At 40.3% G+C, this 144,179-nt stretch overlaps 1 protein-coding gene and 1 non-coding gene across 2 annotated transcripts; one reads left to right on the top strand and one right to left on the bottom strand.

Annotated features, from left to right (window-relative positions):
• Positions 1-10,320: 10,320 nt before the first annotated feature.
• Positions 10,321-10,459, bottom strand: LOC115932536 (small nucleolar RNA SNORA8). Its single transcript, XR_004068804.1, has one exon. It is a non-coding gene; the product is annotated as a small nucleolar RNA SNORA8 (small nucleolar RNA).
• A 55,648-nt stretch (positions 10,460-66,107) lies between these two features.
• Positions 66,108-141,434, top strand: USP26 (ubiquitin specific peptidase 26). The gene is made up of 6 exons (XM_019019111.4): positions 66,108-66,186; positions 74,006-74,096; positions 74,684-74,729; positions 75,224-75,337; positions 81,676-81,740; positions 136,303-141,434. Exon 6 carries the CDS (start codon positions 136,379-136,381, stop codon positions 139,121-139,123), a length of 2,745 nt encoding a protein of 914 aa, XP_018874656.2. The 5' UTR covers positions 66,108-66,186; positions 74,006-74,096; positions 74,684-74,729; positions 75,224-75,337; positions 81,676-81,740; positions 136,303-136,378; the 3' UTR covers positions 139,124-141,434.
• The last annotated feature ends 2,745 nt before the right edge of the window (positions 141,435-144,179 follow it).

The raw sequence follows: 144,179 nt of genomic DNA, 5'->3' as shown, positions 1-144,179 counted from the left end.
TTGATTTGCATATGTTGAACAAGCCTTGCATCCCAGGGATGAAGCCAACTTGATCGTGTTGGATGAGCTTTTTGATGTGCTACTGAATTTGGTTTGCCAGTATTTTATTGAGGATATTCACATCGATGTTCTTCAAGGATATTAGCCTGAAATTTTCTTTTTTTGTTGTGTCTCTGCCAGGTTTTGGAATCAGGATGATGTTGGCCTCATAAAATGAGTTAGGGAGGATTCCCTCTTTTTCTATTGATTGGAATAGTTTCAGAAGGAATGATATCAGCTCTTCTTTGTACCCCTGGTAGAATTCAGCTGTGAATCCATCTGGTCCTGAACTTTTTTTGGTTGGTAGGCTATTAATTACTGCCTCAATTTCAGAACTTGTTATTGGTTTATTCAGGGATTCGATTTCTTCCTGGTTTACACTTGGAAGGGTGTATGTTTCCAGGAATTTATCCATTTCTTATAGATTTTCTAGCTTATTTGTGTAGAAGTGTTTATAGTATTCTCTGATGGTAGTTTGTATTTCTGTGTGATCAGTGGTGATATCCCCTATATCATTTTTTATTGCATCTATTTGATTCTTCTCTCTTTTCTTCTTTATTAGTCTGGCTAGTGGTCTATCTGTTTTGTTGATCTTTTCAAAAAACCAGCTCCTGGATTCATTGATTTTTTTTGAAGGGTTTTTCGTGTCTCTATCTCTTTCAGTTCTGCTCTGATCTTAGTTATTCCTTGTCTTCTGCTAGATTTTGAATTTGTTTGCTCTTGCTTCTCTAGTTCTTTTAATTGTGATGTTAGGGTGTCCATTTTAGATCTTTCCTGCTTTCTCTTCTGGGCATTTAGTGCCATAAATTTCCCTCTACACACTGCTTTAAATGTGTCCGACAGATTCTGGTACGTTGTGTCTTTGTTCTCATTGGTTTCAAAGAACATCTTTATTTCTGCCTTAATTTTGTTATTTACCCAGTAGTCATTCAGGAGCAGGTTGTTCAGTTTCCAGGTAGTTGTGCTGTTTTGAGTGAGTTTCTTAATCCTGAGTTCTAATTTGATTGCACTGTGATCTGAGAGACTGTTTGTTATGATTTCTGTTCTTTTGCATTTGCTGAGGAGTATTTTACTTCCAATTATGTGGTCAGTTTTAGAATAAGTGCGATGAGGTGCTGAGAAGAATGTATATTCTGTTGATTTGAGGTGGAGAGTTCTGTGGATGTCTATTAGGTCCGTTTGGCCCAGAGCTGAGTTCAAGTCCAGAATATCCTTGTTAATTTTCTGTCTTGTTGATCTGTCTAATATTGACAGTGGGGTGTTAAAGTCTCCCACTGTAATTGTGTGGGAGCATAAGTCTCTTTGTAGGTCTCTAAGAACTTGCTTTTTGAATCTGGGTGCTCCTGTATTGGGTGCATATACATTTATGATAGTTAGCTCTTCTTGCTGCATTGATCCCTTTAGCATTATGTAATTCTGTTCTTTGTCTTTTTGATCTTTTTTGGTTTAAAGTCTCTTTTATCAGAAATTAGGATTGCAACTAATGTTTTTGTTTTTTGTTTTGTTTTGTTTTGTTTTGCTTTGCTTTCCATTTGCTTGGTAAATATTCCTCCATCCCTTTATTTTGAGTCTATGTGTGTCTTTGCATGTGAGATGGGTCTCCTGAATACAGCACACCGATGGGTCTTGACTCTTTATCCAGTTTGCCAGTCAGTGTCTTTTAATTGGGGCATTTAGCCCATTTACATTTAAGGTTAATATTATTATGTGTGAATTTGATACTGTCATTATGATGCTAGCTGGTTGTTTTGCCAGTTAGTTGATGCAGTTTCTTCATAGTGTCAATGTTCTTTACAATTTGGTATGTTTTTGCAGTGGCTGGTACTGGTTTTTCCTTTCCATGTTTAGTGCTTCCTTTAGGAGCTCTTGTAAGGCAGGCCTGGTGGTGACAAAATCTCTCATGTGCTTGTCTATAAAGGATTTTATTTCTCCTTCGCTTATGAAGCTTAGTTTGGCTGGATATGAAATTCTGGGTTGAAAATTCTTTTCTTTAAGAATGTTGAATATTAGCCCTCACTCTCTTCTGGCTTGTAGGGTTTCTGCAGAGAGATCCACTGTTAGTCTGATGGGCTTCCCTTTATGGGTACTCCGACCTTTCTCTCTGGCTGCCCTTAACATTTTTTCCTTCATTTCAACCTTCGTGAATCTGACGATTATGTCTTGGGTTTGCTCTTCTCGAGGAGTATCTTTGTGGTGTTCTATTTCCTGAATTTGAATATTGGCCTGTCTTGCTAAGTTGGGGAAGTTCTCCTAGATAATATCCTGAAGAGTGTTTTCCAATTTGGTTCCATTCTCCTCGTCTCTTTCATGTACACCAATCAAGCTTAGGTTTGGTCTTTTTACATAGTCCCATATTTCTTGGAGGCTTTGTTCATTCCTTTTTATTCTTTTTTCTCTGATCTTGTCTTCTCTCTTTATTTCATCAAGTTGATCTTCAATCACTGATATCCTTTCTTCTGCTTGATTGATTTGGCTATTGAAACTTGTGTATGCTTCACGAAGTTTTTGTCCTGTGCTTTTCAGCTCCATCAGGTCATTCATGTTCTTCTCTGAACTGCTTATTCTAGTTAGCAATTCCTCTAGCCTTTTTTCTAGGTTTTTAGCTTCCTTGCTTTGGGTTAGAACATGCTCCTTTAGCTTAGAGGAGTTTGTTATTACCTACCTTCTGAAGCCTACTTCTGTCAATTTGTCAAACTCATTCTCCGTCCAGTTTTGTTCCCTTGCTGGTGAAGAGTTGTGATCCTTTGGAGGAGAAGAGGCATTCTGGTTTTTGGAATTTTCAGCCTTTTTTCTGCTGGTTTCTCCCAATCTTTGTGGATTTATCTACCTTTGGTCTTTGAGGTTGGTGACCTTTGGATAGGGTCTTTGAGTGGATGTGCTATTCCTTTCTGTTTGTTAGTTTTCCTTCTGACAGTCAGTCCCTTCTACTGCCAGTTTGCTGGAGTTTTCTGGAGGTCCACTCCTGACCCTGTTTGCCTGGGTATCGCCAGTGGAGGCTGCAGAACAGCAATGATTGCTGCCTGATCTTTCATCTGGAAGCTTCATCGCAGAGGGGCACCTGCCAGATGCCAACCAGAGCTCTCCTGTATGAGGTATCTGTTGGCCCCTACTGGGAGGTGTCTCCCAGTCAGGATACATGGGGGTCAGCGACCCACTTGAGGAGGCAGTCTGACCCTTAGCAGAGCTCGAATGCTGTGCTGGGAGGTCTGTTGCTCTCTTCAGAGCTGTCAGGCAGGTACATTTAAGTCTGCTGAAGCTTTGCCCACAGCCACCCCTTTCCCCAGGTGCTTTGTCCCAGGGAGATGGGAGGTTTTTTTTTGTTTGTTTGTTTGTTTGCTTTTTTTTTTTTTTGATGGAGTCTCACTCTGTCGCCCAGGCTGGAGTGCCGTGGCACCATCTTGGCTCACTGCAAGCTCTGCCTCCCAGGTTCATGCCATTCTCCTGCCTCAGCTTCCCAAGTAACTGGGACTACAGGTGCCCACCACCACACCCGACTAATTTTTTGTATTTTTTAGTAGAGATGGGGTTTCACTGTGTTAGCCAGGATGGTCTCGATCTCCTGACCTCATGATCCGCCCACCTCGGCCCCCCAAAGTGCTGGGATTACAGGTGTGAGCCACCGCACCCAGCCTGGGAGTTTTATCTATAAGTCCCTGAATGGGGCTGCTGCCTTTTTTTCACAGAGGCGCTGCCCAGAGAAGAGAGATCTGGCAGTCTGGCCACAGCAGCCTTGCCGAGCTGCAGTGGATTTCACCCAGTTTGAACTTCCCAGCGGCTTTGTTTACACTGTGAACATAAAGCCACCTACTCAAGCCTCAGCAATGGCGGACACGCGTTCCCCCACCAAGTTTGAATTCCCTGGGTTGATCTCAGACTGCTGCTGTGCTGGCAGTGAGAATTTCAAGCCAGTGGATCTTAGTTTGCTGGGCTCTGTGGGGGTGGGCCCTGCCAAGCCAGACCACTTGGCTCCCTAGCTTCAGAACCCCTTTCCAGGGGAATGAACAGTTATGTCTCGCTGGGGTGCCACTGGGGTATGGAAAAAACTACTGCAGCTAGTTGGATGTCTGCCCAAATGGCCGCCCAGTTTTGTGCTTGAAACCCAGGGCCCTGGTGGGGTGGGCACTGGAGGGATTAGCCTCATTTGTGGGTTGCGAAGACCGTGGGACAAGCATAGTATCTGTGCTGGAGTTCCTCAGGCTTAGTCCCTCACGGCTTCCCTTGGGTAGGGGAGAAACTTTCCCGACCCCTTGTGCTTCCCACATGAGGTGGCACCCCAGCCTGCTTTGGCTTGCCCTCTGTGGGCTGCACCCACTGTCCAACCAGTCCCAATGCGATGAACCGGGTACCTCAGTTGGAAATGCAGAAATCACCTGCCTTGTGCGTCGATCTCGCTGAGAGCTGCAGACCGGAGCTGTTCCTATTCGGCCATCTTGCCACCAATCCCCATCAGGAATTTTTATTTAGAATTTTATCTAGATATAAAAATATATCTATAAAAATATATCTATTTGATATAGAATTTTATCTATGTAATCCCCTTGTTGAAGAGTTATTTAAGAATAATGAACTTAGTGGATATTCTCAGATAAACAAAAGCTTAAAAAGTTCATTACCACTAGAACTTTGCTATAAGAAATGCTTAAGGGAGTCCTTCAGATTGAAATAAAAGGATGTTAGACAGTTACTCATAGCCACATGAAGATATAAAGATCTCCAATAAAGGCAAATACATGGGCAAATATGAAAAGTCATTTTTTATTGTAATTTTGGTTAGTAACTCCACTTTACATTTTCTATGGAATGTAAAAGACACTTGCAAAAAATTATAAATTTATGCTAGTGGGTACACAAGCTATAAAGATATAATTTGTGATATCAATAACATGAACAGTATGGGGGGATAGAGCTGTATAGGAATAGAGTTTTTGTATGCAAGTTAGGTTAAGTGCGCATCAACTCAAAGTAAATTTTTATAACATTACAGTATTATATGTAGTCTCGTGGTAACCACAGATAAAATATTTATAGAATACACACAAAAGGAAATGGGACGGGAATCAAGGTATGTCATTACAAAAAATTACATAGACACACGAAAAAGGCAGTAATGAAGGGAATGAGGGACAAAGAAAGCTCTGAGACGTATGGAAAACAGAACAGATTTTTTAAAAACATCATCTAACTATATATTGTCAACAAGAGACTCACTTTAGACATAAGGACCCAAATAGACTGAAAATGAAAGGCTGAAAGAAGATACTCCATGCAAATAGTAACCAGAAGAGAGCAGAAGTGGCTCTATTAACATCAGACAAAATAGAATTTAAGTCAAAAACTATTATAAGAGATAAAAAAAGGACATTATATGTCGTTTAGAAAGTTAATTCATGAAGAAGAAATAACAATTATAAATGTGTATGTACCAAACATCAGAGCTCAAAAATATATGAAGCAAACATTGACAGAACTGAAGGGAGAAATAGACAACTCTACAATGAAAGCTGGATATTTCAATACCCCAAATATCCCACTTTAAATAATGGATAGAACAACCAAACAGAAGATCAACAAGTAATGAGAGAACTTGAAAAACATTACAAACCAACTGGATATAACAGACATATGTAGAACACTCCACACAACAACAGCAGAATACACATTTTTTCTCAAATATACTTGGAGTATTTTCCAGGATAGACCATATGTTAGGCCACAAAACAAGCCTTAATAAAGTTTAAAAGACTGAAATCAGACAGAGTGTCTTTTCTGATCACAATGGAATGAAAATAGAAATCAGCAGAAGGAAAACTGGAAAATTCATGAATACGTGGATATTAAAAAACACACTCTTAAATAACCAATGTGTCAAATAAGAAATCACAAGAGAGCATATCTTGAGACAAATGAAAATGAAATACAACATGCCAAAAATTTTGGAATGCAGCAAAAGCAATGCTAAAAGAGAAATTTATAACTAAATGCTTACATTAAAAAGGAATAATGGTCTCAAATCAACAACCCAACTTTATACCTTAAGGAAACAGAAAAAGAAGAACCCTAACGCTAGCATAAGAAAATAATCAATAAAGTTTAAAGCAGCAATAAATAAAGTAGAGAATAGAAAAACAGTAGAGAAGAATGACAAACCATAATTTGATTCTTCAAAAAGATCAGCAAAATTGACAAACCTTTAGCTAGATTAACTAAGAAAAAAATTTGGTAAAAATTATATGTTGGGGCTGGGTGCAGTATCTCATGCCTGTAATGCCAGCACTTTGGGAGGCTGAGGCAGGAGGATCACTTGAGCCCAGGAGTTTGAGAGCAGTCTGGGCGACATAGTGAGACTCTGTCTCTACAAAAAAATTTTTTTAAATAGCAGGGCATGGTGTTGTGCACCTGTAGTCCCAATTACTTGGGACAGTAAGGTGGAAGGATCATTTGAGCCTGGGAAGTTGAGGTTGCAGTGAGCTATGATCACGCCACTACACTCCAGCCTGGGCAACAGAGCACACTCTGTCTCAAAAAGAAATTATGTGTTTGCAACATCACACACTGGGTCCCGTTGTGGGGTGGGGGGATGGGGGAGGGATAGCATTAGGAGAAATACCTAATGTAAATGATGAGTTAATGGGTGCAGCAAACCAACACGGCACATGTATACATATGTAACCTGCACGTTGTGCATATGCACCCTAGAACTTAAAGTATAATATAAAAAAAAATTTGTTTGCAGAAGGCAGAAAAATATTTTAAAATTACTAAAACCAGAAATGAAACCGGGACATTAGTAATGATTTTAGAAAGATAAAAAGGATTATAAGAGAGTACTGTGAACATCTGTATGCCAACAAATTGGATAACCTGGATGAAATGAACAAATTTGTAGAAAGACACGATCTGCCAAGACTGAATGATGTAGAAACGGAAAATCTAAATAAACCCACAACTAGTTCGGAGATTGACTCAGTAGTCAAAAGCCTCCCACTAAAAACATCCCTGGATGAGATGGTTTCACTGGTGAATTCTATGAATTACAAGAAGAACTAACTCCAGTCCTTCTTAAACTCTTCCAAGAAATTCAAGAGGAGTAACACTTTCTAACTCATTCTATGAGGCCAGCATTACTCTGACATCAAAGCCAGACAAAGACACTACAAGAAAAAAAAAAAAACCTAATGTCTCTTATAAATATTGATACAAAAATGCTCAAGAAAATACTAGCAAACTAAATTCAGCAGCATATTAAAATGATTATATACCATGACCAAGTGGGATTTATTTCTGGAGTACAAGGATGGTTCAACATATGAAAATCAATCAATATATTATACTATGTTAACACAATGAAAAAAAACCCATATTATCATTTCAATGGATATAGAAAAAGCATTTGACAAAATTCAACTCTGTTTCATAATAAAAGCAATCAACAGATTAGAAATAGAAGAATACGTCAGCTGGTGGTGGTGGCTTATATCTGTAAACCTAGCACTTTGGGAGGTCAAGATGGGAGGATTGCTTGAGTCCAGGATTTCAAGACCAGCCTGGGCAACATAGTGAGACCCGGTCTCTACAACAAATTTTTAAAATTAGCCAGGTTTGGCATGGTGGCACACGCCTGTAGTCCCACCTACTTGGGAGGCTGAGGTGGAACGATCACTCAAGCCTGGGAGGTTGATGCTGCAGTGAGCTGTGATTGTACCACTGCACTCCAGCCTGGAAGACAAAGTGAGACCCTATCTCAAAAAAAGAGAAAACTTCCTCAACATAATAAAGGCTATATATGAAAAGCCCACAACTAATGTCATACTCAATGGTAAAAGACTGAAAGCTTTCCCTCTAAGATCAGGAAAAATACAGGGATGTCTGCATTTGCCACTTCTATTCAACATAATATTGCAAGTTCTAGTTGAAACAATTAGACAAGAAAAAGAAATGAAAGACCTTCAAATTGGGGGAAAAAAAGAAGTAAAATTATCCCTGTTCACAGATGGTATGATCTTATGTGTAGAAAACCTTAAAGATTACAGAACATTTCTTACAATAAATGAACTTAGCACAATTTCAGGATACAAAATAAAAACAGAAAAAAATCAGTTGTGTTTCTATGTGCTAACAAGGAATCTGAAAATAAAATTAAGAAAATTCCTTTTACAATAACATCAAAATAATAAAATACTTCGAAATAAACTTAACCAAGGAGGTGAAAGATATACAGTGAAAACTATAAACCACTGATGAAATAAAGACAAAAATAAGAAGGCATCATGTGTTCATGAATTGGAAGACCCAATGTTGTTAAAATGTCCATACTACCCAAAACAATCTACAGATTTCATGCAATCCCTGTCAAAATCCCAATTTTTTGCAGAAATACAAAAATACATCTTAAAATTCATATAGAATGTCAAGGGACCTCAAATAGCCAAAATAGTCTTAAGAAAATAAAATTGACCAAGCACAGTAGCTCATGCCTGTAATCCCAGCACTTTGGGAGGCCAAGGCTGGCAGACTGCTTGACCCCAGGAGTTTGAGACCAGCCTGGGCAACATGGGAAAACACTGTTTCTACAAAAAATACAAAAATTAGCTGGGCTTGGTGGCATGCATCTATAATCCCAGCTACTGAAGAGGCTGAGGTAGGAGGATCACCTGAGCCCAGGAGGTCGAGGCTGCGGTGAGCTGTGATCATGCCACTGTACTCCAGTCTGGGTGACAGAGTGAAACCCTGTCTCATCTCAAAAAAAAAAAAAAAAAAAAGAAAGAAAAAAAAAAGAAAAAAATTGGGAACTGACCTTTTCCAATTTGAAATCTTACTACAAAGCTATGGTAATCAAAACAGTATGATACTGGAATAAAAACAGACATATAGACCAATGAAATAGAATAGAGGTCCAGAAATAAACCTTCACATATATGGTTAAATTATTTTCAGCAGTATGGTGCTGTATTAGTCTGTTCTCATGCTGCTAATAAAGACATACCCAAGATTGAGTAATTTATAAAAGAAAGAAGTTTAATGGACTCACAGTTCCCCATGGCTGGGGAAGCCTTATAATCATGGCAGAAGGCAAATGAGGAGCAAAGTCACATCTTACATGGCAGCAGGCAAGAGAGCTTGTGCAGGGGAACTCCCCTGTATAAAACCATCAGATCTCGTGAGACTTATTCACTACCACGAGAACAGTATAGGGGAAACACCGCCATGATTCAATTATCTCCACTTGGCCCTGCCCTGGACACATGGGGAATGTTACAATTCAGGGTGAGATTTGGGTGGGGACACAGCCAAACCATATCAGGTGCCAAGACCACTCAATGGAGAAAGACAGTTCTTTCAACAAATGGCACTGGGAAAATGGAATATCCACATGCAAAAGAAAGAAATTGGACCCATACCTTATACCATATACAAAAATTAACTCAAAATGGGTCAAAGACCTAAATATAAGAACTATGATTAGTGCTTCTCTGTAAATGCATTCAGCACCCCCAAGGGAGTTGACTGTTTCCCTGGAAAGGCTTAAGCAGAAGCTGCAAGACCAGGTAACTTGGTAGGAATGCAGTGTAGGCCAGTGGCTAACAAATGCCAAATCAGACAGCTGAAAATCTGGTTGTATCAACATCACCTGGGGAGCTTTTTAAAAAATCTAGATATGCAGCCTACAAGAGAATCTGACTCAAGAAATTTGGAGTGGAACTCAAGGGTCTGCATTTCAAAGCTCCTTGGGTGATTCTGAGGCAAAGCCAGGTTGGGGAAGTTCCAGGTAGGGGATTCAAGCATCAGATTTGGACTAGAGGCCTACAACTCAATGTGTGGTCCATAGACAAACAGCATTGGTATCACCTGGAAGCCTTTTTTTGTTTTGTTTTTAAATCAATACATTTTTATTCAAGGACTTTTATGTTGTGATCCCTTCTACTGTCCATCAAGGTCACTTTGGATCCTCTAAAGAGCTGGAGTCAAAATTTGTCTTCAAGAAATTTATTAATATCTTCAAGTTAGCCCTTTTTAATAGAACTGATGCTTAATCCAGTTGTCCTGTCAGCCCGTAATTCTTTTATTTTGGTTTCTTTCATCTCTTTTTAATATGAATATACTGATGAAGACATCAGAATTCACCAAGAATCTTTGGGATCTAATTTCTTCAACCAATTTACTTTAGGGTCATTTTCAGAGTAGGGGGATCTGGTTCATTCTGAATTTGACACCTTAGAAAAAGAAAAGCATTGCTTACTCTTAGAATATATCAAACTGAAGAGTATGAGAAACCTATACAAATGCTGTATCAATAGAAATACCAGGTTTAACGAGCACAAAGCCAAGAAAACCAATGAAACCAGATACTGGATTTCTATGGCACTGACCTTTGAACACCCTAGCAGGAGTAAACTGCTGAGTGCAGATACCACGCAGTGCATCCTGGAAGCTTTTAAGGAACAAAGACCCTAAGGCCTCACCCTAGACCTCCTGAATCAGAACTTGCATTTTATATATATATATAAATATATATATATATATATATTTATTTTTTTATTTTTTTGGAGGCAGGGTCTCACTCTTTCACCCAGACTGGAGTGTAGAGGTGCAATCATGGCTCACTGCAGCCTCGACCTCCTGGGCTTAAGGGATCCTCCTGCCTCAGCCTCCTGAGTAGCAGGAACTACAGGTGCATGCATTACCATGCCCAGCTAAATTTTAAGTTTTTGTAGAGACAGGGTTCCACCATGCTGCCTAAGTTGGGTCTCAAACTCCTGGGCTCAAGCAATTCTCCCAGTGTGGCCTCTCAAAGTGCTGGGACTGCAGGCGTGAGCCACTATGCCCGGCCAGAACCTGTATTTAAAAAAAAAATTCCCAAATATTTCTATGCACATTAAAGTTTGAGAAGCAGTACGTGACATGATCTTTGCAGTCTTCTAATCCTGAGAAACTAGGGTGCCATGACCTTTTGTTTCTGTATTTTGTTACTGAATGATTATTAAATACAAACTGTGTTACTGGAGAAATACTTCCTATGGCTATGGCTCAACTTTCAAATATAGTTATCCAGTTAAGGTTGTTCAGGGAAGGAGGAGAACCCTGCTCACTGTAAGGAGTGCTAAGCTTGCTCTGACTGACCATTTAAAGACCCAGAATTCTTCAGCCAGGTGTGGTGGCTCACGCCTGTAATCCCAGCAATTTGGGAGACTGAGGTGGGAGGATGCTTGAGCCCAGGAGTTTGAGACCAGCCTGGGCAACATGGCAAGACCCCCATCTCTAAAATGAAATAAACAAATACATTTTAAAGACCCAGAATTCTACTCTAAGAACGGGGCCAACCACAACCGCCTACAACAGTGGTTCTCAAACTTAAGCCTGCATCTGAATCGCCTGGAGGGCTTACTAAAATAGATTGCTGGGCCCCAACCACAGTTTCCAACTCAATAGATCTTGGATGGAGCCCCACAATTTGTATTTCTAACAACTTTCTAAGTAATGCTGGTGTGCTAGTCTGGGAATGACATTTTTGGAACCATTTGCCCAGGTTAAAAGGCTTCAGTCCATAGGAGAACATCTTTAGATTAGCAACCTCCTTTAGGCCGGAAGTGTCCTGGTTGCAATTTAACTTGCTTGCTTGGAAATGTGCTGAGGTTTACAACATGGTATGCAGTCTGGCTACATATTCACTTGGAGCCAGGTCAACCAGCCTGCCAGTGGCTGTGACCCATGGATGTAAAGTGCTTGATGTGTCAGCTTGGGATTTGCTGAATCTTGCTCAATGAACAGGATCTGTGTTGGCTTTATGGTTTTCCCAGATCAATTGTGGTTATCAAGATGATGAGGCCACCCCTGCACAGGCTTTTATAGCTTTTATGTATAGAGTGTTTCCAAAGGGAGTTATTAAATTGAATTCACTTATAATCACAGGTGAACTTACCCTTTATTTCATATCACCCTGCTGAAAGCCAATCACAAGTGTCCCTGATCTTTTTTACTATGTGGTTTCAGAGTCCCTAGCCTTCCCTTTCTATAGTAGTCTGAATTCTAAGATCAAATTTGTCTTTTGATGGAAAGCTGCCTTTCTGCAACTCTCCTTTAAGAAACAAGCCAATCTTTGGGAGCATTTCTCTGCCATGTGATTTTAAAGTTTTACAATTTCCTTGAGCATGTCTCCTTCCCCAATGTCTTCCTGAGGCGAACCTTTCATCTGAGCTCTTTTCTGCCTTTCTGTACTAGAAGCCTGTGGTGAGGCCACTCTGCTTCTGTTGATTCTAAGCAAGCCCTTCAAGGTGAAACTAGGCAAATAACATGGCCAGTTGCTCTTTGAAAGGGCCAGGTTTATAAATGATTGCTGCATGCTGGCTTTAAACAAATTTGACCATGGAATAATTCTAAAAGCAGAGATTTTTTACGTTTGGAGCAGGGCAAGTACCTTGTTCTCATTAAAGGGTAGACCAGTTAACTTTTGCTGTGTAAGAAACTACCCCAAAATAAGTGACTTAAAACAATGTAGTTCAGAATTTCCTGGGTTGGCAATTTGGGCAGGGATCATTTAGTGGTTTACTTGGTCTTGGCTGGGTTTTCTCTGACAACTGTGGCCAGCTGTTGGATCAGCTGTGGGCTAGCTGGTCTAAGATGACTTGCCTCAGCTGAAATGGCACATCTCCATTCTGGGGTCTCTCATCCTCCAGTGGGCCAAACCTGGCTTCTTCACATGATAACTGTGCAGGGTTTCAAGGGAAAAAAAAGTGTGTAGGGCGTGTTGAGGCCTATGCTCCAAATTGGCACACTGTCACTTCTGCCATGTTCTATTGGCCAGAGCAAGGTACAAATCCAGCCCAGATTCAAGGGGAGTAAAAATAATTTCCACTTCTTGGTGGGAGAAGCTGAAAAGTCACATTGCAAAGGGACTGGATAGAGTAAGAAAAGACAGATTGTTGCCATTTTGCAATAGACTGCAAAGAGCTAACTCAGGGCCCTTGAACATGCCAGTCTCTCTTCCTAGAACCTGTTTTTCTCCACTTTTCCTATGGCTGGTACTTTGCATCTTTCAGATCTCAGCTTACATATCATGTTTTCTGAGAGGACTTCCTACCAGCATGTCCTGCTATTCTCGATCTAAATCCCTGTTTTTCTTCTTTCATGTGCTTCTCTTATTTTGTAATTGTTTCATTTATGAGATTATTGGTTTCTCTTGATTACATTCCTAGAACAAAAATTCCATAAAGTCATGGAATAGTTTTGTTTTGTTTTGTTTTTAAGAGACAGTGTCAGAACTTCTGGACTCAGGTAGTCCTCCTGTCTCAGCCTCCCAAAGTGCTGGGATTACATGCATGAGCCTCTGTGCCCAACCAAGTTTGTCATTTTTATTTAATTATTATATCAATAGTACTTAGCATAATGCCTGACACATAGTAGGCCCTCAATAAATATATATCCAAAGAGTGAATTGAATGAAAGATGGAGGTAATATAACCTATTTGATTAAGGAAAAGATTGAACATTTCAGAAGAGGATAGAAGAGTTGGCCTGGCCATGTGATATAGAAAATAATCCAAGGAGATCAATAAAAAGGTTTGGGGAGCTCTCACTACCTGCACGATATCTTTAAAAGGCCACTGGTAAAATATTCCCTCGCCCAGATGGCCTGAATACATGGGATTAAAGCATGTTGAGGCTTAGCAAGGACCTTGAAGCCCAAGATAACTTATTTCCCACCAAAAATTAAGGTACATAGTTTTCCAAGGGATCATTTCTTCTGGTTCATGATTATGTTAAAATAAGAGTACCAGATATATAATAGAAATAGCAAGTTTTAAAACATTTTTTTGAGACAAGGTCTTGCTCTGTCAGCCAGGCTAGAGTGCAGTGGCACAATCATGGCTTACTGTAGCCTCAGCCTCCCAGGCTCAAGCGATCCTCTCACCTCAGCTAACCAAGTAGCCGGGACTATAGGTGCATGCCATTACACCCAGTAATTTTTGTATTTTTTGTAGAGGTGGTGTTTCACCATGTTGCCCAGGCTGTTCTTGAACTCCTGGGCTCAAGCAATCCACCCATCTCGGTTTCCTAAAGTATTGAGATTACAGGTGTGAGCCACCATGCCCAGCCAGCAATTTTCTATGTTTCACAAATCAATATCACCAGAGGAATAAACTGATGAGAAATCAAGACTTTTGGAGGGTAGGAGGGAAGGAGGATATATAGTTACCATGGTTCAAGGCCACCTAGAGCTGGAAATTTCAGCGTCAGAGTGTCAATCCTTTAAGTCTTGAGGCTTTTAGCATTTAACCCACTGCTAATCTACAATTTTCCTGAGAATCAGCACTGTTTCCAGCCCTACTTTGCTGGACTGTAACTCCAGGGAAATGGTTCTTACCTAGGCTGACTGACTTTGCTCCCCAGGTGATTTTGACAATGTCTGCACATAGTTTTGGTGATCATAATTGGGAGAGTGTTACCAGTATATAGTGAGTAGAGGCCAGAGTTTGCACCATTACACTCTAGCCTGGGGAACAGAGCAAGACCCTGTCTATGACACCCCTCCCTAGTAGCTGGGACCACAGACATATGCAACCATGCCTGGCTAATTTCTTTCTTTTTCTTTTATTTTACATATATTACTTGAAACAGGGTCTTACTCTGTCACCCAGGCTAGAGTGCAGTGGCATGATCATGGCTCACTGCAGCCTCAATCTTCCAGGTTCAAGCGATCTTTCCACCTTAGCCTACTGAGCTGCTGGCACTACAGGCATGCGCCACCACACATGGCTGATTAGTGTTTATTTTTAGTAAAGACAAGGTCTCACTATGTTGCCCAGGCTGGTCTCAAGCAATCCTCCTGCCTTGGCCTCCCAATCTTTTCATTTTTTGCAGAGACAGGGTCTTCCTATTTTGCCCAGGCTGGTCTTAAAGTCCTGGTCTCAAGTAATCCTCCAGCCTTGGTCTCCCAAAGTGCTGGGACTACAGGCATGAGCCACTGCACCCAGCCTATCACTATTTGACCCATCTGCCAGTTCCCAGGAAAGCTCCATTCTCGGAATTTGTCTTCATTTAATCTGGCTTAGAGGTTACTCTGTGTGAACAGTCTTATCCCTAGGTCATTTGTGGGGGGAAAAAAAGTGATGATGGCTTAGTATCATAGTCATTGGAGGTGGTGTTACCAGTTGGGGTTAACAAGAGGCTGACCAAGAAAGTTAAAAGGAAAAACTGGGGAATGAGATGCCCAAAAGGGTCTTTGAAAAGCTCCAGTATATTCTTGGGACATAGAAATCCACTGACATATGCAAGACTTGTGCACATGCCGAAGAAAGTTCTATAAAGGCCCTAATCTCTCATCTCTGGCTGATCTTGAGGCTATGCACATGCAGGAGATGAAGGCTAAAGCAGAACTGCTAACTGCCTGGCAGAGTGTTGAAGCTATGCCGCAATCCACACGAAGAAACCTTCAACAAAGGGACAGGTAGGGTGGCTCATGCCTGTAATCCCAGTACTTTCAGAGGCTGAGGCAGGAAGATTGTTTGAGGCCATGAGTTCAAGACCAGTCTAGGCAACATAATGAGACTTGTCTCCCTCAAAAAAGTAAAAAAAAAAAAAAAAAAAAAAAGCTGGGCATAGTGGTGCTTGTGCCTCTAGTCCCAGCTACTTGGGAAGCTGAGGCAGGAGGATTGCTTGAGCCCAAGAGTTTGAGGCTGCTGTGAGCTATGATCCTGCCACTACACTCCAGCTTGGGTGACAGAGTAAGACCCTGTCTCAAAAAAAAAAAAAAAAAAAAAAAAAGACAAACCATAAAATGAAACCTTCAGCAAAGACTGAGAGACTTAGTGGTTGAAGGTATTAAAGGAGATCTCTGTCCAATTATTAGCTGACCACTAGGTTAAGCAAGCAGAGACTTCGGTGGCCACACACAATAAAAATTACAGACAGGATGGGCATGGTGGCTCATGCCTGTAATCCCAGCACTTTGGGAGGCCAAGGTGGGAGGATTGCTTGAGCCCAGGAGTTAAGACCAGCCTGGGCAACATGGGGAAACCCCATCTCTTCAAAAAAATATAAAAATTAGCTGGGTGTGGTGGCATGTGCCTCTGGTCCCAGCTACTTGGGAAGCTGAGGTAAAAGGTTTGCTTGAGCCTGGGAGGTCAAGGGGATAATGGACCATGATTGCACCACTACACTCCAGTTTGGACAACAGAGTGAGACCCTGTTTCAAAAATTAAAAAAAAGTATAGATATAATTAATTCTGAAAGGTTATTAAATAAACAAACAGCAGCAGCAACAAGAACAACAAAGAGAAACAACAAACCCTGGGGGAGAATCTGATTTCCAGAGTTGCCATATTATTTTAAACATTGAGTTTTCAACAAAATTATAGGGCACACAGAGAAAGAGGAAAGTACAACCTTTATACATGAAGGAAGAAGTAATAGGTGAATTCAGCAAATTTCCAGGAAACAAGGTTAGTTGCTATTAAAAGAATGAGCAAAGTATCTGAATAGACTTGTATCCAAGGACGATATATAAATGGCCAATAAACACATAAGACTCTCAACTTCATTAGTCATTAGGGAAAAGCAAATCAAAAGCACGAGATACTACTTCAAACCCAGTAGGATAGCTAAAATCAGAAGCAGACTAGAAAAGTGCTAATAAGGATATGGAGAAAGTAGAACCTTCATAGCTTCTGCTGGAATTGTAAAATGGTGCAACCACTTTGGAAAACAGCGTGGTAACTCCTCACAAAGTTAAACATATAGCTACAAAATGATCTAGCAGTTCCACTCCTTGGTATATACACCAGCAAATTGAAAAACCTGTCTACACAACTTGTGCACAAACGTTTTACAGCAGCATTATTCCTAATAGCTAAAAAATAGAAGGAACCTAAATGCCCCTCAACCGATGAATGGATAATGAATATGTGGTGCAGTTGACCCTTGAACCTTGAACGACATGGGTTTGAACTGCATGGGTCCACTTACATGTGATTTTTGTTTTCAATAAAATTTACACTGAATGTGCCTGCCTCTCTTGTTACCTCTTCCACCTCCTCCATTTCTGCCTCTGCCACCCCTGAGACAGCAAAACCAACTCTTCCTCTTCCTCCTCCTCCTCAGCCTACTCAATGTGAAGACAATGAGGATGAAGGCCTTTATGATGGACCATTTCCATTTAATGAATAGTAAATGTCTTTTACTTATGATTTTCTTAATAACATTTTCTTTTCTCTAGCTTACACATCACATACAAAATCTGACAATCAACTGTTTATGTTATTGGTAAGGCTGCTGGTCAACAGTAGGCTATTAACAGTTAAGTTTTAGGGGAGTCAAAAATTATATTTTATTTCTTTCTTTTCTTTCTTTCTTTCTTTCTTTCTTTCTTTCTTTCTTTCTTTCTTTCTTTCTTTCTTTCTTTCTTTCTTTCTTTCTTTCTTTCTTTTTCTTTCTTTCTTTTGGCAGATTCTCACTCTGTTGTCCAGGCTAGAGTGCAGTGATGCAATCAAGGCTCACTGCAGCCTTGAACTCCCTGGCTCAAGCAATCCTCCCACCTCACAGCCTCCCAAATAGCTGGGGAGTACAGGCATGCACCTCCATGCCTGGCTGATTTTTGTGTCTTTAGTAAAGATGGAGTTTCACCATGTTGGCCTAGGCTGGTCTCAAATTCCAGGGCTCAAGCAATCCTCCTGCCTGAGCCTCTCAAAGTGCTGGGATTACAGGCATGAGCCATCATGCCCAGCCTATACTTGAACTTTTTACTGCACAGGAGGTCAGTTCCCCTAGCCCCCACATTGTTAAAGGGTCAACTGTATATGTACACAATGGATTATTATTTGACCATAAAAAGAAATGAAGTACAAATACATGTTACAACATGGATGAACACTGAAAATATCAATGCTAAGTGAAAGAAGCAAGTCAGTAAAGACCACATATTATATGACTCCATTTATATAAAATTTCCAGTGTAGGTGAATGTTACAGTCACCACATAGATTAGTGGTTACTAGAACCTGGGTGGAAAGGGAACTAGGGAGTGACTGCTAATGAGTACAGGATTTGTTTTGAGAGTGATGGAAATGTTTTAAAATTAAATATTGGTGATCATTTCACAATTTAGTAATGTGCTAAAAACCACTAAAATGTAGACTTTAAATGAATGAATTTTTTAGATGGTCCATGATGTCTCAATAAAGCTGTTTTTTTGTTTTTTTGTTTTTTGTTTTTTTTTGAGATGGAGTTTAACTCTTGTCACCCAGGCTGGAGTGCAATGGCATGATCTCTGCTCACTGCAACCTCCGCCTCCCAGATTCAAGCAATTCTCCTGCCTCAGCCTCCTGAGTAGCTGGGATTACAGGCACACACCACCATGCCTGGCTAACTTTTGTGTTTTTAGTAGAGATGGAGTTTCACCATGTTGGCCAGGCTGGTCTCGAACTCCTGACTTCAGGTGATCCACTCACCTCGGCCTCCCAAAGTGCAGGGATTACAGGCATGAACCATCACACCTGGCCAATAAAGCTGTTTTAAACAATGTTAGACAATATTGTTATTAAAAACTAGAATAAAACTACAATTCAGAATCCAGTGTTGGTACTGTTGCATTCCCACTTTCTGTTGTAAAAAATTTAACAAAGACTACAACATTGTTATAGAAAATCAGCCATGGATAGTATGGGTCCAAATTCTAGCACAGGTTATATAGTGGGAAAAACAAAAGTGGGCAGATTTACCTCAGATTAGTAGAAATGTTTATGTATAGTCAGCAGTAAGTCCAATGTCATAAGTGCAAGCAGACAACTGGAGATAGGAAAAGTGTAATGTAATGTGTGAAGACTTGGAAGATGGTGAAAAAGGTCTCATCCCATCTCACTTGCAAATTTTATGATGTCTAAGTTTTATCCTGAAGTTATTTATTTTTTATTTCTTTCTTTATTTTTTGAGGTGGAGTGTTGCTCTTGTTGCCCAGGCCGGAGTGCAGTGGCCGTGGTCTTGGCTCACTGCAACCTCCGCCTCCCTGGTTCAAGTGATTCTCCTGCCTCAGCCTCCCAAGTAGCTGGGATTACAGGCACCCGCCATGTCCAGCTAATTTTTGTAATTTTAGTAGAGACGGGGTTTCACCGTGTTGGCCAGGCTGATCTTGAACTCCTGACCTCAGGTGATCTGCCCACCTTGGCCTCCCAAAGTGCTGGGATTACAGGCATGAGCCACCATGCCCAGCCCTGAGGTTATGAAAAACACAAAAAGGCATGTTTCTAATGCCAACTCCAACTCTGTCACAGATATAACCAATAGTTCTTCAGTCAATACATGTTATGATTACCAAACTGGAAGAGAGAAGACACTGTCTTGTACAATGCCTAGACTCATTTTCCTTAAATGAGAAAAGGAATGGACTTGGCATTGTAGTTCTTACACCTACTAGAGTATTAGCACTTCAAAAAGAGGCTGAATGTTCTAAATCAAGCTTGTTCCACCTGTGGCCCATGGGCCTCATGCGACCCAGGATAGTGTTGAATGCAGCCCAACACAAATTTGTAAGCTTCCTTAAAACATTACGAGATTTTTTTGCAATTGTTATTTATAGCTCATCAGCTATCATTAGTGTTAATGTATTTTATGTGTGGCCCAAGACAATTCTTCTTCTTCCACTGTGGCCCAGGGAAGCCAAAAGATTGGACACCACTGCTCTAACTATTCATCTTGTCCTATTCCATTTGTGTTGCTGTAAAGGAATACCTGAAGCTGGGTGATTTATAATGAAGAGAGGTTTATTTGACCCACAGTTCTGTAGGCTGTACAAGAAGCATGGCACCAACGTCTGCTTCTGGTGAGGGCTCCAGGCTACTTCCACTTATGGTGGAAGGCAAGGGGGAGTCAGTGTGTACAGAGATCACATGGTAAGAGAGGAAGCAAGAGAGAGGGAGAAGAGAGGTGCCAGGCTGTTTATCACAACCAGCTTTTGTGGGAATCAATAGAGTGAGAACTCACTCACCCCAGCCACCTGCCAGAGAGGACATGAATCTACTCATGAGGGATCAGCCTCCATGACCCAAACACCTCCCATTAGGCCCCACCTCTAACATTGGAGATCACATTTCAGCATGAGGTTTGGTGGGGACAAATATCCGAGCTAGAGGACACATGATAGCCTTAAAAGTGTTTGCATAGGAGGGCACAGTAGCTCATGCCTGCAATCCCAGCACTATGGGAGGCTGAGGTGGGAGAATCACTTGGGTGCCAGGAGTTAGAGACCAGCCTGGGCAACATGGTGAAACCCCATCTCTACAAAAAACATTTATTTTAATTAGGCGGGCATGGTCAAACCTGCGTGTAGTCCTGGCTATTCAGAAGGCTGAGGCAGGAGGATGGCTTGAGCCCAGGAGTTCGAGGTTGCAGTGAGCTATGATCACACCACTGTACTCCAGCCTGGGAAACAGAGCAAGACCCTGACTCAAAAAAAAAAAAAAAAAAAAAAAGCATTTGTATATGTGGTGATGGAAACAGAGAGGGAAAAATTCAAGACTTTATCAAAGGTATAGAAATCAGTGTTGAAATTCTTGAAAGACTGGATGATCTGTAAATGAATAACTCTGTCAACCTGAAAACCTGATTTACTTGATCTTATACAAAGCATATAAGATGCTAGGCATGGACTTTAAATGCCAGATAATGCAAATTGTATTAGATGTATGTTCAGACAGACAGACAAACAGACTCTTAGGGGAAGTACAGCTTGGCCAGACCCTATCCATTGACTTGCACAATCTTACTTATAAGAGCCTTATGAATATACATATATTCACACATATATATGTATATATGATCCAAAATGTGTGTGCTATATAACTATATATGCACTATATAAGTACAAACACATATACATATATATGTACTTTGGACCTAGTTGATGCAAACACAGTGAAACAAAATATAATTGTTACCACAGGTGAAGGGAAATAATCTTTTAGCCAAATACTCCTAGAGAACATATCCCCCAAATACAAAGTCATCATGTTTGTCAGCAAAAAAGTTGTTTTTGATTATTTCCCAAGTGATCTGAGTGACCCAGGCATACCAGGACAATATCTTTCTTCTTTTTTTTGAGACACAGTCTCATTCTGTCACCCAGGCTGGAGTGTAGTGGCAGGATCTTGGCTCACTGCAGCTTCTAACTCTTAGGCTCAGGTGATCCTCCCACCTCAGCCTCCTGAGTAGCTTGGACTACAGGTGTGCACCACCATGCCTGGCTAAGTTTTTTGACTTTTTGTAGAGATGGGGGTCTCGCCGTGTTGCCCATGCTAGTCTCAAACTCCTGGGTTCAAGCGATCCACCTGCCTCAGACTTCCAAAGTACTGGGTTTATAGGTATAAGCCACCACACGTGGCCACCAAGACAATTTCTTTATGGCAATAGAGAGCAGAAAAAGGAGGGTAAGCATTAAAGTACTCTAAAAAAGGAAAAGTGACAAGTCTAGCACCCCAAGTTCGTATTGTTCATAATGTCACACTCGTCTATGACTTCCCCCAGAACATTGAACAATAGGTCCACTGAGTGTGGTGTTCCAGAAGAGCAGAAATGACAGGAATATCTGTTACCTTTATCACTAAACATGACTGGAAGATTGCCACAAAACTGTTTAAAATTCTGAAAAGAGAAAATTAGAATATCCTGGATGGTCTTGTGTCAATAGGTGAAAAGTATAAGTTACATAAGCAAATAAGCAAAAAGGAATAGAAATAAGATTAGTAAAACTCAAGGAAAACCCAAGAAGTTTTCTTGATGTTTATATTCAAAAGTGGACCAGGCCATTGGAGAATTCAAGATTTCTTTTAAAATATATAATATTTAAGATATATTTGGAAGTACTGGAAGCATACTGGCAGTCTGAAGAGATTTGAGTAGCCAGAGTGAAACTCTATTTGTCTGCAGCACTTAGGCACATGAGGAGAGCATGAGTGATTAAATAGCATCTGAACATTGTTTTCTGCAGAGAGCATCCAGTGGTCATGGATGGGGGGAGGCTCTGCTGCATAATCAGTTTTGTGAATGGGTCTAAGACTAGTGTTTACACCTGGCTGATATTAATACTTAGTGTTTTGGCTTTCTTTTTTTTTGAGACAGGGTCTTGCTCTGTTGCTCACACTGGAGTGCAGTGGTGTGATCATGGTTCACTGCAGTCTCAATCTCCAGGCTCAAGCGATCCTCCCACCTCAGCTTCCCAAGTAGCTGAAACCAGATGCATGCCATACTACCTGGCTAATTTTTGTACTTTTTGTAGAGACGGGATTTCACTATGTTGCCCAGTCTGGTCTTGAACTCCTGGGCTCAAGCAATTCTCTTGCCTCTGCCTCCCAAAGCATTGGGTTTGCAGGCATGAGCCACCACACTCTGCCTGTTTTGGCATTTTTAAGAGTTGTTTCTGTTCTCCCACCTTTAAAATAATTGCACACTGTTTGCCTCAGAGAGCTGGGGGTCTTTGTCAAGATTGTCTCTAGCTCTTCATTTCACAGACAGGGAAACTAAAGCCAAAATGGAGTCAGTGGTACTTAGTTCCTAATGCAAAGCTGAAACAACAGCCTAGGTCTTCTGATTTCACAGTCAGCACCTGTACTACATTGCCTCTGTTTTGTTGACATCTTTCTAAAAGCCACTTATACACTTTTTAATTTAAAAAACTTTGGGAAACAATCCCTACAGTTACATTTCCTTTTGCTGTTATTGTTTGGGAAGCAATAGAGGAGGAAGTAAGTCAAGACCCACAGGCCTCAGAATGAAACCATTTTGGGTTTTCTTCCTGGCTTTAGCCATTGCTAGGCGTGCACCCTCGGGAAGATTTCTTAAAGTCTTTGAGTCTCTGTTTCAGCACTTTTCAATGGGGTAGTAACAGGACTACTTCATGGGGTAGTGAAAAAGTAAATTAATACACGTGCAGCACTGGGAACATAACTCTTATCAAGATATAGCTGTGATCATAGTGATGCTGACCATCGTGATCATGGGGCTGTTTTGAGCCAGGCTACACCTTTTTGCTAGCCAGGGGCCTATGGGGAGGATCCTGGTGCTGGGATGGCACTTAATATTCTTTGAAAGCAGCTTTTCAGTCCCCTTCAATACTTCCTGGCACCCTGAAACTGGCACCCCTAGCTCTTCCTCTTGACAGCTCCCACATCTAGTTTGCTGCTGGCACAACCATTTTAAAGTCTTACACAGCCTATGATAATAGGGAGAACCAAAATATTTCTCTTTGAAACTTGTCTCTCTCCTACCTTCCACTACCTCAAATACCACTACCTCCCCGAATAGATACTCTTCTCTGTCCTAGGCATTACCAGCATCATGGAATTGGGGCTGCGACAGCCTCAGGCTATTTCCTATGAAAAGAAGTACAGAGGTGATTTCTCACCCTTGAACTCTGCATTTCACCCTTCTCCCTTTATCTCCAGTAGTAGTAAGGCCTTGGAATCAGCCAATCTCTCTCTCTCTCTCTCTCTCTCTCTCTCTCTCTCTCTCTCTCTCTGTGTGTGTGTGTGTGTGTGTCTGTCTGTCTGTCTCTCATTAAAGATGACACATTGAAGGCAAGTATTTGCGAGGCCAAATACCCTCCCTTTATAAATATTCTCATAAAAAGGAAAATAAAACATCATTTAAAAAATTCTTTAAGCGTCCCTGGATGAAGATTCCCAAAGCAAGATTTCTGGAGAGGAAAACACCTACAGTCACAGTAGAGAGTTAATGATTGGAAAAGAAGGAGGAAAACCAAAACGGCCTGAGCCACTGCTTTCTGGGGTCATTGGAGCCCAGCAAAGCTAGTAGAAAGAAGTAGTGATGCCTATATGCATGAGAAAAATTACTTTTTTTTTTTTTGGAGACAGAATCTCACTGTGTCGCCCAGGCTGGAGTGCAGTGGCACTATCTCAGCTGACTACAACCTCCACCTTCCGGGTTCAAGCGATTCTTATGCCTTGGCCTCTCGAGTAGCTGGGATTACAGGCACATGCCACCACAGCTGGCTAATTTTTATATTTTTAGTAGAGAGGGGGTTTCACCATGTTGGTCAGGCTGATCTTGAACTCCTGGCCTCAGGTGATCTGCCTACCTTGACCTCCCAAAGTGCTGGGGTTACAGGTGTGAGCCACTGCGCCTGGCCTGAGACAATAACTTAATAAGATAGAGCATACTTGCCCTTCAAATTTTTTATGGTACTCATTATTTCATTTTGGTAAAGGAAAATATGACAGTATGGTATCAGTGGAGTAGAATGTGGCATCAGTGGGCAGTATCACCTGGTTGCCAGTAGGCCTTAATGAGATCCATTGTATTCAGGCCATACCTGTGCTGGGGAAGAATAGATAGAAGAGAAAGATACGAAGTGTAAGAGAAATGCTAACTTGACTGTAACCATTTACTCATAGAAACCAGGTAAGAGTCACTACAGTGACAAATGTCAAAGAAAAGAGGGACAATGGGGCATTTCACCTCTGATCCAAGCAAGGCAGAACCAGTATCCTCTTACCTGCCTTCCAAGAGTGTTTCAAGGGTTTTTCTTGTTTCAAAAACTCTCCAAGAGTGGAGGCTGTTCTATTTCTCTCTGTTTCTGTCTTTGTCTGCCTCTGCCTCCCTCCTTTCTTTTCTCCCTCCCTCTCTCCCCTCATGCCTATATCTTTGTCTGTGCCTGTATTTTCAGTGTATATTTAACTTGCAGGTAGCCATGCAATATTACCCAAACCCACTTATTCATCTTACCTTTGGGACAGGGGACTGAACTGGGGAAGGGGGAGTACTCAGATAGGTTTTCTTTGTAGTTGATCACAGCCATCCATGTGGCTTCAGTTAACAGCTGGAAATGACATGACACCCTGGAAAACAGTAGAGGGTTAGCTTCAGAGTGCCATTTGCTGTTCTCTGTGGGCTTTGGAAGCATGCAGAGAAAATACCAAGATGCAAAGCCAAATGCATGACTAGGAATACTAAGGGGGTCTAAAGCAGCAGCTACAACATAGATGAAGTACAAATTCTGTCTGGAATCTGTCTCTGACATCCACAGGAGAGAAATATTATACACTGCTTTTCAGGCTAGCATAGAGTCTTAAAATGCATATGAAAATATGCCAGTGATCTTTAAAGCATTTTGATTTCTTCTTGCTCTGCAAAGCATATAGAGCAATGCCAAAATCAGAAAACTTCCATTCAGCAGAAGATCCCTACAATGGACTTTCATTAAAATGTCTTGTTTTATGTGGTTCCTTAAGTTCCCAGTGCCTGTGCCCATGGAAATCTGATAGATCAAAGGCATTAATGATTGTGTAAATACTAGGTGACCTCTTCTGGGTATTTTGTATGTTCTTGATTTGATGAGTGAGTGCTCTACTACTAGCCATCTTTAACAAAGATACCTTATTAGAGAACCCCCGCATGCTGACTCTAGCTATCTTTATCCCTGGCTATCTCTGCAGTTTGGTCCAATAGTTATTTTGGTTTAATATAGCTACACTATCACTGTTGATGGGAATGTAAAATGGCGCAGCCACTGTGGATAACAGAAAGGAGGTTCCTCAAAACTTTTAAAATAGAATTACAATGTGATCCAGCAATCCCACTGCTGGGTATCTATCCAAAAGAATTGAAAGCAGGATCTCAGAGATATTTGCACACATATGTTCATGGAAGCATTATTCACAATGGCCAAGAGGTAGAAACAAATTAAACCTCCATCCATGGATGAATGGATAAACAAAATGTGTCATATACGTACAATAGAATATGATTCAGTCTTTAAAAAGGCTATCACATGCTACAATGTGAATGAACTTTGAGGACATTTTGTTAAATGAAATGTCAGTCACAAAAAGACAAACACTGTATGATTCCATGTATATGAGGTATCTAAAGTAGTCTAATTTATAGAAACAGAATGTAGAATGGTGATTGCCAGGGGCTGGGAGAAGGGAGAAATGGGGAGTTGTTGTTCAAGGGGTATAGAGTTTCAGTTTCATAAGATGAAAAAATTTGCTGCACAACAATGTGAACAGACTTAACACTATTGAACTCTACACTTAAAAATGGTTAAGATGGTAAAGTTTGCTATTTTTTTAACCACAATTAAAAATAAAAATAGGCTGAGTGTGGTGGCTCACACTTGTAATCCCAGCACTTTGGGAGGCTGAAACAGGAGGATTGCTTGAGCCCAGGAGTTTGAGACCAGCCTAGGCAACAAAGCAAGACCCCATCTCTACAGTTTTTTTTTTTTTCAATTAGCCGAGTGTAGTGGCATGCACCTATAGTTCCAGTTACTCAGGAGGCCAGGACGGAAGGATTGTTTGAGCCTGGGCAGTCAAGGCTGCAGTGAGCCAAGATTGCACCACTGCACTCCTGCCTGGATGACAGAGTGAGACCTTGTCTCAATAAATAACCTGTTAAAAATAAATAAAAAATAGAACTGCACTATGAAGTTTCTGTTTTTGTGTAGGTCTTGGAGTTAGTTTTGTTTTAAAGACTCCTACGGTGTGCTATTGTTATGTTAGCAGGAACATTAAAAGTTAGGCTTTTCCTAATATGCTGATTGTGTTGAGAGGTGGAGTTAGCCCCTTAAGATCTTTGCCTTGGCCAGGTGCGGTGGCTCATGCCTGTAATTCCAGCACTTTGGGAGGCCAAGGCAGACAGATCACCTGAGGTCAGGAGTTTGAGACCAGCCTGACCAACATGGTGAAACCCCGTCTCTACTAAAAATACAAAAAAATTAGCCAAGCGTGGTCGCAGGTACCTGTAATCCCACCTACTTGGGAGGCTGAGGCAGGAGAATCACTTGAACCTGGGAGGTGGAGGTTGCAGTAAGCCAAGATTACGCCATTGCACTCCAGCCTGGGCAACAAGAACAGAACTCCATCTCAAAAAAAATAGATAAATAAATAAAAATAAAGATATTTGCCTTCTTTTCCTCTATCCCTGGGCAAGGTATGGCCTTGCAGACAGATCCTCCATGTACGTTCTGAAGACCTGGCTTTCAGACAATTCAGGTGAAAAGATGTGTATAGAAATCACCCCAGATCTGACCAAACTGTTCTGATTTCCAACAGTGGCATCGTACACCATGAACAACGTCAGGGGTTACAACGTTGGGGTTCTATTTTTCCTCTCCTCTACTAATGTACACTAACGTGGTTCTGCAGACGACTCTTTTCTCATCTTTATTCCATTTTGTTCTAGAGGAGGAAGTGGCAGCAGTTTATTATGTTTCTACTCATTAGTTATTTGCTTGAGAGAGGCTTTGGTTCCACATCTCGGGGAAAATGTGGTAAATAACGTTAAACACAAGTACAGACAGTTCCCAACTTAACGATGTTTTGACTTATGATGATTCAACTTTAGGATGTTGTGAAAATGATACACATTAGGTTTTGTTTTGGATGATTTTGCCCAACTATAGGCTAATGTATGTGTTTTGATCATGTTTAAGGTAGGCTAGGCCAAGCTATCATGTTTGGTAAGTTAAGTGTATTAAATATGATCCTGTCTTAAGTCAAGGAGTATCTGTAAGGTCTTCTTTGCATTTATTTTCACCATGATAATAATTATTTTAAAGAGACATCGATCTGTCACCCAGGCGGGAGTGCAGTGGTGTGATCATAGCTCAATACAGCCTTGAATTCCTGCAATCAAGTGATCCTCTCACCTCAGCCTCTGGAGTAGCTGGGACCACAGATGTGCACCACCACACCCAGCTTATTTTTTAGAAAGTTTTTTGTAGAGATGGAGTCTCAAACATAGGAGCTCATACACCAGCCTATGTTGCCCAGGCTGTTCTTGAATCCCTGTGCTCAAGCAATCCTCCTGCCTCAGCCTCCCAATGTGATGGGACTACAGGCATGAGCCTCCGTGCCTAACCGATATTAGTTCTTTAAAATGATTTGACATGTTTTTACTCCTTCACTCCAATTTTTAATTTCAATTTAGGAAACCAGAAATTGCTTATCTCCCTCCTGTTTGTATTCCTTTTCTTCAATATACCCACTGTCTCCTGTTTTTCTTTGCTGTCTTTCATTTTTCTCTTCCATATAATTTTCTTCTCTCTTTTTTATTTTTTGTTGAGTGGGGTCTCACTATATTGCCTAGGCGGGTCTCAAACTCCTGGGTTCAAGCAATCCTCCCACCTTGGCCTCCTGAAGTGCTGAGATTACAGGCATGAGCCACTGTGCCTAGCCTAATTGTTCTTTATCCATGTTTCTCACCTCTTTTAGTTTATCTCCTTTCATTTTCTTTCTCTTTCCTTTTTTCTTTCCATATCTCTCCTTTCTCTCTTTTTCTATTATCCCCATTGCCCTCTCATCCCCTCCCCTCCCCATTCTCTTTTCTCCTTTCCCTTTCCCTTTCTTATCCTCTCCATTTCTCTCACCCTTTAAATTTAGGAAGCATAAAGGAACTTTGGAGAGAAGTGAAACAACCACTGACCTAGCAGCCACTGTACCCATTACAGAGAGACAGGCTGCCTAGGTGTTGTGCTTCCTTCCTGGTGTCAGGAGGTACAAATAATATGTCCTTCACTTTAGAGAGGATATCCTGGCATGCTACAAATCACCGAGTATCTAGAAACTTCACTGATGTGGCATGTTCTCTGAATCTTCATTGTGTTTTTCGTCTACCCTTCAGATATGTATGTGTTTTACCAAGGTCTCCAATGCACTTACTACTTCTTCCTTATCTGGTCCAATTAGCATGATGTCATCACTATAGCCCACTGAGTGATGTTTCAAGGTATGTCCAGATCCCTTTGGACTATGTTGAGATAGAGGCCTGGAAAGTTAATATACCCTTGGAACAAGATCATAAATGTATGCTATTGGCTGGACACCATGGCTCATGCCTGAATCCCAGCACTTTGGGAGACTGAGGCAGGTGGATCACTTGAGGTCAGGAGTTCAAGACCAGCCTGGCCAACATGGTGAAAACACATCTCTACTTAAAAATAATAAAAAATAGAAAAATTAGCTGGGCATGGTGGTGCACACCTTTAATCCCAGCTACTCAGGAGGCTGGAGCAGGAGAATCATTTGAACCTGAGAGGCAGAGGTTGCAGTGAGCTGAGATCACGCCACTGTACTTCAGCCTGGGTGGCAGAGCGAGACTCCATCTCAAAAAAAAAAAAAAAAAGGATGCTATTGTCTTGTCAGTTACATGTGAATATGAACTGCCTCTGGTAATCTTTCCTGACTGGGGTGGAAAAGAAAAGTAGTATTTTTCTGATCTCAATGACCGCATACCATCAACCTGAGGCTGTGTTAATTTACTCTAGAAAAGATACTGTATCTGGCACAGCAGGAACAATTAGGGGTACTACTTGGTTGAGTTTAGAGTATTCTGTTGTCATTCTTCAGAATATGTCAGCTTTTTTTGTAGTGTTCAATCTGGCGAATTAAATGGGAATATGATGGATACAACAACCCCTACATCATTTAGGTGTCTAAAGGTGACACTGATCCCTGCCATTTATCCAGAGTATTTTAATTCACCATTTTTCTAGGGGTTAAAGGGCTGTTTCAGTAATGTATGTTGTCTTATAAGACAAAGGCCTTTTTGTTGTCTGCGAGCAAGGGAGGAGGTACACTAGTTTTTCACAGGGAGGAGTGGGCCACTTCTACAAGCCTAGAGGGTTTAGAGGAATTGGAGAATCGAGATTTTTGAGTGCATCAACCCAGATCTACCAGCCGAAGTCCCAGCATCCTACTCCTTCCTAACCAGGGCCCTGACCTTAGCATACAAGACTTGCTGTGGTTGAGGATTCAACGTCCTCTGGAGATCTGCTACTCTTTCCCCCGCCAGCTTTACTGTGGAATGATTGACAATTAAAAATGGAATATATCTACATTGTACAACATGATGTTTTAATATATGTCTACATTTTGAAATGACCACATACTAGCTAATTTACAATTAAGTCATCGACCTGATATTTAGCTTTTTTTTTCACATGCCAAGGAGCAAACTTAAAGTCCTAGGCACCTTAATGTGAGTTAATCTGTAAATAATATAGGTGCATCATGTATAGATTAACATAATCACGTATAGATGTAGGGAGCGAGATAATATACATCTCTCTGCCTAGTAGCATGATTCAGAATATCATGAGAATTCTGAGTTTCAGACTGATTAAAAAAGACAAAGTAGGGGTGTGGATAAAGAAAGTGGAGGCAATAGAGAGGATGGTAGATAGAAAGTACACAGAAGAAAAACTTCATAAACTTGGCAATTTTTGTTCTGTTGCGGTGCTAGACTTCATCTGTAGCGGTGTGCTAATGAGCCAGGCTATCACAAAGCTCCAGCTTTGATGGGTGAAGAAACACCAATCTGCAGCCCTGTTGGGGCCCTGTGGGGGAGGAAGATTTGTTTGCTGAGCAATCTGGTAGCAGGGGATTCATACCTTCCATACTAGAATTCTTGGCCTGAAGGTGTGACTGAGTTGTAAGTACAGTATTTGTCCCTGACTCCAGTGCCATCATAACAAATCATTTACCTCAGGTTGCTTTTTAAAATTTTCATAAATAAATAATTACTCTGGCTCTCTGGGCAAAGTCATTCTAAGCACTATTGTGGACAAATGAATATCTTGAAATGCTTCCTTGAAATTGCATACCAGAAAGAAAACAGCCAAGGCAGTAAGTTTTTCACTAGTTTACAGTGAGAGCTGGGGACCACCATGTGCTTTAACTCCAGGTGATCAAGTGGCCTTATTATCTGATAAAGGTATGTACAGGTAACCAAAAGGATCTGTTTATCACGTGGTGTTTTGCTTTTGTTTGTTATTGTTCTAAACAAGAAGAACATGATATATCTGCTTAACCATTTATGGCATCCATTTCTATTTCTACTACCCCAGCTCAGCTATCTCTCGGGCTTCTCCTGGACCACTACAATAGTTTCCTAATTGATCTCCCTGTTACCAGTCTCATCCCCTCTGAATTTTTTCTTCCAATTAGCCAAGATAAATGTTTCTATACCACAACCCTGTTCTATACCACCTCCCTTCCTTAAATCCCTTCACCTACTATCTCGAAGTTTCTGTGGGTCAGAAGTCTGGGCACAGTTTAGCAGGCCCTCTGCTAAAGGTCTTACAAGAGACCTTCAAGGCAGTCAAGGTATCAGCTGGGGCTGTTGCCTTTTCTGAGGTTTGACAGAAAGGATCTGCTTCCAAGCTCATGTAGTTGTTGACAGGATTCAGTTCCTTGTAGGCTGCCAGATTGAGAGCCTCAGTCTGTTGTTGGTCATTGTTGGAGGCCAACCTTAGCTTCTTCTACGTGTGACAGCTTGCTTCTTCAAGGCCAGCAAGGAAGAAAGTGTCACTCTTAGCTAGATGGGCATTAGAGTCTTTGTTTTTGCTTGTTTGTTTATTTTGTTTTGTTTTGACACAGTCACATTCTGTCACTCAGGCTGGAGTACAGTGGTGCAATCTCAGCTCACTGCAGCCTCGACCTCCTGGGCTCAAGCAATCCTCCCACCTCAGCCTCCTGAGTAGCTGGGACTGCAGGTGTGCACCACCACGCCTGGCTAATTTTTGTATATTTTTTAGTCGAGATGGGGTTTTGCCATGTTGCCCAGGTCGGTCTCGAACTCCTGACCTCAGGCAATCCTCCTGCCTCAGCCTCCCAAGTAGCAGGGACTGTAGGCATATGCCGGCATGCCCAACTGGGCATTAGCACCTTATGTAATGTAATCACATATATGTATTTTTTGTTACCTTTGCAGTTTCCTATTAGTTAGAAGTAGTCATAGCTCCTACCAACACTCAAGGGGAAGGAATCACACAAGGGTGTGAACACCAGGAGTAGGGATTATGAAGGCCAACCTGGAGTCCATCAGCCACAGTATTTCACCACCTAGACATAGAGCCACTATGTTGCACAACTTCCTGGAGTTGTGCATTATGACAATCCTTTGCTATGTGTTGACTGGAAGAATAGATAAACCAGAGTTGGACCACCTTAGGCATAAAATTAGCTGAGATGTAACATTATAGAAAGAGTTTTAATGTGGGAATCCAGCATTTCCTCTGTCTGGGCCTTGGTTTCCTTATCTGTAAAATGAGTGACATAAACCAGCTGATCTCTAGATCAGCTTTCATCTTCAGAATTCTGAAATTCTACAGCATCTGTTTGTTTTCATCTTCATCCATCCCTATCTTCTTCATGACATAATAATAGCTAGCACTTACATAGCACTTACTTTGTGCTGGATATTTTTCTAAATGTTTTATGTGTTTCAAATTCTCACAAAAACACTAGGGATGTGGGTTTTATTCTTTTCCGCATTATATGCATGAGGCAGTTGAGATTCAGATAGTTAAGTAATATCAGTCTTCCCCAAGGTGTATGCAGTAACCCTGATGCAGTACTATCTCTCTAATAGACACAAACAGAGGAAGGAGTGAAGGAAAGGAAACTAGTTTATGAGGGCTGACTGGTTATATTTAGGATTTTTTTTTCTTCAAGGTTCAAATTGGAGGGTTAGGCCCCATGAGATTCAGAAAAGGAAAACCAGACAGTTATTGCAGCTCTTTCTCAAATCTGGCATCTCCCCAGAGCATGGAAAGGGTATTAGTGGAACCAAAGCTCAGTACTTCCAGCAGTGGGAAGGAGAATACTGAAAAGCTGTAACGGGAAATTGAAAGACTCCCTCCTCCCTCTCCTGCCCCAGGCAATGACAGGCAGGTGCCCTCTCCCTTATGTCCTTTCTTCATCTGTCTTGGCTGAACAATGCCCCCTCCATGTTGGGAATTTCCAAGGAGAAAGACAAGTAGATAGGGGTCAGGCTGCTTTGGATGGTGCAAGGGAACTGGGTAAGAAAGGCAGTGAAGCAGAACATACCCAAGAGTGACAGTTTCTTGTTCATTAAATGATCAACTCCCCGACAGAACAAACTGAGTCAAAGTAAATCCTTATTAGCCCTGAACTGGACTGGCCTAGTCCTAACACCTTGCTCTATAAGTCATTCTTTTATTTCTCCACTAGGCATAATCCTATATCAAGGAGCAAGGTGCATTCTGGCTTTTTATTACTTTCCTATGAAGTGGTAGTTTCTGGTGCATGGAAAGGTATAAGGCTAAATCATGCACTGTGATCTCTCAACCCCTTTCTATCTAAATTAAATAGAAAGTCAGATGCATGGCAAGCCGCCTACTTTGTCCCACACTTGGAGACTACATTTTAGCTTTTATAGAATGGAATCAACAATTTAATGGAGAGAAATAAAAATGTATGTCCTTAATGACAACCTTGTAAAGAATGAAAACTCTGTCAACCTCCTTGACCCAGGCTGCAGAAACAAAATGGGATGTGTGGGCTGAAGATGCATCCAGGCAACATCGTGGAGTGTGGGGTGGGTAGGGGGCAGGCTCTGAGGCTCCAGGGCCCCACCTCTATTTATTTAGCAATGGTACCTAGGAAAATTTGCCCTGGGAGACAAGGTAACTTGCTGCAGTGTTTCTGAACATGCTGCCAGCTAATAGTGCCTCCCGCATCAAAATAGCTTGCAGAAGTTCAAATTTAATGGGGGAAAATAAAATACAAAATCCTTCTGTTTGGATAAATCATTAGAAGGTTTTAATGACGGAGACTTCAGAAATTGCAGCTTAACATAATGTTTAAGTAATATAATGGTTAAGAGTGCAGACAGACTCTCAAGCTAGACTGTCTGGGTTCAAATCTCGGTGCTCTTGTTCACTATCTGTGCAACCGTGGGCAAGTCACTCAGCCTTTCTGTGTCTCAGTTTTCTCATCTCTGCAATGAAAATAATAGCATTTATACCTAGTAAGTAGTATTTACACCTAGTATTTATACCTAGAAAGTTGTTATGAGGATTAAATGAGTTAAATTTTGTGAAGTGCTTAGAATAGTGCTCAGCATGTAGTAAGTATATGTAAACAAAAAATAAATATTTGTTCACTTCCTGCTAGGTCTTATACAGATTTCCAGTTTTTGAGACAGGATCTTGCTCTGTCTCCCAGGCTGGAGTGCGGTAGGTAGCACAGTCATGGCTCACTGCAGCCTCAACCTCCTAGGCTCAAGTGATCCTCCTGCCTCAGCTTCCCAAGTAGCATGGACCACAGGTGTATGCCACCATGCCCAGTTAATTAAAAAATTTGTAGAGACAGAGTCATACTATGTTGCTCAGGCTGGTACTGATCTCCTGGGCTCAAGCAATACTCCTGCCTCAGCCTCCCAAAGTGTTGGGATTACAGGCATGAGCCACTGCCTACAGCCAGATTTTTTTCTTGTTTCACGTAATTACCCTGGAAAGTACATACTATTATTCGCCATTTATTGATATGGAAACTGAGCTTCAACTAGGTTACACGGGTTCCCAAAGGTCATACCGGTGGTATGTTTGAGATCAAGATTCCAAATAGAATGTGCCTGATGTAAAAGTGAAGACTCCTTCCATCACACCTCAATAGCTTTCCATTTGTAGCTCAGTGGAATTTTGCTCCCCACTTTGTTGAAGGATATGGACTTTGAACAAACTTCTCATATCAACCTCTCCAGCTGCCCTGGAGCAGTGGCTGCAAGGGCCTTCAGCTGTCATAGGACTCAGTGTAGGTAGCTTCTTGTTTTGTTACTTCTCACTTTCAGACTATTCCTCTGGACAGTTATAAGTTCTCATAGTAGGTACACAGAAATGTATTGAATCCATATCCTCCGTTATCTCACAAAATAACTTGTTTAATTCTTCTCCAACAAACCATATTGTTGTTCACAAGCAGGTTACATTTAATCTCTGGCTCATCGAAGCCCTTTACAAATTTTTCTAACTAGCCTGATTTTGAGCAGCCTGTATGATTCCAACTGCTGCTCCTCCCTTCCAACTTTTACTGTAGATCTGTAAATCCTTACTTCCCTTAGACATCAGCCATCAGGACCCCTACCCTGGTTCCTGTACCTTAGAGGACTGCCTCTGGCCCCCTCAGGCAAAGGAGTTGGAGTTGGACATAACTGAATTTGAAGGTCCACTTATTTATTTATTTATGAGACAGGGTCTCACTGTGTTGCCCAGGCAAGAGTGCAGTGGTGTGATCATAGCTCACTGCAGCCTTGAGCTCCCAAGCTTAAGCAATCCTCTGGCCACAGCCTCCTGAGTAGCTGGGACCACAGGCACACACCACCACACCCGGCCTCCACCTGTTTATTAGGTGTGATAAGTTGGGCAAGTTAATCTAATTTTCTGGACCCCAATTTCCTCATCCAGAGAATGGAAACAATAAAATACACCTCAAAATGCTGTGAAAATTAAATAAGGTGATTATTAATATAAAATATTTATAATGGTGCCTCGCACATAGACACCAGAAAATTTGGGCTCTTTTTTGCAGAATAAATTTCTAGAATCACAGACTATACATTTTAACAAACAGCACCACAATTTCTCCCTTGAGCTCCTTAAAATCCTCAGATAGATATTGCCTGGTTCCATTCCCCGTGATTGATCTATACTGACATAGTTTGTAAACTAAGAGCACAACATCTTGTGCACTTAATATATTCTAATCTGGTTCATCTACCTGATCTGATTAAAAATCCAATATATGGAGAAAATGAGAAGTAAAGCAGCAAAGGGGAAAGTAAAAAGCAAATTTCAGGATTGTGGTGGAATATGTTACTAAAGCTGGTTGCAGCATGAACTCCCATCCCACATGCTCTTTTGCAATGTGCTTTTGCCATTCCTCCCACTGAGAGGTAAATTTGGACTGGCCCTGTGACCTGTTTTGACCAGCAGAATGTGGTGGAAGTGACAGTGTATCTTCCAAGGTTGAACCTTGAGTGATCTTCAGTTTCTGCCTTTCTGTTTGGAATGCTTCTTCTTGGAGTCCAGCCACCACACCATGGTAAAACCCAAGAAGCCCCTTAGACAGGCCCACATGGAGGAAAACTGAGGCCCCCAACCAACAGCCTCAGCCAAGCTCCCAACCAGGAGCCAGCACCAATTGCCAGCCCTGGGAAGAAAGCCACTTTGGATCTTCCAGCCATCCCAGGGACCTAGGCAACACCACACAAAGTAGAACCACCCAGTCAATCAACACAGCATAAGAAATTAAGAAATTGATATTGTTCTAAGCTGTGGAGTTTTAGGGTTGTTTGTTACACAGCAATAGGCAACTGACACTGAAACATTTAGTAATCATGCTGTATCCACGTGCACTGTTTACCAGAGAACATCTTTAAATAATGAAAATCAGGAAAAAAGAAACACGTCACATTACCTTGTAACAGATTTGAGAGGAGAGGCTATTAGAAATATTAATGGAACTTCCGAATTAGTAGTACATAAATTTATTCATATTTATAGAAGTGACCTCTTTGCTATTTTAATGTTTTAAACAGATATGCATAGTGGTCAACGTAAAGAATATGTATCTATTTCCCATTGTGATTTGAATTGGTAACCATTAAAAACACCCTGCTGCTGATAGGGGTGGAAATTATTGAGTTCTCTGTCTGACTTTCACATAAAGGCACTGAGACCTGCTGAGGGAAAATGTGTGTCTTTCAGTGTCATGACTTTGGATTCTGTAATTGATTTTTCTTGTCTTTGTAACAAAATGTTATTTCCTGCTCTATGTCACAGGTGTAAGCAGGAATAGGAGGCCTAGCAAAGAAATATACATATAAGAATCCTAACATGAATGGCATGTGTGATGGACAATTCTTCATTTATTCTTTTAAAAGTCATGGCCTCCAACCTCCTCAGGGCTCAAGTGCTTTTTTTGGTATGGAGACTCTAAAACTGTAATATACTGTAGTAAGACTAGATATTCTGTTTTTGCTCTACCATTGTCTCATTGTCTTGAATATATGATTGTACAAATGTAATCCAGCATCTTGCTCAATTAAGGTAAGACCTTCCACATATGCCCAACTAGAAATTATCATTTGGCACGGAATCCTGTGAAGACCTAGATGAGAGGCCTTCTCTTTAGCAATGGCATCTACCTGCCTAATGTTCTATTCTACATCTAGCAGCTAAAATGCCTCCAGGAAAATAGAAACCATATTTTGTAGACCTACTCTAAATGAAAACCTCCCTTGGAAAACACAGTCGTCACTACTAATTATTGTTCAGTTGATTTTATTTGGATGAAGAAGGTATCTGATCAGAGGTAGCCAGAATTTTCAGTTGCTGTCAGTGAATTCTCTGAATAAGAGAAAATTTGTTTTCAAGGCAAAGGAGCAAATATTCACTTGATTCATTGTTGAATATTACTTAGAAAATTATGTCTGGGAAGTAAAAGATCCACAATGAAAGGCATTTAAATACTGACCTACTGAATGCAAGTGCTGGGCCTATTTCTTCACTTGGCCAGTCTCTCTGACTCATTTTTTTTCTCTCTCTAAAGGACATTTCCCTCAAATGACGGCGCTCAAAGAATAGATAAAGCAAGCCTGTGATGCAGGCCATTGAATTATAATTTCATTTAAACTACAATTCATTATTTTCTTCCTGCACTTATTCAAGAACCCATTGTTCATTACTCTTTCACTCTGAGATTAGAACAATTTGTATGTGTCCCTTGTACGTTGGTCAGATAATGAAATAATCATTTCTGCATCTACAAAGTATTTTTCACATATTGTTCACAGTCTAATTCACTCTACAAAGCCATTTTATCATTTTCTAACAAGAGGGAGGTGAATCTCTGAGGCATCTGGTTAGTGAAGACAGTTTATTTATTTATGAAACAAATATTTACTGAGAACCTATTATGTACCACGCACTCTTCTAGGCACTAGGAAAACAGACAAGAATCCCTGTTTTAGAGGAGCTTACCTGCTAAAGAGAAAAGACACTTGAAGGAAATTAAAATATTTTATCCCAGCTGGGTGCTGTGGTTCATGCCTATAATCCCAGCACTTTCAGAGGCCAAGGCGGGTGGATCACTTGAGCCCAAAAGTTCAAGACCACCCTGGGCAACATTGTGAAACCCTGCCTCTACTGATAATACAAAACTTAGCTGGACGTGGTGGTGCATGCCAGAAATCTCAGCTACTTGGGAGGCTGAGGTGGGAGGATTGCTTGAGCATGGGAGGTCGAGGCTGCAGTGAGCTGAGATCATACCACTGCACTCCAGCCTGGGCAACAGAGCAAGATCCTGTCTCAAAAAATATTTTTACTCCCAAAATATATTTATTTGACATATTTTTAAATGGCTGCCACCTGACCATCCCAACAGAAGTGGCCTTGCAAAACTGTCTTAAGTAGGGAAAATTTGTATCTATAAAGAATCTCCATTAATGCAGCCATGCCCCCTCCCCTTTCTCTGCCTTTCCCTGGATCCAGGAGAGATTTAGAGTCTGACACCTTTAAAAGTCTGAAAAGAAGAGATAACAAAAACAAATGGAAAAATATTCCCTGCTCATGGATAGGAAAATCAATATTATTTGAATGGCCATACTGCCCCAAACAATTTACAGATTCAATGCTATTCCTATCAAACTACCAATGACATTCTTCACAGAATTAGAAAAAACATTCTAAAATTCATGTGGAACCAAAAAAGAGCCCAATGCAATCCTAAGCAAAAAGAACAAAGCTGGAGGCATCACACTACTCAACTTCAAACTGTACTACAAAGCTACAGTAACCAAAACAGAACGTACAAAAACAGACACACAGACCAATGGAACAGATTGGAGAACTCAGAAATAAAGCCACACACCTACAGCCATCTGTTCAACAAAGTCAACAAAAACAAGCAATGGGGAAAAGACTCCCTATTCAGTAAATGGTGCAGGGGTAGCTGGCTAGCCATATGCAGAAGATTGAAACTGGACCCCTTCCTTTCACCATATACAAAAATCAATTCAAGATGGATTAAGGGCTTAAATGTAAGACCTAAAAACTATAAAAACCCTAGAAGAAAACCTAGGAAATACCATTCTGGACATAGTCCCTGGCAAAGATTTCATGATGACTCCAAAAGCAATTGCAACAAAAATAAAAATTGGCAAATGGGACCTAATTAAACTAAAGAGCTTCTGCACAGCAAAAGAAACTGTCAACAGAGTAAACAGACAACCTACAGAATGGGAGAAAATATTCGCATACTATGCATCTGACAAAGGTCTAATATCAAGAATCTATAATGAACTTAAACAAACCGAAAAGCAGAAAATGGCTCCATTAAAAAGGGACAAAGGATATGAACAGGCACTTCTCAAGAAAAGACATACACACCACCAACAATCATGAAAAAAATGCTCAACATCACTAATCATTAGAGGAATGCAAATCAAAACCACAATGAGATATCATCTCACACCAGTCAGAATGGCTATTATTAAAAAGTCAAAAAATAACTGATGCTGGCAATGCTGCAGAGAAAAGGAACACTTATACACTTCTGGTAGGAATGTAAAATAGTTCAGCCACTGTGGAAAGCAGTTCGGAGTTTTCTCAAAGAACTTAAAGCAGAATTATTCAACCTAGCAACCCCATTACTGGGTATATACCCAAAGGAATATAAATTGTTCTACAATAAAGACGCATGCATATGTTCATTGCAGCACTATTCACAATAGCAAGGACATGTAATCAACCTAAATGCCCATCAATGGTGGGCTGGTTAAAGAAAATGTGGTACATATATACCACGGAATACTATGCAGCCATAGAAAGAATGAGATCATGTGCTCTGCAGCAACATAGATGCATCTGGAGGCCATTATCCTAAGCTAATTAATGCAGAAACAGAAAACCAAATGCCACATATTCTCACTTATAAGTGGAAGCTAAACATTGAGGTACACATGGACACAAAGAAGGGAACAACAGACACCCGGGCCTTCTTGAGGGTGGAGGGTGGGAGGAAAGTGAGGATGGAAAAACTACCTGTTGGATAATATGCTTTATTACCTGAATGAAAAAATAATCTGTACACCAAAGCCTCACGACACACAATTTACCCATGTCACAAACATGCATATATACTTCATGAACCTAAGATAAAAGAAAGAAAAACAAAGTCTGAAAAGAAACATTTACCATCTATTCTCTCTGAGGGAGGCTTCATCAGCATAACAAGGCTGCCTTTGCTAGCCAAGCCTCTTCTCTCCTTTCCATAAACTGTTTTTACCAGAATCTAACCCCCATTCTTTCTGTAATTTCAAAATGGTATATAAGTTTCTGTAACTTACTGGAAAGTTGGATCTTCATTCTGAAGGCTCCCATGTATGCACGTTAAATAAATGTATGTGCTTTCTCTCCTATAAATCAATCCATTTCATGTCGGTGATTTTTAGCAAACCTTTAGGGGGCCAAGAGCCTATGGCTTCCACACAGACAATAAACAAATAAGGAAGTAAAATACATGATGTGTAACAGTATAAAAAGTGTTATACAAAAGATAGATAAGAGAAGGAGGGAAAGGCATACTTGGCAAGAGATGTGTGTAATTTTAAATAAGATTATTGAGGAAGGTCTTACTGATAAGATGGCATTTCAACCACAATCTGAAGAAGGTGAGGGAATCAGTATGCTCTGTGGATACCTGGAAAAGAGCTATCCAGGGCAGGGGGAATAACAAATGCAAAGGCCCTGAGGCAGGAGAATGTCTGGGTGTGTTTGAGAAACAGACAAGAAGCCCTGTGTCTGGAATGGAGTGAGAGAGGGGAAGAACAATAAAAGATGAACTTGCATTGCCAATGGGCAGAGCTATTTTTTAGGTTTGTACAGGCCACTGTAAGGGCTTTGGACTGATATAATCTTACATTTTAACAGAATCCTCTGTTACATAGAGAATTGTGTAGAAGGCAGTAAGATCAGAAGCAGGAATACAGGAGGCTACTGCAATCTAGGTGAGAGATGATGATGGTTTCCATCAAGGATCAAGCAGTGGGCATGGTGAGAAGTGGTGGCATTCTCTATATATTTTATAGACAGAAATTGCAGGATTTGTTAATAGATTGGGTAGAGGGTGTGAGAGAAAGAGAAGTCAAAAATAACTGCAAGATTTTGGCCTGAGCAACTGAAATTAGGTGGTTGCCATCTCCGAAGATGGAAAGATTGGTGGAAGAGTTATTTTAGGTAAAAAAATATAAATAAATAAATTAAAAATGAGGATGCTTTTTTTGGACATGTTAAGTGTGAGGTGCCTATTAAGCTCCCAAGAAGAGATGTCTTGTATGTCATGGGAGAGCAGCGACTATCTGAGTTCGGTGGCGTGGGGGTAAGAAGACTTTACTAAGACAATTATAGGTAAAGAAAGGTAGATTTATTAGAGGAAGTATGAAAATATGTTGCAAGGGAACAACAGGCAGACCAGCAAGAGAGAAGCTGACTGCAAGGAGACAAAGGCTTGCTGGGGATTTTATAGAATGTTGCTGTGTGCTAAAGGGGGCTTTGTGCAATACTGATAATGCCAAGGTTGCACGGAGCTAACTTGCATTTTTCTATCAGTTGAGGGTCTAGGGATAAGTTGGGTGCAGGAAGATTGTGAGTTATTTGCACAGGAGGGCTATGTGTCCTGGATCACAAAGAAAGGCAGACTTATAGCTTACCTGCTTTTTCTTTTTGCTTTCCCCTGGTCCCTCCAGACTGACTCCTCTTCCCTAATTTGGATTCCACACTGTAGGCAGTTGGGTATATATGACTGTAATACAAAGGAGAGGGCTGGGCTGAGGATATATATTATGGAGTCATCACTGTCCAGATGGTATTTAAACCATGAGAACAGATGAGGTCACTACAGGGGTTAAGAAAGATGGAGAAGAGGCCCAAGGTTTGAGCTCTGGGTACTCCAATGTTTAGAAGTACAGGTGAGTCAGGAACCAGCAAGGAGTCTTAGAGAAGAAACTAGCTGTAGCTAGTTGCAGCTGTTTGAATGTTGCCACCAATGGACAAAACACAATGGACAAAAGTGTTTATGACTAGAATCCTTTGGTAAATCTAACTGATCCTCTAACAAAGACCCTCTGATGAAAATCAAATGAAAGGGAGCAGGATGATTCTTTGTATTTAAAACACTAGTATTATAGAACGTTTAAACTCAAAGAGACTTTAGGGGTCATCTTGTCCAAGTCCTTCAGTGTTTAGGGAAACAGAGGTCAAAGTCATAGGTCTGTTAGGTACACAGCTAGAACTCAGGCATCCTTGGGTGCCCAGCTGAGGTCTCTTATCATCCTGGCACGTGATCTTCAGTACAAAGCCAGTTCCTTGAGAGCACCGTGGCAGCAAATAAAGATTTCCCTCAAGTGTCAAGAGTTGAGGTAAATAAAAGAATTATTATGCCATAAAGGAGGACTATTACCAGCTGGTGTTTCCATTTCCTTTCATAGGACTGTTTCTAATCAATTGATTAAAAAGACATATGCTTTGCTCTCCAGATAGCACATATCATTATATAAAAGCAGGTTTAGTTGTTACTTAGAAAAGGTCAGAGCCTGCCTTTTAATGCTGTAGTGAGCTACTGTTTCTCTCAGAAACTTTGTAATCACTCATTCATTGAGATCTTATGATGGTAAGTGGTTTCTAGGTCAAAAGATTAGATGTCATTCTTGGCGACAAAATTGCCCGTGAATGACAGTTTCAATTTACGCTTATTCTTTTGACAGTTGTTGAGGGAGATAATTCAGGCGCTCTGCCTCCAAGAGAATGAACTTCCCTGCCCAAGTGCAAGTTGACATTTTATGCAACATACAGTTAAGTAACACGAAAAGTGCTCTCACCGCCCATCCCCTCCTTTGTAGTAGCTCATGATTCCATGATAGGAAGAGAGGTTTGATGTTCAGAAATAGAGTTGTATCTTAGGTAGGTCCCAGCACTTAGATCCAGAGCTGAGTTCAGCTCAGAAAGGCAACCATGTGAGGACTGGGACTTTCATATGATTTTTGCTTTCTCCGCATTTAATGCTTATGTAGCCATGGGTAGTCCTGAATAATTTTGATAGAAACCGTTTTGAAGTGGCTGAATTTTCCCTTTTGGTGATATCAGATTGAGCTAGCCAGCTCCTTTTCATCCCTGTCTCCCAGAGAAAGGGATGCATTAGCCTGAATTCCCTAGGGAATTATTTCCGTGAAATCCTTGTCAGAACTAGGACACAGCTGAGCCTCTGTGGGCCAATGGTCATCCAGCCAACTGTGACAGATGCTGGATTAGGCCAGGTGAGGTTAGCAAAGAGCTGATCATAGAGCATCATTTGTGAACAGAGTCAAATAATTAGCCCAGAAGGCAGATACAAAGATGTATGCCTGCTCCCCATCTTTAGTAGGAAGCCTAAGGTCCCAGTTGTGAGATGAGAGTGAGAGAGAGTGGTTGGAGGATGCCCCAGAGACAAAGGAGGGCAATTCATGAGTACAAGCAGGGAAGGAAGTCATATGTGCATGGGAGCCAACCTAAGAACAAGAAAGAAGGGAAGGAACTTTCTGGCACCTATTTTGAGGCAGGTACCTTATCTGTGATAATAACTACTATTTACGCAGAAACAAATACCATTTTTTAATCAGTTACTATGTGTCAGGTATTATGCTAGGTTGCTAAATGCTTATGTACATTTATATGTACACATATACATACATACATACACATATGTATACATGCACACATGTACATATGTGTCTGTGTAGATAGATAAATAATATTTAAGCCATGACAGCAGATTAAATCACGACCTGGGTAAGGGTGGATAGAGTCTCAAGGCTGAAGCCCTGGGCACTCCATTGTTTAGAAATAAAAGAGAAGCAGAAAAACTAGTGAAAAACCCTAGAAAGAAGCAGATAGTTTGCTGGAATATGTTATGTTATATATAATGCTTCACTGTATAATTTATGATTTCCCTTCTTTCACTCCTGATATTGATGATTTTTATCTTCTCTGTTTTTTTTCCCCCAGTCAAGCTGGCTAGACTTTTCTTATATAGGCCTGAGTCCAATCAAGAGACTGAATCCATACAGTAATTTGAACAGAAGTTTAATATAAAGAATTATTAAATAAGATAGGAGATTAATATACATATTGAAAGAGAAATAAAACGTGTACCCTAGGGCTGAGGAGAGTACCGAACAAAGTTGGAAGGGGAATTCCTTTTTTTTTTTTTTTTTTTTTGAGACAGGGTCTCGCTCTGTCGCCCAGGCTGCAATGCAATGGCACAATCACAGCTCACTGCAGCCTCAATCTCCAGGGGCTCAAGTGATCCTCCCATCTCAGCCTCCTGAGTATCTGGGACTATAGGCCTGTGCCACTATGCCTGGCTAATTTTGCATACTTTTTTTGTAGAGACAGGGTGTCACTTTGTTGCCCAGGCTTGTCTTAAACTCCTGGGCTCAAGTGATCCTCCTGCCTTGGCATCCCAAAGTGCTGGAATTACAGGCATGAGCCTCCATGCCTGGCTGAAGGAGAATGCCTTACCAAGGCTGAGGAAAAGGTGTGGATGCAAACCACTGGATGATGGAGAATTTCACTGTGTTTCTGGGCAGTGAGAGTCTGCAGTCACTGGACAAACAGGAAAAAACAACCATCCAGGGTGCTGGTGAGGCAAAGCTAGTGGGTGGGTGCACAGCATGAGTTTTGGGATACTATTGCTGCTGTGAGGCCTGGAACATGAAGTGTTCATATTGGCAGGGCTGCAGGGAACAACTCTTTGGTACACAGCTGTCACCACTGGCAGGCAAACTTGCAGAGGGAGTTGGGATGTGGCTGCAGATATAAAACATGGAGCATGTGGAGTCCATATTCTGAAGACCACACAAAGGTAGGCACTAGGGATGGGCTACAACTGTGAGTTTGCAAAAGGACTGCATGTTTCTGGTATGCATCTTGGCTTGGGCTTCACTGGATATCCCCACACACCTGCATCACTGACTGACAAAAACAAAACCAAATCCACAGCGCACCAGTAAGAGAAGCCTCCTTCCTCATGCAATTCCTCCATCTTCTTCTGCTGACAAATCTTATCATGTTTACTACAAAGGAGGAATACTAAACCATCCAGTGCAGTTTTGCAGAGCAGACACTGAAGGGCAAATTCAGAGATGAGAAGCAATGAATTGATAACTGGTACAGTCCACCCTTTGGCTACTAAGCTTCCATATGCACCCTCTACACACATTTAAATTGCCTCATAATCTAAACTGTTTACATTTTGACATAAGAAAATACCACTAACATCCTTAGAAGTGTTCTCGTCCTTTTGCAAAATGAAAAGACATGCAGTCTGAAGTCATTATATCCATAGATATATTGAGTGAGAATTATTCCTCAAACTCAGTCACAGTCTCACTGAATATGCTGTTATTTAAACACTAAGCTATAGAACTAGGCTCCAATAATGTGTATATAAGAACAAAGATAGGAAAAAAGAAAGAGGAGAAAAATGGTTAGTATATACAGATTAACACATGTACATATCAGGTAAAGAGAAAATATGAAAAGCTACCACAATTCTTGTTTCTCTAATTGTTCACATGGTTGTAGTTGATATCTATGGCCATTTTCTTCAACTAGTAGTTGAAAAAATTTCTATTTACTTTGCCCTCAGCCAGAACTTCAGCTGCTCTTAGTTTTTTTTACATGGCAGAGTGCTCCAAACTTTTATTCCTAAAGGGTATGATTACTCAGTCATCTTGCTTTGGGTGGGGGTGCTACAGTTTTCCATTAACCTTTACTATTGGACATAGAAGTATCAAGAAGCACCTCAGAGAATCTCCTGGATTCCAGATATAGTAATTCTTGATTGCATTGTATAGCAGCAAACAGATTTCCTCTTGATAATCTGGATCAATCTCTCCAGTCAGTAACCCTTTTTTCTCCTGTTAGTTCAGTAGTATGAGAAGCCCTATATATTCAGGCAGTATAGTCTCAACTTCCAATTCAGTGTAACTATTTTGTCTCTCTTGGTGGAAGCATGTGATCGCCAATCCAACAGAGCTCCAAGTTGCTGGAATGGGAGGCAAAAATGCTGTGAGTTAGTTATTAGTTGTAATAGTGACAGGAGTTATTCCCACTTCTACACCTTAATTTCTGGAACTATGTGATCTGGCTATGGGGGAAACAGCACCAGATAATTCTGCTCTGATTTAAAGCAAAAACTACATCCTGTGAGACTGAATCCCATCCTCGCAAGATGTTTTCTCCCATTTGGTGTTGTAACTGAGTGTTCAGTAACCAATTTCACCTTTCAGTTAGACCAGCTGCTTCTGGATTGTGTCATAAGAGCAGTTATTTCCATGGCATGAGGACTTTGCTGCACACTTCCTTTGCTGTGAGATGAGTTCCTTGGTGATGCATACAGTCACGCACTGTGTAACTACATTTTGGTAAATGATGGACCACATATATGAAGGTGGACTCATAAGATTATAATGGAGCTGAAAAATTCCTATCACATAGTAACATTACAGTGCAATGCATTACTCATGTGTTTATGATGATGCTGGTGTAACCAAACCTATTGTGCTGCCAGTCATAGAAAAGTCTTGCACATACAATTATGAACAGTACATAATACTTGATGATGATAATAAATGATGATGTTACTGGTTTATATCTTTACTATACTTTACTTATAATTATTATTTTAGAGTGTACTCCTACTTTTTTTTTTTTTAAGTTAACTGTAAATCAGTCTCCGGCAGGTTTTTCTTTTTTTTTGGCATTTTATTTTATTTTATTTTATTTTTATTTATTATTATTATTATACTTCAAGTTTTAGGGTACATGTGCACAATGTGCAGGTTAGTTACATATGTATACATGTGCCATGCTGGTGCGCTGCACCCACTAACTCGTCATCTAGCATTAGGTATATCTCCCAATGCTATCCCTCCCCCCTCCCCCCTCCCCACAACAGTCCCCAGAGTGTGATGTTCCCCTTCCTGTGTCCATGTGTTCTCATTGTTCAATTCCCACCTATGAGTGAGAATATGCGGTGTTTGGTTTTTTGTTCTTGCGATAATTTACTGAGAATGATGATTTCCAATTTCATCCATGTCCCTACAAAGGACATGAACTCATCATTTTTATGGCTGCATAGTATTCCACGGTGTATATGTGCCACATTTTCTTAATCCAGTCTATCATTGTTGGACATTTGGGTTGGTTCCAAGTCTTTCCTATTGTGAATAATGCCGCAATAAACATACGTGTGCATGTGTCTTTATAGCAGCATGATTTATAGTCCTTTGGGTATATACCCAGTAATGGGATGGCTGGGTCAAATGGTATTTCCAGTTCTAGATCCCTGAGGAATCGCCACACTGACTTCCACAATGGTTGAACTAGTTTACAGTCCCACCAACAGTGTAAAAGTGTTCCTATTTCTCCACATCCTCTCCAGCACCTGTTGTTTCCTGACTTTTTAATGATTGCCATTCTAACTGGTGTGAGATGTTATCTCATTGTGGTTTTGATTTGCATTTCTCTGATGGCCAGTGATGGTGAGCATTTTTTCATGTGTTTTTTGGCTGCATAAATGTCTTCTTTTGAGAAGTGTCTGTTCATGTCCTTCACCCACTTTTTAATGGGGTTGTTTTTTTGTTTTTCTTGTAAATTTGTTTGAGTTCATTGTAGATTCTGGATATTAGCCCTTTGTCAGATGAGTAGGTTGCTAAAATTTTCTCCCATTTTGTAGGTTGCCTGTTCAATCTGATGGTAGTTTCTTTTGCTGTGCAGAAGCTCTTTAGTTTAATTAGATACCATTTGTCAATTTTGTCTTTTGTTGCCATTGCTTTTGGTGTTTTAGACATGAAGTCCTTGCCCATTCCTATGTCCTGAATGGTAATGCCTAAGTTTTCTTCTAGGGTTTTTACGGTTTTAGGTCTAACATTTAAGTCTTTAATCCATCTTGAATTGATTTTTGTATAAGGTGTAAGGAAGGGATTCAGTTTCAGCTTTCTACATATGGCTAGCCAGTTTTCCCAGCACCATTTATTAAATAGGGAATCCTTTCCCCATTGCTTGTTTTTCTCAGGTTTGTCAAAGATCAGATAGTTGTAGATATGCAGCGTTATTTCTGAGGGCTCTGTTCTGTTCCATTGATCTATATCTCTGTTTTGGTACCAGTACCATGCTGTTTTGGTTACTGTAGCCTTGTAGTATAGTTTGGAGTCAGGTAGTGTGATGCCTCCAGCTTTGTTCTTTTGGCTTAGGATTGACTTGGCGATGCGGGCTCTTTTTTGATTCCATATGAACTTTAAAGTAGTTTTTTCCAATTCTGTGAAGAAAGTCATTGGTAGCTTCATGGGGATGGCATTGAATCTATAAATTACCTTGGGCAGTATGGCCATTTTCACGATATTGATTCTTCCTACCCATGAGCATGGAATGTTCTTCCATTTGTTTGTATCCTCTTTTATTTCCTTGAGCAGTGGTTTGTAGTTCTCCTTGAAGAGGTCCTTCACATCCCTTGTAAGTTGGATTCCTAGCTATTTTATTCTCTTTGAAGCAATTCTGAATGGGAGTTCACTCATGATTTGGCTCTCTGTTTGTCTGTTGTTGGTGTATAAGAATGCTTGTGATTTTTGTACATTGATTTTGTATCCTGAGACTTTGCTGAAGTTGCTTATCAGCTTAAGGAGATTTTGGGCTGAGACAATGGGGTTTTCTAGATATACAATCATGTCATCTGCAAACAGGGACAATTTGACTTCCTCTTTTCCTAATTGAATACCTTTTATTTCCTTCTCCTGCCTAATTGCCCTGGCCAGAACTTCCAACACTATGTTGAATAGGAGTGGTGAGAGAGGGCATCCCTGTCTTGTGCCAGTTTTCAAAGGGAATGCTTCCAGTTTTTGCCCATTCAGTATGATATTGGCTGTGGGTTTGTCATAGATAGTTCTTATTATTTTGAAATACGTCCCATCAATACCTAATTTATTGAGAGTTTTTAGCATGAAGAGTTGTTGAATTTTGTCAAAGGCCTTTTCTGCATCTATTGAGATAATCATGTGGTTTTTGTCTTTGCTTCTGTTTATATGCTGGATTATGTTTATTGATTTGCATATATTGAACCAGCCTTGCATCCCAGGGATGAAGCCCACTTGATCATGGTGGATAAGCTTTTTGATGTGCTGCTGGATTCGGTTTGCCAGTATTTTACTGAGGATTTTTGCATCAATGTTCATCAAGGATATTGGTCTAAAATTCTCTTTTTTGGTTGTGTCTCTGCCCGGCTTTGGTATCAGGATGATACTGGCCTCATAAAATGAGTTAGGGAAGATTCCCTCTTTTTCTATTGATTGGAATAGTTTCAGAAGGAATGGTACCGGTTCCTCCTTGTACCTCTGGTAGAATTCGGCTGTGAATCCATCTGGTCCTGGACTCTTTTTGGTTGGTAAGCTATTGATTATTGCCACAATTTCAGATCATGTTATTGGCCTATTGAGAGATTCAACTTCTTCCTGGTTTAGTCTTGGGAGGGTGTATGTGTCGAGGAATTTATCCATTTCTTCTAGATTTTCTAGTTTGTTTGCGTAGAGGTGGTTGTAGTGTTCTCTGATGGTAGTTTGTATTTCTGTGGGATCGGTGGTGATATCCCCTTTATCATTTTTTATTGCGTCTATTTGATTCCTCTCTCTTTTTTTCTTTATTAGTCTTGCTAGCAGTCTATCAACTTTGTTGATCCTTTCAAAAAACCAGCTCCCGGATTCATTAATTTTTTGAAGGGTTTTTTGTGTCTCTATTTCCTTCAGTTCTGCTCTGATTTTAGTTATTTCTTGCCTTCTGCTAGCTGTTGAATGTGTTTGCCCTTGCTTTTCTAGTTCATTTAATTGTGATGTTAGGGTGTCAATTTTAGATCTTTCCTGCTTTCTCTTGTGGGCATTTAGTGCTATAAATTTCCCTCTACACACTGCTTTAAATGTGTCTCAGAGATTCTGGTATGTTGTGTCGTTGTTCTCGTTGGTTTCAAAGAACATCTTCATTTCTGCCTTCATTTCGTTATGTACCCAGTAGTCATTCAGGAGCAGGTTGTTCAGTTTCCATGTAGATGAGCGGTTTTGAGTGAGTTTCTTAATCCTGAGTTCTAGTTTGATTGCACTGTAGTCTGTGAGACAGTTTGTAATAATTTCTGTTCTTTTACATTTGCTGAGGAGTGCTTTACTTCCAACTATGTGGTCAATTTTGGAATAAGTGTGGTGTGGTGCTCAGAAGAATGTATATTCTGTTGATTTAGGGTGGAGAGTTCTGTAGATGTCTACTAGGTCTGCTTGGTGCAGAGCTGAGTTCAAGTCCTGGATATCCTTGTTAACTTTCTGTCTCGTTGATCTGTCTAATGTTGACAGTGGGGTGTTAAAGTCTCCCATTATTATTGTGTGGGAGTCTAAGTCTCTTTGTAGGTCTCTAAGGACTTGCTTTATGAATCTGGGTGCTCCTGTATTGGGTGCATATATATTTAGGATAGTTAGCTCTTCTTGTTGAATTGATCCCTTTACCATTACGTAATGACCTTCTTTGTCTCTTGTGATCTTTGTTGATTTAAAGTCTGTTTATCAGAGACTAGGATTGCAACCCCTGCCTTTTTTTGTTTTCCGTTTGCTTGGTAGATCTTTCTCCATCCCTTTATTTTGAGCCTATGTGTGTCTCTGCACGTGAGATGGGTTTCCTGAATACAGCACACTGATGGGTCTTGACTCTTTATCCAAATTGCCAGTCTGTGCCTTTTAATTGGAGCATTTAGCCCATTTACATTTAAGGTTAATACTGTTATGTGTGAATTTGATCCTGTCATTATGATGTTAGCTGGTTATTTTGCTCGTTAGTTGATGCAGTTTCTTCCTAGCCTCGATGTTCTTTACAATTTGGCATGTTTTTGCAGGGGCTGGTACCGGTTGTTCCTTTACATGTTTAGTGCTTCCTTCAGGAGCTCTTTTAGGGCAGGCCTGGTGGTGACAAAATCTCTCACCATTTGCTTGTCTGTAAAGTATCTTATTTCTCCTTCACTTTTGAAGCTTAGTTTGGCTGGATATGAAATTCTGTGTTGAAAATTCTTTTCTTTAAGAATGTTGAATATTGGCCCCCACTCTCTTCTAGCTTGTAGAGTTTCTGCCAAGAGATCAGCTGTTAGTCTGATGGGCTTCCCTTTGTGGGTAACCTGACCTTTCTCTCTGGCTGCCCTTAACATTTTTTCCTTCTTTTCAACTTTGGTGAATCTGACAATTATGTGTCTTGGAGTTGCTCTTCTCGAGGAGTATCTTTGTGGCATTCTCTGTATTTCCTGAATTTGAATGTTGGCCTGCCTTGCTAGATTGGGGAAGTTCTCTTGGATAATATCCTACAGAGTGTTTTCCAACTTGGTTCCATTCTCCCCATCACTTTCAGGTACACCAATCAGACGTAGATTTAGTGTTTTCACATAGTCCCATACTTCTTGGAGGCTTTGTTCATTTCTTTTTATTCTTTTTTCTCTAAACTTCTCTTCTCACTTCATTTTACTCATTTCATCTTCCATCACTGATACCCTTTCTTCCAGTTGATCGAATTGGCTACTGAAGCTTGTGCATTTGTCACGTAGTTCTTGTGCCATGGTTTTCAGCTCCATCAGGTCCTTTAATGACTTCTCTGCGTTGGTTATTCTAGTTAGCCATTCGTCTAATCTTTTTTCAAGGTTTTTAACTTCTTTGCCATGGGTTCGAACTTCCTCGTTTAGCTCAGAGAAGTTTGATTGTCTGAAGCCTTCTTCTCTCAACTCGTCAAAGTCATTCTCCATCCAGCTTTGTTCCATTGCTGGTGAGGAACTTCATTCCTTTGGAGGAGGAGAGACACTCTGATTTTTAGAATTTTCAGTTTTTTCTGCTCCATTTTTTCCCCATCTTTTGGTTTTATATACCTTTGGTCTGAATCCAGGAGCTGGTGTTTTTGAAAAGATCAACAAAATTGATAGACCGCTAGCAAGACTAATAAAGAAGAAAAGAGAGAAGACTCAAAGAGACACAATAAAAAATGATAAACGGGATATCACCACTGATCCCACAGAAATACAAACTACCATCAGAGAATACTATAAACACCCCTACGCAAATAAACTAGAAAATCTAGAAGAAATGGATAAATTCCTCAACACATACACCCTCCCAAGACTAAACCAGGAAGAAGTTGAATCTCTCAATAGACCAATAACAGGCTCTGAAATTGAGGCAATAATTAATAGCTTACCAACCAAAAAAAGTCCAGGACCAGACGGATTCACAGGTGAATTCTACCAGAGGTACAAGGAGGAGCTGGTACCATTCCTTCTGAAACTATTCCAATCAATAGAAAAAGAGGGAATCCTCCCTAACTCATTTTATGAGGCCAGCATCATTCTGATACCAAAGCCGGGCAGAGACACAACAAAAAAAGAGAAATTTAGACCAATATCCATGATGAACATTGATGCAAAAATCCTCAATAAAATACTGGCAAACCGAATCCAGCAGCACATCAAAAAGCTTATCCACCACGATCAAGTGGGCTTCATCCCTGGGATGCAAGGCTGGTTCAACATACACAAATCAATAAACATAATCCATCACATAAACAGAGCCAAAGACAAAAACCACATGATTATCTCAATAGATGCAGAAAAGGCCTTTGACAAAATTCAATAGCCCTTCATGCTAAAAACTCTCAATAAATTAGATATTGATGGGACATATCTCAAAATAATAAGAGCTATTTATGACAAACCTGCAGCCAATATCATACTGAATGGGCAAAAACTGGAAGCATTCCCTTTGAAAACTGGCACAAGACAGGAATGCCGTCTCTCACCACTTCTATTCAACATAGTGTTGGAAGTTCTGGCCAGGGCAATTAGGCAGGAGAAGGAAATAAAAGGTATTCAATTAGGAATAGAGGAAGTCAAACTGTCCCTATTTGCAGATGACATGATTGTATATCTAGAAAACCCCATTGTCTCAGCCCAAAATCTCCTTAAGCTCATAAGCAACTTCAGCAAAGTCTCAGGATACAAAATCAATGTGCAAAAGTCACAAGCATTCTTATACATCCATAACAGACAAACAGAGAGCTAAATCATGAATGAACTCCCATTCACAATTGCTTCAAAGAGAATAAAATACGTAAGAATCCAACTTACAAGGGAAGTGAAGGACCTCTTCAAGGAGAACTACAAACCACTGCTCAATGAAATAAAAGAGAACACAAACAAATGGAAGAACATTCCATGCTTATGGATAGGAAGAATCAATATTGTGAAAATGGCCATACTGCCCAAGGTAATTTATAGATTCAATGCCATCCCCATGAAGCTACCAATGACTTTCTTCACAGAATTGGAAAAAACTACTTTAAAGTTCATATGGAACCAAAAAAGAGCCCGCATCGCCAAGTCAATCCTAAGCCAAAAGAACAAAGCTGGAGGCATCACACTACCTGACTCCAAACTATACTACAAGGCTACAGTAACCAAAACAGCATGGTAGTGCTACCAAAACCGAGATATATACCAATGGAACAGAACAGGGCCCTCAGAAATAATGCCACACATCTACAACTATCTGATCTTTGACAAACCTGAGAAAAACAAGCAATGGGGAAAGGATTCCCTATTTAATAAATGGTGCTGGGAAAACTGGCTAGCCATATGTAGAAAGCTGAAACTGGATCCCTTCCTTACACCTTATCCAAAAATTAATTCAAGGTGGATTAAAGACTTAAATGTTAGACTTAAAACCATAAAAACCCTAGAAGAAAACCTAGGCAATACCATTCAGGACATAGGCATGGGCAAGGACTTCATGTCTAAAACACCAAAAGCAATGGCAACAAAAGCCAAAATTGACAAATGGGATCTAATTAAAGTAAAGAGCTTCTGCACAGCAGAAGAAACTACCATCAGAGTGAACAGGCAACCAAAGAATGGGAGAAAGTTTTTGCAATCTACTCATCTGACAAAGGGCTAATATCCAGAATCTATGAAGTACTCAAACAAATTTACAAGAAAAAAACAAATAACCCCATCAACAAGTGGGCGAAGGATATGAACAGACATTTCTCAAAAGAAGACATATATGCAGCCAACAGACACATGAAAAAATGCTCATCATCACTGGCCATCAGAGAAATGCAAATCAAAACCACAATGAGATACCATCTCACACCAGTTAGCATGGCAATCATGAAAAAGTCAGGAAACAACAGGTGCTGGAGAGGATGTGGAGAAATAGGAACACTTTTACACTGTTGGTGGGACTGTAAACTAGTTCAACCATTGTGGAAGTCAGTGTGGTGATTCCTCAGGGATCCAGAACTAGAAATACCATTTGACCCAGCCATCCCATTACTGGGTATATACCCAAATGATTATAAATCATGCTGCTATAAAGACACATGCACACGTTTGTTTATTGCGGCACTATTCACAATAGGAAAGACTTGGAACCAACCCAAATGTCCAACTACGATAGACTGGATTAAGAAAATGTGGCACATATACACCATGGAATACTATGCAGCCATAAAAAATGATGAGTTCGTGTCCTTTGTAGGGACATGGATGAAGCTGGAAACCATCATTCTCAGCAAACTATCACAAGGACAAAAAACCAAACAGCACATGTTCTCACTCATAGGTGGGAATTGAACAATGAGAACACATGGACACAGGAAGGGGAACATCACACACCGGGGCCTGTTGTGGGGTGGGGGAAGGGGGAGGGATAGCATTAGGAGATACACCTAATGTTAAATGACGAGTTAATGCGTGCAGCACAACAACATGGCACATGTATACATATGTAACAAACCTGCACATTGTGCACATGTACCCTAAAACTTAAAGTATAATAATAAAAAAAGATAAGAGAGCACAGAGTAGCTACCCCTACAGATATTTTAAAAATAATAATAATAAATTCTATGGTAGTATACAGTAATGTCCTAGGTCCTCACATTCACTTACCTCTCACTCACTGACTCAAAGCAACCTCCGGTCCTGCAAGCTCCATTCATGGTAAGAGTCCTATTAGGGTGTACCCTTTTTTTAAAATTTTTTATAACATATTTCTACTGTACTTTTTCTATGTTTAGATACACAGATACTTGCCATTGTGTTACAATTTCCTACAGTATTTGGTACAGTAACATGCTGCACAGATTTGTAGCCTAGGAGCAAGAGGCTATACCATCTATTTGTGTAAGTACATTCTGTGACATTTGCACGTTGACAAAATCACCTAGTTATACATTTCTCAGAATGTATTCCCATTGTGAAGTGACACATGGCCATAATTCTCTATAGAATGCCACGATGGTAGACAAGACATTCTATGAATCCCCAGATGGATGCTACTGGAAGAAGCATTATAGGAAAGGAAGACAAATTCATATACAGAGTACGTGTCCATTCCTGTGAGAATGAAACTCTTCCCCACTAATGATGAAAGACATCTAATGTAATCCATCTGCTACCAGGTAGCTGGCTGGTCACCATAGAAAATGATGCTATATCGGAGACTCAATGTTGGTTTCTACTCTTGGTAGATTAGGTACTGAACTGTAGTATTATCCAAGCCAGCCTTGATAAGAGGACACCTATATTGTTGAGCCCATCCATAGCATCCATCCCTGTCACCATTGACTCTTATATTCGTGGGCCCATTGAGCAAACACTCAAGTGACTAGAGAAAGAAGCTGACTGCCATTCACAAAGTGTGTCATTTTGTTCACCTATTATTATGTCCCTTGATGGACATTCACATGGAACACAAATATCTTTATAGCTTGTACCAATTCAAAAAGATCTATCCCATACCTTTCCCCAGACTTCTTTGTCGCCTGTCTTCCAATCCTATTCCTTTCAAATCTCTAATCATTCAGCTAAACCCTCAGCAAATGCTTAAGAATCACTGTAGGTATGTACTTCTGGGCATCCTTCAGCTCTCAATTTTAAGATGATATAAGCATATCTTGCAGGCCCATTTGTAAACTAAGCTTAAGGTTTTTCCTGCCTCAGTCAGCTAACCACAAGGAATGCCCCAAGGACACTGTAGGCATGGATTGAGAGAGACAGGGCACTATAACAGGAATTGGTGTTTAAGGGGTTTGCCCATTTGCTCATGCAACTTATCTGTACCTTCTGGATCTGCCAAGCTGAGTCTATTATTGTGGTAGACAGAATTCTAAGATAGCCTTTGATATAGTTTGGATGTTTGTCCCCTCCAAATATCATGTTGAAATGTGATCCCCACAATGTTAGAGGTGGGACCTGGTGGAATGTGTTTGGGTCATGGGGGCAGTAGCTGGGGTTAGGTATGCACCACCATGCCCAGCTAATTTTTAATATATATTTTTTAGAGACAAGGTCTTGCTGTATTTCACAGGCTGGTCTTGAACTCCTGGCCTCAAGCAATCCTCCTACCTCAGCCTCCCAAATAGCTGGTATTACAGAAGTGAGAAACTTAACTTGGCTACTATAATTCTTTTTCTGTGTTGCTGGATCCAGTTTGCTAGTACTTTGTTAAGGAATTTTGTGCCCATATTAATAAGAGATATTGGTCTGCAGCATTGTTTTTGTTTTTGTTTTTGTTTTTGCATATCTTTGTCTGGTTTTAGTATCAGGATAATATGGGCCCCATAAAATAAAATGAATCGGGAAGTGTTCCCTCCTTTTTTAATTTTTGAAAAATTTATGAAGAATTGTGTATTAGTCAGGGGTCTCTGGAGAAATAGAAACAATAGGGTACGTGTGGGTCTGTGTGTATAGTCACGTGTCACTTAACGACAGGGATACATTCTGAGAAATGCATCATTAGGCAATTTTGTCATTGTGTGAACATCATAGAGTGTATTTACACAAACCTAGATGGTATAGCCTACTACACACCTAAGCTACATGATATAGGCTATTGTTCCTAGGTTACAAATCTGTATAGCATGTTACTGTACTGAATTCTGTAGGCCAGCAGTCCCCAACCTTTTTGGCACCAGGGACCAGTTTTGTGAACGACAATTTTTCCACAGACAGGGAGGATGGTTTCAGGATGAAACCGTTACACCTCAGATCATCAGGCATTAGATTCTCATATGGGATGTACAACCTAGATCCCTCACATACACAGTTCACAATACAGTTCACACTCCTATGAGAATCTAATGCTGCCACTGATTACACAGGAGGTGGAGTTCAGGCGGTAACACTTGCTTGCCTGCTGCTCACCTCCTGCTGTGCAGCCTGGCTCCTAATAGGCCACAGACCAGTACCAGTCCATGGCCCTGGGATTGAAGACTCTTGCTCTAGGCGATTGTAACACAATGATAAATATTTGTGTAACTAAACATAGAAAAGATACAGTAAAAATACAATATTATAATCTTATGGGACCACCATTGTATACATGGTTGGTCATTGACCAAAACATAAATATAAATAAATTAAATTAAATATATTTATATTATAAATATATATTTATATATATAGTGTGTTATATATATCCATGTGTGTGTATATAGATATATATACACACATATATAAAGAGACCCACATGATAGTGTATATATATGAGTATATATTTGTGTATATATATATATATATATATGAGTATATATGAGTATATATGGAGAGACTTATAAGATATTTATTACAAGGTAATTATTATAAAATGTTGGTTTACATTTACATGATTATAGAGGCTAAGGAGTCCCACAATCTGCCATCTGTAAGCTGGAGACCCAGGAAAGCCAGTGACATCATTTAAGGGTGTGAGAGCCAGAAAACTGATATTGTAGATTCCAGTCAGAGTCTGAAGGCCTTAGAACCAAGAGCACTAAGGGCAGGAGAAGACTAATTTCCCAATTCAGCCATCAGAGTTCACTCAACTTTCCTTCACCTTTTTGTTCTATTGAGGTCCTCTATAGATTGGATGAGTTCACCCACACTGGGGAGGGCCATTTGCTTCCCTCAGTCTGCCAATTCAAGTGCTAATCTCTTCTGGAAACATCCTCACAGACACACCCAGAAATGTTGAACCAGCTATCTGGGCATCCTGTGGCCTAGTCAAGTTGACAGATTAAATTAACCGTGACAAATTGGTATTGTTCTTTGAATGTTTTGTATAATTGATTGGTGAAGCCACCTGGCGGAGCCTTGTTTTGGGTATAGTTTTTTAAATTACTGATTTAGTCTTTTACCTTGATATAGGTTTGTTCATATGGTCTATTTCTCTCAAATTACTACTTTAGCTGCATCCCATCTCAAAGTATTTTCTCATTTCCCTTTTAATTTCTTCTTGGTCCATTAGGTGCTTGAGTGTGTTGTTTAATTTCCACTTATGAGTGAGTTTCTCAAATTTATACTTATTACTGATTTCTATTTTAATTGCAATTTCGTTGGAGATCATACTCTGTGTTCTAGAGATATTTGTTAGCACTAATTGGTTTATAGTGTTCTGCAAGTCTTCCATTGCTTTGTTGATCTTTTAAGTTGTTCCATTTATTATTGAAAGTGAGTTACTAAATTCTATAAATGTTACTGGTGAATTGTTTATCTCCTCAGTTCTGTCAGCTTTGTTTAATGTATTTTGTATTATATTTTTATTTAATGTAATTACCATATATATTTATACTTATTATATCTTCCAGATAGATTGACCCTTTGCCATTATAAAATGTCTTTATCTCAATAACATTTTTTGTTTTAAAGTCTACTTTGTCTGATATTAGTATAACCACTCCAGCTTTCCCATGATTGTTATTTGCATGATATATCCTTTTCTATCCCTTTATTTTCAATTTCTTTATTTTGTTTAAAGTATATATTCTATAGACAGCATGTAGTTGGATCACATGCTTTTAAAATCCATTTGGACAATCCCTGTGTTTTGGTTGGACTGTTTTATCCATCCACAGATAGTAGTTTTTTGTTTTTTTGTTTTTTATACAGGGTCTCACTTTGTTGCCCAGGCTGGAGTGCAGTGGCACGATCTCTGCTCACTGAAGCCTCGACCTCTGGGGCTCAAGTGACACTTTCACCTTCACCTCCCTAGTAGCTTGGACTACAGGTGTGTGACACCATGACCAGCTAATTTTTTTTTGTATTTGTAGAGACAGGTTTTTGCCATGTTGCCCAGGCTGGTCTTAAACGTCTGGGCTCAAGCGATCTGCCCGCCTTGGCCTCCCAAAATGCTGGGATTAAACGTGTGTGCCATGGTGCTTAGCTAGTTTTCATATTTTATCCAAAATTTATAGTTATAATCAGCAGGAGGAAAAGGCTGTTAGGATCTCACACTGCTTTTGCAAAACTAGAATATGCTTGCCTATTTTGTGTTAGGTACAATTTATATATAATGAATGTACTAATCTTAAGAATATCATTTGCAAGCTTTTGACAAATCTATGCATCTGGGCAACCAAAACACAAATAAGAATATAGAATAATACTATCAACCAGAAACTCCCCATATATATGTATATGTATTTCCATTCAGCATCTGCTCCAATTCCCCCAAACAACCCCAGTTGTAATTTATGACACCATAGTTTAAGCCTTTTCTGTTCTAGAACTTATGTGGATATGATCATGATGGAAGCTGATGATTTTTTCCTATTGTTTATAGCTTTAGTCTACAATAATGTAGGATAAAAGGGAAAATTTTATTTTATTACCAATATGTGTTTGGATGCAGCCAACAAACATATGAAAAAAAGCTCATCATCACTGGTTATTAGAGAAATGCAAATCAAAACCACAATGAGGTAACATCTCACGCCAGTTAGAATGGTGATCATTAAAAAGTCAGGAAACAACAGATGCTGGAGAGGATGTGGAGGAATAGGAACACTTTACACTGTTGGGAGTGTAAATTAGTTCAACCATTGTGGAAAACAGTGTGGCAATTCCTCGAGGATCTAGAACCAGAAATACCATTTGACTCAGCAATCCCATTGCTGGGTATAAACCCAAAGGATGATAAATCATTCTACTATAAAGACACATGCACACGTTTGTTTATTGCAGCACTATTCACAATAGCAAAGACTGGGAACCAACCCAAATGTCCAACAATGATTGACTGGATAAAGAAAATGTGGCACATACACACCATGGAATACTATGAAGCCATAAAAAAGGATGAGTTCATGTCCTTTGCAGGGACATGGATGAAGCTAGAAACCATCATTCTCAGCAAACTAACAAAGGAACAGAAAACCAAACGCTGCATGTTCTCAATCATAAGTGGGAGTTGAACAATGAGAACACATGGACACAGGAAGTGGAACATCATACACTGGGGCCTGTTGGGGGGTGGGTGGCTAGAAGAGGGATAGCATTAGGAGAAATACCTAATATACATGATGGGTTGATGGGTGCAGCAAACCACCATGGCAGATGTAACAAAACTGCACATTCTGCATGTGTATCCCAGAACTTATAGTATAATAAAATAAAATAAAAAAATATATAAAATAAAAAAATACACATCTGTTTCTTAATACATTTTACTTTTCACAAATGAAACTTGATCAAATATCAAAATTTTACAAAAACATATTTTCTAAAGCAGGAAAATAGTCAAGTTACCAGGAATCTTTTATATTTAATTCACTTAAAAGTATTATACATTCTTTTATACAAAATTATTTTGCACTATTTTTTTCTTAAGCAAATTTGTCTGGAAACCTAGTGAGTAATTTTCTGCTGTTTTGTGCAAATTGTTATTTTTGATGCTAAATGTATGTGCACATATTTGATTTTAAATATTATAATTTATATTAATTTAAAAGTTATATTTGTTAACTAATATAACTTATATGAATGAATTTAAATCATATAAATTAATCAAATCTTTGCTATGTTTTTACTCGTTAAATGTATTCATTAATAATAAACATTTTAAATACATACTAAACATTTTTTAGACAAATATGGCATACAAACAGCTAAGTGGTGCAATGTTTAGGAAAAGGAGAAATATCCATGTGGAAAGGAATTAAAAGTATAAAAGCAGTTAGAAATTTAGATAGAAAAATGCAGAAAATTATCATGTCTTTAACATTATTAGAACAAAATAACTATCAAATTCAGAGTTAAATAAAGAATCTTCTGTCAACAGTGAAGAAAAAAATGAAGGAAGGGAGATTTTAGAAATTTCAGAAACTATTGAACATAATTGTAAACAGATAAGTAAGATGATGCTATTGGAAATAAATTTGACCAGGCACGGTGGCTTATACCTGTAATCCAGAACTTTGGGAGGCCGAGGTGGGCGAATCGTTTGAGCCCAGGAGTTTGAGACCAGCCTGGGCAACACGGTGAAACACCATCTCTACAAAAAAATTTAAAAGCTAGAAAGGCGTGGTGGTGTGCATGTGTAGTCTCAGTTACTCGAGAGGCTGAAGTGGGAGGACCACCTGAGCTCGAGAGACTGAGGTTGCAGTGAGATAAGATCACACAACTGCACTCCAGCCTGGGCGACAGAGTAAGATGGTCTCAAAAAAAAAAAAAAAAAAAAAAAAAAAAAAGAATGAAAGAAATTTTTGAAATCCTCTATTATGACCACCAGTTTCTGATAAAGTAAAAATGAATTTAATAGAACATGTACTCAATTGAGAACAGACTTTGCAGTTTTAGAAAGTCTATTTAACATGACAGGCAAAACATTTCACATGACTTTTTAAAAACTTAAAATGATGAGTTGAACATTGAGACTAGCTAATTTATTCCAAAAGGTCCTTGTCTTTATTTTGTTTTCCATAGGTATTTTTTAGCAGTGATATAATAGAAAACAAAGTTGTAGAACTCTTATTATTTAAAATAGTTTGATTGTAGATTTTCTTGCATTTTCCATATAGACAATTATGGTATCTGCGATTAATGGCAAAATTCTCTCATCATTTTCAATTTTCATCCCTTTTATTGGGGGTGGTCAATTCCATAGTGAGCACCTCCAATATAATGTTGACTATTAGTAGCCATAGAAGTTATCTTACTTCTATTTCTGCTTTTGGTGAGAACATTTATAAATTTTTGCCAATCATTCTGATATTTTTTAAAGGTTTTGTTATATATCCTTTATTGGTTTAAGAACATTATTTTCTATTTCATGCTTGCTGAGACTTTTAAAAATATGTGAATGAGTTGACATTATCCAAAGCTTTTTCTGCAACTATTGATAGGTGATATGGTTTTTATTCATTAATGTGTGCATCACTCAATGCCCTCACGAGCACCACATGCCATTATCAGAAGATTAATTGGGCCAGGCATGGTGGCTCATGCCTGTAATCCCAGCACTTTGGGAGACCAAGGCAGGTGGATCACTTGAAGTCAGGAGTTCGAGACCAGCCTGCCCAACAAGGCGAAACCCGTCTCTACTAAAACACAAAAATTAGCCAGGCATGGTGGCACACGCCTGATATAAACTCAGGGTCTAGCAACTATTGGAATCTGTTACTACCAATGCCATAAAGGTACAAGAGGAGAGAATAGTTATTAGAATGAGGAAAATCTGCAGTTGTGAGAGATGGGCTTTTTTGCAGGCAGTGTAACTCTAGAGGGGGAATACAGACACTGCAATGATCTCTTTAATGTCCTCTCAAATTTCTTACCTCTGCTTCTCTGTGGTTTAACACAACTGGAAGACAAAAGACAAGGCAGACTGGATGATGTAGTAGTCCATAGAGGTCGGTCCACAGGTAACATAGAACAAGATAGAGAAAGTAAAGAATGAATTTGGTTGGGTGAATGGAACATATGTAGCTCAGTGCTTTCATGTGGTGAACTATGGTTCACCATATGGTTCACTATGGTTTCATGTGGTAATTTCCAAAGGTGAATTACACTTGCATTAGTGGGATAAGCAATACCTGCTTTATATACTGATGGGTTTGATTTAGTAATGTTATACGCAGGACTTCAGCATAAAATGTTTATAAGCCAATTTGGCCTGTAATATTTCTTCTCCTGTCATTTCCTGAGTTTGGCTATCAAGGTTATCCTAGCCTCATAAAATGTTGGGATTATTAATCAGTATTTCAAAAGCCAAATTTTAATTTTAGAAGCATCTTAGCATATCTGTATAATTCTGTTCATCCCAGCCCATGGACAGTCACAGTAGGTTATTTTTAATCCCAACCTAGACTATGATTCCCACCCCAAACTTCAGCAAAATGATTCTGAAATTATCAGAATCACCTGGAGTTCTTGTTTAAAATGTAGATACCTGACCCCATCCACAAGATTCTGATTCAGAAGGGTTAAGGTGGAGTGAAAAGCCTGCATGGTTAAGAAGCCCTCCAAGTACATGTACATGAATATTCATGGCAGCACTAATCACAGTAGCCAAAAGGTGAATACAGTCCATATGTTCACAAATGGGTGAATGGATAAAGAAATTCTGGTATCGACATATAATCAATATTGTTTAGCCATAAAAAGGAATAAAGGACTGATACATGTTATAATATGAATAAACTTCAAAAACAGTATACTAAATGAAAAAGACTAAACACAAAAGGTCATGTGTGTGATTCCATTTATATGAAATGTCCAGAATAAGCAAACTCATAAAGACAAAAAGCAGATTGGTGGTTTACAGAGGCTAAGGGAAGGAGAATGTTATAAACAATGCTACTGAGATTCCTTCTGGGGTGGGCCAGATGTTTCAAGATTGTGTAGAGGTGGTGGTTACACATTGTAAATGTACTAAATACCACCGAATTGTTCACTTCAAAATGCTTAATTGTGTGTTATGTGAATTTCACCTCCATAACATAAAAAAGGCAGCTTCCCAACTGATTTGGATGGAATGGAAGACCATACCTTGGTCATTCAATCTAAATCATAAAACAATGGGCCTCCAAGGAATGATGTCTGTAATCTTTGGTGTTCTTTCAACTTGAAGGACACTGAAGAGTTAAGTAGAACTGAAGTAGCAGAAGATACCCCTCCCACTTCATCCCATTACTGTACACGTACACTTATTTCAGTCACTTTATCTTATTGGGAACACTCTTCTAGTTTCTTCTCTTAATGGTTTCTTCCTACCCATCCTCAAATGTGGTTAACAACATAGGTTGAATTCCTGGCTCTGACCAATCCTGGGGGCTATTATACCTTACTTGGTTTACCAACTTTGTTGTTTGGCTTACTTACATTTTTTTTTTTTTCAGATGGAGTCTGACTCTGTTACCCAGGCTGGAGTGCAGTGGTGTGATTTGGACTCACTGCAACCCCCGACGCCTGGGATCAAGGGATTCTTCTGTCTCAGCCTTCCGAGTAGCTGCGACTACAAGTGTGTGCCACCACGCCTAGGTATTTTTAGTAGAGACGGGGATTCACCATATTGCTCAGGCTGGGCACAAACACCTGACCTCAGATGATCTATCCGCCTTGGCCTCCAAAAGGGCTGGGATTACAGGCATGAGCCACAATGCTCGGTAAATAGTATACTTTAATATGTTTAATAGCATACTTAAACAGTCTAGAGGGCTTTGGATTTAAGACAGTTTGGGTCCCTTAGCTGAATTTGGTCACAGTGTTGTGTTTTACCTTCCAAAGTGATGACTCTAATATTTTACTTGTTTAAATATTGTTTTTGGTCCCCTCATGTATGCTGTCTAAAGTTTTGTGGTGGTTTTCACTTAAAAATAAGGAAATACATGCCACGGTTGGTTGAGCAGGTGCAGGGACAGCACAGTGGCTGCCAGGAAACTGATTTTGCATTTTATCTTATATTTTGCAGTGCTTTTTTTCTTTTCTTTTCTTTTTTTCTTTTTCTTCGGACAGACTCTCACTCTGTCGCCGAGGCTGGAGTGCAGTGGAGCTATCTCGGCTCACTGCCACCTCTGCTTCTGGGATTCAAGAGATTCTCCTTCCTCAGCCTCCTGAGTAGCTGGGATCAGAGGAACGCGCCACCACGCGTGGCTAATTTTTTTTCTCCTTTTAGTAGAGATGCGGTTTCACCATGTTGGCCAGGCTGGCCTCAGACTCCTGACCTCAGGTGATCCACCTGCTCGGCCTGCCAAAGTGCTGGGATTACAGGCGTGAGTCACCACGCCCAGCCCTACCAAGTTTACTTTCAACTGTAGTCTAAATTTATAATTCTCTGACCAGTCAGGAGACAGGTATGGGCTAGGTTATTTTTTTGCGCTGGATTTTGCAGAATTTCTGCAACCTAACAAATGCAAACATCCCAGTACAAATCTGGGTCCTTCTCGCCACATCCAGCCCGGTGCTAACTGATGCCAGTGCTGACAGCACTCCCTTGCACCCCAATTCTAATGTTTTCCCATATTCCCCACCTGATAGCAGCAAGAGAGGGCCTGTTAAGAGAGGGAAAGGATCAGTGAATGCATCATGGAGGCGGCTGTGTTTGAGCTGGGACCTAATTGGTGGACAGAGATGGAGGGAAAGGAAATTCTAGTAGGAGGCTGATTACTCTTAAATAGTGGTCTACAACACAGGCATTGGTGCTAGAGGGTCATGGATTCAAACGCTAGTATGGCCATTTCCTAGTTCTACTCATGATCCCCTTCCTCAGTCCTCTTATCACCCCACATCCATTCTCCCAGTCGTATAAACTCTCTCCTAACTGCTTATGCTCACTCAGTTTAATGCCCATTCTGTTTAACTCGCCTGCAATGGTGGCACCATCCCCAATTTAATGCCCTTACTTCCTATGCACAATTGTTAGGTGTACAGCTATTTAGGCTCATTTTTCACTGTAGATCCCCATCCTGGCATCACGCCCGTTCCTTTTTCCCAAACGTAAATGCTGAGGGGTGGGTTTCAATTCCCTGCTACGAACTGAGTCTCATCCCAATGGTAGAAATGGCTGGGAAGATCTTTCCCGTACAAGGCAATAATATGCAAAAAATGTAAAAGCGGTTGGCGCGTTATTTGAATTCATTGCGGGAACCACGCAGAAAGTCTCGTGGGAGTTACTTTGTGATAGTTTTTTCCTTCCATTCCCCACAGTTCCTGCCACTGCACGCGCAATACCTCCAAGCAATAATCCTTCCCACCAATAAGGAGCAAAGGCCCGGGGTGTGGACGGACTTTCCTGTTATAGAGAAGGTGGGAGTAGACAGTATCCCGGTCAATTGTTTCAGTCACAACCAATCAGGATCTTTGAGGGTGGAGCCATACACTGGCAATGAAAGAAGCCTGCCCCTGTGGCGGGGCCCATTTTGTTTTGGATCGTTAAGTGGGCCTGTGGTGGAGCGTTGGTGTGTCAGGGGTTCGACTTCTTCCACAAACTATTGTAAGATTAATTTGCTTTCCATTCGAAATAGTTATTGATAGTTAGATATTTGTAGTGTGCTTTTTATATGTGACTATATGAAATGTAATAGTATACTTTTTCTTTTCTTTTTATTTTATTATTATTATTTTTTTGAGATGGAGTCTCATTTTGTCATCCAGGCTGTAATGCAGTGGCACGATCTTGGCTCACTGCAACCTCCGCCTCCTGGATTTAAGCAATTCTCCTGCCTCGTCCTCCCGAGTAACTGGGATTACAGGCGCCTGCCACGACGCCTGGCTAGTTTTTGTATTTTTAGTAGAGACGGGGATTCACCATATTGTTCAGGCTAGGCTCCAACACCTGACCTCAGGTGATCCACCAGCCTCGGCCTCCCAAAGTGCTGGGATTATAGACATGAGCCTCCAAGTGCAGCAAATACTATACTTTAATATGTTTAATAGCATACTTAAATAGTCTAGAGGGCTTTGGATTTAAGACAATTTGGGTCCCTTAGCTGAGTTTGGTCACAGTGTTGTGTTTTACCTTCCAAAGTGATGACTCTAATATTTTATTTGTTTAAATATTGCTTTTGGTCCCCTCATATATGCTGTCTAAAGTTTTGTGGTGGTTTTCACTTAAAAATAAGGAAATACATGCCACGGTTGGTTGAGCAGGTGCAGGGACAGCACAGTGGCTGCCAGGAAACTGATTTTGCATTTTATCTTATATTTTGCAGTGCTTTCTTTTCTTTTCTTTTCTTTTTTTCTTTTTCTTCGGACAGACTCTCACTCTGTCGCCGAGGCTGGAGTGCAGTGGAGCTATCTCGGCTCACTGCCACCTCTGCTTCTGGGATTCAAGAGATTCTCTTTCCTCAGCCTCCCGAGTAGCTGGGATCAGAGGAACGCGCCACCACGCGTGGCTAATTTTTTTTCTCCTTTTAGTAGAGATGCGGTTTCACCATGTTGGCCAGGCTGGCCTCAGACTCTTGACCTCAGGTGATCCACCTTCTCAGCCTGCCAAAGTGCTGGGATTACAGGCGTGAGTCACCACGCCCAGCCCTACCAAGTTTACTTTCAACTGTAGTCTAAATTTATAATTCTCTGACCAGTCAGGAGACAGGTATGGGCTAGGTTATTTTTTTGCGCTGGATTTTGCAGAATTTCTGCAACCTAACAAATGCAAACATCCCAGTACAAATCTGGGTCCTTCTCGCCACATCCAGCCCGGTGCTAACTGATGCCAGTGCTGACAGCACTCCCTTGCACCCCAATTCTAATGTTTTCCCATATTCCCCACCTGATAGCAGCAAGAGAGGGCCTGTTAAGAGAGGGAAAGGATCAGTGAATGCATCATGGAGGCGGCTGTGTTTGAGCTGGGACCTAATTGGTGGACAGAGATGGAGGGAAAGGAAATTCTAGTAGGAGGCTGATTACTCTTAAATAGTGGTCTACAACACAGGCATTGGTGCTAGAGGGTCATGGATTCAAACGCTAGTATGGCCATTTCCTAGTTCTACTCACGATCCCCTTCCTCAGTCCTCTTATCACCCCACATCCATTCTCCCAGTCGTATAAACTCTCTCCTAACTGCTTATGCTCACTCAGTTTAATGCCCATTCTGTTTAACTCGCCTGCAATGGTGGCACCATCCCCAATTTAATGCCCTTACTTCCTATGCACAATTGTTAGGTGTACAGCTATTTAGGCTCATTTTTCACTGTAGATCCCCGTCCTGGCATCACGCCCGTTCCTTTTTCCCAAACGTAAATGCTGAGGGGTGGGTTTCAATTCCCTGCTACGAATTGAGTCTCATCCCAATGGTAGAAATGGCTGGGAAGATCTTTCCCGTACAAGGCAATAATATGCAAAAAATGTAAAAGTGGTTGGCGCGTTATTTGAATTCATTGCGGGAACCACGCAGAAAGTCTCGTGGGAGTTACTTTGTGTAGTTTTTTCCTTCCATTCCCCACAGTTCCTGCCACTGCACGCGCAATACCTCCAAGCAATAATCCTTCCCACCAATAAGGAGCAAAGGCCCGGGGTGTGGACGGAAACTTTCCTGTTATAGAGAAGGTGGGAGTAGACAGTATCCTGGTCAGTTGTTTCAGTCACAACCAATCAGGATCTTTGAGGGTGGAGCCATACACTGGCAATAAAAGAAGCCTGCCCCTGTGGCGGGGCCCATTTTGTTTTGGATCGTTAAGTGGGCCTGTGGTGGAGCGTTGGTGTGTCAGGGGTTCGACTTCTTCCACAAACTATTGTAAGATCAATTTGCTTTTCATTTGTAATGGTTATTGACAGTTAGATATTTGTAGTGTCCTTTTTATATGTGGCTATATGAAATGTAGTAGTATACTTTTTCTTTTCTTTTCGTTTTTCTGTTTTTGTTTTTTTTGAGATGGAGTCTCATTCTGTCATCCAGGCTGTAGTGCAGTAGCACGATCTCGGCCCATTGCAACCTCCGCCTCCTGGGTTTAAGCGATTCTCCTGCCTCATCCTCCCGAGTAACTGGGATTACAGGCGCCTGCCATGACGCCTGGCTAGTTTTTGTATTTTTAGTAGAGACGGAGATTCACCATATTTCTCAGGCTGAGCTCCAACACCTGACCTCAGGTGGTCCACCCGCCTCGGTGTCCCAAACTGCTGGGATTACAGGCGTGAGTCACCACGCCTGGCCTCTCTTTCTGTTATTTTGGACCTGGAAAGAATCAGCTTCCCATTGGGAGGGATTGTGCACGGTATTAGGACAGTTAATGGCCATTAGCTGCTGTGATGTTGTTTGTATTTCTTTCTTTTAAAAATGTAATATTTGTGGTTATCTTTTGGAGTCGGTTCTTTCATCCACTAACTTTCAAATAAAAGAAAAGTTTTCTGGTATTTAAAACTTGAAAATGTTGTCTGGTCAGTGCAGGAATTGTTCATTGACAACTTCAGATAGCCTCCTGTTGGTCATTCGCTATTTTGCATCTTTATACAGTATAGTTGTGAATTTAATTGTATTCCACGAAGAGTGCTTCTCATATTTTTCATTCATTTGCCTTTAAAAGTTTGGTTTTAATTGCAGTTGATGTTTTACAAACAATATGGATGCTCTGCCTCTCTAGCTGTGGTGGCTAGTGTTTGTAATCCCAGTGCTTTGGGAGGTGGGAAGGAGGCTTGAGTCCAGGAGTTAGAGACCAGCCTGAGCAGCAGAGGGAGACCTCATTTCTACAAAAAAAAAAAAAAAAAAAAAAAAAAAAAAAAAAAATTAGGCCGGGCGCCGTGACTCATGCCTGTAATCCCAGCACTTTGGGAGGCTGAAGTGAGTGGATCTCCTGACGTCAGGAGTTCGAGACTAGCCTGGTCAACACGGTGAAACCCCGTCTCTACTAAAAATATGAAAATTAGCCAGGCGTGGTGATACGTGCCTGTAATCCCATCTACTGGGGAGGCTGAGGCAAGAGAATCACTTGAAACCAGGAGGCGAAGGTTGCAGTGAGCCGAAATTGTGCCACTGCACTCTAGCCTGGGCGACACAGTGAGACTACATCTCAAAATAAATAAATAGCCAGATGTAGTGTCCCCGAGTAGTCTTGGCCACGTATGAGGACCTCTTTAGCCCCGGAGGACGAGGCTGAAGTGAGCTGCGTCTGTGCCACTGTACTGCAGCCTAGGCGACAGAGCGAGACCCTGTCTCTTAAAAAAATATTGTTGGCATTGGAAACTTCATAGGTTTCTTATGAAAGGTTTTGTACAAGTTTCAGTTTGCAGTAGAGGAAATTAACTGTTGATTGAGTGCATTTTATAACAGAACAGCCTATTTGGTAAAATTTTATTTGTCCAAATTCTGGTCTTGTTTCCTCTTCATTAATTTCCTTATAAAATAAAAGTTTTGGAGTAATCTTGATTTACAAATGCACAATTTAATCATCTGGCTGTGTCCTTAATGTTTTGCACCAGTGACTGCACTTAAGTGTCTTATCATCGGCTGCCATTTAATGGAATTTGGAATTTTATTTTACAGAGGAATTCTGTGTTCGGTATCATTTTATTCCATTAAATGTGGGTCCTAGTCCTTTTCATAAATTTTGTGTGAAGAAAGTTTTGTATTATCTTCAATTTACAAATAACGAAAACAATTTTCTAATTGAAAGAATGTTTTGTGGCATTTTCTTTCTTTTCTTTTCTTTTCTTTCTTTCTTTTTTTTTTTTTTTTTTTGACAAGAGTCTTGTTCTGTCGCCCAGGCTGGAGCGCAGTGGCACGATCCCAGCTCACTGCAACGTCTGCCTCCCAGGTTCAAATGATTCTGTTGCCTCAGCCTCCCAAGTAGCTGGGATTACAGGTGCCCGCCCCTATGCCCAGCTAATTTTTCTATTTTTAGTAGAGACGGGGTTTCACCAAGTTGGCCAGACTGATCTTGAACTCCTTACCTCAGGTGATCCACCCTCCTCGGCTTTCCAAAGTGCTGGGATTACAGGCGTGAGCCACTGTGCCCAGCCCATTTGTGGTATTTTTAATGTAAAAATGCACACATTGCTAATTTGCCTGAGAGGTTGTTTTAGGACACTAAATTGTCACAAGTGCCAATCACCAGCCACTGCAGAAAGTTTTTTGGGATATCATATCCTGAAACAATTGTGTGTTGAGGTTCAATGTATTCAATTCTGCTCGAGTTTTTTTGCATACATTTCCTTTAAAAGACGGAGGTATTTCAGTGTGTAAATGAGGAAATTAACTGTAACATCGAACGTTTACTTTCTGGCAGTGAACAGCCGTTGGAAGTCATGTTGCCTCATCTGAATTTTATTGTACAGTATAGTTGTGTGTTTAATATAATGGTATTTATACATTTTGGCATAGGTCCTCTTTCCAAGGTGTTCCTTCCCAGAAAAAAAAAAAAAAGGTTTCTATTTAAGAATAAGGAGGACAGAAGTTGTCTAGGGCCAGGTTAGGAGAGAAAATGGAAGTAGATCCTTCTAGATCCTTCTGGATCTTCTGCTCGCTTCCTGGCTGGTATGCACCAACCCTGTCCCTTAGCCACGCAGTGTACCACAGTGCTACAAGTAACACTTAAAAGGCAGCCGTTTTAAATTGGCAGCACTGGCTTCTTTACATTCCTACTGCCATTTTGTGACTCCTATTGTGTATTCAGTGGGATAATTAAAATTAAAGGAAAACTTTAGTCTCTCTCAAAAACTTGAGCATAATCACTGAGAAACAAGATTTTTGCTTTGAGGATAAAGTGTAAGTATTTTTTTAAATGGTGCTGATTGAATTTACTTATTAGTCTTTGGCCTGGTTTACTCTTTTTTTTTTTTTTTGAGACAAGGTCTGGCTTTGTTACCCAGGATGGAGTGCAGTGGTGTGATCACGGCACACTACAGCCTCGACCTCCTGTGCTCAAGTGATCCTTCCACCTCAGCCTCCTGAGTAGCTGAGACTGAAGGCATATGCCAACTCGCCTGGCTAATTTTTGTATTTTTTATAGAGACGGGATTTTGCCATGTTGCCCAGGCTGATCTCCAACTCCTGGGTTTAAGTGATCCACCCCCCTTGGCCTTCCAAAGTGCTCAGATTATAGACGTGAGCCACTGCACCTGGCTTATATTTCTTTTTTGACATTATCTGTTAAATAATGCTATGAGAGTTGAGGATTTTTTTTTCTTTTTTGGACACAGAGTCTCACTCTGTCGCCTAGGCTAGAGTGCAGTGGTGCCATCGTGGTTCACTGCAGCCTTGACTTCTGGGCTCAAGCAATCCTTCCACCTCAGCCTCCTGAGTAGCTGAGACTATAGGCATGTGCCACCACGCCTGGCTAATTTTTCTTCCTCCTCAATAGACTTTAAGCTCCATGGGGGCAAGAACTTTTTTCTTCCGTGCTGTAAACGTGGTGTTTCTAATAGTGCCTGATATATAGCAGACACTCAGGTAATATTTGTTGAATGATTTAATCTAGTAATTTTTCTGGATACTGATTAAAATGTTTATTTAATTTTACTTTTTGTTTTTTTGAGAGAGAGAGGTTTCACTCTGTCACCCAGGCTGGAGTGCAGTGGCAGTGATCTTAGCTCACTGCAACCTCTGCCTTCCTGGGCTCAAGTGATCCCCCCACCTCATCCTCCCAAGTAGCTGGTAGCTGGGATGTGCACACCACAATGCATGGTTTGTTGTCGTTGTTGTTGTTTTGTTTTGTTTTTCTTTTTGTTTTTGAGAGATGGGGTTTTGCCATGTTGCCCAGGCTGGTCTCCAACTCCTGGGCTCAAGAGATTCACCTGCCTCAACCTCCCAAGTGTTGAGATTACAGGCGTGAGCCACTGTGCCTGGCCTAGCCTGGTTTATTCTTGATTTGGATTTGAATTATATATATTATCTAGCATCTGAATGACTTATTAGTACCTTTATTGGTAGAAAGTTGGTGTTTTCCAAATATCCTTCTAGATTGAATTTAGAAACCTGAAAAATCAGTTGTTGGTAAGAATGAAAGTTACCTCTGCCTTTGCTAATATAAGGTGCCAAGATTTCAGGAATTAAGATATTAACTTGCCTCATAGATCCTGACTTTTTGAGCAGAGCCCTAGATCTTAAATAATAATCTAACCCTAGAATTTAGAATTTAGATCCAGGTATTAGGCCGAAGGCACTTTTCTTATGTCCACTTCGCCCATAGAATCCTAGAGGGGATATTTTCCAAAGAGCATACCCACAAAAGCCAATATTAGCAACTGTAAACTTTTGTGGATTATTTCTTTGAAGATCTATTCTCAGTGTCAGATGGCACCAACATTATTTAATGGTTGCAATTATTCGTGAAATTATCCTAAATGATACTAGCTTCCTTCTGATGTCCATGGTTTTCTAACTTACTGTGTTACTAATTACTGACACGAATACACCATGAGAATGCTATTGTATAACCTGGTGAACAACTCAAACCTCCGATTTCAAAAATTTGTTATCTGTGATCCTGTATGAGTCTTTTTCACCATGGTAATGAATACAATCAACTGACATCTTTGAGACTCCCCTTTCTAGAAGTTGAGATCTTGCCTATTAGCTTAATATATAATTCCCCTATAATGTTTGATTAAAGCAAGATGAACTATAGTTTATTTTGAAGGGACAGTCAAACCTCTGAAGCAACAGTCTTGTCTGATCTTGTAACCACAAGATTAATGCAGTTCCTATTATATTATGTTTCACCCTGCATGATTGGGTACCTTGATCCAACCAACCATTTTCAGAAGTTTCTCTGAATAAGTGGAAAAGGAAGTGTTCCCCAGCCATCCACCAAAATGAGTTCCAAGTTATGTAATTTTCCTGCAGTGGTGCTGGGCTGTCCATCCACAGGCAAGTCTCTTGGCAGATTCATACAGTCACCGTCTCCTTCAGAACCTGTGATGGAAAAGTCCAGTACCAGTGAGCCTATGGGTCTGTAATGTGAAAAAGATGGAATTGGAATCAATTGTCAAGATCACCTAGACAAGTTCAGGGTATCCTTACATTGTGTGAGGTGACTAGTGTCTTATGAAGGGCAGCCCCCTCCTCCTGTCCCCTGTGCATCATTAATGATGGTATTGAAACCCCTTCCTAGAGTTCTAGAGATAGGGACTACCAACAGTGGTAGTCACTCTTCCTAAGTACTGCTGACTCCATGATACTGACTCTGTTTCTACAACCTGTTCCTTTCATTAGACAGGGGCATCTTTTTCTACTTCTTAATTGTGTTCCTCATGTACACTGTGGGTGCCGCTGTTACAGAGACATTGACAAACTTAGACTGTTCTGATTTCAAATAAATCTGATTTTGACTTTTTAACACCAAAGTTCTGATCTTTATTTCTATTTTTTGGAAAACCAGTAAGAGACAGCAGCAGGAGGGACTGGACTGGATTGTAGAAAACTTCAAGAGTTAAGGAGTGCGGAGTGCTGCTCAGGTGCCTTTGTTTCAGGTATGAGAATATGAGTCTGAAGGTAATTTGAAAGCCAGCCTTATATATACAGAGGGAAAAGATAGGTCCTGAGGACCAAGTAGGTATCAGGGAATGGTAGTCTGCCAGCCTGCTCCACTTGTGACATTTATTTGCTAGGGTTCCTGAAGGTATACGCCAGCAATTAAAGTAATATGTAGGTTATTACTCCTTCAGATGTTTACTGTTCCATACATTGTTGTCCATTTCCTTGCTCTGCAGACATTGCTGGTACAACAAGGTTCCAGTTTCTGAGTCTGAAAGACACTGGGCTAATTTTCACTCTAAGGCAGTAGTCTGGCAGCTCAGCTGGTTTCTAACATAGTATTTTCACACTTTGTGACACTGTTAAAAATTGTCAATGAATTCAGACATTGGAAGCTGGGGACAAAGATTTGGGGTTTGCATGCTAAGGCTCCCTAAGCCTTGTGTTTCCTGTCTTGTTACACAAAAGAAGTACAGTGGGATGAATGAATTTGGGTAAATAGATCATGACAAAAAGTGCTAATGTTATTTGGGTTATGTTGAATGCTCCCATATAATAAATGCTCTCTCTTGTGCCTGTCCAGGTCATAGTCTCTGTTCTATATAGCAGCCAACCACAAGGGTTGATTGGTAAGCATTCCTGCATCTGTGCTGTTCCCCCTAGATTGCTATCTGATATGTTTGTTTCAAACATGTGGAGATCCTGTGTCTGAACTTGATTTCACCATTGCTGTCAATTTTCAGGCAAGGTATACAGTAACTGGGTCAAAATTCCTTTCTGATGAATGGTAGAATTTCATATCAATTTGGGATTCAAGCTTTCAGTACATGGGAATACCAAACCTTAGAGTGGGGATCTTCTAACCAAAGTTTACACTTCTGGAGTTGTTGCCTGCTATGGCATATGTTCTGGAATGTGGTCTTTCCCTGTAGCCATTTAACAGTAAGCCTTATGATTTGTACTTATTAATAACATCTGTAGAGTAAATGCCTGTATTATGTAGTTTTCACTCTTGGTGCTTTGTAAATTTCCTCTTGGATTGCTTTGGAGTCAGACAGACCTCAGTTTAAGCCTGATTTACCAGTAACTAACTTTCCTTCTTTTTTTTTTTTTCTTGAGACAGGGTCTCACTCTGTTACCCAAGCTGGAGTGTAGTGATGCAATCACAGCTCACTGCAGCCTTGACCTCCTGAACTCAAGTGATCCTCCCACCTCAGCCTCCTAACTGGGGCTACAGGTATGTCACTATGCTCAGCTAATTTTTTATTTTTTGTAGAACTCCTGGCTGTTCTCAAACTCCTTGGCTCAAGTGATCCTCCAACTTCAGCCTTCTGAGTAAATGGGGCTACATATGTGTGTCACCACACTCAGCTAATTTTTTATTTTCTGTAGAGTGGGGTCTCACTGTGTTGCCCAGGCTATTCTCAAACTCCTGGGCTCAAGCAGTCCTCCTACCTCAGCCTCCCAAAGTGCTGGGATTACAGGCGTGAGCCACTGCATCTGGCCATCAGTAACTTTCTATCCTTAGTTCCTAACTAACTCTTTGGGCCTCAGTTTTCCTTTTCTGCAAAACAGGAATCCTTCTTTGCTATCAGAATGTTGTAAGAATCAAGTGTTATAATCTTTGTAATGCATCTAGTACACAATAGGCACTCATGAATGAGCTCTCCATTTCCTGAATGCACATACTGGAGGGAGGACATACAGTGCTTGGTTTAGCACCTCTCCCACCTTCCTTTATTTATTTTCTTTCCTTTCTCAGATATTGCACATTCCTCATAGATTATACTGTCTTCTCTTGGGAAACCACAACCCTGTAATCTGGCTAAGGATCTCAGATTTTTTCTTGCTCTGAGCTGAGTTCTGTTCTGACCAACTAGGACACATTACACTGAGGCTAGCATCATAGTTCAGCATCCAGCAGGACTCTAGCTATCTGGGATGAAAGGTGCCTATTAACTAGCAGTCCTAGAAATTTCTTTCTTCGCCTGTAAAAAGTCACATTTGGGTTGTGATTAGTTCACTGAAGATTAGGTGAAGACACTTGACAACGTAAGAAATGGAGGATTAAATGCTAAATATAAATATGCACTATCCTAAGATTATCTTTTAACCTTTAGTCTCAGTAGATACCTGTGATTCCTCTACTTTTCTGTTAGCACATATTTTATTCTGGTAGCATCATGTAATCTGAAGTTCACCCAACCAAGGTAAAAAAAAAAATCCTCATTTCTTTTTTTTAGAAACTAAAGTGTCTGTTACATAGCACATTGACATTTCAAAGCCTTTTGATTTATCCCTGTAAATGGCTAAATTACTTTAAACCATGGAAGGTGGAAATCATTGTTGTTATTTCCCGTCCAGTAAAAACTGGGGCCAGAGTTATTTAGAAAAAAAAAAAAACTCTACCTAAAACCACTTAATGGAGCTTTGCTACCAAGTTCCTTCATCAAGTGGTCTGATAGTGACCTTAGCTCATTTGCTAGATGAAAAAAAGAGTGAATCCTAACTATAACTGTGACACCTTCTCCTTTTGCACACACTTATTCTACCCACTGCTCTTCACAGTCATCTTGGGTCTCTTCTTTGGTAGTTTCTCTAAGTATTGGCATTTAAAAAGTAAGTCACAAGGTAGAGGAATCCAAAAGGGTTAATCTCTGTTTGGGCAGATAAGCCCAAGAGGTAGAAACCTAGGAAAGGTGAAAGTGACCCTATTCAGAACTTAAAGTGGGACCTGGCTTCTTGATTCCTAAGAGGTCCAGTCCTTTGCCCTTTAACTCAGGGGTTTCCAAACTCCGGGCCGTGGACTGGTACTGGGCGGTGGCCTGTTAGGAACCGGGCCACACAGTGAGAGGTAAGCAGCCGGGCGAGCAAACATTACCACCTGAGCTCCACCTCCTGTCAGCTCAGCAGCGGTATTAGATTTTCATAGGAGCATGAACCCTATTGTAAACTGCACATGCAAGGGATCTAGGTTGCACACTCCTTATGAGAATCTAATGTCTTATGATCCTGAGGTGGATCCAATTTTATCCCGAAACCATCCCTCCACCCCCGGTCTGTGGAAAAATTGTCTTCCACGAAACTGATCCCTGGTACCAACAAGGTTGGGGACTGCTGCTTTAACTCATCTGGGGTCTACTCTGTCAATGGCTACTAATTGAAAGAAAAAATTTTGAGACAGGGTCTTACTCTGTCACCCAGGCTGGAGTGCAGTGGCGTGATCATGGTTCACTACAGTCTTGAACTCCTGGGCTCAAGCAATCCTCATGCCTCAGCCCCCTGAGTAGCTAGGACTAGAGGCACTACCACCATGCCCAGCTGATTTTTTACTTTTTTTGTTGAAATGGGATGTCCCTATGTTGCCCAGGCTCGTCTGGAACTTCTGGCCTCAAGCAATCCTCTCACCTTAGTCTCACAAAGTTCTGGGATTACAAGTGTGATCCACCATACCTGGCCTTGAAATTTTCACGTTCTATAAATTCTTGGTGTGATTTCCTCTCTCCACACTCATGTTTTCATGCTTGTTTATATGGGTACAGGAGAGAGATTAAATTATAGTGGAAATTTTAGGGCAAGGCTATTTGGGTTTATAGATCTTTTATGGAGAAAAACATATTTTTCTTAATACTTCATGAAAACGTGCTATACACACAAAGATTAATTTGCTCAAATTTCATTTTCTTTAAAAGTAACCTCAAATTATAATTTTATGTGTTCACAAGGAACGTCTAGAGACTACAAAAAGTGGTATGCTTTTTGTTTAACAAGTGACTCTCCAAAAGAAGAGAAAAAACCTGATATGTGGCATTTGTCAATTTCTAAGGTGTAAATAATTCCACCATCACCAATTTCAAGTGTTGTCACACTGAATGCAGATTTTGGAAGAGGTGTGCACTTACCACCTCATATGAGCCAGCTCTTACACAACACTGAATAAATTAAAAAATTACTGGCAATCAAACTGCATAGAATTATGACCACTGCTAACATTTTAATGTTCTTCTAACTAATCTTTCTATGAAAAATATCCATATTTATTCTAGTGAGGAGTCTTTATATTGAATTTTAGTAAGTACAGTAAGTCCTCACTTAATGTCTTCAATAAGTTCCAGTGAACTGCAACTTTTGAAGCAAAATGACTTATGACAAAACCAAATTTACCAGTGGCTGATTGATATAAGCAAGAGTTAGGTCTCCATGGCGTATATTTCTGGTCATGAAAACATCACCAAACTTCTAAATAAAGACTGAAAACACTTTTACTATTAAACACTGAAATAAAGGTGAGCTATCTATACCTTTAAGAAAGGTTAACAAAAACAAGATACAATAATTACCCAGCTCTTGGTGAATCAGTGAGTCATGGTGGTCATTGCGGTGGTGGGTTTATTTGTTTTTATTATTGTTACCTTTTTTTTTTTTTTTTTTTGAGACAGAGTCTCTCTATGTCACCCATGCTGAAGTGCAGTGGTGTGATCTCGGCTCACTGCAAACTCCGCCTCCCAGATTCAAGCAATTCTCCTGCCTCAGCCTCCCGAGTAGCTAGGATTACAGGTTCCTGCCATGATGCCTGGCTAATTTTTTTGTATTTTTAGTAGAGATGGGGTTTTACCATGTTGGTCAGGCTGGTCTTGAACTCCTGACCTCAAATGATCCGCCCGCCTCGGCCTCCCAAAGTGCTGGGATTACAGGCGTGAGCCACTGCGTCCGGCCTTATTATTATTACTTTTTAAGAGTTGGGGTCTTGCTGTGTCACCCGGGCTGGAGTGCTGTGATGTAAACATGGCTCACTGCAGCCTCAAACTCCTGGGCTCAAGTGATCCTCCCACCTCAGCCTCCAGAGTAGCTGGGACTACAGGTGTGTGCCACCATGCCTGGCTAATTCTTTTTTAAAAATTGTGGAGACAAGGTCTCACCACGTTGCCCAGGCTGGTCTTTAACTCTTGGCATCAAACAACCCTCCCACCTCAGCCTTCCAAAGTGCTGGTTTTACAGGCATGAGCCACCATTCCCAGCCATGATGGTGGATTTAAATTAAGGAAGAAACATTTGCAAAGTGAAAATTCTAAGAAGTATCTCCTACCACCATGCAGTTCAAAAACAATCACAAATATGGCAAGCTCACTGAGCACTTTAGCACAACGTCATTTATTGTTGTGCATTTGTATGATTATCATAGACTTTCTGAATTTTTATTTTACAATATTTTGTATTCATTCATTGAGTCATTTTCTAACCTACTTACTCTGTTTCAAGCAGTCACAGGTGGCTGGATCTTATCCCAGCAGCTCAGGGTGCAAGGCTGGAACCAACCCTGGGCAGGACATTACATCACCAGGTGCACTCACACACACACCCACACTGACTCACACTGGGACCATTTAGGCATGCCAGTTAACCCCATGTACACATCTTCTGGATGTGGGAGGAAATGAGTACCTGGAGAAAACTCATGCAGACTCCACCCAGACAGTAGCCCCAGCCGGGAATTGATTTTTTTTTCCTTATCAATTTTATAAGGAAACAATGTTGTAGAAAATGACCTTATTTGAGGACCTGCAGTAAATCTATGCTTTCTCATTCAGATATCTGACTCTAGTCCATGTTACTAGACTCAAATATTATGCATACAATTGGGAAAGACATAAAAATTCAGTGAATTTATTTTAAAGATTCTAGTTTTCGTTGAATCTAATGTTCTGAAAAGCATTGTACAGTGTAGCATTTAACAAGTTGTATGGTTAATGCAGATGTATCGTCTGTATGACTTCAGTAGCAGCATATATAGGAGTGGTGAAAAGACCTTGTAGGATCGTTGTAGGAACAGTTGCAGTTCTGTTCATTTGGCTTGATGCAGACCAGTTGTAGGACTGCCCATTGATGTAAACACAAGTGTGAGAGGCTTTCTATGTCCTGTTCATATTTCTATTCTTAGTGTGTGGAATTGGTACTAGGAATAAGCTGCCTCCTAGTGAAGGACCTCAGGTTTAAGTGAGGCATCTATTATTCTAAGTGAAGTAACTCAGGAATGGAAAACCAAACATTGTTCTCATTCATAAGTGGGAGCTAAGCTATGAGGATGCAAAAGCATAAGAATGATGCAATGGGCCAGGCACAGTGGCTCATGCCTGTAATCCCAACACTTTGGGAGGCTGAGGCAGGTGGGTCACCTGAGGTCCTGACCTCAAGTTCAAGACCAGCCTGGCCAACATGGCAAAACCCCGTCTCTGCTAAAAATACAAAAATTAGCCAGGCGTGGTGGTAGTCACCTATAATCCCAGCTACTTGGGAGGCTGAGGCACGAGAATCACTTGGACCTGGGGGGCAGAGGTTGCGGTGAGCCAAGATTGTGCCATTGTATTCCAGCCTGGGCGACAGAGCGAGACTCCGTCTCAAAAGAAAAAGACTGATACAATGGACTTAGGAGACTCAGGAGGAAAGGGTGGGAATGGGGTGAGGGATAAAAGACTACAAATTGATTGCAGTGTATACTGCTCAGGAGTTGGGTGCACCCAAATCTCACACATCACCACTAAAGAACTTATTCATGTAACCAAACACCACCCATTCCCCAATAACCTATGGAAATAAAAAAATTAAAAATAAAGGGGACAAAAGACATTTATACGTGTTTGTGTGTAGACACAATTTAAGAAGTTATGGGCCAGGCACGGTGGCTTATGCCTGTAATCCTAGCACTTTGGTAGGCTGAGGCAGGAGAATCGCTTGAACCTGGGAGGCAGAGGTTGCCGTGAGCCGAGATCGCACCACTGCACCCCAGCCTGGGCGACAGAGTGAGGTTCCATCTCAAAAAAAAAAAAAAAAAAAAAAAGAAGTTCTGCTCCAGGCCAGGCCCGGTGGCTTATGCCTGTAATCCCAGCACTTTGGGCAGCCAAGGCAGGAGGATAGCTTCAGCACAGCAGTTTGAGACCAGCCTGGGCAATGTGGCTAGACCCCATCTCTACAAAAAATTTTAAAAAATTAGCTGGGGGTGTTGTCACGCCTGTAGTCCCAGCAGCTTGGGAGGCTGAGGTGGGAGATCACTTGAGCCTGGGAGGTTAAGGCTGCAGTAAGCTGTGATCGCACCACTGCCCTCCAGCCTGGGTGACAGAGTGACACTAAATAAATAAATAAACAAACAAACTAAATAAATAAATAAGAAGTTGTGCTCAAGGCCTAGAAGAAGCTGATGAGGGTGCTGTACTGTGGCTGGATCAGGCAGAATCTTCAGGCCATTGGAGTGGAATACTGCATAAGCACTCTGGATAGCCACAAGTACTTCAGGAGAGCCTCATACTGCCAGATTTCTCAAATAGAAGACCTGTGAGCTTTGGCTTGAGCTCTTCTCCCAGAGTCAGGATAGAGGCTCTGCTCTCCTTGCATGGGTCCTTCTGGTGATATAGTGATTGATGACGGGGCAAGGACTTCAGTAGAAGGGACAGGGAAAGATGGGAACTGGAAGCGTGGTGGGAAGAGAGCAAGAAGAAGTATTTATAGTACACAAAGTAGTATGTATAAACTGCTGCTTAGAGCAACTTCTTTTTTCCCCTAATTTTGACCTCTTCCCAACAGATTCCCTGTCTCTGCTTTAACCTGGGCTGCTTGCTAAGTGCTTGCCTCTCAGGATCCTTGTGGAGGTAAGGATATATATAAGTCACAGAGGAGAATTATTTTAAAAATATGTATTATTTTGACTCACAAAACAAAATGGATGCAGATGAAGGTTTTCACAGACTATATGAGTGTTAATTAGAACCAAGTAGAGGCCTTGTCCATCAAAGGTGCTTATTTAATTCAAATATGTACACAAAGAAACTGGGCCTTATCAACTAAATCCATAGCTGGCACCAAGCCATCAGGAAACCCAAAACCCAACAAGTCCTCTGTTCCCTTGGATTTTTGATCAAAACGAAGTCACCCTACACGCCTGGTCAGTATAAGCATAGGTCATTTGGGTATTTAAACCCAGTGGATATTTTGATTCCTCTATTAAGCAGAAAACACTGTCCAGCTACCAATTGTCAGCCTCTCTCATTTTTGGCCATTACGTAAACCTGTCCTCCATTTGCACATGTATGTTAGCTTGGAAATGTCAAGAGATCACAGAGGGATATTTATAAAATTCCATAGAAAAATGCTTTAACTAAACTGAGGTTTATTGGTATTCCAGAGGAGTTGATAATGACTTGTTTCCCATCTGAGTCTGCTCCTCGCCTCCTCCCCTCCCCTTGAACTTTTACTGGAGTCTAGGAATCAATTTTATCTAATTTCCAAATGTTTCTTGTCCATGGTTTAGCTGGATTCATTATATATATACCCAGAGTAGAAGGTAACTTGGTGCATCTTAATGACATAAATATTGCCCTTACCTTGAAAAGCTTTTTCTCCCTTCTTGCTACCTTATTTTGTCACTTGTTAGTAGAATCAAGAGCTGTAATGATTATTTTATTAAAATGAGGGGTTCTCTCATAGTGCATTGACCCTACTGTCTCATTTCATTTTACTTATCACATGCAGGCATTTTTTGAAACTTTTATTTTTCATGGTGTTCTAATGAGTCAGAAGTGATCCCAAAAAGTCTTATCTCTTGGTCACTGAGAGTCCAGCTCTGGGACTGACATGCATTTCCTGCAGTTTCTCTGTGCAGGGCTCTTCAGAGTAGAGGTTAGCCAGCTACTCATTGGGTATACAAACCAGTTAGGAGCTAGAGGTTTGTGTTTTGTTTTAATTTCTATCAAACTTCTATGAAATGTGTGGAGTTTAGAGACTCAAATATCTCCAGGAGGTTTACTCACAAAAATAATAGTTCCTTAACCTACCATCATTCCTCCATTTCTTAATCACTTTGTTTATCCAGAAGCTACAACATGTGGTTGTGTGATTGTAGAAAAAACTACTGAAAACCGCTCAGAAAAATATGAGAGCACTAAAAGGATTTAAGATGTGGTTCTCTGACCACTTTTGTTGTCTGTCTGAGGGGAGAAGAGTTACAGGGGAGAAGTGTTACAGAGGTTGGATCCCCAGAAAACGGGGATCAGGAAACATGGAATAACAAATAAAAATGGTTTCTTACCTTCAAGGACCTACAGCCTAGAGGTAGGGAGAGGGCTGTGAACAGCGGCTTTTTGTAGAGCTGCTTTTGAGGATGACAATAAAGCAAACAGGAAGACAAAGGCCTTTGATGTGAAAGGTGATGTGGGCCATGTATGTTCAAGGCACTGTCTCCTGTCCGCTTCTCCCTTCCTACTTCTCTTTCTGCTTCAACATCTCCCCAACTGGACAAGCAACCCAAGGGATATCACAGGTCTGGGACTTTCGTTATGTGGCCCAAGATACAGCCAGCAAATATGGAAGAACATGTATATATACATAGCTAGAGATAAAACTATGGCATTTTGCAGACACTACTCCTCCCTCTGGCTTTCAGCTTTAGAATGTGGGCATTCAAAAGAAATGTCCAGTACTGTTGCCACTCAGTTTTTTTTAAACTTTCATGTCTCTTCACACCCTGTGCCTTGTAGTTTGCTTCAACTAATAATAATACCTAAAGATGATTTTTAGTTGGACATTAGATGAATCTTTAAATTTTAGTACCCTTGAAGGCAATCTCAGTTTGAGATGTATCAGTTGCTTTAAATACTTCACTTAAATGTGTGTTACATCTGTGGTCCACTTTTTAAACACTTGGGCAAAAAGCTGGTAGCTCCATGCTCCTAATGCTATCGTCTTTCTGTCTGTTATTAAAGTGACATAGCCGGGCGTGGTGGCTCATGCCTGTAATCCCAGCACTTTGGGAGGCTGAGGCTTGTGGATCACCTGAGGTCAAGAGTTCAACACCAACCTGACCAACAAGGTGAAACCCCATCTCTACTAAAAATACAAACTTAGCCAGGTGTGGTGGCGCATGCCTGTAATCCCAGCTACTTGGGAGGCTGAGGCTGGAAAATCTCTTGAATCCAGGAGGCGGAGGTTGCAGTGAGTGGAGATCGTGCCACTGCACTCCAGCCTGGATGACAGAGCAAGACTCTGTCTCAAAAAAATAAAAATAAAAATAAAAATAAATAAATAAAAATAAAGTGACAGAAAGACTGAGTGCTCTTTATACATGAGAAAAGGATAGTAAGTAGTGTTAATCATCATCTTTTTATCATCTGGAGACTGAGAACAATTTTTTTTATCCCAGAAAAGTATTTTTATTCACCAAAATGCAGGAGATTTGGGCTCCACTGCAGGTGTTTTAACTACTAATTTATTAGTCGTAGCTTCTCAGCCTGCAAAATGATAGCTCAAAGTCTTAGGCATATGAGCTTCATGAGTTCACAGAAAACCAGGAGGAGACAGGCCAAATTAGGCAATATAAAATGAGTAAAGGGGAAGTGTGTGTGAGCCGGGAAGTACTTTGGGGGCAATTTGATCATCCCATTTGTAAGGGTATCACCGTCTGAGAACCTTTCCCTTCTTATAATTAGTTTATATATTTGATTCATTTCTTTCTAAACACCTTTGCCTCAGTGGAAAATGAGTAGTTCGGAATTGGATTGGATTGCCTCTGTTCAGAACAGCAGGGCATCAAAGAATTACAGAGAAATAAAGGTCCTTGATAAAATGCTCTAAATAAGTGTAAGGAAGAAGCAGATACCAATGCCCATTTTGAGTATATGAGAGAGTACTGCCTTCTTGCAAAGTTGGGATATTGGTGATGGGTGCAGCTCCTTTCCATTTTCGCTGTGAATTCTGCAATTCTGAGCTGGTATAGGTTTTGCTGCTATAGGGTTTCCTGGCCCTGGCTTTTTTGTGGATTTCTTTTGGGCCTGTGAAAAATGGTTCTGGGGAGAGGTGGCATCTTAAACTCCTCACTTAATTGGGGAGTTGTGTTACTTAGAACAGACTTCTAAGTAAGTGATGTTGTTCCAACATAATCCTTGACAGTTTTCCTTCAGCTTTTCCCTATTCCGTGTCTTTCTGCTGTGCCTTAATCTGCAGTGGTGGTTGCTGCCTGTAATACTTCAGTTCCCTCTTGTAATCCCTCACTGATTTTCAGGAGGGCTTAGCTGAATTTAAAATTTTAACTCCTTACATTTGTCAGTGTCTTTTTCTGATGTTGGGCTAGTTCTGTGTACCAGGTTTCAGTGCCTTCTTTCTTCTGATTCTCCTGGTTTTCTGGTCTAGATCTTTATTTTTTTAAATATGATCTTGTTTGTGAGGCCTAACTATAGTGACACCTCTGAAATGATATGTTTTATGTCTGTTAAAAAGCATCCATTCTTCAACTAAATCCTGCTTTCTTTTCATGAACTTCATCAGACTATCCACAGTAAACAAAACCAAGCCTCGTTTTTGTCTGTACTTCTTCCATTTGGCTCTTCTTTATCATGTTTTTATCTTTGATGTGCCTTTCCTCTGGACACTAATTCCATAAATTTTTCTGCCATGTGGCCTTAGGAAACATGTAACTAATATATGTCCACCTACAATAACTGTCACTAGAAAATCATCTAGTAAGTCTTGTTAGTATTTTATACTGATATTTCTGCACTTTCCTTCTCATTCATCTATATTTTTTATCTTAATTTTCAAGAAGTGATTTCCTAATTGCCAGTTTCCCAATTACCGCCATATTTCTTCTGCAGCTCCACCATGTGCTTCTTAATAATTTTCTCTTTCTTGGCTTCTGTAAGAAATGGGAATTGGAGTCACTCCATTCTAATTTTTAAATTCTTGCCTCATTTCAATTGTTAGGTTCTTGGGTACTGGTCATCCTTTGTCATCTTTAACAATTTAAACATCCTTCTGTATCTAAATGCACTCTTGAAGAGAATGGAGGCCTGGGTTTATGTCTTTTCTATTTTTATCTGTCCCTTCTGGTCTTCAAGATCTTTTATTCCCCTGTATGTACAGGTCTACTTCTAAGGTCTCATACTTGGTATTAAGAAGTCTCTTATTCTGTTTTCTTCTATTTAAAAAAATTCTTCCACTGCTCATGATCTTTGATTTGGCAGATTACTTAACTCCTCTGAACTTTCGTTTCCTTAACTATAAAATGGAGCTAAGATCTGTTCCAGCTTCTTAAAGGGGCTGTTGTGAGAGTAGAAGGAGTTAGGAGTATTGTTAATTCTGGGTCCTCAAAAATGCCACCGGAATAATCTGTTGCTAAGGCAAAATTGAGTTTATCCTGACTGTGGTGAGGAGGAGCACTACCTTGACAGAGTCTTAATAGCATGATGGAGGGGCATGCACAGTCTGGATATTTATGAGGTTTTGGAGTGTGATTTAAGGTAGCTCTTTGAATGTAGAAGCTTGATCAGGATTGGGTAAGGATCATGATAGAATAGTTTTGATTGGTGGACACAACTAGGGGAAGCTTTTGAGGCAAGAGCTTTGATTTTAATCCTATCTGCTGAATGTCTGTTTGCTGTTCATTTGAATATTTCTTCTGGAAGTTTCTGAAATGAACAGTTATTTTCAGGTTTTTCTTCCTGTGCAAGAATGACCTGGACTAGTAAAGTTATGTTGATGGGTACAGTAGAAGTTTCTGAAATGAACAGTTATTTGCATTTTTTCCTTCCTGTGCAAGAGTTACCTGGACTAGTAAAGTTATGTTGATGGGTATGGTAGAATAATAAAATTATATTACTGAAGACAACCAAAGAGTAGAATCTTGTCCATGCAGACAGTGAGCTGTAAGGAGGCAGATGCTTTTAGTTGTCAGCATACAGAAGCACTTTGTACTTTATGAATGGTCGTGGTAGCATTGATAAGGCAAATGATTTTGCTTGTTGTCGATTTTTATGCCTTTCTACCTAAATGCAATTATGTTTTCCGCTTAAACTTAGTCGAAAAGAAAATATTTATTCAGGATGACTAAGCTTCTGAAATGTCATTTAACTAACTTTCTTCAATACCTGGGCTCAGCCTAGCTTGAAAAAGTCAAGTGTATATTAACAACAGCGACTGTACATGATTTTCCTCCACTCCTTCAGAAAGTGACTAATCAAGAGAGAGAATGGAGGGCAAGTTCAGAGGAGTTTTCATTAAGGTTAATCCTTAAAAACGAAATAAAATATTTGGGGGCTGCGTTAGTCTATTTTGGGTTGCTACAAAGGGATACGTGAGACTGGGTAGTTTATAAAGTAAAGAGACTTATTTGCACTCAGAGTTCTGCAGGCAAATAGAGGCATGGCACTAGCATCTGCTTGGCTTCTGGTGAGGCCTCAGGAAGCTTACAATCATAGTAGAAGGCAAAGGGGGAGCAGGCGTGTCACATGGCAAGAGCAGGAGCAAGCAAGGGAGGAAGTGGCTGGCTCTTTTTTTGTTTTGTTTTGTTTGAGACAGAGTCTGACTGCCGTTGCCCAAAATGGAGTGCAGTGGCATGATCACGACTCACTGCAGCCTCAACTTCCTGGGCTCAGGTGATTCTCCCACCTCAGCCTCTTGAGTTGCTGAGACTACAGGCACACACCACCATGCTCGGCTAATTTTTTTGTATTTTTAGTAGAGGCGAGGTTTCATCATGTTGTCCAGGCTGGTCTAGAACTACTGGTCTCAAGCGATCTGCCCGCCTTGGCCTCTCAAAGTATTGGGGTTACAGGCGTAAGCCACCGCACCCAGCCAAGGTTATTTTAAACAACTAGATCTCACATGAACTCAGAGTGAGAACTCATTTATTACTGCAAGGACCAAAACATTCATGAGGGATCCACCCCCATAATCCAAACACCTTCCACTAGGCCCACCTCCAACATTATCGGTCATATTTCAACATGAGATTTGGAGGGAGCATACATCCAAACTATATTGGGGCAGATATACTCTAACATGCTGAGTGCAACACTAGAAGCAAAACTCATCCGGCCAACCTGAGGCAGCTTTTTGCCTTCTTTGTAGTATATCTGAAAATGAAATCCTGGTGATTCTTTCCTGTCTAGCTTCCATTCTGGTCCTATTGCTGGCTTCACTAGTTAGTTCCAGCTACAAGCTACACAGTATAGATTTTTAAAAAATTCATCATGCTGTATACTGGAGAATGGGTTGCTCAGCTCACAGATTAGGGTAGGTAAAATATAGGAGGATTATATTTAACATTGGGCCAGCAGTTAAAATTTGGTTCTCCCAAGATAAATAGTTACACCAAAGTCAGATAGCTCTAGGCTACACAAACATCAAGTCAATATTATTGATTAGTTCTCTTAATTTAATAGTCAGGTGTGATTTCCTTCTAATGGTTCTGACACTGTTGTAGAAAATAAATGGACACAGGGGAAAGTACATTGTACTTTGGCATATGTTATGGCTTCTTGATAACCTAGAGCTTGTGTATTCGTTTGTTAATTTTGAAGAGCTTTTGAGACTTTGTAGTGAAGAAGGAAATTGCTACAGGAGGCTGTCCCCAGTACTTAGTATTGGTTACTCTTCCAAATGTATGTCTGTATTAGCTATATATTGATTTATAAGAAATTACTTCAAAGCTTAGCTTAAAATAATACACATTTATTATTTCCAAGTTTCTGTGGATGTGGAATATATGAGTGTGGCTTATCTGAATGGCTTGTACTACAGGGTCTCCTAGGAAGCTATGATCCAGTTGTTTGCCAGAGCTGTATTATCTGCAGGGAGCACCTTGAGGAAGATCTGCTTCCAAGATCACTCATGTGGCTATTGGCAGGCCTCAGATCCTTACTGGTTGTTGGCTGGAGACATCAGTTCCTTGCCACCTGGGCTTCTCCATTGGACATCTCCCAACATGGCAGCTAGTTTCTTTCAGAGTGAGTAATAGCAAGAGAAGTCTGTCAAAATGGAAGCCAGTCTTTTTGTAACTCAATCTTGGAAGCAACATCCTGTCCTTTCTACTGTGTTCTCTTTGATAGAAACTAGTCAGTAAGACCAGTCCACCCTCAAGGGGAGGAGATTGCACAAGGGTGTGAATACCAGAACATAAGGACTGTTGGGGGCCATCTTAAAGGCTACCTTGCATAATTTTTGACCCAGTCCTATAGTTACTTGAAAGGCCCAGCAATCAGCAGTACTCTCTTCTGAGTACCCTGAGTATCATAAGATTGCATAAGATTATGCAATCTTATGAACTCAAAGAGTTAGCCTTTATATGAGTCTGTCACCATTGTGGAAAAGGAAATTTCATAGCATCATAAATTCATTCTGTTTCTTGCTAGATGAAAGGCATCACGTAGTTTAAAGCTCCATAGCATCTAGAGCACCAAGAAACCCTTTGATGGTTTTCCCTAGAGACTGCATGTTTGAAAATTTCGTATGAACCAAATAAACTACATTATAGTGAATTTGGTTCTTAATCATATGGAAATTTTTGGTACTGGAAGCTATCAGTTTGGGCTTCTGATGACCTGTTAATCCATCAAGTTGATAAATTCCTGCCTTTCTACCTACTTGTCCATATTTATCCTAAACTCTCAGACTTCGGTAATTTAAATAATACTGTAACCCTATTTGCATTGCCTCTGATTTCACAAAGGATTTAATAGACTAATGCAACTCTAAAAAGATGGGATAACGTGTGTAAAGGTACTCAAATAGTCTGGATTTCCTATTAAGCTAGAATAGGATTTTCTCTTCTTCTAATTTCCCTTCACCTGTAGCTATAGGGCTGTGGATAAAATAGCTGTATTTAAAACACAACACCTCTGCATCTCAGTTCTGTTTAATGTTGGTGAACTGTCTGACAACCTGTCTGACATATTTTTTTTTCTTATTTTTTACCTCCTCCTATAACTCTGGGACTTCTTTTTGTTCCATTTGCATGCCAAATACTTTCCGTCTAAGGGCTTTTACTTGTGCTATTTTCTCTGCCTGGAATGCTGCTCTTAGCGATTCCTGCCCTAATATCTTACCATCTCCCATTGCAGTGTGGTACTTGACCATCAGAGTACAAATCTGTACCATCATGAAATAGGAGAACTGGAGAGAACTTCAGAGTAATTTTCCTATCTCATTTGGTAGATACAAACATTGAAGAAAATAGATTTGCTCAGGAAATAATGCATCACATACTTGAAATAACTCAGGACAAGGCCAGACATTGCAGAAAATGTGAAAACACGTGGCAAAGAAAGAAATTTTCCCTCAGAACCTCACAGTCTAGTTAGAGAGGCAAAAGTAACTTAAATTAACTCTATCTGTATTATGACTTGAAGGAAAGGATACATTGCAGTTTAGGTCGAGAAATCTTAGAAAATCTTAATGGTGGGGTGCAACTTGTTCTAGCTTTGCAAGGATAGAGCAAGAGTAAGAATCAACAGAGGGGAGGGAGAGAGTACTGGAGAAGAAAAAGGTATGTGGTAAGGGTATAAAAGTGGGAGGACACAATAGGAACGGCCGTCTTTAATGCTGAGTTGCTGATTGCAATCTGCTGCTGCAACCAGTCTTACATCTTTCCTAAGCACTAATGTCATTTGACCCTGAGTACAGAGGCTTTATTGGATTATTACATCTGTGACACTATAGCTATTAGTCACACTCAGCCATAGGACTTGACAATATATTGGTGTTCTATTTTTACTTCTGTCCTGGTAATATCCCTGAAGTACTGAAATTATGACCAGAAAATTAATTTCTTTGCATTTGAATGAGAAATAAAAGAACAGCGGAATAATTCTACATTCAGGCTATAAATCTCTAGAGTTGTCAGAAACACTGTGTTAAAAGTTTAGACTGAATTTTGCATTAAGCTTTGCTGCTCCTCTCCAGAGGAACTGATGAGAGAAATACCAGATCATAGCATGTTAATGTAGTTCAAGGCTACTAAACAGATGCATGCACATACATGTACACATGGTTGTAATGTTGATTATTTTGCAAGATCAGGAAAGGAATGGCTGTTTGTTGTGCCACATACAATTTTCTTTCCTGAGTATGCAAATGAGACCAGCTACTTCTTAATCTAAGCTTCTCAGAGTTGTTTTTCTGAGGGATCTGCTTATGTGTGTGCAGTGTGTGTCTGTATGTTTGATTCCTCAACAGAGTATTCAAAGAACTATTCCAGTGCACTCTGGAAGTGAAAAAAGCACAGGATACATAGAGGTTAAGAAGTTACATACATGTAAAGAAAGGACATCACATCTAATACTGAGAAATGAACACACAGGACCATATATGTTCTCTTTCATATTGAATTCCTGATAAGATGAGCTAGGCCACATTCAAGGGCTTCCCAGAACTCTTCCCTAATACTTAGTCCACAGTCTGATACTGGCAAAGCCAGAAAGGCTCTTGGGGATCACTTCCCAATGTTTCAGTAAAGAAGTGGCCTTTAGTGGGATAAAGGCCACCCAGATTGTGATTGAGCGGAGACCAAAGTCTTGCCTCCTGCTATATGTTGTTGGTTCCATTCCACTGTGCACCTTCCCTCTCTGGAGAACTCAAAACTCAAACTTCCAGGAAGTTGATAGTTATAAAGGCAGTACATTATCTCTTTTTTTCAGATGGAGGAATGGAACTATAGTGAAATGATTTATCTACAGTCACAAGGCCAGATATGGGACTAGGTCAGGAATCTCGGTGACCATGCTCTGGCCACACCTCTGTTTAATAACTGGATCAATATTTAGGAAGAAATGTCATGCAACTAAGTGGTGAATGTTATTACTTAGACTAACTAATATGTATTGCATGAGACATTCGGTCATTAGAAAGGCTTTGCCATCCTTCTGGAATTCAAAGTCGTATAGGGTTTCTTGAATGCTTATTTCCAGAGCTAGACTGGGGTTAGGGTTGAGGTATTAGGGGTAGAAGGGGAGAGTGGTGTGAGCATGCATAGTTGAAGTTAATAGGGGTTTAGCTGTCCAGCAGCTTCTAAGCATATAATAAACGTGCTTTGTAAGAGTGAAATTCATAGGTAGAAAGTAGTAAGCGCTACCTTTGAGGTCTGGACCTGGATCTAAGGCTTTGTATCAGCATTCAAGTGTTTCTATAAGGTATAGGCACAAGGGAGTTTCTTAGGCACTTATTTTCTGTGAAGTTGGAGAACTCATTGGGCAAAATAAGAAATAAATAGAACCATTAGATGTCCTTGGAGAAAAGTGTTTTTTTTTTTTTTTTTTTAGTCCCATGAAACAGCTTTGGACAACCGTCATCTCTAGCTCCATGAACTCAGCAAATAAGCATGGAGTTCTATTATATTAATAGAGTAGATTGAGGACATTTAATAACTCATTATTTTGCTTATATATTGAAATGAGTAATGAGAGTGAAGTACAAAGCCAATGTTAACTCTGTGAATGGAGTACTGGTTTTCTACTTAATAAAAGCTACAATTAGTATGAATGTTGTTGTACACTGATTGCCAACTGCCTTGGAGTGCATATCACCCCCGTTTATTGCAATTTCTTTGACATTATTCCATTTGAATTATTTATCCTAGTTTTAAAGGGACTCTACGAAAAAATGCAATAAATGCTTATAATACTTTTTCAGAAAACTGTATTCCAAATCATTTTATAAAGCAGTGTGAAAACAGTAAAACAGTTATGAACCAAGTTGGCTGTCTATTGTTCTGGCTGATTGTCCAATTCAGGCCAGTCTGTGTTCACAGGCTGTCAAGTGCTATGAAAGGGTCTCCTCAAGAGGGTAGGAGGTCAGCCCATGTGACCTATAAGGTTTCTTCCAGCTCTTGAGTATACAATTTGGTGAAAAGCTAAACTGGTGGTAGACAGGATACAAACCATCTGCAAATGTCATTTAAAGTGTTTTGGATTTTTTTTCTTAGAGCTTATAAGGACCAAAATTCTTGCCAAAGGGCACAGCTTATACCTTCCTGTTTATGGTAGCCATTATTCATTTGTTCACGTGATTTGAAATAATAGTGTTATGTTCAAATGCACAGTGCTATCACTTTAAAATGTAGTAAATTTTTCTTTACATGCCAATTTACAGAATGCTCTGTCATACTTAACCATTGTGTTATTGAAGGGTGAAGGCAGTCAAGGACTTTATAGAGGTCCTATATATGTTAATGTATATATTTGAAATGGCTGAGTGGAGAGTTAAAGGATACGTGATAGCGTGCCTGTTTGTGGGTAATACTTTTCCTCATCTGGTGCATTTTCGTGTGCCGTGCATGCGCATGCATACACACATGCACACAGAACAGGGTTATCATGGCAGGTTATACCATCTGTAAGGCCAAGAGTTCTGTTTGTAGGGCTGCATTTTTATTTGTTCTAAAGTAGTGATTCTTAACATTTTCTTTGATCACAGATCAATTTGTTACTCTGTTGACATTGTATATTATCTACTTGGAAAAATAGGCCTTTGCACATAGCCATACACTTTTGTAGTTTTCTACAGATTCAAGGATTACATTGGGTGCCCAATGTATTACCCAGGGTAGGAATTCCTGTTAATCTTACCTAAGTAGTTATTTCTTTATTGGGTGATAAGATATTTGACTGCCTACCATGTACTGTGGCCCCTATGCTGGATGCCTTTACTAAGCAGCCAGGTGACCTTGGGGCCAACACTTTACCTTCCCAGGTTTCCTATGATGTAAAATTAGAGCATTCTAATGGATGATCCCTAAAGTCCCTTATAATGTTTTATTTACTCAGTCTTAATCTAGGCAATGAAGGGAATGCACAGTCCAAGCAAATAAGGTAGGACAGTGCCCAGAACCAGGCAAACGAAATAAACAAAGAGAAAAATGCTCTCACTAGGTAATCTGAAGACCAAACATTTAGGCAAAAAACTGTGTCACATTGGTACAAGTGTACTGCAGCACCAAGCCTGCTTCTATATATGGCATTTGATATTAGAATAATAATTAATTATATTGTTAATCCTTTTGGACTATTGCATGGTTGTTTTACTTTATTGTTGGGTTGCTTTTAAAGTTTTTTTTTTTAATTGAATCTTTTTCAACCTAATATTTAATGAGTTGAGTTACTGTTTCTGGACTGTAAGAGGTGGGAGGAGATATATCCTGTGTGAGGAAGCTATGAGTGGTATTTCACACAAATCCTTTCATATAAATCAGATTTAAAGTGTTCATGTTATTATAGGCTGTACTGAAAACATTTCAAAAGCTCTTAGTAAACTTGTCCCTAGGCTGCTTATGTCTGCATTTATTCAGCTTTCAGATGTTCACTTGCTCATGTTGGGGGTATGTTTGTTTTAGTTTTTATCCAGTACCATTTATTTATGTATTATTATTATTATTATTTTTGTGATGGAGTTTCACTCGTTTCCCAGGCTGGAGTGCAGTGGTGCAATCTCAGCTCACTGCAACATCTGCCTCCTGGGTTCAAGCAATTCTCCTGCCTTAACCTCTCCAGTAGCTAGGACCACAGGGGCGTGCCACCATGCCTGGCTAATTTTTGTATTTTTAGTAGAGATGGGGTTTCACCATGTTGGCCAGGCTGGTCCCGAACTCCTGATCTCAGGTGATCCTCCCCCCTCAGCCTCCCAAATTGCTGGGATTACAGGAGTGAGCCACCACACCCGGCCACCATTTAATTTTATAGTCAAGGTTTGTATAACTGAGGCTTCAAGCTGTATCAGGATGTCCAAATAGGTTCATTAATTCTGGAAGATTTTCTTCTAACAAGTAGAAATTCATCAGCATGGAATAATGACATCTTAAACCTATTAAATTGAAAATATCTTTATACTCACCCTGGAGCTTAAATATGTCAGCCAATAATAATTAAATACCACCCAAACGCTCACAATTTTCTGAGAAGAGAAAATTAGCTGGTTTTAATATGACTGGAAGATAAATCAGACCATCAATATTCAATCATTCATATGAGAAATTTATATAACTCACATTAAACACATCAGATCAACTGGAAAATTAGAGTAATTAAATGTTAGAGGGGAATTAATTTTGTTAGAAGAGCAACAAAGAATTGACATGCTGAGAGTGCTGCAAAGACCACATCCTAAAGACTCTCAAGACAATGCAGACATACAAGACTGGAGGGTATAATGAATGAACAGGTTCCCTGGAGTTCTTAGGAGTAAACAGGAGGAGTCCAAGGTGTCCAGATTCTTAATAGGTGGATGGCTAGACCTGGAATATACCAGCACACTGGAGAAGAGGACAGAAATACCATAAAGGTTGACTTTACTCCATTTATCTAAATTAAAAGCCTTTTGAAGTTAAAAAAATATAAATGTCTTCAAATGTACAGATGGGTTTCTGATAAAGATCAACAGCCTTCTCTCCAATGTTTCTCTATCCCCTTCTACCCTCTTCATATTTGTTTTAAATTCTTCTGGCTATTTCTCTGTCTCCATATACTAGCTTGACCATTATTTAAATTTTTATCTTAGGAGATCCTCTATCGTCTTTTGCTGTAATAGTTCATGTGCCCTACCCTCATCTTTCCTCTTGTCTCTTCTGCCAAAATGTATGTCACTACTAAGTTCTCTGTTCGTTGCTTCTGCAACTTCAGCCACTGTACTTCAACTTCCATCTCTTCTTGGGTCAAGACTCCATGCTTACAAGGACATTTATTTTGCAATTTTCTCCTTCCTTTCACTTCTGTCCCTTTCACATTCTGCCCTCTGCCCTTTACTTTTACATTTCATGGTTGTCAAGAGCACTCTTTCTTTTTTATGATCCTCTTATTTTGTTGGAGAAAATCATTAAGTAAACTCCTAGGAAACGTGTGTATGAGGCAGTTTCTGAATTGTTGACTTTTTGAAAATATATTTATTTAGACCTCACATTTGATTGATAGAATTCGAAGTTCAAACCCATAAGCCTATGGTTATTTTCTTTCCTCTGTTTTCTTTCTTCTATCTTTGTGTATCTTTTATTACTCAGATATTGTGTCTCCTGGACCAATCCTCTGTAATATTTATATTTCTTATATGTGTCTCTTTGACATTTCACCTTTATTTTCTGGGAATACATTCCCAAGATTGTGAGACTCATACTTCACTGGACACCTCCATTCCCTGGGTCTTTCTGGGTCCCATTCTTCTCTCTTAAGCTTCTCATTCATAATTGTGACTCCAACCATGATGTTAGTAGACAAAGAAGTTTTTGTTTCTAATCCTTAGATTTGTTCTCTAACAAATAAAAGATATTCGTTTTCCTTTCCTCTCTGTCATCCTCCTTAATTTCTCATGAAAATGCACCTTCTCCTTCTCTTGGAATGCCATTATGCAACGTAAGGCACAATTAAAGACTTCCTTATAATTGTCAAAATATCACATAATTGCCTTTCACAATGCCAGACTTGGGCTTTGAGTAGAATTTATCATGTGAACTGTGCTACAACTGATTTTTATACCATTTTCTCTGTAATTGGAGTAAATAAAAGTAGTACAAGGGTCATACATTATTAAATGAGCCATTAAAAAACATCTCGAATAACAAATGGAAGAAGAGGACATGTTACTTGCGTAGGAGTCTCCCTATCAGAAAATTATGAATTTTAAAATCTACAGTAAGCACTCTATTGATATGAGTTAATAATTAGCTCATTCTTAATTAGCAGAACACCTCCAAAATAACCGCCTTGATAATCCAAATTGTTTTTGCTTATTATATATAAAGAAGTCATTTAATTTAAGCACTGCATCTAACTTTACATCTTGAAATATATTGCATTCCTCTTGTTCCACAAGTTCTTTAGAATTTTCCTGCAATGTTGTGTTTTGTGCTGATTGGAATCTCCAGATAATGGACTCATCCAGCCACTTACTTGCTGCAAGATTCCTGGCACACTTAGCTCTAAGCATTTCTCTTGCTGGGTAATTGACCAAAGCCTTCTGCCTACAGGCAATGGGTAAATGAAAAAATTTCCCACCACTACTTAAACTGTCTTGGGATGCTGAAAGCAAGATTGAGAGAAGGGTGAGGCTTCTGATTTTAGAGGTTCGTCGTAGAATTTAGAGCTAGAAAGCACTGCTTATTTTTCAGAGTGTAATACTATTTTATATTTTATTTTTTAACATTTCTTCTTGATATTTTATTTTCTCTTTCCAACTTTTAGGTTCAGGAGGTATATGTGCAGGTTTGTTGCATGGGTAAATTGAGTGTTGTGGAGGTTTTGTGTACAGATTACTTAATCATCCAGGTAATTAGCATAGTAATCAATAGGTAGTTTTTTGATCCTCACCCTCCTTCCTCCCTCTACCCTCAAGTAGGCCCTGGTGTCTATTGTTCTCTTCTTTGTGTCCACTGGTATTCAATGTTTAACTCCCACTTAAAAGTGAAAATATGCAGTATTGGTTTTTCTGTTCCCATGTTAATTTGCTTAGGATAATAGCTTCCAGCTCCATCCATATTGCTGCAAGGGACATCATTTCATTCTTTTTTATGGTTACATAGTATTCTATGGTATATATGTACTACATTTTCTTTATGCAGCCCACCATTGATAATAACAAGTGTTTAGGCTGATCCCATGTCTTTGCTATTGAGGCACTGCATCTTTAAGGAACTGTTTTCTTTATCTATTTTTTTAATTCATTGTTAACATAAGCTGCTCTTACTTTGTAAACTTTACTTTAAGTTCTGGGATACATGTGCTGTATGTGCAGTTTCGTCACATAGGTATACATGTGCCATGGTGGTTAGCTCTACCTATCAACACATCATCTAGGTTTTAAGCCCCACATGCATTAGGTATTTGTCTTAATGCTCTCCCTCCCTTTCCCCTCACTCCCTGAGAGGCCCCTGTGTCTGATGTTCTTCTTCCTGTGTCCATGTGTTCTCATTGTTCAACTCCCAATTATGAGTGAGAACATGCGGTGTTTGTTTTCTGTTCCTGTGTTAGTTTGCTGAGGATGATGGTTTCCAGCTTTATCCATGTCCCTGCAAAGGACATGAACTCATTCTTTTTTATGGCTGCATAGTATTCCATGGCTATATGTGCAACATTTTCTTTATTCATTCGGTCATTGATGGGCATTTGGGTTGGTTCCAAGTCTTTGCTGTTGGAAATAGTGCTGCAATAAACATATGTATGTGTGTGTCTTTATAGTAGAATGATTTATAATCCTTTGGGTCTATACCCAGTAATGGGATTGCCAGGCCAAATGGTATTTCTGGTTCTAGATCCATGAGGAGTCACCACACTGCCTTCCACAATGGTTGAACTAATTTACAGTCCCACCAACAGTGTAAAAGAGTTCCTATTTCTGCACATCCTTGCCAGCATCTGTTGTTTACAGACTTTTTAAAGATTGCCATTCTAACTGGTGTGAGATGGTATCTCATTATGGTTTTGACTTGCATTTCTCTAATGACCAGTGATGATGAGCTTTTTTTCATATGTCTGTTGGCTGCATAAATGTCTTCTTTTGAGAATTGTCTGTTCATTTTCTTCACCTAATTTTTGATGGGGTTGTTTGCTTTTTTCTTGTAAATGTGTTTAAGTTCCTTGTAGATTCTGGATATTAGCCCTTTGTCAGATGGATAGACTGCAAAAATTTTTTCCCATTTTGTGGGTTGCCTGTTCACTCTGATGATAGTTTCTTTTGCTGAGCAGAAGTTCTTTAGTTTAATTAGATCCCATTTGTCAATTTTGGCTTTTGTTGCAGTTGCTTTTGGTGTTTTATTCATGAAGTCTTTGCCCATCCCTATGTCCTGGATGGTATTGCCTAGGTTTTCTTCTAGAGTTTTTATGGTTTTTGAGTTTTACATTTAAGTCTTTAATTCATCTTGAGTTAATTTTTGCATAAGGTGGAAGGAAGGGATTCACTTTCTGTTTTCTGCATATCGCTAGCCAGTTTTCCCAGCACCATTTATTAAATAGGGAATCCTTTCCCCATTGCTTGTTTTTGTCAGATTTCTCCAGATCAGATAGTTGTATATGTGTGGAGTTATTTCTGAGGCCTCTGTTCTGTTCTATTGGTCTATGTATCTGTTTTGGTACCAGTACCATGCTGTTTGGGTTACTGTAGCCTTGTAGACTAGTTTGAAGCCAGGTAGCATGGTGCCTCCAGCTTTGTTCTTTTTGCTTAGGATTCTCTTGGTTATGTGGGCTGCTTTTTGGTTCCATATGAAATTTACAGTAGTTTCTTGTAGTTCTGTGAAGAAAGTAAATGGTAGCTTGATGGAAATAGCATTGAATTTATAAATTACTTTGGGTGGTATGGCCATTTTCATGATTTTGATTCATCTATCCATGAGTGTGGAATATTTTTCCATTTGTTTGTGTCCTCTCTGATTTCCTTGAACAGTGGTTTGTAGTTCTCCTTGAAGAGGTCCTTCATGTCCCTTGTGAGTTGTATTCCTAGGTGTTTCATTCTCTTTGTAGCAATTGTGAATGGGAGTTCACTCATGATTTGGCTCTCTGCTTGTCTATTATTGGTGTATAGGAATGCTTGTGATTTTTGCACATTCGTTTCGTATCCTGAGAATTTGCTGAAGTTGTTTATCAGCTTAGGGAGTTTCTGGGCTGAGACAATAGGGTTTTCTGAATATACAATCATGTCATCTGCAAACAGAGACAATTTGACTTCCTCTCTTCCTATTTGAATACCCTTTATTTCTTTCTCTTACCTGATGGCTCTGGCCAGAGCTTCCAATACTATGTTGAATAGAAGTGGTGAGAGAGGGCATCCTTGTCTTGTGCCAGTTTCAAAGGGAATGCTTCCAGCTTTTGCTCATTCAGTATGATATTGGCTGTGGGTTTGTCATAAATAGCTCTTATTATTTTGAGATATGTTGCATCAATACCTACTTTATTAAGAGTTTTTAGCATGAAGGGGTATTGGATTTTATCGAAGGCCTTTTCTGCATCCATTGAGATATTCATGTGGTTTTTGTCATTGGTTCTGTTTATGTGATGGAGTACATTTATTGATTTGGGTATATTGAACTAGCCTTGCATCCCAGGGGTGAAGCTGATGTGATCATGGTGGATAAGCTTTTTGATGAGCTGCTGGATTCAGTTTGCCAGTATTGTTGAGGATTTTCACATTGATATTCATCAGGGATATTAGCCTGAAATTTTCTTTTTTTGTTGTGTCTCTGCCAGGTTTTGGAATCAGGATGATGCTGGCCTCATAAAATGAGTTAGGGAGGAGTCCCTCTTTTTCTATTGTTTGGAATGATTTCAGAAGGAATGGTACCAGCTCCTCTTTGTATGTCTGGTAGAATTCGGCTGTGAATCTGTCTGGTCCTGGGCTTTTTTTGGTTGGTAGGCTATTAATTACTGCCTCAATTTCAGAACTTGTTTTTGGTCTATTCAGGGATTTGACTTCTTCCTGGTTTAGTCTTGGGGGGGTGTATGTGTCCAGGAATTCATCCATTTCATCTAGACTTTCTAGTTTATTTGTGTAGAGGTGTTTATAGTATTCTCTGATGGTAGTTTGTATTTCTGTGGCATCAGTGATGATACCCCCTTTATCGTTTTTTATTGTGTCTATTTGATTCTTCTCTCTTTTCTTCATTAGTCTGGCTAGTGTTCTATCTATTTTGTTAATCTTTCCAAAAATGAGCTCCTGGATTCACTGATTTTTTGAAAGGTTTTGTGTGTCTCTATCTCCTTCAGTTCTGCTCTGACATTGGTTATTTCCTGTCTTCTGCTAGATTTTGTATTTGTTTGCTCTTGCTTCTCTAGTTCTTTTAATTGTGATGTTAGGGTGTCACTTTTAGATCTTTCCCACTTTCTGCTGTGGGTATTCAGTGCTATAAATTTCTCTCTTAATACTGCTTAGTTGCTGTGTCCCAGAGATTCTGGTACGTTGTGTCTTTGTTCTTATTGGTTTCAAAGAACTTTGATATTTCTGCCTTCATTTCATTATCTACCTAGTAGTCATTCAGGAGCAGATTGTTCAGTTTCCATGTAGTTGTGTGGTTTTGAGTGAGTTTCTTAATCCTGAGTTCTAATTTGATTGCACTGTGGTCTGAGAAGCTGTTATGATTTCCGTTCTTTTGCATTTGTTGTGGAGGGTTTTACTTCCAATTATGTGGTCGATTTTAGAATAAGTGTGATGTGGTGCTGAGAAGAATGTATATTCTGTTGATTTGGGGTGGAGAGTTCTGTAGATGTCTATTACGTCTGCTTGGTCCAGAGCTGACTTCAAGTCCTGAATATCCGTGTTAATTTTCTGTCTTGTTGAGCTATCTAATATTGACAGTGGGGTGTTAAAGTCTCCCACTATTATTGTGTGGGATTATAAGTGTCTTTGTAGGTCTCTAAGAACTTGTTTTATGAATCTGGGTGCTCCTGTATTGGGTGCATGTATATTTAGGATAGTTAGCTCTTCTTGTTGCATCGATCCCTTTACCATTATGTAATTCCCTTCTTTGTCTTTTTTGATCTTTGTTGGTTCAAAGTCTGTTTTATCAGAGACTAGGATGGCAACCCCTGCTATTTTGCTTTCCATTTGCTTGGTAAATATTTCTCCATCACTTTATTTTGAGCCTATGTGTGCCTTTGCACATAAGATAGGTCTTCTGATTACAGCATACCAATGGGTCTTTATTCTTTATCCAGTTTGCCAGTCTGTGTCTTTTAATTGGGGCATTTTGTCCATTTACATTTAAGGTTGATATTTTTATGTGTGAATTTGATCTTGTCATCATGCTGCTAGCTGGTTATTTTGCACATTAGTTGATGGAGTTTTTTCATAGTGTCATTGGTCTCTATATTTTGGTGTGTTTTTGCAGTGTCTGGTACCGGTTTTTCCTTTCCATGTTTAGTGCTTCCTTCAGGAGCTCTTGTAAGGCAGGCCTGTTGGTGACAAAATCCCTCAGCATTTGCTTGCCTGTAAGGGTTTTTATTTCTCCCTCACTGGTGAACCTTAGTTTGGCTGAATATGAAATTCTGGGTTGAAAATTCTTTTATTTAAGTATGTTGAATATTGGCCCTCACTCTCTTCTGGGTTGTAGGTTTTCTGCAGAGAGATCCACTGTTAGTGTGATGGGCTTCCCTTTGTAGGTAACCTGACTTTTTTCCCTGGCTGACCTTAACATTTTTTCCTTCATTTCAACCTTGGAGAATATGATGATTATGTGTCTTGGGGTTGCTCTTCTTGAGGAATATCTTAGTGGTGTTCTCTGTATTTCCTGAATTTGAACGTTGGCCTGTCTTGCTAGGTTGGGGAAGTTTTCCGTGATAATATCCTGAAGTGTGTTTTCCAACTTGGTTCCATTCTCCCCATCACTTTCAGGTACCCCAATCAATCGTAGGTTTGGTCTTTTCACATAGTCCTATATTTCTTGGAGGCTTTGTTCATTCCCTTTCATCCTTTTTTCTCTAATCCTGTCCTCACACCTTATTTCAGTAAGTCGATCATCAATCTCTGATATCCTTTCTTCCACTTGATCGATTCGGCTGTTGATACTTGTGTATGCTTCACAAAGTTCCTGTGCTGTGTTTTTCAGCTCCATCAGGTCATTTTTGTTCTTCTCTAAACGGGTTATTCTAGCTAGCAGTTCCTGTAACTTTTTTCAGTGTTCTTTGCTTCCTTGCATTGGGTTAGAACACACTCCTTTAGCTCAGAGGAGTTTGTTATTACCCGCCCTCTGAAGCCTACTTCTGTCAATTCATCAAACTCTTTCTCTATCCAGTTTTGTGCCCTTGCTGGAGAAGAGTTGTGATCATGTGGAGATGAGGCATTCTGGTTTTTGGAATTATCAGTAATTTGTGCTGTTTTTTCCTCATCTTTGTGGATTTACTTTGGAAGGGGTTTTGTGGCGGGGGGGTCCTTTTTGTTGATGTGGATGTTATTGCTTTCTCTTTGTTAGTTTTTCCTCTAACAGTTAGGCCCCTCTTCTGCAGGTGTGCTGCAATTTGTTGGAGGTCCACTCCAGACCCTACTTGCCTGGGTATTACCAGCGGGGGCTACAGAATAGCAAAGATTGCTGCCTGCTCCTTCCTCTGGAAGCTTCATCCCAGAAGGGTGCCGGCCTGTTGCCAGCCAGACCTCTCCTGTATGAGGTGTCTGTCAACCCCTCTTAGGAAGTCTCTCCCAGTCAGGAGGCACAGGGGTCAGGGACCTACTTGAGCAGACAGTCTGTCCCTTAGCAGAGCTCAAGTGCTATGCTGAGAGAACCCTCCTTGTCAGGATCCACTGCTCTCTTCAGAGCTGGCAGGCAGAGATGTTTAAGTCAGCTGAAGCTGTGCCCACAGCTGCCCCTTCCCCCAGGTGCTCTGTCCCTGGGAGATGGGAGTTTTATCTATAAGCCCCTGACTGGGGCTGCTGCCATTCTTTCATAGATGCCCTGCCCAGTGAAGAGGAATCTAGAGAGGCAGTCTGACCACAGCCACTTTACCATGCTGTGTTGAGTTCCACCCAGTCCTTACCACTGAAGGGAAAACCACCTACTCAAGCCTCATTAATGGTGGAAGCCCCTCCCCACGCCAAGCTCGATTGTCTCAGGTCGACTTCAGACTGCTGTGCTGGCTGTGAGACTTTCAAGCCAGTGGTTCTTAGCTTACTGGGCTTCATGGGAGTGGGACCTGCTGAGCGGGGAGGGAACTTTTCAGGGGAGTGAATGGTTCTGTCTCGCTCAGGTTCCAGGCACCACTGGTGAGGGGGAACCTCCTGCAGCTAGCTCAGTGTCTGCCCTAACAGTCGCCCAGTTTTTTGCTTGAAACCCAGGGGCCTGGTGGTATAAGCACAGAGGGAATCTCCTGATCTCTGGATTGCAAAAACCCTGGGAAAAGTGTAGTGTCTAGGCTGGATAGCAAAGTCCCTCATGGCTTCCTTTGGTTGGGAAAGGGAGGCCCCCCCAGCATCTTGCACTTCCTGGGTGAGGTGACGTCCCACCCTGCTTCTGCTCGCCCTCTGTAGGCTGCACCCACTGCCTAACCAGTCCCAGTGAGATTAACAGGGTACCTCAGTTGGAAATGCAGAAATCACCCGCCTTCTGTGTTGGTCTTGCTGGGAGCTGCCGACTGGAGCTGTTCCTATTCGGCCATCTTTCCCCCATAAGCTGCTCTTATTAGGGCAAACATTTCACATGCCATTCCTCACTTTACAATCATTACAATACAGATTGTAATTTTGGAAGTGACAGATGGGGGCGTGTCAGCATGTCTTCCATACTTAAAAGTGATTGAGAGAAATAAGACCCTCAGCACACATTGCTATTCATTCTGCCTCATTGGAGCTTTCATGAAAGACTCTCAAATGACCATGCTTTTGCATATCTGGATTTAAGAAGAAGAGAAGGTGTTCCAGAGTACAGTATCTTAGGACTTGAGAAATCATTAACTTCAACCAACCAACCAATTAATAAATTCCTGTTATAGTCTTTCTTTTTTTAACATGTGTCAAGGTAATGAGCAAACTTTTTTGTTATTAATATTTAGAAAAACCACCATAAATACAATTGTTCTTTGGTATCTCTGGGGGATTGGTTCCAGGAATCCCCACAGATACCAAAATCCTTGGATGCTTGAATCCCATATGTAAAATGGCATAATATTTGCATATAATCTACCTATGTCCTCCTGTGTACTTTAAATAATCTCTAGATTACTTAGAATACCTAATATAATACAGTGCCTACATATCAATTCATTCCTGAAGATTCAAAGTTTTGCTTTTTGAAACTTTTTGGGATTTTTATTTCTGAATATTTTTGATCCTTAGTTGAATCCACAGATACAGAACCCATGGAATACAGAGGACCAACTATTTAGCTTTAGTGTATTCTGAAACTGAGTCTTAAACTATTCTGATAATATTAAGATAAACTTAGCTTTTACAGAGTTTGGAAAGGGTTTGCCTTTAAGATTGCCCCAGTATATTTGTGAGTGAATTTTTTTACATGAATTAATGCAACTTTAAAAAATATTAATTTTTTTCTCTTTTTTTCTTTAATTATCTTTATTTTAAATAGATATTTTAGAATGGTAAACTATCTTTCACAGCAGTGCCTCCTGGACTGATAATATAGTACCCAATTTCTAAATGTAAAGATCTTAAAGTGCAGTTATAATGTTCTATATAAGCATTTGAAACAACTGTAAGAAGAAGGATTTTTCTTTTTTGCTATCCAGGAAGAAAAAGTAAATTATTAGATCATTAGCATTAGAAAAATAACATTTAAGTAAAATATTTATATTGTGGTGAATAATGGTTTCTTTTTATTTTTGTCTAATTTCAAGGCAAGATCTAGTGTCAGATTTTAGTACTTTCAGCATTAACCTACTGAACAGAATGCATTTCAACAGAGCAGAACCATAGGGTATTAGGAATTATTAGGACTCCTGTATGTCACACTGTCTCCTGCTACAGCAGAAGAGGGCTTCAGGCTCTTAGAGAAATGCTTACATAAAAATAAAAACTACTCTCATACACTAAATCTTCATTTCACTGCAGTATTGAATACCAGTTTGATTAATGCCTATTTCTGCCGTTTAGCATCTTGGACTTGGGAAATTTTGGGTTGCAGGGAAGGATTTGGCAATGGCCTGTTGTCAGTCTTCTGTGCTCTTATACTAATCTGCTGAACAGGCTGCATTTCAACAGAGCAGAACCATAGGGTATTAGCAATTATTAGCACTCCTATACCTCCAAATTATTAGCATTTTCTTGTATCGTAAGTCTGAGATCATTCATTCCTTTGTAACAATCTGTTGGAGATCATTGTCAGTGATTTTAAGGAAGAGGAAGAGTGGGGGGTAAGCAAACTTCTGTTAAACAGAAGTCCTTATCTAGGTCCTGAACCTGTTTATGGAGTAGTCTGGAGCTTTGAGGGTTTGAAGTCATTCAGAAAAGTGGCCTGGCTAGCCAAGAACTTTAGGGGGAGAGAAGTCCTAAGAATTAATTTAGTAGACTGTTTTGTACCTAGAGCGATCCTGTGATCCCAGGGAGCCTCCAAATCTAGGATGCTTGGATTCTTTTTGACATTGTCAACTTTGTCACCAGATTTTGGTTCTGTGAAGTAATGGCACCAACAACAATAACAATTAGCATTTGTTGAGTGCTTAATATGTGCCAGCCAAAGTGCAAATACGTTAAATTCTTGCAGCTACCTGGTAAGGTAAAGTCTAGTTCTCAGTGTATAAATGTGAGATAAGATGCTGAGCCTTAAAGAGGTTGGGTTATTGTTCATCCAGTGAGGCTTTTGGATTTAAACCACAGGCATTGGAACAATAGAGCAGTTGCTCTTAACTGCTATGTGTGTTATCATGCCTCCTGTTACAATAAAATGATTGAGAGAGACTCAACTTGTATTAGGAGTTCCTGAAGTTTTTTGTCTTACGTTGGTAAAAGTATTATTAATATGCTAGGAGAGGGGATGAAAGGAGATCGTATGAAGTGCTCAGTTAAAACCAGAGATGGCAGAAATGGAGGGGAAGAGAAAAGAGACTGGGCACAGTGGCTCACGCTGTAATCTCAGCATTTTGGGAGGCCGAGGCAGGTGGATCACTTGAGGTCAGGAGTTCGAGACCAGCCTGGCCAACATTGCAAAACCCTGTCTCTACTAAAAATATAAAAATTACCCAGGTATGGTGGTAGACGCTTGTAATCCCAGCTACTAGGGAGGCTGAGGTGGGAGGATTGCTTGAGCCCAGGAGGCAGAAATTGCAGTGAAACAAGCTGAGATCACGCCACTGCACTCTAGTCTGGGCAACAGAGTGAGACTCTATCTCAAAAAGAAAAAAGAAAGATAAAGAACAATAAATAGAAAATGGTTACCAACATAGTAGTTATTAATCCATCTATGTCAATAATCACTTTGAATGTGAATTGTATGAATATGTAGATTAAAAAAGACTGTCAAAGTAGATGAAAAACTAAGGCCCCAAATATATGTCGTCTAAAAGAAATCCACTTTAAATATAAAGATTTAAGTACTTCATAAGGAAAGAGATGGAGGAAGATAAATCAAAAGAAACCTGGAGTTAGCTATATCATTTTCAGACAGAGCAAACTTCAGAACATGGAATTTTTTCAGGGATAAAAGTAGGCATTGCATAATGATAAAAGGGGTCAATTCACCAGTAAGACATAACAATCCTTAATCTGTGTGTATCTAACAACAGTTTGTTGAAATGTGTAAGACAAAAGCTGATAGAACTGCAAGAAGAATAGACCTCCACTATTTATACTTGGAGGTTTTAACACACCTCTTTAATTAATAGATCAAGCAGGCAGAAAATCAGTAATGTGTGGTTGACTTGAATAGCACCATAAATCAACTTGATCTAATTGACATTTATAGATTACTTTGACAACAGTAGCATACATATTCTCAAGCTCACATGGAACATTCATCATTATAGAACAGGTTCTGGTCCATATGAAACACCTAAACAAATTTAAACGAATATATATCATGCCTGTAATCCCAGCACTTTGGGAGGCCGAGACAGGTGGATCACGAGGTCAGGAGATCAAGACCATCCTGGCTAACATGGTGAAACCCCGTCTCTACTGAAAAAAATACAAAAAACTAGCCAGGCATGGTGGCAGGCGCCTGTAGTCCCAGCTACTTGGGAGGCTGAAGCAGGAGAACAGCGTGAACCCGGGAGGCGGAGCTTGCAGTGAGCCAAGATCGCACCACTGCACTCCAACCTGGGTGACAGAGCGAGACTCTGTCTCAAAAAAAAAAAAAAAAAAAAAAAAAATATATATATATATATATATATAATGTAAAGTATATTCTCAGACCCCGATGAAATTAAAATTAAAATAACAAAGATGATTGTAAACTCCCAAAACATTTGGTGATTAAACAGCACATTTTTAAGTAACAGCTGGGTCAACAACAGAGTGTACAGATAAATTAGAAAGTATTTTAAACTAAGCAAAAGTGAAAATACAACTTACCAAAATCTGTAGGGATGTAGCAAAAGCAATGCTTAGAGGAAAATTTATAGCGTTAAATACGTATACTAGAAAAGAAGAAAGATCTCAAATCAATTAGTTTAGCTTATACTTTAGGAAACTAGAGAAAGAAGAACAATTTAATCCTAAGGCAAACATAAGTAAAAGAGACAATATGAATTAAAGGGGAAATCACTGAAATTAAAAATAGGAAAACAATAGAGAATGAGAAAATCAACAAAACCAAAATCTGGTTCTTTGGAAAGCTCTGTAAAATCGACAGACTTCTAGCAAGGCTAACAAATAAAACAAAGCCACAAATTACTAATACCAAAAATGAAAGAGAGAGGTAATCACTACTGATCCTGTGGTATATTAGTTTTAGTTTTAGAAAATCTAAAACTTTCTAAAATAATAAAGTCTGTTTAAAATATTAAAACTTTTTATACCTAATGCATGCAGGGCTTAAAACCTAGATGACGGGCTGATAGGTGCAGCAAACCACCATGGCACATGTATACCTATGTAACAAAGCTGCACATTCTGCACATATATCCCAGAACTTAAAGTAAAATAAAAAAAAATTAAACATTTTTAAATGAATAGTGATTGATCAGGAGTTTGCTGAAGCATAGGGGTCTCTATGTAGATGATAGAGTGCATGCAAAGGCTGAGCTCATAAAAGATCTTGTTTAGTTTATGTATCAGTGTCTAGCATGCTATGGCTGCAAGGGATAGTAGAATAAAGACCCCAGAGAGCTTGGGTTACTTAGCCAGACCTGTGAATGCATTTGGGGGCCATGTTTAATTGGCACTCACCAGTCTTAGAAGCTCTGTTGAATTAATATGTTTCACAAGAATTTAAGCGAAATTTTTCAAGGTGAAGACTGACTTGCCTTTTATTTTCCCTTAAGAGGAAATGGGCCGTTGGTAGTAAAAGGAAGAAAGATTGAATATAGTGACAACAGCCATAATAGCAGCTGATAATGAACAGTGCCTATCATTTGTTTTTTTCAACTGCCTTATGCCAAGGTTCTTTGAGCAAATAACTTTTGAATGACTTTTAAAATTTACATTAAGGATGACTCACCTGAGGTATACCTTATGATTGTATGTAATTTCAAATGCTGAATTCCTGTCCCAAATCTCTGCCTGTGAGTCACAGGGCTGCTAGTCTAGCTTCTAACAAAGAGAAATCCCCTAATTGGCTCTTCCTAGGAATCTCTAGCTTTGGGTTTTCAGAAAATAAAATCATATGGGTCACAAAGGACTGAGGGTGGGGAATGTCAAGGGGTCCACAGATAGGAAGAAGGAAAAGGCCCAAACCAATTGTCATCACACCTTCCCTATTAGCAGCCAGGGATTGTGAGAGAGAAGAGTTAGAAAATGGGAGGGCTCAGATATTTGGGGAGGAGGATCCAGATGTCCACAGTTTGATGTACCTGAACTAATATTGCCAAGATTTATTTGGCTCTTTGAAAAATTTGCTATTAAAAAGTACTGTGCACTTACTTATGTTCTACATGGGCAGTGGGTTTAATAGATTACTGCAGGACCCTGATTATACCCCTTTTGCTTATTATATTCTGTGGATTATTTCCATATAGAGAAAACAAGTCTCACTGGAACAAAATAATCATACTCACTCCCAACCCAAAAGGGCATTACCTCTGTTACAGACTGAATTGTATTTTCCTGCAAAATTTATATTTTGAAGCTCTAACCCCCAATACGACTGTATTTGGAGATAGAGTTTTTAGGAGGTAATTAAAGTTAAATGAAGTCATAAAGGTAGGCTTCTAATCTGATAGGATTGGTGGCCTTACAAGGAGAGATCTCTTTCTCTTCCCATACGTACATACACACCAAGAAAAGGCCACAAGAAGACAAATGACCACATCTGCAAGTCAGGAAGAGAGGCCTCACCAGAAACAAAACCTTGCTGGACTTTTTCTTGGACTTTGCAGCCTCCAGAACTGTGTGAACATACATTTCTGTTGTTTAGGCAACCCAGTCTTTGGTATCTGTTATGGCAACCTGAGCTGACTATGACATCTTCCATCTTTTTCTCTAGCCCTGGAGGATCATTAGAGGTAATAGCTACTGAGTATTGCCTACATGTAAAGGACAAATAAATTCCCTCTGTGGAAGCTTGGTGTTTACATGTTTAAAGGGCAGTTTGGCTTGTCTCTTTGTCTCTTTGTGTTTTAATAGCAGAATGGCATTTCACGTAATAATTTAACTCCATGGCTGACTCTAATCTGGGTCTGCCAATGGGGGTTTGCATTCCTTGCTTGTGATTTCCATCACCTGACACCTAATGTAATGATTTCCACTGCAAGGGCCATCTCTGTGTCTATGCAGCTCTAATCTCATTGGCAACCTTGTGATAGCCGGGATATCCCATTCAATCAGGAAACTAGTGCTGTGTATAATTAACTACATCCCTTCCCCAACCCCAGCAACTGTTATACATCACTTCCCCTAAAACTAAGTGAAAGAAATATTTTTTCCCACTTCGTTTTCAGTAAGTGCAGACATCCACTTTAAGCTTTTTTTGTCATTCAAAGTATTCATCATGAGCATGTATCTGTTGAAAATTTCAGATGCATTCTTTTAAGGATGTCATTAGTACCTGAGCTCCCTCACTAGCTACTGTACTTCAGGTCAGTCATTGTAACTGGAGTTCCAGCCATCTGCATTTAAGCAGCAGCCATCTCTGTGATTGTCCTCTAGGACTATAATAGATCTTTAAGCTGATAAATAGTACATGTAATTTTACTGTCAGCATTGCAGTTCATTGGCAGTACCTAAGTACCAGTTATTCTGTAAGTTAGGCTGATTCAATAGCCTTATGGGGTAATAGGATATGGGACTGGGATCTTGAGGGCAGGGTTTGCTATGATTATTTAGGTTGTATCGTTAGGCATTATTACACCAAATAATTTATCCAAGTGGATGGTCTTCAATTTTCAAGTCACTCAGATTTTGAATGACTGATAAATTAAGAGAACGAGGTTCATTTTGGGGAGTGAGAAGAAAAAAAGTACATCAGAAGCTTGGAAAGGGCCAGAATCTTAAAACCAGCTAAGCCCATAGTGCATTCCAGCGAATTGTTAAGATGCTATTATTATGTTAAGAAGTCCTCTGCTTTCCTATAAAGGTCTCTGAGAGTATTTTCTGTTGGCCATTAAGCAGAGCTAGGCAAACCAGACAGCAAATGTGACTTGAATGCTCAGTGCTGTAAAACTATTATGTGAATCCATTTCAGTTTAGGTATGGAAGATGATGGTGCCTCAGTGCTGTTTGCATCATTAAAACTCAGGAGGGAAAATGTAAAGTGAGTGGAAAAGAGGAAGGTAAAATAATTAATTGGAGCTGTAAGACCAATGACACTCCCACCCAGTCAAACCCCATCTATAGTTAAAGAATTAAATGCTGTCTAGAGGACTCTGAATGAGTCACTTCTTGAGAATCTCTGAAAGGCTGTTAACCTTTTGCCCGTATGTAGGAAGCATAACCCCTAGAACATATTCTGACTGTATGGACTAGAAAATAGAAATCAGGATTAGGCAGACATTCTTAGAGCTTATCCAGGAGAGTTTAGTTACTGAAACAACAAATATCCTCATTACCCAAACTCTCCTCTCTAGCCCAGCACAACTCCTTGTACTTTCTGACTTTTCTGTTGCTTCCCATCTCTGGAATGTGCCCTCCCAGCCTTTCACTTAATGAGTAAAAAGGCTTAGCCCAATGCTAAGGTAGACTGGAAAAAGGAGACTGTACTTAAGTAGGTGCTTTTTCTAGTCTTGGTTCAAACACTTAAAACCTCTCTGACCTGAATTTACCTATCTGACAAACTTGGTTGTGAAACTAGGGATCTCTTATATCCCATCATCACCAAGAATTCTTAAATCCCTACATTTACCAACCTAAGAGATCTCCCTGCTTTGTGGCCCGTTGCCATGCAGGATTTACTTACGTCTAGAAAAGAACATTAACTTGGCTCCTGAGTTTTCACATTAAAAAATTAATCCTATACTCTTTGCTTGTCTCAGGTATGAATCTGTTTTATACCAGCAGGGAATATTAGCCCTCTGTACTTTTTTTTTCCTTTTTTTTTTTTTTAAAAAAAAGAGTCTCACTCTGTTGCCCAGACTGGAGTGCAGTGGTACAATCTCAGCTCACTGCAACTTCTGTCTCTCAGGTTCAAGTGATTCTCCTGCCTCAGCCTCCTGAGTAGCTGGGATTACAGGCATGCACCACCGTGCCTGGATAATTTTTGTATTTTCAGTAGTGACAGGGTTTCACCGTGTTGCCCAGACTGGTCTCAAACTTCTGACCTCAAGTAATCCACCCGCCTTGGCCTCCCAAAGTGCTGGGATTATAGGTGTGAGCAACCGCGCCAGCCCTCTGTACTTTTTCTATTCATATTTTAAGAAGACATGAGCTCATATTATACTCATGGTTAATATCCTGCTTTCTTAACATTATACTTATGTCATGGTCTTCTTAGAATAACTGTATATTCTGAAATGAGTACTGTAGACATGGTATATGAGTGGGGTCACTTTTGATTGAAGGTGTCAGAAAAACAATTCGAAGTGGCTTTTAAGTAAGGGAATTTACGGCATGTTACTGGGAAATTATTTGGTGACACTTAGTTTCACATATAGTATTTTCTTTCTTTTTCCCAGCTCTGCTTTCTCTGGTTCTCTAAGTCTTGGCTCTTTCCTCACACAGGAAGATGCCTTTTCCATGTGGCAATAGGAGACAGCTACCAGTCCTCTCACCCCCCTCCCCATCTACATTATAAGGAGAGACCTTCAAACTGGAAGGGAGATCTCATTTTCCCCACATGGCTTGGATGCCCTGTTGTCCCATGATGGGCAGGCAGCGCTCTGATTGTCTGCTGACTAACAAAATCAACAGCAGTCTACTATATTCTATTCCTACCCTGCTCAGCAATCTTCAGACTCTCCCTGAAATGCACATGGCAGTCCCACTGCTTTTCCTGGGACTCTTTGTTAAACAACTTCCTGGCTGGAATCACAAACACACTCATTCTCTTTCCAACTGAAAATAACCAAAAGACAATCAAGTTGATGTTTTCAGTGATATCTGTGGAGGAACTTCTTTCCAGAATTGTGGAATCAGTTATGTGAATAGACTTTAATAGGAATAAAAATCCAATTTTACTTTTTTTTCCACCTTTTCGGTAGTCACAAACACATTCACTCCCTTTCCCGCATTTTAAAGTGTTTCTTCAAATGGTTTTAAAGCCCTGTAAACATTGAGACCCACTTAAATGCCATTTGTGATCTGAATGTCAAGTCCCCATTTCCACCCAAGTGGTGCTGCCTGAACTCTCTGAGTGTGTAACTGATTGTCTACTGTAATCTCTCTTGAATTCAGACTCCACTATCATAAGTCAATTTTTCACCTTTTATCTCTGGGGCCACATCTTGGACTCAGTAAATTCCACATTCTCGTGACTTTGGACTACATCCATAAGGATATTAACTGCTATTGCACCATTCTTCATGCTTTTCTACTGCCTTTTACTGATATTGATCACTCTTTTCTACAGCTTGATCTCTATTGTTTGCCAGTGCATCATTATCTGTCAAAATCCCATCTATGTCATACTGTAAGCAAACCTTGAATGTAAAATAGAGACTTAAACAGAACATCAGTTAGGAAGCCATTCACTGCAAGGAACTCTAACGACTTAAGTAGGAGTTTAATTATTTTAATTGTTTCACATAACAACTGTATCTTGGGCGGTCAAAATTTCTATTTAAGGCTTCTTCCCTATATGAATATGGAATTAATGATTAAAACTAAGTACAGAATCATTTAGGCATGTTTGACTTTGAAGTAACAAAAATTTTTACTGCATGTAACCCCAACTACAGGCTCTTAATCAAATAAGAGTTTGTTTAACTGTCATATCACAGAAAATGTGATGGTAGTAAATTCATTCCTTGTGTAGTAGCTAGCTCCACATCATTAAGGATCAATGCTCCTGTGATCTTTCATTTTACCTTGCCATCCTGCGCTTGCTAGCTTTCCAATTCAACTAATCTAAAATGACTTTTCTTCTCAACTTTTAGTCTTAAACCTCATGGTATTCCATATCCAGTGGTCCTGGGCTTTCAACTGCAAGTAACAAAACACAGCTACAATAGCTTAAATAAGTAGGGTGGTTATTGCAGTGGCTCAATGGCATCTTCAAGGAACAATGTTCTTAAATCTTTTTACTTTTCAATTCTGGTTGTATTTCATCTTCATATTTCTTGTCTCATGAGCCTAGGAAGGCTTCCTTACTCCAGTCATCTTCTTTATACTTGTCTCATGGTGCTTTATTTCCTTATTCCAGCTGTCATATATGTATTCAGCCAGTGAAAAGGGAAAAAGTGAATGTCAAATGGCAAAATGGATCCTTCTAAACATGTCTGTCTTTATCAGGCCAACAAACTCAGTAGACTTCTGCTGTTGGTTGACAGCTGTGTCATATGTCCTCCATATCCTAGAAAGGGGATTGGAAAGGGAAATGCTGTGGATGGGGGTTTGGGTCAGCAAACCTCTAGTACCTGCCAAACGGAATTAGATATCACAATAGATTTTCCAGAACTGTCAAGGTATTAAGCTATGCCTAGAGTCACCTTATTTTATAGATCTTAGATCTGTACTGTCAAATATGATAGCTACCAGCTACTTGCAACTATTTAAATTAAAAATTAAATAAAATTCAGGTTCCTACTCTCATTAGTCATATTCAAGCATTCAGTAACCACATATGGCTTGTGGCTACCATATTAACAGTGTGGATATAGTACTCTTCTGTCACTGTGAAGTGTTCTGTTGCACAGTGCTGTAGTAGATAAAATAGGGTCAGTGAAGGAACATAGTTAATTTACAGTTCTCAGAGCTTGCTAGCAGCAGAGCAGACACTAAGCACCTGGTCTTCTGATGTTTGATCAACATTCTTTTAAGTAGATAACATGGCTTCTTAAACATTTCTGTCCTCCTGCTTAATATTATTGCTTCTTTTTTTTAAAAAAAAATTATACCTTTATAGTTTATTCTATCCTCTAGTGAATATGATTAGCTAAAAGTACATGAGCAATTTGTGGTGTTTTCACTCATTGAACTGCTTAACATTACAATATAATGAGGACCTGAGTGGTCACAAATAGGTCATTTGAGACTAGTTAAAAATTGTGGTGATGATGAAGCAATCTGTTTTAGCCTTAATTCTATGTTCTCATTTTTATGGTGGTTAAAATGCATTGCCTCTTTAAGAAACCAGATGGTAAAATTGAGTGTTTTAAAAGACAGAAGGTGGAATAGCTGGAGGCTCAAAGTGTTGCTCACCCTTTAGAAAGCTTTTTAGATCCTCAGCATAGAGAAGGGCTAGAGTGGGAGAAGTGCAGAAGCAAAGTTGTATGTAAGAGTAATAAAAAGCAGAAAGGCTGTTATCACCTAGATTCTATGCAATATCAAGCTATAAATGGAAACACCTGGTTTAAAGTGTGCAAATAACCTTGGGTGATGGTGAGGGGGACAAAAGACGTTAGTTAGAAAAAAAGGAATATTCGAAGTTAGAGATAAGAGTGCTCTATGTATTTGAATTCCTTCTTTCTTCGGTCATTTATTTAAGTGGGCTATTTTACAAATAGTAAATGGGAAATGTTAAACTGTTTTCTTATTTATCTAAAAGTATATGCACACATAATCTGGTTTATTGCTGGTATTCTTGATTTCTTAACAAAAATTTATCTGGTTTGCCTGTGCTGCCTGAAGTAGACATCATTAATCACCTTGTGGCTATAGCTAGAGGTGAAAGTATTTCAGAGGAGTAAACATCATCCTCTCATAGCTGGCCTTCGTTTCTAACTCCCTTTGTATAAGGAATAAAACCTTAGCAATGAAAACCAAATACTTGGCGACCACCCACTCTAGTGCATTAGTTAGAACATGTCCAATATTCTTGAGCATTGGTCTCATTTTTTTCATACAAAGAAATTTAACCTTTCACCTAACTCATTTCCCTGGTCCATTCAGTCTCTGTGTATGTGTCTGTGCATGTTTTTCAAGCACTCAGCAAGGAAGTAAATAACTAGGATAAGCATCTATAGGTTGAGAAGATCTTGGTTTCTTCTAGAGATGTGCTTTGTTTTCACATATCCAGAAGACACAAATGGAAATTGTGTTTTTAGGAAAATACAGCACAGGTAATCAGTGGAGAATCTGATCTGAGTTCAGTCCCTAGCTGTGAGGATGTGTATTTGACAGTCTATGTACTGATATTGAAAGAATATGAGGGAATTAGCTTTGTGCCCTTGAACAAGTAATTTACCCATAGGCTTATTTTTCTCATTTGTAAATGAGGAGCATGAACAAGTTTTTTTTGTGACCCAAGTTTCATGATTCAGTGGGAAATATCCCTGGCTTTGTATTTAGAAATCATTAAATGTGTAACCCCTCCACACACATGAAAAAGTACACTAGAAATTGCTGAAAACAACCACAGTAGAAAATGCCCAGTACAACTCATTGTCTCTTTCAGTGAGAAAATTGCAAGTTCCAAAGGAAATTCTCATGAATTCTGACTCTCATCAGGAGGCACTGAGTAAATCAATGTATTGTTGATCAACCTGCTCTCATGAATCTTTTCTCTCCATCTGTCTCTTTACCTATATGGTGAGTGACATGTCCAGCAGCTCCTCAGAGAAGTAAGCATAGGTGGTTCACCAAATTCCAAGGGAGTTGTGCTTAGTGGAGCAAAAACAAGTGGCCTTTAAAGAATGCAACTTGGCCAGGCGCAGTGGCTCACGCCTGTAATCCAAGCACTTTGGGAGGCCCAGGCGGGCAGATCATGAGGTCAGGAGATCGAGACCATCCTGGCTAACACGGTGAAACCCCGTCTTTACTAAAAATACAAAAAATTAGCCGGGCGTGGTGGCGGGCGCCTGTAGTCCCAGCTACTCCGGAGGCTGAGGCAGAAGAATGGCGTGAACCCGGGAGGCGGAGCTTGTAGTGAGCCGAGATTGTGCCACTGCACTCCAGCCTGGGCGACAGAGCCAGACTCCGTCTCAAAAAAAAAAAAAAAAATGCAACTGTTCCACTATGTTGTTGGCTTTAAAATAGCACCTGCTCCAGGGTATGAAGGTTCTGTCACATGTGCTCTCATGTGTTCAGTCAAAGGCATGAAAAAGTAAAATCCACGAAGGAATAATTATGAAAATAGGGATATACAAGCAATCAAAGCCAAATCCCCTTCAATGGCTCCAAAGTCAAACCCCAAATAAGAACTCTGTAATTATACTATGCATGTCATATCCAAACCAATCCTGTCATTTAGCCCCATGAATTAATTACTTTATAATTAACAGTTATTGTTTGGGCATGTCAAATACTGGCTCTTCAAAATATCACCAGAATAACCTGTTGCCAAGGTAAAGCTACCCGAGTTTAGGGTTTAGCACTGCAGGGGGGAACTCTACCTTGACAAAATCTGATAGCATTTTAGGAAGGGAAAGGCAATGCCAGGATATTGAGACTTTAAAGTCTGGCTTAGTGAGAGGGGGAATTGATTAAAATTAGGTAAAGATTATGATGTAATGGTTTAAAATTGGTGAGCCTGGAAAAACAGATTGGGAGGGAAGAAATTCAAAAAGTCTCAGGGTACAAGGTTCATGCTTTTTGTCTTGGTCTGTTTGGTCTGCTATAACAAAATATCATAAACTGGGTGGCTTGTAAACAATGAAAATTTATTTCTCACAGTTCTGGAGACTGGGAAGTTTGAGGTTAAGGTGCCGGCAGATTTGGTGTCTAGTAAGGGCACTCTTCTTGGTTCATAGATGGGGTCTTCTTGCTGTGTCATCACCATGGTGAAAAGGGCTAAGTAGTTCTCTGTGATCTCTTTAATAAGGGCACTAATTCCAGTCATAAGGCCTCTGCCCTCATGACCTAATCACCTCCCCAAAACCACACCTCCTTCTACCATCACTTTGGAGTTAGGATTTCAACATCTGAATATGGGGGAAAGGTGGGGATAAATGTTCAGTCCATTGCACATTCTATTGAAGAGTTGCTGGAATGAGCAGCAAAGCTATTTGCAATTTATATCTTCCTGGGCAAGAGTCTCGTGGAATAGTAAAGCAATGTTGATGAATACAGTGCAACAGTAGACTCATGTTAATGAAGAAACTAAACTGTGTTGGGGTAGATGGTTTGCTTCTTGGAGCCTATGTACTAGAAGAAATATATATGCCCTGCTGCTCTCCAAGTACTTCAGATATTTTAAAATTCACAGAGGCAAAGGCCAAGAATTGAGGGAATAGACATACTATTAGGTTTGGAGAATGGTGGACACATTCATGGAGAAGATAGCATTTGAGCTAGGCCCTGATCACTGGACATAAGTTTGTAGAGTTTGGATGGTAGCCTGCTGTTTCAGGCTAAAGGCTACTACTGCTTGGCTGGTCACGGCTTCCTTTCTTCTTTATGGGTTCATTCGGGGCAAGTAAGGGTTTTCATTTTGCCATAGTCCTGTGGAGGAAAAATGAAAGCAGAGTCATTGATTGAGGTTTAAACTCTTATTTTTGAAGGCTGCTGGGCGCTTTCTGTAGCTAAGTAGCATGTTTTCTTGGCTCTGCTTTTTATAAATGAAGCTCAGAACATGGAGCAGTTTTCTTGGTTCTGTGCATTCCTTACTTTGAGGATGGCCTCCATTAGCATCACATAAAAATCACTAAAATAGCAGGGAAAGAAGAGGGATGAGGTGGTTTATTGGACTCAGGATTATGTTGAAGTATGCAAATCCACAGCAGCTGCTCATTCTCTTATCAGAGCTTTATGGGTTCCTTTTTTTCCCAAGGTGACTGAGCTGAGAGCCCTGTTTTTGTCAAACAGTGGGTTATAGACTCCAGGAAGCAGGAGCTGCAAAGCTCCAAATAACTGTGCAAGCATTGATTTTCTTTGATTTTTGGGTCTCTCTGTTTCTCTCTCTCTCTCTCTCTTCTCACACACACTTTTTAAATGGCAGCAAAGAGGAAGAAGATCTGGTATGCAGAATCAGGGACCACCTAAGTAGGGAGATGAATGAGAATCACCTTTTTAGGGGTTAGAGGTATGATTTAGGTTTTGGGAATCCAATCTTGAGGATATCTCAGGACAAGTTTTAAAAACAATGGACAAATTAAGGCAACTTTACAAATCTGCTCAGGAGACTGATCCTTTAGATAAGACAAATTGGTATTTTTAAGCCATTCTGAGGGATTTTCATTCCAATACCTGTGGCATTTAATACATTTTCAAGTTCATTTTCCAAACAAGCGTCTATGTAAAATACCCTCACAGCTCTTGCTAGGTGTATGTTACAGTTCTCCTTAACTAAGCTGAAGATGGATTGAAGAATTGCTGCCCTCTTTACCTTGGAAATGAAAATGCTATAGCTCCCTCTTGTGTCGTGTGAGGCCAAACAACCCCTGATTGATCCACAGCAGTGGAATCTATTCCATTAGTGTCCCAATAGTATCTCTGCAAGGCTTTTTGGGGATGAGGACATTGATAGAAGGATAAGTACCAAGGAATCCTTGTAGGACCACCCCAAAACATTCCAGGGAGACCTCTGTCATACTCCTGCTTTTTGAAAAATGAACTTACCCACTACTCCGTAGTTGGATCAATACCTTTTCCTTTCCAAAATTGGACCTGTGGTCATGGATGTTCCCAGGATGACCTTGACCCAACAATGATTGTTGGAATAATCAATGGCAAGAAGTAACTGTTTTTTATTATTGTGTCCGGAATTGGTGGGTTCTTGGTCTCACTGACTTCAAGAATGAAGCCGCGGACGCTCGCGGTGAGTGTTACAGTTCTTAAAGGCTGCGTGTCTGGAGTTTGTTCCTGCTGATGTTTGGATGTGTTCGGAGTTTCTTCCTTCTGGTGGGTTTGTGGTCTTGCTGGCTCAGGAGCAAAGCTGCAGACCTTCACAGTGAGTGTTACAGCTCATAAGGCGGCGCGTCTGGAGTTGTTCGTTCCTCCCGGTGGGTTCGTGGTCTTGATGGCTTCAGGAGTGAAGGTGTAGACCTTTGCGATGAATGTTACAGCTCATAAAGGCAGTGTGGACCCAAAGCGTGAGCAGTAGCAAGATTTATTGCAAAGAGTGAAAGAACAAAGTTTCCACAGTGTGGAAGAGGACTCCAGTGGGTTGCCACTGCTGGCTCGGGCAGCCTGCTTTTATTCTCTTATCTGGCCCCACCCACATCCTGCTGATTGGTCCATTCTACAGAGAGCTGATTGGTATGTTTTACAGAGAGCTGATTGGTCCGTTTTGACAGGGTGCTGATTGGTGCGTTTACAATCCCTGAGCTAGACACAAAGGTTCTCCAAGTCCCCACAAGATTAGCTAGATACAGAGTGCTGGTTGGTGTATTTACAAACCCTGAGCTAGACACAGAGTGTTGATTGGTGCATTTACAAACCTTGCACTAGATACAGAGTGCTGATTGGTGTATTCACAATCCCTTAGCTAGACAAAAAGGTTCTCCAAGTCCCCACCAGATCAGCTAGACACAGAGCACAGATTGGTGCATTTACAAACCCTGAGCTAGACACAGAGTGCTGATTGGTATATTTACAATCCCTTAGCTGGACATAAAGGTTCTCCAAGTCCCCACTAGACTCAGGAGCCCAGCTGGCTTCACTCAGTGGATCCCACACTGGGGCTGCAGGTGGAGCTGCCTGCCAGTCCTGCGCCTTGTGCTTGCACTCCTCAGCCCTTGGGTGGTCGATGGGACCAGGCACTGTGGAGCAGGGGGTGACGCTCGTCGGGGAGGCTTGGGCCACGCAGGAGCCCACGGTGGGGAGCAGGGGAGGCTCAGGCATGGCAGGCTGCAGGTCCTGAGCCCTGCCCCACAGGGAGGCAGCTAAAGCCCTGTGAAAAATCGAGCACAGCGCCGGTGGGCCGGCACTGCTGGGGGACCTGGCGCACCCTCCGCAGCTGCTGGTCCGGGTGCTAAGCCCCTCACTGCCCGGGGCCGGCAGGGCCGGCCAGCCACTCTGAGTGCAGGGCCCGCCAAGCCCATGCCCACCCGGAACTCTAGCTGGCCTGCAAGCACCGCGCGCAGCCCCGGTTCCCACCCATGCCTCTGCCTCCACACCTCCCTGCAAGCTGAGGGAGCCGGCTCCGGCCTTGGCCATCCCAGGAAGGGGCTCCCACAGTGCAGCGGTGGGCTGAAGGGCTCCTCAAGCACGGCCAGAGTGGGCACTGAGGCTGAGGAGGCGCCAAGAGCGAGCGAGGGCTGCGAGGGCTGCCAGCATGCTGTCACCTCTCATTATCATAAGCTGTCAGCTTGTGATTTGTTTTCCTTATTCAGACTTCCCAGCATATTTATTTCAAGGAAGAATGTGAAGAGAGTAGTAGATGGGTGAGTGGGCACAAATAGTGCAGTTTACCCTCGGATTTCCTTCAAAGGTCAAGTGCCTGAGCTTTTTGACAGAAATCGAAAGACAAAACCGATGCATACTTAACCATCTGCTCACTTGTGGACTTACTTCTTTTTGAGCTATTTTTTTTTTTATGGAGCAATAATCTTCGTTTGCAATGGCTTTGGAAGTTTTTTGTTTTGTTTTGTTTTGTTTTTTGTTTTTTGTAACACAGGCCCAGGCTTGAGTGCAATCACGGCTCACTGCCACCTCGGCCTCCTGAACTGATCCTCCCACCTCAGCCTCCTGAGTAGCTAGGACCACAGGAACATGCCACCACACCCGGCTATTTTTTTTCTATTTTTCGTAGAGATGGAGTCTTGCTATGTTGCCCAGGTTAGTCTCAAACTCCTGGGCTCAAGTGATTCTCCCATCTTGGCCTCCCAAAGTGTTGAGATTACAGGCATGAGCCACTGCTCCCAGCAGGAAGCACTTGAAATGGGACAAGCCCCAGCCCCGCCTGTCTGCTATGGCAGTGCTCCTTAGTCAAGTGTCAGGACTTGCAAGCAAAGATGTCAGTGAAGGGTTAGAAATAGGTTTACCAGTAAGGACAAGAGAGCACAGTACAGCAGGATCAGGGCTGGAAGTTCTGCTGAGCAAAGAATGTTGTAATGGGATGTCAGATATGAGTGAAGTTGAGGGTTACCCTGGACAGAAAGTCCAAACTAAGTAAGATTACACAAACAGTGTGAGGGAAAAGGACCTGTGTGTCTGGGGCTTCAGTAGCCCAGGAAATCTTTTAGCACTGGTAGCTCAGTTATCATTGGCCTACAGTAGGCTTCTAAAACTTCCTACAATCTCACCTTTCTTTTTACCTAATGAAATTTTAAAGCAAGTGAATCCCTGTACAGCACAGTGCTTAAGGTGTTCCCAATCCAGTACCTTCTCAAAATCCTCATCCTTTTTCGGGTCCCCCCTTCAATTTGACTACTTTCTGATAGCTTAAACCACCTCCACCAGTTCCTTCTCTGAATGCTTAAGCACTTATTGTCTGAATCAGTTTATTGACACCAAACTAACTCTGCCCAGAAATACTTCGTACCTTTCCTGGATTCCTGTCAGCACTCCAGATATTTGAGGGAATTAAACAAAGGCCGTTTTTTTTCCTTTCCTAACTCAAGTCTAGACTGTGTGTTTTTTTAGGCTTCATGTTGCTTTACTGTCAAAATTGGTTCCAGGTCTTCCCTCTTACTTTTTGAGTATAGTGTCTAGCCATTCACATGCTTAGAGAATAAGGGTTCCTAGCAGTGACAGGCACTGATACTGTACACATAAATACAATTAATACTGTGTCCTCAATAGGTGGAAGCACTCCTTGCTTGCCAAAAAAGTGGCAACTTGGTTTTCTGTTGTTGCTGACAAACTTAAATAAATATTGAGCTCCTTGGAGGAGGGGCCAAGATGGCTGAATAGAAACAGTGCCAGTCTGCAGCTCCCAGCGAGACCAATGCAGAAGGCAGGTGATTTCTGCATTTCCAACTGAGGTGCCCAGTTCATCTCACAGGGACTGGTTAGGCAGTGGGTGCAACCCACAGAGAGTGAGCAGAAGCAGGGTGGGGCATTACTTCACCCAGGAAATACAAGGAGCTAGGGAACCTCCCTCCCTCAGCCAAGGGAAGGCAGGAGGGACTGTGCTATCTGGCCTGGGTACTATGCTTTTCCCATGGTTTTTGGAATCTGCAGATCAAGAGATTCCCTCATGTGTCTACACCACCAGGGCCCTGGGTCTCAAGCACAAACTGGGTGGCTGTTTGGGCAGACACTGAGCTAGCTGCAGGAGTTTTTATTTCATACCCCAGCAGTGCCTGGAACCCCAGCGAGACAGAACTATTCACTCCCTTGGAAAGGGGGCTGAAGTCAGGGAGCCAAGTGGTCTCACTCAGTGGGTCCCGGTCCCATGGAGCCCAGCAAGCTAAGAACCACTGGCTTGAAATTCTCACTGCCAGCACAGCAGTCTGAAGTCAACCTGGAATGATCAGGCTTGATGTGGGGAGGAGCATCCACAATTACTGAGGCTTTAGTAGGTGGTTTTACCCTGACAATGCTAAGGAGGCTGGAAGATTTGGACTGGGCAGAATTCACCACAGTGCGGCAAAATGGCTATGGCCAGACTGCCTCTCTAGATTCCTCCTCACTTGGCAGGGCACCTTTGGAGGAAAGGAAGCAGCCCCAGTCAGAGGCTTATAGATAAATCTCTCATCTCCCTAGGACAGAGCACGTAGGAGGAAGGGTGGCTGTGGGCACAGCTTCAGCAAACTTAATCCTTCCTGCCTGCCGGCTCTGAAGAGAGCAGTGGATCCTCACAAAGGGGATTCTCCCAGCACAGCACACCAGCTCTGCTAAGGGACAGACTGCCTCCTTAAGTGGGTCCCTGTCTCCCATGACTCCTGACTGGGAGAGACTTCCCAACAGGGGTTGACAGACACCTCATACAGGAGAATTCCAGCTGGCATCAGGCTGGTGCACCTCTGGGATGAAGCTTCCAGAGGAAGGAGCAGGCAGCAATCCTTGCTGTTCCGCAACCTCCACTGGTGATACCCAGGTGAACAGGGCCTGGAGTGAACCTCAAGCAAGCTGCAGCAGACCTGAAGAAGAGGGGCCTGACTGTTAGAGGAAAAACTAACAAACAGAAAGCAACAACATCATCAACATCAATAAAAAGACCCCCACACAAAAATGCCATCCAAAGGTCATCAGCCTCAAAGATCAAAGGTAGATAAATCAATGAAGATGAGGAAAAACCAGCACAAAAACCCTGAAAATTCCAAAAACCAGAATGCCTCATCTCCTCCAAATGATTGCAACTCCTCTCCAGCAAAGGCACAAAACTAAGGTTCACCAGTGAAGGAGAAATAAAATCCTTTCCAGACAAACAAATGCTGAGGGATTTTGTCACCACCAGGCCTGCATTACAAGAGCTCCTGAAGGAAGCACTAAATATGGAAGGAAAAACCGGTACCAGCCACTGCAAAAACACACCAAAATATAAAGACTAATGATACTATGAAGAAACTGCATCAACTAATGTGCAAAATAACCAGCTAGCATCATGATAATAGGATCAAATTCAAACATAACAATATTAACCTTAAAGGTAAATGGGCTAAATGCTCTAATTAAAAGACACAGACTGGCAAATTGTATAAAGAGTCAAGATCATTCAGTGTGCTGTATTCAAGAGACACATCTCACGTGCAAAGACACACATAGGCTCGAAATAAAGAGATGGAGGAATATTTACCAAGCAAATGGAAAGCAAAAAAAAGCAGGCGTTGCAATCTTAGTCTCTGATAAAACAGACTTTAAACCAACAAAGATCAAAAAAGGCAAAGAAGGGCATTACATAATGGTAAAGGGATCAATGCAACAAGAAGAACTAACTATCCTAAATGTATATGCACCCAATACAGGAGCATCCAGATTCATAAAAAAAGTTCTTAGAGACTTACAAAGACATATATACTCCCACACAATAATAGTGGGAGACTTTAACACACCACTGTCAATATTAGACGGATCAATGAAACAGAAAATTCACAAGGATATTTAGGACTTGAACTCAGCTCTGGACCAAGCAGACCTAATAGATATCTACAGAACTCTCCACCCCAAATCAACAGAATATACATTCCTCTCAGCACCACAAAGCACATATTCTCATTTCAGCACCACAAAGCACATATTCTAAATTTGACCACATAATTGGAAGTAAAACACTCCTCAGCAAGTGCAAAATAACGGAAATCAAACAAACAGCCTCTCAGACCACAGTGCAATCAAATTAGAACTCAGGATTAAGAAACTCACTCAAAACCACACAACTACATGGAAACAGAACAACCTGCTTCTGAATGACTACTGAGTAAATAACACATTTAAGACAGAAATAACGAAGTCCTTTGAAATCGAGGAGAACAAAGAGACAATGTAACAGAATCTCTGGGACACAGCTAAAGCAGTGTTTAGAGGGAAATTTATAGCACAAAATGCCCACATCAGAAAGCAGGAAAGATCTAAAATTGACACCCTAACATCACAATTAAAAGAACTAGAGAAGGAAGAGCAAACAAATTCAAAAGCTAGCAGAAGACAAGAAATAACTAAGATTAGAGAAGAACTGAAAGAGATAAAGACACAAAAAACTGTTAAAGAAAATCAATGAGTCCAGGAGCTGGTTTTTTGAAAAGATTAACAAAAATAGATAGACCGATAGTCAGACTAATAAAGAAGAAAAGAGAGAATAATCAAGTAGATGCAATAAAAATGATAAAGGGGCTGTCACCACTGACCCCACAGAAATACAAACTACCATCAGAGAATACTATAAACACCTCTACACAAATAAACTAGAAAATCTAGAAGAAATGGATACATTCCTGGACACATACACCCTCCCAAGACTAAACCAGGAAGAAGTCAAATCCCTGAATAGACCAAAAACAAGTTCTGAAATTGAGGCAGTAATTAAAAGCCTACCAACCAAAAACAGCCCAGGACCACATGGATTCACAGCCAAATTCTACCAGAGGTACAAAGAGGAGCTGGTATCATTCCTTCTGAAACTATTCCAAACAATAGAAAAAGAGGGACTACTTCCTAACTCATTTTATGAGGCCAGCATCATCCTGATTCCAAAACCTGGCAGAGACAACAAAAAAGAAAATTTCAGGACAGTATCACTGATGAACATCAATGTAAAAATCCTCAACAAAATACTGGCAAACTGAATCCAGCAGCTCATCAAAAAGCTTATCTACCACAATCAAGCCGGCTTTGTCCCTGGGATGCAAGACTGGTTAAACATATGCAAATCAATAAACTTAATCCATCACATAAACAGAACCAATGACAAAAACCACATGATTATCTCAATGGATGCGGAAAAGGCCTTCAATAAAATTCAACACCCCTTCATGCTAAAATCTCTCAATAAACTAGGTATTGATGCAACATATCTCAAAATAATAAGAGCTATTTATTGACAAACCCATAGCCAATATCATACTGAATGGGCAAAAGCTGGAAGCATTCCCTTTGAAAACCAGCAGAAGACAAGGATGCCCTCTCTCGCCACTCCTATTCAACATAGTATTGGAAGTTCTGGCCAGAGCAGTCAGGCAAGAGAAAGAAATAAAGGGTATTCAAATAGGAAGAGAAGAATTCAAATTGTCTCTGTTTGCAGACATGATTGTATATTTAGAAAACCCCATTTTCTCAGCCCCAAATCTCCTTAAGCTAATAAACAACTTCAGCAAATTCTTAGGATACAAAATGAATGTGCTGAAATCACAAGCATTCCCATACACCAATAATAGACAAGCAGAGAGCCAAATCATGAGTAAACTCCCATTCACAATTGCTACAAAGAAAATACCTAGGAATACAACTTACAAGGACATGAAGGACCTCTTCAAGGAGAACTACAAACCACTGTTCAAGGAAATCAGAGAGGACACAAACAAATGGAAAAAAAATTCCATGTTCATGGATAGGAAGAATCAGTATGAACATGACCATACTGCCCAAAGTAATTTATAGATTCAATGCTATTCCCATCAGGCTACCATTTAGTTTTTCACATAACTAGAAAAAACTTCCTTAAACTTCATGTGGAACCAAAAAAGAGCCCATATAGCTAAGACAATCCTGAGCAAAAAGAACAATGCTGGAAGCATCATGCTACCTGAGTTCAAACTATACTACAAGGCTACAGTAACCAAAACAGCATGGTACTGGTACCAAAACAAATACATAGACCAATGGAACAAAACAGAGTCTTCAGAAATAACAGCACACATCTACAACCATCTGATCTTCACCAAACCTGACAAAAACAAACAATGGGGAAAGGATTCCCTATTTAACAAATGGTGTTAGGAAAACTGGCTAGCCATATGCAGAAAACAGAAACTGGAGCCTCTTCTTACCTCTTAAACAAAAATTAACTCAAGATGGATTAAAGACTTAAATGTAAAACCTAAAACTATAAAAACCCTAGAAGAAAACCTAGGCAATACCATTCAGGACATAGGTATGGGCGAAGACTTCATGACTAAAACACCAAAAGCAATTGCAACAAAAGCCAAAATTGACAAATGGGATCTAATTAAACTAAAGTGCTTCTGCTCAGCAAAAGAATTTATCCTCAGAGTGAACAGGCAACCTACAGAATGGGAGAAATTTTTTGCAATCTATCCATCTGACAAAAGTCTAATATCCAGAATCTACAAAGAACTTAAACAAATTTACAAGAAAAAAACAACCCCATCAAAAAGTGCGTGAAGGATATAAACAGACACTCCTCAAAAGAAGACATTTATGTGGCCAACAAACGTATGAATAAAAGCTCATCATCACTGGTCATTAGAGAAATGCAAATCAAAACCACAGTGAGATACAATCTTACGCCAGTTAGAATGGTGATCATTAAAAAGTCTGGAAACAACAGATGCTGTCAAGGATGCAGAGAAATAGGAACGCTTTTACACTGTTATTGGGAGTGTGAACTAGTTCAACCATTGTGGAAGACAGTGTGGAAATTCCTCAAGGATCTAGAATCAGAAATACCATTTGACCCGGCAATCCCATTACTGGGTATAGACCCAAAGAATTATAAATCATTCTACTATAAAGACACATGCACATGTGTGTTTACTGCAGCACTATTTACAATAGCAAAGACTTGGAACCAACCCAAATGCCCTTCGATGACTGAATGAATAAAGAAAATGTGGCACATATACACCACGGAATACCATGCAGCCATAAAAAAGAATGAGTTCATGTCCTTTGCAGGGACATGGATGAAGCTGGAAACCATCATCCTCAGCAAACTAACACAGGAACAGAAAACCAAACACCACATGTTCTCACTCATAAGTGGGAGCTGAACAATGAGCTGAACACATGGACACAGGGAGAGGAACATCATACACCAGGGCCTGCTGGTGGGTGGGGGGAAAGGGGAGGAAGAGCATTAGGAGAAATACCTGATGCATATGGAGCTTAAAACCTAGATGATGGGTTCATAGGTGTAGCAAACGACCATGGCACATGTATACCTATGTAACAAACCTGCACATTCAGCACATGTATCCCAGAACTTAAAGAAAAAAAAAAACCTTAAAAAAATGAGCTTCTTCAACTGGTACATATATATAATTTTTTTTAGAGGGTCTTGCTCTGTCACCCAGGCTGGAGTGCAATGGCATGATCACAGCTCACTGTAGCCTCCACCTCCTGGGTTCAAGCAATCCTCCTGTCTCGGCCCACATTTTTGTATTTTTTGTAGAGACGGGGTCTTACCATGTTGCCCAGCCTGGTCTCAAACTCTTGGGCTCAAGTGGTCCACCTGCCTTGGCCTCCCAAAGTGCTGGGATTACAGGCATGAGCCACCGCACCCAGCCTCAACTGGTACTTTAAAGCTGGAATCATTTGATGATTTCTGTTCTGCTGTGATTCTCCTCTACTCTGGGACAGAATTGCTTTATTTCTTGTTTCTACTCTTTACCTGCTGATCCATTATTGTGGATATTTGCTTAAAAGGTCTGTAAGATTTGGATGTCTCATTTGGAAAAGACAAGGGAAAGAAAGGAAATGAGAGAAAAAGCCTAAGAAATGCAAGTTGATTCTCCATCCAGATGAGACAGGAAAAAAAAATAATAATAAAGGAGGCAGGTGGGATGTTGGCTAAATTAGTCTCCATAGATGAAGAAAATATGGACAAAACATTTTTATTTAGCACCACATGTGTTTGTGGTTTTAACTCCCCAATGTTTTCTGTCATAATAGGCTCTAAAAGCTGGTTCTGTCGTGGGAGGCATTACCAAATTCTTTGGAAACTCTTCCCCTTGGGACCAAAACTTAGTACCATTCTTTGATAAGGTGAGGTCTCCAGCTAATCTTTTGTGATTTCCCCCTTATTTTCTGCTCTCCTGCAGTGTGTCCAAAAGAGCCTCTTTCTTGCAGGATCACATTTTTCCAGCAAATAATTCCTTTGGATGATTTTCTTGTAATCCAGTTATCTCCCACTTAGTATATAGAATCTTGTACCATTTCTTCTCCAAATAGAGGGAGTAGAACTTGCTTTCACTTTTGCCTCCTTTTGCCATGTCATGTGGGATTCTTTCAGTATCATGACGTAACCAGTTTCAGTCAGGCACCAGTGTTTTTGCCCCTCTAACTCCAGAGTAAAGATGTCAGATTTTCCCATGACTCTCACACTCTACTATCAGTGTAGCTTACAGATTTTGGCTTCTCAGTGAGTATCCAGCCAGGGTGTAAGATGCAGTCTGAAATCTTTTGTAAATGATTTTCCAATTTTACTACCTCTTCCCCTACTTGACTTGGACATGGGAATCGGGGAAATGCCACAGTGTTCTCTATTAATGAATTTCCTTACTTTAAATATTTTTTTTTGTAAGAGACATGGTCTTGCTCTATTGCCAGGCTGGCACTATCACAGCTTACTGTAGTCTTGAGCTCCTGAGCTCAAGAGATCCTCCCACCTCGGTCTCCCAAAGTGCTGGGATTACAGGCATGAGCCACCATGCCCAGCCTTCTTTAAATAATCTTTGATAACTATATTCTTCACATGTATGGTAATTCTTGTGCAGTGTATTATAGTTCTTGTTACTCAGTTTTGCATCTTTGCCAGTATCATGAGACAAGAAGAAAAGTCTCATTTTATAGGTCCTTTAAAAATGATCAAAGATACTGATTGTTAGAAAGATTCATAGTTTTCAACTATGTAGGACACAAACTTAATAGAATAATTGCTTCATTAAAGTGTGTATGCATTTAAAATTTGATGGATTGAGGTGTACATCTGTTTAGTCTCCTGTCTTATTTAACCTTGCCTTCATGTCATAGTCAGCTTGATGTTCCCATAACAGTTCTAGCCCATTAATTTCATCTTTTCCTGACCCGTCAGCCCTTATTTTAAAACTTTAGATGCTGTTTTCCTCAGGAAAGTTAAGATTCGTTGGTCCTAACCCTTAAAGGAGCCCTGCTTGTCCAACTTTATGGTTTCTCTCGGCAAAGGAAAATTTGGCTGCACACACGCACTGAAAATAAATTCATCCTCTGATAGCTATTAACTTTGTGGTCAGGTAATATAAGCAGCATTGCAGGGTATCACAGGCAAAGTAACAGTCTTAGAAAAAGTGAATGATTGGTGAATTCTGAGGCAGGAAAACTCAAACGTGGGAATCATCGAAATAAAGTGTGACTTGAACTGGGTCTTTAGAAATTAAGAAGGATAGAACTAAGACAAAAGTAAGGGAATTATTAGGGAATTCCAGGCAGAGAGGAAATGCTACAAAAAGCTAAGATAGCAGAAAATACATGGACTTTTAGGTAACACTAACTGAATTTTACTTTTTTAATTAAGACATTTTCCGTTGCATGGCCATTGTTTGTATTTATCTTAAAACCCGAGGTCAGGAATATTTTACTGCTTCATGTTTGGCTATGGACCATAGTTAATGTCCATAGTTGACTAGGTATCAACATATTTTGGTTAGTAAGTGAATAAACAAATGAATTACAATAGTTAGCAGAAAGGGCTGCAAAATACTAGGAAGATTCCAACAGGAGAAGGATTACTTTCAAGAAAACCTCATTTATCATTATTTCAGTGTAACAAATACATGCTTTCTCATGAAACAGCACTCTTTCTTAATGAATTCATATTTAAATTTTGGAAAATAATCTTTGCATTCTGTTTTCCTAATCAACTATGTTGTATTAATAGCACTAGCATAATTTTAAAAGAATGAAAAAAAATGCTCTGCCAAATCTGTCCCTCAGAAAGGGTTCAAACTTGAATAGTTCATGGGAACAATTTGCTAGTCTAGAGAATTCTTCCCATTTTGGTCAGGGCCTCCTATGGAGAGATTTATGTGCAGTGTATGTCAAGAGACAAAATAATGGCATTTCTCTGCAACACAATGACTCGGACGTTTGTTGAGTACAGAAACGCACCTTTAAACTAGAGAAAGAAAAAGAAAGTCTGCCCTGATCCAATCATTTTGAAAAGCCATGCACACTGAAGCTGGGACCAAACATAATAACAGGATTTAATTGCTAATGCTCTAGAGGCAGTGTGTCTCTTGATGTGTTGACCTTTAACCCAAACTTGGGAGGGTAAAAAAAAGGGAGGAGAGGATTTCCTTTCCCCTTCTGCCTGCTGTCCCCGACTCCCTGCATCTGATCATGTCTGTCTCTAACGCAGTCTACGTGCCCCTAACATTCAACTCTCCACTTCCATTTCCATTAGTTACTTCCAGCTTTGGAGCCGGGATGAGAATGAATAGAAGAACAGAAAGGAAGGTGGGAGGAGAATAAGAGAAGAAAGTCTGCAAGCAGTTGACAGCTGCTTAGAATCAGGGGATGGAATTGTAGCTGCTGAAATGAGAGCTGGACACCTACTCCCCTGATGCTTCTCCCCTACTCCGTAGTATTTTGTGATATTTAGGCCTTTTCATGTGTTTCTGTTCATTGTTCCATTCCACCCTTTCTGGGTCCGTACTTATAATCATTTTTTTCTCTACACCTTCAGCTCCCATTTTCCTCTTACTTGGTTACTTATGAATGGCAAAATTTCAAGCAATTTAAATTCAAGCCTCTGCCTATTACACACCTGAACCATGGCAAGTAGACAGCTAAACGTGGCTGGAGAAAAAATATGCAGATTGGTCTTGCTGTAAATATATGACTATTAGCCTAAGTCAGCCCTTGGTGCTGCTCAGCAAGGTTACTAGTCCATTCAGTCTCCCGCTCTTTTACAAAACTTCCACAACTTCTTTCTCTTCAATTCTTTTACCATGCTCCAGTCACGCTGGCCTGCTTTCTGTTTCCAACATGCCAAGTCCATTCCCACCTGAGGGCCTTTTCATTTACTCTTCCTCCTGCCTGGGGCACCCTACATTTAGGTATTTGTTCACTTCCTTCAACACCCTGCTGCATATTGTCATCACGTGTTAGGCCTTCCCAGAACCCCCTATATAAGGCAGCACATCCCCATCACCACTGACAAATTCAGTTCCTCTAACTTTGGGTTTTTGTTTGTTTGTTTGTTTGGTTGGTTGGTTGGTTGGTTGGGTTTTTTTCTTTTGTTTTTTTGAGACAGAGTTTCGCTCTGTTGCCCAGGCTAGAGTGCAGTGGCATGATCTCGGCGCACTGCAACCTCCGTTTCCCAGGTTCAAGTGATTCTCCTGCTTCAGCCTCCCGAGTAGCTGGATATAAACAGACACAGGCCACCATGCCTGGCTAATTTTTGTATTTTTAGTAGAGACAGGATTTCGCCATGTTGACCAGGCTGGTCTCAAACTCCTGACCTGAGGTGATCCATCTGCCTCAGCCTCCCCAAATTCTGGGATTACAGGCATGAGCCACTGCACCTAGCCTCCTCTAACTTTGTTTTCTTTAGCAGTTGCCACCATCTGGTGTTCTCCATATTTTGTGTGTATGTACTGTATTTTCTATCCCCCTGCTAGAATTAAAATTTTTCAAGAGCATGGATTTTGTGGGGTTTTTTCATTCTTCTATACCTAGAGCTTAATGTAATGCTTTCTAGTACTCCATACATATTTATTTAATGAGTGAATGGATGCTTGCTGGCTTTTGAATATCTTCTATTCCCAATTGCCAAACCTAGAATATCCCTTCCCTACCCATCCTCCCATGTTTTTTTGTATTGTGCCCCTGGTATGCAAGTCCAGATTTAGTGCATACCATCTAACTGTTGGAGAAAGTATCTTTTATTTGGCCTGTCTTGAGAAATCCAATGTAAGTATTTTGTACTTAGAAGTATAGTCTCACAGAATGGAGTCCTCAAAGAGAGTTCTATGATCATTTCCCGATTTGTTTAATGGGCCCTAATAGAGGAATTGGCTTATCCAAGATCACTAAGCTAAGTGTAGTTTAAAATAAATGTGAGTTGAAGTTGTTTTGTTTTTCAAAACTCTTGCTTGGGATTATTGGAGATACCCAGAAATGGTTAGAAACTCATATAGTCATTACCTGGCTCTGTCTTTCCACTTACTGCATTCATGGGTTGGCACACCACCTCATGGGTACTTCATTTTTATTCCGTGAGATTTGCTTAGGTAACTTAGCGGGATTTCTCAGTATATCTTTGTTCTCTTCACATGTTTTCATGAAGCTGTGAAAAAATGATAATTAAAACACACACCACCTGTACCACACTGCCATATATCTTGACCTTAACCTATTCAGTAAGATAAACACATACTCGATTTTATATAATTGATGACAGTTTGTACTCATGTCAGCAGAGGAGAACTGACCTAGAAATGTTAGTTTCTCATAGTCATTGAGCCTAACGACCCTTCTAGAGGTTATTAATCTGCCTCCAGGCCATAGCTCCCTCTAAACTTTTCAAAACAAATGGTTCTCTTCTTAAAGCATCATCCATTTCACCAAAATACTTGAAAGAAAATAATTTTTGTCTCGTTTTCTTATTTTTATTACTCGTTTGTAATGTACACTTTGGGATTGAGAAATGCAAATTCAGATTTGAAAGGTGTATACGGATTTTCTTCAAGTTCTTCTACCTCTTGAAATAATGAAAGCCTGAGTGGTGTGAGATATAAATGGAGGATACAGAGGGTAAATACTCCAAAAGCAACACAAACCTTCATTAAATTACAGGAGTCCCCTCTTTTATTGTGACGATTACACAGTGATGTTTAGAGTCTAAATCATTTAGGTACAGTGAATCCTCACATCCATTGTGTCCCTGAGAGCAACGGCTGCAATACCCAACATTGAGCAGATACTCAGCAAATCATAGTATGGAGGCAGCACAGAGTAGATGCTCAGCAACTGTCTCAGTGACCATGAAGATCAATGTAGAGTGAATTAGTAAATTAATAATGGAGCAGACATTTCTATTAGGGTTTTTTTTTTAACTGGACAACCAGCTGCTTGGCACCATAGATCATGCCTCCAAATCTGACAGAAGTGGTACAGTTTCGTGAGTGTCTGGCTATCCTTTGAGTCTGAAGTGTTGCACTAGTGGTTGATCAATCAAATTGAATGGATTGAATTTGTAGGTAAAATGAGAGAAAAGCATGTTGGCTTTCATAACTTTTGAATGCAGCTGTCATCTATACGTTTTGAATCTGGTGTGGGGGTGAGAAGGGAAGAGGAATGCTGAAGTTTATTTTAGGCTGTATGGAACAGTCACATAGTTCTCTTCAATGGAGTCTTGGAGAAACAATACATTTTAGTTTAAAATACTCTCAAAGCAAGCAATCAAGGCAGAATGAAGAACAGGATTTAAGCTTGAGATGTCTTAGGGATGTAGGCAGTGGTTAGACTACTCAACTTGTACATCAGCAAGATGGTTCTTAACCTTTACTTTCCATGCTCAGTGGGCTCAAATAAGCCTCCTTTCATCTGGAATGAAATGTAGTCAGGATGGACTGTGAGAAAGGAATGTCTCTTAACTGTATTTTTGAGGGCAGAGAGAAGAAATGTCAAGAGGGTCTTAGATTATTTCATCTACCAATAGAAAGAAGATAATAATTTTTGATAAATACAGATGAGCTGGGTGCAAAATTTTAAAATAGGCTGCAAGTGGTTCTATGGTTGCAGGTTCTCTCAAGTTGTTGAAATAAAAAGGAACAATTAAGACTGCCTTTTCTGTGGAGAGAAAATTGTTTAAATCCTTACTTAGCATCTATAGTAGGATAGTGAAATAGAAATAATCCAGAGAACTTAAATTTGTGCTGTGCTTGAATGTTTTTATGGCCCCATTTCTACCATGAAAAATATAACCATTCTCTTACTTGGATGCATATGCACTTTCGTATATGGATGGATGCCATCTCTACTTCGCTGAACATAGGTTGATAGATGAAATACTTTATAAAACAAAAATCTCATTAATTTATGTTTCACCAATTTTAAGATTTTGATAATTTGGACAGGGACTGAGCAGAAGTTTCCTTCAGTATTATTCATAAAGATGGAGTTTGCTTAAGCAAGTTAATAGCATAGAGAAGATTCAGGAAGAATATTTAACTACTGAGGAGGAAACAGCTTCCAACTAATTCTTGGATGTATACTTTCTGATGCAAACATTTGTAGTGCTGTCTGCTAACTTATTCAGTAATTCACATTGGCTCCAGAGTTGTTCAGAGATTCTGATTTTCAGTGATTAAGTACATCTAATTCTTCCTCACTGGTTTTGAATACAGGGAGCTAGCTCTGGTTAAGTGGGCCTTATAGCCAGAGTTGCCTGCAGGAGCCTCACTAGCCTATATATCTAATGGGTAAGAAGTTGTTATTCTTAAACTTTTGTTGAATGAGCAAGTACAATGTAATGATGTTCCCCAGTGCCAAGTGAAATATAGGAACATAGCTAGATTTGGAGGGAGGTAGACTGATTTACTTTGAGTGGCCCATATATGAGATCCTCTAGAAATCAAGGAACAATTCATCTGTTACTGAGTTGAGGGCCACATAGTGCCTTCACTTTCTCATTCACTTATTGTAGTTGCCCCATGGGGTCATTCTGTGACAGGAAGATTAGCATATTGTATGCATGCACTTGAGACTCTATTGAGTATACTTTCAGTTATGTACTGAAAGTCTTCCAAGTGTTTCATGATTTCAATTGAAGTTGGGAAATTAATCAGAATGGAGTCCAGTATTTTGGTGGAAACTACATGTAGTGTATGAGTGTAGAGTTTGAGTTTTGTTGAAGCAAAGCATTTCTGTAATAGTATAAAGAATGTTTCCTGATTTTTCCCATAGTGTGCTTGTCTTGGGAATCAAGACTCTGCCTTCATGCAGCCATGGAAGGCTCTCAAAAGGCATTGGTCTCGTTACTGAAGAGCTGGATATCTAGAGCCTGAACTAGACTCTAGTATAAAACCAATACTAGAAATAGGATCATTCTGTGTAGAGAACTAATGAACTATTTCTTTGGTGTTGTCTTCACAGCTGAACTTGCAAAACAGATTGGAACTTCAAGATTATCAATAATCGGAGATACATATATTTTATTTGTAAAGAAAACATGGCTGCCCTATTCCTACGTGGTTTTGTCCAAATAGGGAACTGCAAGACTGGGATATCTAAGTCAAAAGAAGCATTCATTGAAGCAGTGGAAAGAAAGAAGAAAGATAGACTGGTGCTGTATTTCAAAAGTGGAAAATATAGCACTTTTCGGCTAAGTGATAATATTCAAAATGTAGTCCTTAGATCCTATAGAGGAAACCAAAATCACCTGCATTTAACTTTACAAAATAATAATGGCTTGTTTATTGAAGGATTATCCTCCACAGATGCTGAACAATTGAAGATATTCTTGGACAGAGTTCATCAAAACAAGGTTCAGCCACCTGTGAGACCTGGTAAGGGTGGGAGTGTTTTTTCTAGCACAACAACACAGAAGGAAATCAACAAAACTTCATTCCACAAAGTTGATGAGAAATCAAGTAGCAAATCTTTTGAGATAGCAAAAGGAAGTGGGACAGGTGTCCTTCAGAGGATGCCTTTGCTTACATCAAAATCATCAACACTTACTTGCGGAGAGTTATCAGAAAATCAGCACAAGAAGAGGAAAAGAATGCTCTCATCTAGCTCAGAGATGAATGAGGAATTCTTGAAAGAAAATAATTCTGTAGAATACAAGAAATCCAAGGCAGATTGTTCGAGGTGTGTAAGCTATAATCGAGAGAAACAATTGAAGTTAAAAGAGTTAGAAGAGGATAAGAAATTGGAATGTGAATCTTCATGCATCATGAACGCTACTGGAAATCCTTACCTAGATGACATTGGACTTCTCCAAGCTCTCACTGAGAAAATGGTTTTGGCATTTCTGTTACAACAAGGGTATAGTGACGGTTACACAAAGTGGGATAAATTAAAACTATTTTTTGAATTATTTCCAGAGAAAATATGCCACGGCCTCCCCAATTTGGGAAACACCTGTTATATGAATGCAGTGTTACAGTCTCTACTTTCAATCCCATCGTTTGCTGATGATTTACTTAATCAGAGTTTCCCATGGGGTAAAATTCCCCTTAATGCTCTTACCATGTGCTTGGCACGGCTACTTTTTTTAAAAGATACCTATAATATAGAAATCAAGGAGATGTTACTCTTGAATCTTAAAAAGGCCATTTCAGCAGTTGCAGAGATATTCCATGGCAATGCACAGCACGATGCTCATGAGTTTTTAGCTCACTGTTTAGATCAACTGAAAGATAACATGGAAAAACTCAGCACAATTTGGAAGCCTAAAAGTGAATTTGGGGAAGATAATTTTCCTAAACAGGTTTTTGCTGATGATCCTGACACCAGTGGGTTTTCTTGCCCTGTCATTACTAATTTTGAGTTAGAGTTGTTGCACTCCATTGCTTGTAAAGCTTGTGGTCAGGTTATTCTCAAGACAGAACTGAATAATTACCTCTCCATCAACCTTCCCCAAAGAATAAAAGCACATCCTTCATCTATTCAGTCTACTTTTGATCTTTTTTTTGGAGCAGAAGAGCTTGAGTATAAATGTGCAAAATGTGAGCACAAGACTTCTGTTGGAGTGCACTCATTCAGTAGGCTACCTAGAATCCTTATTGTTCACCTCAAACGCTATAGCTTGAATGAGTTTTGTGCATTAAAGAAGAATGACCAGGAAGTCATCATTTCCAAATATTTAAAGGTGTCTTCTCATTGCAATGAAGGCACCAGACCACCTCTTCCCTTGAGTGAGGATGGAGAAATTACAGATTTCCAATTATTAAAAGTTATTCGAAAGATGACTTCTGGAAACATCAGTGTATCATGGCCTGCAACAAAGGAATCCAAAGATATCCTGGCTCCACACATTGGATCAGATAAGGAGTCTGAACAAAAAAAAGGCCAGACAGTCTTTAAAGGGGCAAGCAGAAGACAGCAGCAAAAGTACCTTGGAAAAAATTCTAAACCAAATGAGCTAGAATCTGTATACTCAGGAGATCGAGCATTCATTGAAAAAGAACCGTTAGCTCACTTAATGACGTATCTGGAAGATACCTCACTTTGTCAGTTCCACAAAGCTGGAGGTAAACCTGCCAGCAGCCCAGGCACACCTCTCTCAAAAGTTCACTTTCAAACAGTGCCCGAAAATCCAAAACAGAAGAAATATGTGAAAACCAGTAAGTTTGTAGCTTTTGATAGGATTATCAATCCTACTAAAGATTTGTATGAAGATAAAAATATCAGAATTCCAGAAAGATTCCAAAAAGTGTCTGAACAGACTCAGCAGTGTGACGGTATGAGAATCTGTGAACAAGCCCCTCAGCAGGCACTGCCTCAAAGCTTTCCAAAGCCAGGCACCCAGGGGCACACAAAGAACCTCCTAAGACCTACAAAATTAGATCTACAGAAGTCTAACAGGAATTCCCTACTTGCATTGGGTTCCAATAAGAATCCAAGAAACAAAGACATTTTAGATAAGATAAAATCTAAAGCCAAGGAAACAAAAAGAAATGATAAGGGAGATCATACCTACCGGCTCATTAGTGTTGTCAGCCATCTTGGGAAGACTCTAAAGTCAGGCCATTATATCTGTGATGCCTATGACTTTGAGAAACAGATCTGGTTCACTTACAATGATATGCAGGTGTTAGGTATCCAGGAGGCCCAGATGCAGGAGGATAGGCGTTGCACTGGGTACATCTTCTTTTACATGCATAATGAGATCTTTGAAGAGATGTTGAAAAGAGAAGAGAATGCCCAGCTTAATAGCAAGAAGGTAGAGGAGACCCTTCAGAAGGAGTAAGAGGAACGTACTCCTCCTTGTACAGATCTGCTTGACTGTCTCACTCGATACCACTTCCTCCATGGAAGGAAAACTGTGAACTTTATCCAGAGATGAAAATGCAATTAGTCTAGGACCAAAGGTCAAACAGAAACACTTAATGGGGAGATCTCCATTCTAACCCTGACACAGACGCCTCAATCCCATAGCTCTGGCTGATGAGCATCCTTCTCTCCTACAAGACTGAAATTGTGTTTTTCATGTTCTTCTTCATTTTAATATAGTCAGGGTCTTGCTCTGTCATCCTGGCCAGAGTGCAGTCCTTCAATAATAACTCACTGCAGCCTCAAACTCCTGGCATCAAGCAATTCTCTCTCAGCCTCCTGAAAAGAGAGGGACTTCTCTTCTTGCTTGAGATGGGACTATAGATGTGTGCCACCAGGCCTAGCTATTTTTTTTTTTTTTTTGCTTTTTGTAGAGACAGGGTCTCACTATGCTGCCCAGGTTGGACTTGAACTCCTGGCCTCAAGCAATCTTCCTGCCTCTTTCCATGTTCTAATGCAGTGGTTTAAAAAGTATGCTCCTTAAACTAGCAGCACCAGGAGCATGGGGGTAGTCATTTGAAATGCAAAATCTTGGGTTCCACTGTAGACCTACTGATTCAGAAACTTGGGGTAAGGGATAGCAATCTGATGGAGACCGTGATGCTTGATACAGTTTGAGAACCACTACTGTACTACATACACTACCTTGGTTGTATATTTAAATTGCTTATTTTGTAAAAGGTTTTGATTACATTTTTGTGTTTTTCATATTAATGTATGCCTTGCCTTTGTGAACTTATTAAAAGCCAAACTCACAAAAATCACTTCTGATCATACTCTGCAATTTGGTGGAAAAAAATAGTTGCTGGGATCCTGGCAATAAAAAATGAGGCTGATAACTTTTGAATCCTCTTGGGCATATATAGATGAGGCTAAACGCCAAGTCAAATCTCCAGATTGATTTGCTTTTAAGAAATTGGCCCACATTTCCTGTGTGTCTGCTAGCAAGCTCTTGGCCCTTGGTGGTCTGAGCCCACCTTGCCATGTTAGTCTTCTTAGAGGGGCACTTTCATTGCCTCAGAGGAACTTTGTTTACCTGGACTTCATCTGTGAAACCTTGAACAATCCTCTGCATTCAACATTACATGACTAATTCCAGATTTTTTTTTTTTTTTACATCTCTGTACCTTATAGTGTGGTGGTCTTGTTTCTTCAGTGAGTAAGCAATATATGCTTTAAAGTGGACTTGTAGAATTTGAAAGTATTACTTGTTACTTATTTGACACAACATCAGAAACTCCATATGAAGATGTTCTGCTTCTGGGGAAAGATGCATGGATCCTAGGGTGGTCATATTTCATTAAAATCCAGGGGATTTAATAATTTTGCCATCAAGCATGTGCCACCACTGTTATCATAACCTTTTCCTGCCTTTGAGGCAGTGAATCTGTTGTACTTTGTGCCTTTGCTGTGAACAAATGACTTGTACTAAGAGGTTTTCTCACATAACATAGGATTGAATTTTCAGTCACACCTTTACCAATAGGAATGTGCCCCCTTGTATATGGGGTATGGCTTCAGTATAGTTGTATTAATCCAAGAGCTTGTTGATGCTCTTAAGCCTAGGGTGCTTTAAAATAGGTGAGTTGGATTTTAGTGGTGTGGGGAAGTTATTAGTAGGTAATACCCTGTAAGAGGAAAACCAGATTCCAAAGCTTGGAGATTGTATTCAGAACACAGTTTATCTAGAAGGAGGTCTTATGAGACCTGAAGATTGCTAAGGTATATAGGAGGAAATATCATAGATTGAATTGATCATTCTTAGGGAAGAAGGTGTTACAGACACAATGAGTGATTGTTCAACTTCTGTAGTACTTCAGCAGCTGAAGGATAAGGCTGGAGTTGCATTTAGAGGAGAGTGACAGTTTGGTTTCTAAATTTCAGTTTTTTGGCCTCTAGAGTAGTTTATGTTGAACCCAGTTACATAGATATCAGAACAGGATTTTGGTAAGAATGAAGGAAAGTTGTTTTGTTTTGAAAGGAGTGTGAAGATGCTAATAACTTGATATTTTAGTACAGAGTTTACATCCTGGACATGCTGCTCTTCAGCATGTAGCACTTCCAAATGCAGGGCAAAATGAAATGTGAAGAAGATGGTGGGGGTATCCATGACAGGGAGGATCGTAGCTGCAATCCATTGTTGCCCTGTGAGAAGAAATTCTGAATGCACTATGAATGCTTGTACAGTATCTACATGGTATGTTTTCAAATAAAAGATTAAAAGTTGTTAAGTGACTCAGTGACTATTATGTATATAAATTTGTTCTCTTAATTTATGGGTCAAGTTTTCAAGTAATCCATGGAAATAAAAGTTTGACTTTCAGTGTGTTCATTTCCTATTGCTTCTGTAACATATTACTACAAATTTAATAGCTTATAACAACATAGTTTTTTAAATCTTACAGTCCTGGAGATTAAGAGTCTAAGATGATTATCACTTGGCTAAAATGAAGGTGTCAGCGGGGCTGCAATCTTAGATGCTCTGAAGACACAATCTGTTTCTTTGCCTTTTCCAGCTTTCTGGAAGCTGCCTGCATTCCTGGACTCATGGCTTCATTCCTCCATCTTCAAAGTCAGCAATTTTGGATTGAGTTCTCACGCTGCCATCTCTGGTTCTCCCTTTTCTGTCTTCCTTTTCCACTTTTAAGAACCATTGTAATTAGATTGAGCTCACTGAGATAATCCAGGATAATATCCCTATTTTAAATCAGCAGTATTTTAAAGATTCTATTTATTGAGACAGGGTCTTGCTCTGTTGCCCAGGCTGGAGTGCAGTAGTGCGATCATAGCTCAGTGTAACCTCGAATTCCTGGGCTCAAATGATCCTCCCACCTCAGCCTCCTGAATAGCTAGGACTATAGGTGCTCACCATCACACCTGTTTAATGTGTATGTGTGTGTGTGTGTGTGTGTGTGTGTAGAGACCGGGTCTTGTTGCCCATGCTGGTCTCAAACCCCTGGCTTCAAGCAGTCCTCCCACCTTGGCCTCCCAAAGCACAGGGATTGCATACATGAGCCACCATGCCCAGCCTAAATCAGCAACCTTAATTCCCATATGTCTTGTAACACAACATATTAAATTTTCAAGGATTAGGATGTGGACATCTTTGCAATGCCATTATTCTCCATATTGCACATGCTCAATAGTAAATGTTATTGGAAATCTACCTCAACAACAAAAAATGTAGGGTGGTTCAGGGCTGAGACCCCTGGGAAATGAAAGTTTGGATAGCCTTACTAGGTAAGGAACTGAAGTAAATAAAGCTTTTAAAATTTTAGCTGAGGTTGAGAGAAAATTATAATTGGTAATTGAAGAGCTCAGACCTTGAGACAAATTACAAAAACAATGACTATTGTTACTTTGCATATTTCTCTATGTTTATCATACGGATGCTTTTATTCGAATATGTGTACTTCTTTTTTTGCTATCCTGGTTCTTATTTTTAATTTTATGCACAACTTAATGGGAGATTAACTTTACTTGTCTTTAGGTAAGATAATATTCAGTGGGCACATGACTGAATTTGAGGAATACTTAATGGATCCCATGATAATTGCAATCACTGGAGAATCCTGGTCATCTAACTTTAGGTAAGAGTGAGCACTTCACTTACAAGAAGGATTGGTGTATCATGTTAGGTAGAAAACGTTTTGCTGCTGCAAGGGAATTTTGATGTGTGTCAAGAGGTTCACATGGAGGCAACCAAGAGAGTAGACTGTGCCTGTTACCAATGTATTGCACCTCACCTTCAAATTCACCTTCAATATGTGCTCAGCGATAATGGACAGAATTGCTTTAGGCATTTCTCCTTTCCAGTAAACATATGTTGTGCTTTCTCAGTAGTGAGCACTACAGCTGCATTCCAAGTGGAAGGGATTTCTGCTGTTTCGTTTGTGGTGGGTTAACAGTGTGGCTGTGAGAGTATCTGGTGGTGCCCTATGCCAGCCACAGACCCAGAATGTGTGGTTTCTGATGCCCTCACAGCTCCAGCCTGGTCTGGTGATCACTTTGCTATTGCCATCTTTACATGGACACCTGCACCAGTGTCCTGACTCCCTCTGTTCCTGAGTCCTTCCCGGTTTGGTATTCCACAGTTCTTATAACATCCAGCTCTCCTGACAGGATATGGTACACTCCAGGCCTCCTGCCACACTAGCACTCCCAGTTCCTCTGCACGACCATATACTTGGCCATTGACTATAGCCCTGCCTATGTGCTAGAGGGTTACCACTGGGGATCCCACTCCCTCTGCATGCCCTTGCATCGAGCGCTGTCTGGGGCTTGCCTGCATCCTAACTGTGCCTCATCTGCCCTCTGGAGGGTTGCTTCCTGTTTGCTCAGTGACTGCAGAACAGGTCTGCCTCAAACTGGCTGACTTTTCTGCAATCCATTGGACTGCAACTACAATAGACTTTCAGCAAGGTCTGAACCTTAGCCCTGCAGATTGGGTCACCTTTCCAAATTTGTCCTTCCTTGGGTACTCTTCTCAGCCTTTGGATATGTTGGGACTTAGAAAACAATACCCCCAAATGAAGGCCTCAGAAGCAAAAGTTTTTCTTTGGCATCCTGCCCTCCTGTCTCAGTCCCATTCTCCCCTGAGGCTAGCCATAGAAGCTAGAATCTTATTTCCCCAAGGTGGGTCATAGAAACCAGAACCCTTTTTCCCCAAAGCCAGCATAAATGCTAAACATATTACTCTAATTTTCCCTCTTCTTTTCTATATAAAAACTGGCAATAAAGAAATTATCTGACCTACCTTATTTGACTGTAGGTCACGAGACTCCCATTCCAGAGAGGGACCTACCCCATGCTCAGAGAGGACAGGAACAATCTAGATAGTGAAACTTTGCTGGATTTTCCCACTCAGTCTATTAGCATTAGAGCATATCTTGTTGTCCAATCATATTTCTATACAGCTCTCCATACATTGTTGAACCTAAGCATAAAAATGAGCAATGTCTCCTGTATGTTTG

The sequence above is a fragment of the Gorilla gorilla genome, chromosome X (assembly GCF_029281585.2).
Source record: "Gorilla gorilla gorilla isolate KB3781 chromosome X, NHGRI_mGorGor1-v2.1_pri, whole genome shotgun sequence".
NCBI lineage: Eukaryota > Metazoa > Chordata > Mammalia > Primates > Hominidae > Gorilla > Gorilla gorilla.
This window is presented reverse-complemented; position numbering and strand designations above follow the sequence as displayed.

Coding starts and splice junctions, on each gene's coding strand:
- USP26 (XM_019019111.4), top strand. CDS start 136,379: ATGGCTGCCCTATTCCTACGTGGTTTTGTCCAAATAGGGAACTGCAAG.